General features: G+C 44.1%; 4 protein-coding genes across 7 annotated transcripts in view; 2 read left to right on the forward strand and 2 right to left on the reverse strand.

Moving 5' to 3' along the window:
- The window catches only part of FCER1G (Fc epsilon receptor Ig), a 15272-nt gene extending 12222 nt beyond the window's left edge, over positions 1 to 3050 (reverse strand). Inside the window, exon 1 of the mRNA XM_081841494.1 lies at positions 2807 to 3050. Within this exon, the coding sequence (XP_081697620.1) occupies positions 2807 to 2861 (55 nt within the window). The 5' untranslated portion in view covers positions 2862 to 3050. The remainder of the gene's footprint in view (positions 1 to 2806) is intronic.
- A 10644-nt stretch (positions 3051 to 13694) lies between these two features.
- Positions 13695 to 32474, reverse strand: NDUFS2 (NADH:ubiquinone oxidoreductase core subunit S2). The gene is made up of 14 exons (XM_081841120.1): positions 32300 to 32474; positions 29327 to 29430; positions 28208 to 28398; positions 27415 to 27535; positions 25883 to 25995; positions 24390 to 24464; positions 24092 to 24169; positions 22439 to 22524; positions 22176 to 22295; positions 20649 to 20778; positions 20112 to 20207; positions 18845 to 18928; positions 15193 to 15250; positions 13695 to 13930 (listed from the first exon to the last, which is right to left on the reverse strand). The coding sequence occupies exons 1-14, from the start codon at positions 32383 to 32385 to the stop codon at positions 13893 to 13895; spliced, it is 1380 nt and encodes a 459-aa protein (XP_081697246.1). The 5' UTR covers positions 32386 to 32474; the 3' UTR covers positions 13695 to 13892.
- Positions 32475 to 32660: 186 nt separating this feature from the next.
- UQCRQ (ubiquinol-cytochrome c reductase complex III subunit VII) lies at positions 32661 to 38055 on the forward strand. 2 transcript variants are annotated; one of them, XM_081841510.1, is made up of 3 exons: positions 32661 to 32811; positions 33835 to 34002; positions 37845 to 38055. In XM_081841510.1, the coding sequence occupies exons 2-3, from the start codon at positions 33849 to 33851 to the stop codon at positions 37937 to 37939; spliced, it is 249 nt and encodes an 82-aa protein (XP_081697636.1). In that variant the 5' UTR covers positions 32661 to 32811; positions 33835 to 33848; the 3' UTR covers positions 37940 to 38055. The 2 variants fall into 2 exon arrangements, with proteins under 2 accessions (XP_081697636.1, XP_081697637.1); XM_081841511.1 differs by having other exon boundaries at positions 32663 to 32811; positions 33840 to 34002.
- A 3212-nt stretch (positions 38056 to 41267) lies between these two features.
- PACS1 (phosphofurin acidic cluster sorting protein 1) lies at positions 41268 to 121563 on the forward strand. Of its 3 annotated transcripts, none has more exons than XM_081840901.1 (24): positions 41268 to 41867; positions 75334 to 75421; positions 76268 to 76357; positions 78655 to 78780; positions 79612 to 79756; positions 83915 to 84006; positions 85323 to 85403; positions 86473 to 86529; positions 87330 to 87490; positions 90502 to 90595; positions 91499 to 91579; positions 91691 to 91806; positions 94701 to 94839; positions 96142 to 96249; positions 97547 to 97653; positions 101291 to 101445; positions 102340 to 102450; positions 103133 to 103235; positions 104211 to 104253; positions 114150 to 114192; positions 115035 to 115170; positions 115649 to 115875; positions 116092 to 116211; positions 116625 to 121563. In XM_081840901.1, exons 1-24 carry the CDS (start codon positions 41485 to 41487, stop codon positions 116735 to 116737), a joined length of 2919 nt encoding a protein of 972 aa, XP_081697027.1. In that variant the 5' UTR covers positions 41268 to 41484; the 3' UTR covers positions 116738 to 121563. The 3 variants fall into 3 exon arrangements, with proteins under 3 accessions (XP_081697027.1, XP_081697025.1, XP_081697026.1); XM_081840899.1 differs by having other exon boundaries at positions 41269 to 41867; positions 86470 to 86529; XM_081840900.1 differs by having other exon boundaries at positions 41269 to 41867; positions 86470 to 86529; positions 96145 to 96249.
- The last annotated feature ends 333 nt before the right edge of the window (positions 121564 to 121896 follow it).

A 121896-nucleotide genomic window follows, 5' to 3' on the forward strand; every position in this document is an offset into this window, starting at 1 on the left:
TGGAGACCGGATGCGGCCTAGTCGCCGTCTCAATCTGGCCCGCAACTGGCCTCTAATACAAGAAAGTTTACCATACTGTGAAACTTAGCCTTTCAGAGGCACCCCTCCCCAAATAAACCTCCCTCTTTTTGTGGATGGCAGAAACAGATCCTTTATCTTAGCACAACAATGTAATCTAGCAATTGACTAGATATACAGTGGTACCTTGGGTTAAGTACTTAATTCATTCCGGAGGTCTGTACTTAACCTGAAACTGTTCTTAACCTGAAGCACCACTTTAGCTAATGGGGCCTCCTGCTGCCGCTGTGCTGCCAGAGCACAATTTCTGTTCTTATCCTGAAACAAAGTTCTTAACCTGAAGCACTATTTCTGGGTTAGCGGAGTGTGTAACCTGAAGCGTATGTAACCTGAGGTACCACTGTACCTCAAAAGGATTAAACTGGTTGGCACAACATTAGTTTTCATTAAACAGGGCCAAACTTGTAGTGTTAGTGGTGAACATGTGCCGTCATCTCTGCAATCCTATACATGGGGTTCTGGCCAATGCTAGCTACTCAGAGTAGACCCATGGAGATTAATTGACATGGCTAACTTAGGTTCATTAATTTCTGAGGAGATTTCACCCCTCCCATACCCAAGAATCTCCTGAGAATCTCCTGAGGTCTCTGCTGACTCTACAGAGAGGAGGAGCAATGTACTGCTCTCTACTTAATTAGTCAAGTGAGTGAGTCAGTCTCTGTGTGTGTGTGAGAGAGAGAGTCAGTCAGTGTGTCGGAGAGAGAGTGCAAGAGATTGTGTTTATAGATAAGATTGCTGCTAAGAGCAGCTGCAGGCACTCAGAGTATAGCATTGATTTATGCTCAGAATATTTAGCTCTGTATATAGTTTTGTATTATAGCTGTAGTTATAGAATAAAAGGAAGATATTCTACAGAGCTGCTCTCAGAGTGGTTTATACTCTGCAAGACTCTGCAAAACGCTGCTGCGCAACGACTGTATTATTGAGACAGTGAATCCGGTGCTCTCAGCTCCAAGCTGTGAGTCCACAGCACTGTGACCTGTTCCTGTGGGAAAGGAGGTCTCTGGCAGTGCTACCCAGCTCGCCTAGCCCAGTCGGGGCTGTAGTGCATGAGTCCAGTTGGTACACTGGCTCAAGGGCGATGCTGACAATTTCCATATGCCCACCCTGAGAAGAAATGAGTTGGGTGTATCTAATTTTACTCAGAAGTGTGTGCCACTGAGTTCAGTCACGATTACCATGCCCTCTGACATTTATCCGATGAAAACAGGGATGTCCCATTCCATAATGATAATTTTACTATTTATGCTCCCTGCATCTTATTGGGTTGCCCCAGCCACTCTGTGCAGCTTCCAACATATATAAAAAACTTAATAAGGCATTAAACATTTAAAAAAATTCCCTATGCAGGATTGCCTTCAGACGGCTTGGGGGTCAGATAACTCCATACCCTCCAACATTTCTTCAGTAAAAATAGAGACATCCTAAGGAAAAGTGGGACATTCTGGGATCAAATCAGAAACCGGGACAACTTCTCCAAATCAGGGACGTCCCTGGAAAATACAGACACTTGGAAGGTCTGGTTTACACTCATGTAAATGGATATGCAGGATTGCAGCCTCATAGATTAAAGATTTCTTAAGTGGATCAGTATCCCCTTTTTTAATTGGTCAAAATATAAACAGTTGCATGTTACTAAAAATTCAATACAAATGCCTTTTCACATACCATTTAAGGTACAAATTTAGCACTTCCACTTAGAAAGGCCATATTTAAGGGATTTCTGCCCCCCCATTCCCTGAACCAGGATTTGGGGGGGGGGTGAGGGGTAACAACCACCAAGCGTGGTCTTACAGTCCCACCACATGAAAATGACCTTATTGCATGATCAAATGAAACTTTGATTAATCTACCAAGTTGATTAATCTACCAAGTTGATTAATCTACCAAGTCAAGCTTGCAACACAGCTGTAAAGCAGAATCAGCATTTTTGGCGGGGGGTTATAGTGGTTATAGTGGTGGCCTAGCTGTTTGGGGGGGGGAGATATTCAAACATCCTACCCCACCCCACCCCACCCCCATCAACCACTTTCTCTCTCAGCCTAAACTACCTCACTGGGTTGTTGTGAAAATAGAACAGAGGAGGGACATTTTTTCTGCCACCCTGAACATCTGAGGTGGAGAATTTAATCAAGTACAAGTTGTTGTAAACACACAGTGGGTTTAAAGTGAGGCAAACTTAGTGGCTGCTATTGTTGTTGCAATTTACTACCACTACAACTACTACTACTATTATTATATTTCAAATTAATGTACTTATATCCCTCCTTTCTCCTAGAGAAACGTATAAACATTTAAAAACGTATACGCAGAATACAAAGCAATAAAAACAAGCGAGTTAAAAGCAATGATTAAAATACATCAGAACACAATTGTGATGTATTTTAGAGGTCTGGCAATTAAAGTCCAGTTTGCCCTGACAAAGAGACCCAGCGATCAGCACTCTCTGCCCCGTCATTTTCAAAAACAGGGCGCTCTGAACATGCTGGCAGATGGATAACAAGGAGGGATCCGGTCTGACCTCTCTTGGGAGGGAATTCCGCAATATGGGAGCAGCCACAGAAAAGGCTCTCCCTCCTGCCACCGTCTCCCAGGCCTCTGGTGTCGATAGGACTGAGGGAAGGCGCTGATTTCTCAAACCTACACTCTCCGTTCACTTCTCTTTTTGTGCATACGTGCGGAAAGGCAGATGAGCGAAAGGCCATTTCTCCCAGCCCATCCGCTTTACCTGTTTCCTCCGCTGCCAGGAGAACCAGGAGGGCTGTCCAAATATACACCTTCATCCTGGAGAGGGGAGAGGGACCAGGTCCAGTCGAGTGGCAGAGCTTCCCTCCCCAACGGGCAAGGTCAAGGGAGACGCAAGGCGAGAGGGACTGGCTAAATCCGGCTTGCCTACGCCTTCCTCCCAAGACAGGAGTGTCCAGCGTCTGAGCTGAGCTTCTGCTCTGCAATGCTCAAGTCTTCAGCAGGACTGCCCACCAACCACAGAACACATGCTTTCCTGCTTTTGAGGCCGTAAACTTCTCACTTCATGATAGCCGATCATCGGGCTCAGCCTGAAGTTCCCCTTTTTCCAGTTCAGGAACTGAGAAGCATGCAGTCCAGGGAGGAGGAGGAGAAGGGATTATTATTATTATTATTATTATTATTACACTGCCCATCATCTGTAGATCTCAGGACGGTTCACAACATAATTGCCACTCTCCAAGTATCTAAGGAAAATCGGCTAAGCCCGAATGCACCCATATTGAGATCGGAATTGCAAGTGGTCAACCATCCCATTTTAAGCAGGACATCCCAGAATTACAGAAACCATTCCTGCTTCTGATTGGATCCCGGAATGTCCCATTTTTTGGCCTGTCACTCTGGTGCAAGTCTGGTGCAAGATCCTATTTAATAATACAGTGGTACCTCAGGTTACAGACGCTTCAGGTTACAGACTCCGCTAACCCAGAAATAGTACCTCGGTTTAAGAACTTTGCTTCAGTATGAGAAAAGAAATCACGTGCCAGTGGCAGCAGGAGGCCCCATTAGCTAAAGTGGTATCTCAGGTTAAGAACAGTTTCAGGTTAAGAACAGACCTCCAGAACGAATTAAGTTCTTAACCCGAGGTACCATTGTATACGCTGTCCCTTTGACTGGGTTGCCCCAGCCACTCTGGGCTGCTTCCAACCTATATAAAAACATCTTTTAAAAAAAGGTAAAGGACCCCTGACAGTTAAGTCCGGTCACGAATGACTCTGGGGTTGCGGCGCTCATCTCACTTTACTGGCCAAGGGAGCCGACGTTTGTCTACAGTTTTTCTGGTCATGTAGCCAGCATGACTAAGCCGCTTCTGGCGAAACCAGAGCAGCGCACTGAAATGCTGTTTACCTTCCCGCCGGAGCGGTACCTATTTATTTACTTGCATTTTGATGTGCTTTCGAACTGCTAGGTTGGCAGGATTCAAACCACCGACCTTCCAATCGGCAAGCCCAAGGCTCAGTGGTTTACACCACAGCGCCACCTGCATCCCATATAAAAACATAATAAAGCATTAAACATCAAATAACTTCCCTATACAAGGCTGCTGTCAGAGTCACCCGTGGTCCCAGCTCACTAGAGACCAAAGTCCACTCCAGCTTATGTACAAAAGCTTTTATTGAAGAACATTATTAGCTTTACATCCGAGCTCCGTGACTCTACGTCTGTTACGCTTAGACCGCTGAAGTCCCCTCTGAGTCGGTCCCCCCTCTACACCAGTTTAAGAGGCTTGTACTGGTCCACCTCTTTCTCTCTTTCCTTTTCCGCAGGGTCTTTCTGCCCCCCTGTGTTCTCTCCCTTCGGGACTCTCCAGAGGCTGAATCCTCTGCCGCCTCCTCCCCCCTCCTTCGGGCTTTGGGACCAGGCTCCTCCCCAGGACTCTCTTCATTTCCGCGCGCCTCCCATTTTGAACTTGGCGCGCGTACGTTGCTCCTGACCTTCCCTTCGACAGTTACACTGCCCTCGATAATACTTTCCTCCCCTTCCGGCAGGACGTTTTGCCCTGATCTCCTTCCCCTCTCTGCTTCCTGTTCTGCTCCTTCTGACACACTGGTCACTCCTCCCCCCTCACTCCGTTCCAGCGGAGCAGCCGGTCTCGCTCTCCAACTCCCACTGGGGGTTCCCCCTTCGTTTCCCTGCTCCTGACTGCTTCCCCCTCTAGCTTCCCTTGGCTTGACCAGAGGGGCTCCCTTTTGGGAGTCCTCCGATTCACTGGACGGACTCATGGACAATCTTGGGTCATTGTCATCCTCTTCCTCGTCACTCTGGAATCCTTCCCCCTCACTCTCTGTCTCCTCCCTCATCTGCGCCTCTCTCCCTGAACCCCTGACATCCATCCCCCCCTCGAAGCCCCCCCTTCCCCCCTCCCGGCCCTCGGAGGCAGGTCGTGGGAGCCGCAGCTCCTCGGAGGTAGATGCAGGATACAGTTCGTTTGCTTCAATGTCCTCTGCTAGCAGCTCGGTGTATGTGTGTTCGAATGCGGGTTCTTCACCCAAGGTGTTCTCGGCTCCCTCTTCCATTGCTACTTCGTCTGGTGCTGCCTGCCAAGGCCCCGTCAGCCATTTCTTGCGCCAGTCGTCCTCTGGTTGCTCGTCCCACCAGTAAGAGGGTTCTGTGTCTACCCCCGAACACGATCCCCTGGGCGGGCTTGAGTCTGGCGTTCTCTCCTCGGCGGAAGAAAAGCCCCTGAAAGTACTGTCTGAAAGTGTGGGCGTAAAGAGCCAGTCATCAAAATACTCGGCTGGCATGGGTCTATGCGGGAAAAGTGCATGGAACTCGTCTTTCAGAAGAGGTTCGTCTAAAGCGTAGTCCGGCACTCAAATATTGGCACTGGCCGGGGTACCCTCTCTGGCTAGAAGGTATTCTACTCCCTCTACCCCCCATCTCGAGTCCAGGATCTCAGTGACCTCGTTGAGCGGTTCGGCCCTGGGCGCCCCCTCCCTCTCGGGTGACTGAGTGCATGCGTGCGGTACTGTTTCAGACTCCTGAAACCTGTGCGGGGTCTTGTAGGGAGTGAGCACCGACCTATGAAAGACCGGGTGCACTCTGGAACCTTCGGGGAGGGCCAGTCGAAAAGCTACAGGGTTGATCCGAGCCTCCACCTGGTATGGCCCTAGCTGCCTGTGTCCCAGCTTCTTCTTAGCCAACGACCTGGCTGGCATTGCTTGGGCCGCTAACCATACCCAGTCCCCCACCTGGATGTCCTCTCCCACTCTCCTGTTTTTGTCTGCCTGCACCTTATATGCTTGTTTGGCTAGCTCCAAATGTCTCTGCAGCTCCTCGTGCACCTCTTGCAGTTCTGCTGCGAACTGGTCGGCTTCTTGCGTCGCCCCCTCTCCCGGTGTTACGAACCCCGGGAAGGTTCTGGGATGACGACCATTGTTCGCGAAGAACGGCGTCACCCCCGTCGACGCGTGCTTCGTGTTGTTGTAGGCAAACTCCGCCATCGGCAGGTAGTCCACCCACGCCACCGGGCGCTGATTGGCGTAACATCTCAGGTACTGCTGCATGATCGCGTTGACTCTCTCTGCTTGGCCGTTGGTCTGCGGATGCCTTGCCGACGTTAGGTTGATCTTGACATGCAGGATACCTAGAAGCTTCCGCCAAAAAGTAGAAACAAATTGGCGCCCCCTGTCGGACAGGATGGATTGTGGCAGCCCATGCACCTTGAACACGTGATCGATGAAGAGTTTGGCGGTCTGTTCCGCCGTCGCCACCTTCGCGCAAGGAATGAAGTGCGCCATCTTGGTGAACAGGTCCACCACCACCAGCACCGCCGTCTTGCCTCTGGAGCTGGGCAGGTCAGTGACGAAGTCCAGCGCCACCCTCTCCCACGGTTGCTGTGGCGTCTCCAGCGGTTCCAGTAATCCCGCTGGCTTCTGGTGCACTGGCTTGGACCTCTGACAAGTGTCACACCTGGCGACGTAATCCGCTATCTCTCCCCGCATCTGGGGCCACCAAAAGTCCCTGGCCACCAGTTCTATTGTCTTCTCCTTGCTGAAGTGGCCCGCACTGGGGGCGTCGTGCAACTGCTGCAGAACCCTCGCGCGGAGCTCTTCGCCCGGTACGTAGAGGGCACCTTTGTGAGTCAACAGCCCGTCGCGCAATTGGAACTCATCGTCTCTCTGCGAACCCCTGCGCAGCGCCTCCATCTTGGATTGTGCAAATCGATCTACTTGCAACGCACGTCGCACCGCGTCCAGGTCGACTGCGATGGTAGCGCACGTCCACGCCTGCGGTGCGAAAATGTGCTTGGCTGCCACTGGCGCTGCTTCCTCGAGATATTGCGGTTTCCTGGAGAGCGCGTCGGCTATAACGTTGGAATCTCCCGGGATGTATTCTATCCTGAAGTCGAAATCCGCGAAGAATTCAGCCCAGCGCATGTGTCTTTGGCTCTGGAGCTTCGCCGTGCGCCAATACTCTAAGTTCTTGTGATCTGTGCGGACCTGCACTGTGTGCTTGGCACCTATGAGGAAGTGTCGCCATGCTTTGAAGGCAGCGTGGATGGCCAACAGCTCCCTGTCCCATATGGTGTAGTTTTGCTCCGCTTTGCTGAGCTTTCGGGAGTAAAAGGCACAGGGTCTCCAATTTCCTTGGGAATCTTCTTGCAGGAGTACGGCTCCCACCGCTCTGTCTGAGGCGTCGGTCTCTACTCGCATGGGTCTGCCCGGATTCACGTGCATCAGCTGCTCCTCGGAAGCGAAGAGGCTTTTAAGCTTCCTAAAAGAGCGCTCCGCCTGTTCCGTCCAAGCGAACTTCTTCTTCTTGGAACTGAGGGTGTCCGTGATTGCTGCCGTCTCCTTTGCAAAACCCCTGATGAATTTGCGGTAGAAATTGGCGAACCCGACAAATCTCTGGACCTCCTTCCGATTGCGTGGGCTCTTCCAGTCTAACACAGCGCGGACCTTGACGCTGTCCATGGCCAGCCCCTTGTCAGACAGCTTGTAGCCGAGGAAATCCACCTCCGTCACATCAAACTGGCATTTCTCCAACTTGGCGTAGAGCCTGTGTTCTCGCAGTCTCTGCAGGACCTCCTTCACGTCCCTTTCATGAGCCTCCTGCGATTCCGAAAAGATCAGGATGTCGTCGAGGAAACACACACACTTCTTGTAGAGGAGCCCCGCCAGCACGTGATGCATAAAGGCTTGGAAGACGTGAGATCCATTTTGGAGACCAAACGGCATAACTCTGTATTCATACGTGCCCAGAGGCGTGAACATGGCCGTCTTCCACTCATCGCCCTCCCGGATACGGATGAGGTTATACGCTCCACGCAGATCCAACTTGGTGAAGATCTTCCCCTTCCGCACGGTCGCTAGGAGGTCATCAATCTTGGGCATGGGGAAGGCCTTGGGCTTGGTCATGGAATTTACGGCCCTGTAATCCACAATGAGTCTTTTCTGGGGCGTGTCCTTCTTCTTTACAAAAAACACAGGACTGCCCCCCACTGCTTTGGACTCCCGGATGAATCCACGCTTCAAAGTATGCTCTATGAACTCCCTGAGTTCTTGCATCTCGTCCTCCGACATGGAATACAGCTTCGCAGTCGGCAGCTGCGCCCCCGGCAACAGGTCGATCGCGCAATCGTAAGGTCTGTGGGGCGGCAGCTGGTCAGCTTCCTTCTCGCAGAAAACCTCCAGGAAACTCTCGTACTTGCGAGGAACTGCCTGCGCCATGCCAAGTTGCAGCTGCTGTTCCGCCCCCTCCTCCTGGCTGGACTGGATACAATGTTGAGCACAGTACGATGAGCAAAAGGTGATCTGCCGTTGGTACCACGCTATCGCAGGACTGTGTCTCTCCAGCCAACTCATGCCTAGTACTATAGGCGTGTCCGACAGGCGGGTGACATTGAAGCTGATGACTTCTCTATGATGTCCAATTCGCATCTCCATGGGAGGCATCTGTTGCACAACTTGTCCTCCCAGCAATTTCCTGCCATCAACCGTGACTACGTTTAGAGGCGTTGTCGCGGGCAGAAGCGCTATGCGATGCTGCTTGACGAAATGCACCCCCACAAAGTCCGCGTTGCTCCCAGAATCGATCGTGATGGGGACTTCCAGGGTGGTTCCGTTCGGCAACTGGAGTGTTGCAGTGAGCTGCACCGTTGGCTTGGGTGGTAAAGGGTCTGTACGTTGCAAAGGCACTGGGGACTGCTCTACAGATTCGCCTGGCTGAGCCCCAGCAGCTCTGCTTCCAGCCAGGCACTGTCGTTTCCCTGAGGCTGCTCCTCTTGCATCACTTCTGCTGCCACTGTTGCTAAGGCTGCAGTGTGCTTCTGGGGCCTCTGGGGGCACTCTTTCGCCATGTGTTGTGCACTGTCACAGATGTAACATTTCCTGTTCCCTCTAGGAGGCTTCGCCTTTACTGCCCCGGATGCTGGGACTCTGGCTGTTGCTTGAGCCTTAGCACCACCAATTTCCATCGGTTCCTCCCTCTGCCGCGCCAGAGGCGAGGGATGTGCCTGGCTGAAGTCTCTGGGGAGAAAAGGAGGTGTCCTTGCCGGTGCACGCGCCTGGCGTCCCTCCTCATTGTGCCAAGGACGTTCTTCGTGCCGTACCCCTATTGCAAGAGCCCTCTGCACGACGTCCTCCAGGGTCTGAGGTCTGTCTCCCCTGGCAAGTTCATCTTTTATGGGGCCGCTGAGACCCTCCCAGAACAAATCCCTCACTGGTTTGCAGTCCTTCTCCCAGCCTAAGACAGTCAGTAAGGCGAAAAATCGCGAATGATACTGACGCACAGTGGCTCTGCCTTGCCGCAACCCGTGCATTTCCCTGCGTGCAAGATCAAGATCCACGGTTGACTGGAAACAAGCGTCCATCGCTTTAATAAATTCATCAGAATCGCGGCGGGCAGGGCCGTCTTCGCGCCACAAATTGCGCAACCAAGCTCTTGCCTCCCCATGCAAATGAGACACAATAAACCCCACTTTCTCCTCTTCATCTTTAAAGTCATTACGAAGCAAATGCAGTGCATACAAGACGTCTGCTCTGAAACTTGGGTAGTGCTTTAGGTTCCCATTGAAGTGGGTGACTAGACTGCCCCCCCGCCTTCCAAGTCCAATTCCCTCTGATCTGGACCCTGGGAACCCTTCCTTGCTTGCACGCTCCCACCTTATTTGCAGGTCCTGGCAGCGCTTCTCCGCTTCATCACTCTTCTTCTGAGATGCAATGACTGCAGCGGTGAGTTCTGTAACTGCGTTGCGCAGCGTTGCTAGTTGCTCCTCCGCACTCATGGCCGCTACCGTTCGTGAGCTTTGCAAAAAAAAAATTTGCGTTCTGTGGGAGGGGACTTACTGTCAGAGTCACCCGTGGTCCCAGCTCACTAGAGACCAAAGTCCACTCCAGCTTATGTACAAAAGCTTTTATTGAAGAACATTATTAGCTTTACATCCGAGCTCCGTGACTCTACGTCTGTTACGCTTAGACCGCTGAAGTCCCCTCTGAGTCGGTCCCCCCTCTACACCAGTTTAAGAGGCTTGTACTGGTCCACCTCTTTCTCTCTTTCCTTTTCCGCAGGGTCTTTCTGCCCCCCTGTGTTCTCTCCCTTCGGGACTCTCCAGAGGCTGAATCCTCTGCCGCCTCCTCCCCCCTCCTTCGGGCTTTGGGACCAGGCTCCTCCCCAGGACTCTCTTCATTTCCGCGCGCCTCCCATTTTGAACTTGGCGCGCGTACGTTGCTCCTGACCTTCCCTTCGACAGTTACACTGCCCTCGATACTACTTTCCTCCCCTTCCGGCAGGACGTTTTGCCCTGATCTCCTTCCCCTCTCTGCTTCCTGTTCTGCTCCTTCTGACACACTGGTCACTCCTCCCCCCTCACTCCGTTCCAGCGGAGCAGCCGGTCTCGCTCTCCAACTCCCACTGGGGGTTCCCCCTTCGTTTCCCTGCTCCTGACTGCTTCCCCCTCTAGCTTCCCTTGGCTTGACCAGAGGGGCTCCCTTTTGGGAGTCCTCCGATTCACTGGACGGACTCATGGACAATCTTGGGTCATTGTCATCCTCTTCCTCGTCACTCTGGAATCCTTCCCCCTCACTCTCTGTCTCCTCCCTCATCTGCGCCTCTCTCCCTGAACCCCTGACAGCTGCTTTCAAATGTCTTCTAAAGGTTGTATAGTTACTTATCCCCTTGGCTTGGAGGTTGCATAACTCCAACCCTGCAACATTTATCTGGTGAAAATAGGGATGTCCTAACTAGAAGTGGGACATTCTGGGATCAAATCAGAAACTGGGGTGGCTTCTGTAAATCCCTGGAAAATAGGAACACTTGCAGGGTCTGCATTTAAAACACTATAACACCACTTTAAACAGTAGTGGGTCTCCCACAAAGAATCATGGGAGCTGACATTTGTAAATGTGCTGAAAGTTGCTACGGGAACCTCTATTTCTCTCACAGAGCTAATTCCCCAGTGTTTCATGGGGAAAGGGATTGAATGTTAAGCCAATCTGTGAATTCTACAGACCCAGCGTTTTCTGGCCTACTTCTGAGTAAGCCGTCCCTGACACTCTTTCAGTGTCCATATAAGGCTTCGCCTCTTGAGCTTTCCCATTGCTGAAAATACAGGTCTTGGTGCTTTAGCTTGGTTTGTTGAGACTACACTGCACCTTGAACTCTGATTTCGGGAAAGTGTTTCAGTAAAAGACTTTACTCTCCTTGAACTGAGGCCTTTGCACCTGAGAGCATTCCCCTCCACCAGGGTATGTGACCATATATTGAGTACCATACTGTACCAAAACATTTCATAGACAGTTAACTGCATTTTTGTAGGCTCCTCAGGGCAGAGATCCTTTACTCTGAAGGCTCTATACCAGCTTCTCCCGAACCTGGTGCCCTCAAGATGTTTTGAACTACAGCTCCCATGAGGCTCCAGCAGCACTGCTGGCTGTAGTCCAACATATCTGGAGGGTATAAAACAAATAAATTATACTCTTGAGGACAGGCTCCGTTGTGTCTATTCACTGTCTTCGTTTCCATAAAAAAAAATTAATAGCTTTAATGCATTTTCCAGGCTGTTCAAAGAAGATGGCAACAGCTCACATCTCAACGGAGCAATTCATTTACTTGAGAGTTCCCTACATTTTTAAAAAAGGATAACAGGCGGCGCCAGTAAATGGATGCTTTAAACCCAGAAAGATACAGAGTGAAAAAAGCAGTTGCAAAAGTGCTTCTCTCTTGCTTGCTGGTCTTTCCCTTCCCCTAGAAAAACAGCCTCAATGTGGGGGGCGGGGGTGGGGGGAGTGAAATCAGATATTGGTATCTTGATTTATCACATTCAGCATCTGGAAATTTTTTAATCGCCTATTCTTGAGAGTTTCTATCCAAGGCAGGCAGCAGAGGAGCTCGGTCTCCCCCAGAGAGAAAAAAAACAATTTATTCTTGCTTTCCTTTGGACGCTTGCCTGCCTGCCTGCCTTCAAATTAGGCCACAGTGTGAACGCTCAGACTCATTGCACGGTACCCACAGAAGCCACAAATCCTCCAATATAGGCACACGCTTCAGCTGGCTTCAGCCGACCAAAGCAAAACACTTTTGTTCTTCTTTTTGGAAGATGTGCCGCAGACTAAGGGTGGCAAACCTCTCTTGATGCCTAGTGCTAATCCTGTAAGGTAAAGGTAAAGGGACCCCTGACCATTAGGTCCAGTCGTGACCGACTCTGGGGTTGCGGCGCTCATCTTGCTTTACTGGCCGAGGGAGCCAGTGTACAGCTTCCGGGTCATGTGGCCAGCATGTGGCAAACCAGAGCAGCGCACGGAAACGCCGTTTACCTTTCCGCCGGAGTGGTACCTATTTATCTCCTTGCACTTTGATGTGCTTTTGAACTGCTAGGTTGGCAGGAGCAGGGACCAAACAACGGGCGCTCACCCCGTCGCGGGGATTCAAACCGCCGACCTTCTGATCGGCAAGTCCTAGGTTCTGTGGTTTAACTCACAGCGCCACCCGTGTCCCATGAGTGCTGATCCTGTACCAGGTGCCAAATAATGCTCCTTTCACACTTCTTTTAAAAAACACCACAGTAACCTTTTAGTGTGGCTCTGGCTATACTTTGGAACTCCCTGCCTCTTGATGTTAGGCAGGGGCCTCTGTTGTACTCTTTCCGGTACCTGCTTAAAACACCATTGTTTGGGCAAGACTATCCCAAGCAGACTATCCCAAGCAGACTATGTTAGACTGCTGCCATGTGTTTTGTTCTCTTTTATCTTACTGCTGATTTGAATTGTATTTTCAGCGTTCTTAAGTACTTGCTTTTAACTGTCTTTTATTGACATTATTTTTGTTTATTTCTGGAGGTTTCATTGCAATCAAGCATTATGTAAGTTTTGCTACAGAAATGAAATTCGGAACTTGGCAAAAACTGGGCAGTGGGGTGGGGCAGAGAGTAAAGCCTGTAGAATGAACATAAGCACTCTTTTTACGTTTTGCATTCAGACATAATTATGGTCATAGGATTATGCCTGAATCTATGCTATCTTTGGCAGGGGGATGATTTCTGAGAGGCTGTGAAACAAGGCTCTCCCACCTGAGTTGCAAACCACAAGTCCATTACTGCTTCATGCGTCAGGATTGTACCTTATACAGTGGTACCTCAGGTTACATACGCTTCAGGTTACAGACTCCGCTAACCCAGAAATAGTGCTTCAGGTTAAGAACTTTGCTTCAGGATGAGAACAGGTTAAGAACAGACCTCCAGAATGAATTAAGTATGTAACCAGAGGTACCACTGTATATGAATTTTTCAGACAGTAAGTGGCATAGAAATGGAAATAATGAAGAAATAAAGATGGCCAATTGAGGACTCATGCTGGGCCAAATTAGGCCCAGCTGCTGCAGGCTGGCTCCCAACCACTGTTTGTTCTCTCTGGAGCTGCTGGGGGTTGAATGCAGCCTGTTCTGTCTGCAAAGCAAAATGATGTCTGTGTGTATGCATTTGCTTTGTTTTTGTTTGTTTTTTTAAAAAAGGCCCAGCACTGACAGAGAGAGAGAATGGGAAAAAGAGAACTCAGATCTTCAACCTTCAGCAAAGGAAGAGGAAGCAGAAGGAGGCGGAGGTGAGGCCCCGCTGGCAGATTCCTCATCACAAACACACAGAGACACACCCTGAGTTTGCTGAGAGCATTTTGTTTAATTATAGCTAAGCCCTGCCTGCAGTGCAAGGAGGACCACACAAGACTGTACACAGAGAGACACCGAAAAAAGAGAGGAAGGACGGTGCATCAACGGTCCTTGCTGGGAGGTGCCAGTTCAGGAGGGAATGCCCCTCTATGAGGTGATGCTGTGGTTCGCCCCAGGCGGCTCAATGCTTATCTATCCACTTCGCCAAAGACGATGTCCTGGGTGCCTGAGGAAGAGGAGGAGGAGGAGAGGTGTGAAAGCTGCCAGGGATGGTGCCTACAGCCTTCATGTTAGACATTTGGCAGCGGAGGGCATTGAAGGGTTGCAGTCCTAGCCACACTTCACAATGTGGTGGGACTTGCCCCTGGACGAAGCATGCCTAGGAAGCAGGCCGCTCTGCTGCAACCCAGTGCTTCACTTTTTAGGAAAACAGGATGCCCATCATCAAATATTAGGAGACAACTTGGCCCACCCCACAAACTCCATTATGGAAACTCTCCCAAGTGTGGGCTCTCCAGATGTTCCTGAATGACAGCTCCCATCATCCCTGGCCATTGGCAACATCTGGAGGTCCAGAGGTTCCCCACACCTGCTCTGACACTTGGTACGAGTCAACTCCCTTTGCTTGCTCCACGATGAGAGAAACACTTTCTGAATGTGCTCGGGGGAAACATTGTCTTGTCCATGGGTAGGCAAACTAAGGCCCGGGGGCTGGATCTGGCCCAAATGCCTTCTAATCTGGCCTGCGGATGGTCCGGGAATCAGCGTGTTTTTACATGAGTAGAATGTCTTTTTATTTAAAATGCATCTCTGGGTTATTTGTGGGGCATAGGAATTCATTCATTATTTTTTAAAAAAATATAGTCCAGCCCCCCCACAAGGTATGAGGGACAGTGGATCTGACAATCAGATCCTCCATGGAGGAGGTAGACCCAGACCTGATGGCTCAACCGTGGCTTAAATTAGCCCTGGAGAGGAGGCCTGCAAGGATGGGGAAAGCTATGTCCCTTCAGTTGTTATTGGACTCCAGTTCCCAGCAACCCCAGCCAGCGCAGCCGATGGTCAGGGATAATGGGAGCTGAGTTTGGAGAGTGCTGCAGGTTTCCTAACCCTCGTACAGCAGCTGAGAGACTGAGGCTGTAGTCCTAACCTCACTTCCTTGAAAGTATGTCCCATTGAATTTAATGGGACTTGCTTCTGAGTGGCCACAGTGAGCACTGCAGACCGAGTCCCTGGGAATTCCGCCACCGGGATCCTCCATCTTGCTACTGGCAAGCTGCTATCTCTTCTGCCAAAGGGGCATCATTCTGCCTGCATGGATTATAAGCACCCGCTTGGCATGCAGACGGTCCCAGGTTCAGTCCCGGAAATCTCCAGGCAGGTGCACCTCACAGAGCTACAGCTACCTGCTTCCCACCTGCCTGCCCGCCACCTCCCCTCCCCCTCCGCCAGCCCAAGTCCAACGAGAAGAATGGAAGTCAGACCTACCAATGATGGCCACCACGTCCGCAAGCATGTGACCCTGCGACATCTTATCCAGCCCAGCCTGCAGAAATGGGTAGGGGAGGCAAACATTTAAGAATGTCTATGGATTTGGTGTTTGTTTGCTTGTTTTCAATAGAATTAAATGTTAGATGGATGGGGCTAGGAGAGAAAAAGAGCAGGAGAAGGAAAGAGCTGGTCAGACCATCCTCCCTGCAGTACAGGGGAGGGGTGAGGAATCTCAGGGCCAGTGGTCAAATGCGGCCCCCAGGACTCACTGCACCCCCAGCCCACCAAGGGCCCTGCTTTGTACTTTCCTTCAGTGTTTTTGCCTAAACTCTGATCATTCCTTTTCCTGGCCTGGATGGAGAGGGGTGTGTGCATGGAGGATCATGCATTCCCCATCCCTAATTTAAGGTTTAGAAATGTCAGGAAGTGGAATGATCTCAAGCGCTTTGCTGCCATCAAGCCAGGACTATAAAAACAGCACACAGGTGGCTTACACCAGATGTGGGGAACCGCTGCCCCTCCAGATGTTGCTGAATGACCATTCCCACCAGCCCCAGCAAGCACGGCCAATAGTCGGGGATGATGGGGGTTGTAGTCCAGCAACATCTGGGGGAGCCAAAGGTTCACCACACCTGGCTCAACATGTTCTCCTAAGCAGCCTCCCACCACAAATGTGACAGGAGGGAAAAAGCAGAACTAGAAACCAAATTTAACTTGCTGAGGAATCTCAGCCATCAGTATGCTGATGACACCCAACTCTATCTGTTGATGGATGGCCACCCTGACTCGGCCCCAGACACACTGATCAGATGCTTGGAAGCTGTGGCTGGATGGTTACGTGGGAGCCGGTTGAAGTTAAATCCTTCGAAGACAGAGGTCCTCTGGCTGGGACGGGACGACATGGGACTGAGGGGGCAACTCCCATCTCTTGCGGGGGTGCAATTAGTGCCAGCACCATCCGTTAAGAGTTTGGGTGTAATCTTTGATACCTCCCTCTCCATGGAGGCGCAGATTGCAGCTATAACAAAGGCGGCATTTTTCATCTCCGCCAAGCTAAGCAGTTGGCTCCTTACCTCTCTCGCCCTGACCTAGCCACTGTGATCCACGCGACGGTCACCTCCAGACTGGATTATTGTAACTCGCTCTACGTGGGGCTGCCCTTGAGACTGACCCAGAAACTCCAGCGGGTGCAGAATGCCGCAGCGAGACTCCTTACGGGGTCTTCGCTTAGAGATCACATTCATCCAGTGCTAGCTATACCAGCTGCCCTGGCTCCCGGTAGAGTACAGGATCAGGTTTAAGGTGCTGGTTTTAACCTTCAAAGCCCTATACGGCCTAGGGCCCTCGTACCTACGGGACCGCCTCTCCTGGTATGCCCCACAGAGGAACTTACGGTCTTCAAATAAAAACACCTTGAAGGTCCCAGGCCTCTGAGAGGTTAGGCTGGCCTCAACCAGAGCCAGGGCCTTTTCAGTACTGGCCCCGACTTGGTGGAACGCTCTGTCACAAGAGACAAGGGCCCTGCAGGACTTGACATCTTTCCGCAGGGCCTGCAAGACAGAGCTGTTCCACCTGGCCTTTGGTCAGGGCGCAGCCTGACTCCCTCCTTTGGCAATCTTTACAAAACTTTAGTTTATGGTTGCCATCAATTTTGATTTTAATTAATTTTTATAACGTTTTTAATGTTGTACTGTTTTAGTGTTGTTAGCCGCCCTGAGCCCGGCTTCGGCTGGGGAGGGCGGGATATAAATAAAATTTATTATTATTATTGATTTTAAAAAGCATTTCACAAGGTCTAGAAACTCAAGGGTTTTTTTTAAAAAAAACAACCCAAATGCACCAAGCAAACAATTCCTGCTGAAGTCATATGAAGCCAGCCTGGATAGCTCAGTTTGTTAGAGCATGGTGCTGAAATGCCAAGGTTGCAGGTTTGATTCCCATATGGGACAGCTGCATATTCCTGCACTGTAGGGGGTTAGACTAGATGATGCTCAGGGTCCCTTCCAACTCTTTGATTCTATTAATCCAGGATCGTTCTAAGACTCCAAACTTGCACCTACTTTTCAGGGCTTAGCCCTGCTGAACTCAGCAGGACCAACTTCTGAAGAAACATGTAACATGTAAGTTTGTGCTGTGAATTAGGTTTTCCGTGGTTGAGAGGCCCAGTGATCTGGAGAGATCAATTTGCCTCTCTTGCAAGTTCAACTGAAACAGAATCATGTAAAAAGAAACACGGGAATTTGCTTAAGTCGGAGACAAGATTCAGAGGGGTCAGCATTTTTCTGGAAACATGACAAGTTTTGAATGAGTTTTTTTGTACCATGCAGAACTCACACCACCCTCCCTGCATGTGCACCCGAAACCACAACCGAAACACAGAGTTTTCCCAACTCTAGGTGACGAGAAGAGGAACGCAATAGAGGAAGGAACATCCCCTACACACACACACACACATACACACACACAAACAAACACATGCCAGTCAAACAAATGAGCAGAAGCATAGAGTTCCTCTTTTTGCAATGCTGAACTCTCCTAGCCTGTAAGGAAGAATGACTACCAGAAATAGTTCAAGGAAGAGCCGGGAAATTCCTCCTGCCAGCCCCCCGAGTAAATATTTCCAGTGCCGTTCTATTAAAACATGCAGCAAGAATACCTAACCAAATCTGAGGGTCATGACGTATTGCCATCTGCTTTTCCCAAGGCAAAGAAGGAGGGAAAGGGCTTGCCATGACCCTCCGCATCCTAGCTTACTGATATCAAGAAGCTTATATAATAATAATATTATAATAATTTATTATTTATACCCCACCCATCTGGCTGGGTTTCCCCAGCCACTCTGGGTGGCTTCCAACAGAACACTAAAATACAATAACCTATTAAACATTAAAAGTTTCCCTAAACAGGGCTGCCTTCAGATGTCTTCTAAAAGTCTGGTAGTTGTTTTTCTCTTTGACATCTGGTGGGAGGGCGTTCCACAGGGTGGGTGCCACTACTGAGAAGGCCCTCTGCCTGGTTCCCTGTAACTTGGCTTCTCACAGTGAGGGAACTGCCAGAAGGCCCTCGGCACTGGACCTCGGTGTCCGGGCAGAACGATGGGGGTGGAGACGCTCCTTCAGGTATACAGGACTGAGGCCATTTAGGGCTTTAAGGTCAGCACCAATACTTTGAATTGTACTCGGAAACGTACTGGGAGCCAGTGTAGGTCTTTCAAGACTGGTGTTATATGGTCTCAGCGGCCGCTCCCAGTCACCAGTCTAGCTGCCGCATTCTGGATTGGTTGTAGTTTCCAGGTCACCTTCAAAGGTAGCCCCACATAAAGCGCATTGCAGCTTCCTTTGTTGGGTTTCCTACAGGTGCCTCATTTGGAACAGACAAAGGGTGCACTGCCCCAGCCTCACTCAACCCTCAGCCAGCCCCCCCCCAGCCCCTCTGCCTGCCTTCTTTCTTACGTCCAGCCCAGAGGGTGACCCTGCCTATCAGCTTCCTCCTCCTTCTCAATCTCAGTGTTCCCCTTGTAGAACATAGGGCTAGTTGGGTCTGCCCTTGGTTGGCTCTGGCACCACCTACTGCTGGGCTGCCTGCCTCTCACCCCGCCAGTCCCAGTGGGCACCGGCCATTTCCCCCTTTCCTCCCTTGTCCCTCTTACCAGGTGGGCGAATCCTGGAGCCTTTATCTTGCAGCGGTAGGGCCGGCTGCTGCCATCAGAGACTAGGTACACACCAAACTCCCCCTGCAGGATGAGAATGCAGAGGAGCAGAGGGGAGGAGAATTAGATGACCCAAATTGAGAAGCCAGGTTACCATGGTACGTGGGGTGTGAGAGGGCGGGGAGAGAGCTTAAAGCAGAGCATGGCTTTAAAACTTCCTCAGTGAGAGTTGCAAAGGATTCTGGGACTCCAATGAGAAGAGGCAGGCAACATAAAAAAGGACATGTCCACACTATGCATTTAAAGCTGTATCGTACTGCTTTAAAGAGTCATCGTTTCCTCGCAAAGAATCCTGGGGACTACAGTTTGTTGAGGCTGCTGAGGGTTGTTAGGTAAAGGTAAAGGGACCCCTGACCATTAGGTCCAGTTGTGGCCGACTCTGGGGTTGCGGCACTCATCTCGCTTTATTGGCCGAGGGAGCCGGCGTACAGCTTCCAGGTCATGTGGCCAGCAGGACTAAGCCGCTTCTGGCGAACCAGAGCAGCACACGGAAACACCGTTTACCTTCTCGCCGGAGTGTTACCTATTTATCTACTTGCACTTTTGAGGTGCTTTCGAACTGCTAGGTTGGCAGGAGCAGGGACCGAGCAACGGGAGCTCACCCCATCGCAGGGATTCGAACCGCCGACCTTCTGATTGTCAAGTCCTAGGCTCTGTGGTTTAACCCACAGCGGACACCCCTAAAAGAGCTACAATTATCAGAGTAGTTTAACAGTCATTCTCTCTTCCCAGGGAACCCTGGGAACTGAGTCCAGGCTGAGAATTAAGCTCCACAGATGCTCTCATGGTAAGAAGGAGGTATACAAAGGGCAAGATTTGGCTGGCGACCCTGCTGACAGCAAACTCAGGTGCTGACCAGACTGAAGTGAAAATGGGGCCTACAATGAAGAAAGAGGAATCAGCATACCTGCAAGCATCCTGGGGCTTCCAGAAGTAAGGGGACAAATCTTTTTTGGGTGGTGGTGGGGGGAATGTTTTAAAAATGCACCAAGAAAACCCAACCACAGCCCAGCCTGGACTGAGCATGCTCAGTAGCTACAGAATGCTGAATATTGGTTTGGCGCAGGAAGAAGCAATGGGAAAGAGTGAGATCAGAGTGGCGAAATATCCAGGGAAAGGGCATGTCTGGCTGGAGCCCAGAATGGGAGCACTCCATTTTGTTGCCGGTCCGCTGTTCCCTCCAACTGCTCAGAGCACAGGACGGTACCTTGGGTGCCTCTATAGCTGTGTATGTAGCTCCAGGGGGCACTTGGTAGCCCTCTGTGTACAGCTTGAAGTGGTGGATCAGGGCCTCCATGGAAGTCTGGCGAGGGGGAATAAAAGATACATGCGCACTGTAAAACCCAATAAAAAAATTCCTTCCAGTAGCACCTTAGAGAGCAACTAAGTTTGTTATTGGTATGAGCTTTCGTGTGCATGCACACTTCTTCAGATACAGTGGTACCTCGGGTTAAGTACTTAATTCATTCCGGAGGCCTGTTCTTAACCTGAAACTGTTCTTAACCTGAAGCACCACTTTAGCTAATGGGGCCTCCTGCTGCCGCTGCACCGCCGGAGCACGATTTCTGTTCTCATCCTGAAGCAAAGCTTTTAACCCGAGGTATTATTTCTGGGTTACCGGAGTCTGTAACCTGAAGCGTATGTAACCCGAGGTACCACTGTACTGTAAAACCCAGACAAAGGAGAGAGCTTCCCCGTTTCACCACCAGGAGGTGCCACCTCAGCTCAGGGGTGGTTTTGTTACCTTCATCTCTGCCCGCTTTGGAGGGGAGATTTTGGCATCGTCCACTTTGATCTCCCCCTCGGGCATCTTGTTGAGGGCCTGCAAGATGATACGGAGGGATTGGCGCATCTCCTCCACTCGGCACAGGTACCTGTGAGGGAGTGTGGGGTAATGGTTAAAGGTGACAATTCAAATCCCTAACTCAGTCATGAAGCTTGCTGGGGGGGGGGGGCAGTGGCCTTGGTCTCTCAGCCCATCCTACCTCACAGGATTGTTGTGAAGATGAAACAGAATTGGAGGAGACGGGCAAAAAATACCACATTCAGTTCCTTGGCAGCAAGGTGGGATCCAAATGCAATAAATAAAACGTTGGGCGTTCTAGTAAAAAAACACAATGGTGTTGACCCAACTAGTCTTGAGCAACTAGTGTGGCATAGTGGTTAGAGTGTTGGACTAGCAGCTGGGAGACCAGGGTTCAAATCCCCACCTGGCCATCAAATTCACCAGGCCAGTGCCTGTCTCTCAGTCTAAGGCTACCTCGCAGGACTGTTTTGTGAGAATAAAGTGGGGGGCTGGGGAAAAACCTTGAAATGGAAAAGGGGAGAACCACACATGCCACTTTGAGCTCCTTGAAGGAAAGATGGGATATAAATTTATCGGTTTGTACCCAATGTTAGTCCTACTTAGAACAGACCTGTTTAAATAAATCAACATGAATAACTTAGGGCTAATCGGTTTTGGCCAACTAAATTCTACTCAGAGCAGACCCACGGGGTCTAAGTTATACATGCTGTTTAATTTCAATGGGTCCATTTTGACTAGACTAACATTGGATATAATCAAATACTATACAGAACTTGGCTGGGTACCACCCAATGCTAATATTAAAATTAACAACAAGCCAGGGAGCTAGATAGTGAAGAACCAGACAGAGAAAAACCCCAGGAAGGTCCCATTAACAGTGCACACCAGGAAGGGAGCTAAGGAACAGACTGCCCAGCTTCAGGCCAGAGGGTGGGCCCTTTAAGAATCTAGAGCTCATCACAAAGAGGTTGAGCCTGAGAGCAGGAGCTTAAAAAGGCTCATTCTTCTCCCAACCTTCCAAGGAGCCAAGTTGCTCATTTGGAGTTCTCCATGGTCTTGAAATGTTTGACCGACAGGGCCTCCTTCTCCTAGGGATCCTGCATCAAACCAAGCCAACACAAGCTTGGCTCTTTTCAATCCAAGCTCTCTGCAATTGCCACAAGAATTGGGGGAAGGAGGGGTCGACAGTGACAGCTCATAATGGACTTGGCTAGAAAGTCAAGTCAAAATCTGTAGGCAGGTGCGATAATATTTCACCTGCCTACAGAGGCTTTGGAAGGAATCCACGACCCATCGCAGCAGAGGAAGACATTGGATGAACCATTTTGACTGCTCTTATGATGAGAAAGACATTGTGCTTTTTGAGGCATTGCATACTATTACTGAGAAGTTGCTGGACAAGCTCTTGGGGGCGTGCAGACCACTAAGTGCAGGTAAACCCCCCTCCAGAAAGTGGAACCACACCTGTCGTAGCAGTCGCCTCGTGACCCAATCGGGACATCAAACTCCACCTGGTCGTAGACATCGTACGGCTGGGTTTTGCGAAGGTCCCACTGGATCCCTGAGCCACGAAGCATCACTCCGCTGATGGGGAAAGAGGAAGAGGAGAGATGCAGGAGGGAAAACGCAGCTTTTGTGCCCAAGGTTAAAGTGAGCACCCACACAATGCAGGACACCCTAATCCTGGTGGACACCAGCTTCACCACGTGATTTCACTGCTCCGTTACCTAAAACCATAATTGAGAGCTTCCTCCGACGTCACCACTCCAATATCAACTGTCCGGTTTTTCCAGATTCGGTTGTTTGTCAGCATCTGGAGGGATGGAGGGAAAGAAAAGATACAACTAACTGAGCCGTAGAATCTATATTGGAGGAGTGGGGAACCCCAAATAGCGCTTCCCCCTTCAGATCACTGATTTCCAACTAGGCAGTTGTGCTCATGGCACAATTATCAGGTTCTGTTTTATATTTCTCTTAGGATAGGGTTGGTGCTATTGAACTATACCTCCCATCATCCCCAACCATTGGGCTATCCTGATTACAGGCAGCTGGACCCCAACAAGATCTAGAGGATCACAGGCCCCCCAACCTTGTTTTAAAAGGAAGAAACCATGGAGAAGAACAGAGAGTGTGGATGTCACAACAAACCATAGTTTAAGCATGATAAACCATAGCTTAAACGCAATAAACTATGGTTTACTGTGACCAGCACAAGCCTAGGACTCTTCTTCCCCTGCTCCTTCTTTAGCACGGTTGCTAGGGTCAGAAACTGTGGTTAATTTTAACTCTGGTTTGCATATGTATTTATTTTATTTCAAGCAGTTAAAGCCACTTCTTTAAAAAGGAAACCTCTAGGTGGTGTACAACATAAAAACAGCACTGTTGAAACAAAAATACAACATTAATGCCCTTGAAACAAAAGCAGGAATTCATACAGATGAAAACAGGGTCTGATCTTTTGGCTCAGGGAGAATCTGAGTGAAAAGATACATCTTTTACAAGTACAGTGGTACCTCACAAGACGAATGCCTCGTAAGACGAAAAACTCGCAAGACGAAAGAGTTTTTCGTTTTTTGAGTTGCTTCGCAAGACAAATTTCCCTATGGGCTTGCTTCGCAAGACGAAAACATCTTGCGAGTTTGTTTCCTTTTTCTTAAAACCGTTAATACCCAGGGAACCCGTGCTTCGCAAGACGAAAAAACTCGCAGAACGAATTAATTTCTTGTGAGGTAAAAAGGTAAAGGTAAAGGTACCCCTGCCCGTACGGGCCAGTCTTGACAGACTCTGGGGTTGTGCGCCCATCTCACTTAAGAGGCCAGGGGCCAGCGCTGTCCGGAGACACTTCCGGGTCACGTGGCCAGCGTGACATCGCTGCTCTGGCGAGCCAGCACAGCACTCGGAAACGCCGTTTACCTTCCCGCCAGTAAGCGGTCCCTATTTATCTACTTGCACCCGGGGGTGCTTTCGAACTGCTAGGTTGGCAGGCGCTGGGACCGAGCAACGGGAGCGCACCCCGCCGCGGGGATTTGAACCGCCGACCTTTCGATCGGCAAGCCCTAGGCGCTGAGGCTTTTACCCACAGCGCCACCCGCGTCCCGCAAAAAGATCTTTGGGGGAAAAACAAACAATCTCAAGGAGTGCCCCCCCAACTCCCATGAAAACTGAATGTGCTCAGTAGGCATGAAATACTGCCTGCCTGTTGGAGGGGAAACTAGGGGAGGAGCATAGGATGGCTGAAAGAAAGCACATTTGTTTGACTGGCACCCTCAAGAGGGGTTTTAAAAAACCCAAACAGCAGGAGCCTGCCACAGTAGCTTGGGTGGTCACAGAGAAACCTCATGGTAAGGGCTGGCACCCCTTGTTTGTCAACAACGCCTCACCTCTTCCACCTCGTCTATCCGGATGGAGAAATTCTTCACAAACTCATAGATGTCATCCATCAGCCCGAGAGGCATGTCCTGAGTGACAGGGATGGAGAAGAAGAGAGGAGCAGATGCTGAAAAGACATTTTGGGATTGTGTTCAACTAAGACTAGAACCGACAGTGGATATCACCCATGGAGAGAGAGAGGTGTCCTGGAGAACTCGTGGTCTTCCCATCTCTGTGAAAAACAAGTCTTCAGACCTGCCCAATCCAACCTGGCTGTCCACCTGTCTGGTCACAAAGCAGCCTTCTCACCTGGTGGACCCCTCCTGGTCGGACATAAGCAGCGTGCATCCGGGCTCCAGACACCCGCTCGTAGAATTCAAACATCTGGAAGGCAGACAAAGAGGGAGAGAAGGGGGACATTTTACAGGTGCAATCCTGTGGACAGCTCCCAACTGGCCTCTCCCATTCTGCCATGGGCCAGTGGCTTCTCCACCTGATGCCTTCTTTTGGGCTAAGGCTGGCTGGGGCTGACGAGAGCAGGGTTGGACTAGATGACCCTTGGCGTGCCTTCCAAGGACTCTACAATTCTATGATGTTATGCAAGGCTCAGTGTTTTTGACTAGGCCTGGCTGGGGCTGATAGGAGGTGCAGTCCCAAATACCTAGAAGGCACCAGACTGTCAAAGGCTGTAGGTTTCTTGGTTTCATCCCCAACATCTCAAGTTCGCACAGCTACAAACTTCGTGCTTGAGGTGTCAGGATGTTGCCGCACATCACGGCAGGCAGCACTGGGATAAGAGAGAATAACATTCCTACACCACTGAGCAAGAGCCCTGTGGATGGCTCAGTAAGTAGAGCAGGAGACTCTTAACCTCAAGGTTGTGGGTTTGAGCCCCAGGTTGGGCGAAAGATTCTTGCATTGCAGGGGGTTGGACTAGGTGACCCTCATGGTCCCTTCCAACTCTACAATTGTAGGATTCTAACTCTCTGTGTACGCTGTGCCAGAGGGACCAGAAAGAGTTGTGGGTTTTATGCAATCTGCCCAGGCTTGCTTCTTTTGCATCATTTAGAAACTAGCAGGAGATGCAAGGTGCAGTAGGGCATTTATGCCTCGTCCCACCACCCCAAGAACTCTTTTTGCGTTCTGACTTTGTGCACAGAGTTCTAAGGCAGGCTTCCACAATCATCAGGACTAGAAACCTTGTCAATTACTTTTTAAAAACAAAGGTTAATATGCTCAGGACAATGAACCTGGAACCGTTTTTGGGGGATGTGTGTGGAATCAGAGAATACCTTGAGCAGAGTCAGGCAGTCCCCTCTTATATGTCACCCTAACAACCATCTAGGGAGGTATGCCAGTACAGTGGTACCTCGGGTTACATACGCTTCAGGTTACAGACTCCGCTAACCCAGAAATAGTACCTCGGGTTAAGAACCCTGCTTCAGGATGAGAACAGAAATCGTGTTCTGGCAGCGCGGCGGCAGCAAGAGACTCCATTAGCTAAAGTGGTACCTCAGGTTAAGAACAGTTTCAGGTTAAGAACGGACCTCCGGAACGAATTAAGTTCTTAACCTGAGGTACCACTGTAGTCTTATCCCTCTACTGGAGATGACAGGATTGGAGGGCTTGCCTAATGATCACCTAGGCAGTTTTGATACATGAGGATTTAAAAGTTCAAAACTAGAACTCTGAAACTTGTCTGGGAACAAATGGGCATCCAGTGATGAAGCTGGCAGATGGCACTCCATGCCACCAAGGCCACTCGCGTCTCCGATGACAGCGCTGGATCCAAGAGTACTTGCCTTTTCCCTCTCTTCAAACATCCAGAAGAAAGGAGTCATGGCTCCAATGTCCAGGGCGTGGGTTGTGATGGCCATGATGTGGTTCAGGAGACGTGTGATTTCGCCGAAGAGAACTGGAAAGGAGGCAGAGACTCAGGTTAGCTACTGTGAACGCAGAACCAGGGGCATGTAAAGAAATGGATGGGGAGGGGGGATAGGGCACTTATTAAATGCTACGATCCTAAGCATGTTTACTCAGCCACCTGGAACTCAAAGGGGTTCACTCCTTAGTGAGTGTCTTTAGGACTGAGGCCTAGGACACAGCGCAGGGGTGAGGTTGTTGGGATATTGCCAGGGAGATGGATGCATCAGGCAGGCCCCCAGTTGTCTCCGGACAATCATCGTGGGGAGAATCTCCCGTGGAACAGCATCAGTCAATTAGCGACACGAGCCTCAGAGACGTTCCAAGACCCGTGCACACCCTTTCAGCAGAGTGTGTAAGTCTCCACAACGAAAGATGCAGACAGAGAGAGAGCATATTTACAGCTTCATTCAACGTAGTTCAGAACAAAGGAAAAACATGACTGCTTGCCTCCGTGTCCAGGAAAACAGCAGCAATACAAAAGCTATATACAAACGGAAGTTCCCAGCGAGAGCTGGAAGTAAACAGGCATGTGATACACCAGTCATGCCTGCTCTTTTTAAGGTGGAATGGAACTATATCCTAACAGAGGTACCCGTGACCCACTTGCATCCTCCCCAATGTGATGGGCTGGCTGGATGCAGAGGAGTGGTGGGCAGCACTAGCTGGGGAACCCCCCCAAAGGGAAGAAGACCCAGAGCCAGGAGACTGGTGGTGGGATGATGATATGTGATCAGAGGGAGAAGAAGGGAGGACTGGGAGCAGGAGGTGTTGGAAGCTGAAGAGGTGACAGGGCTTAGGGAGCAGGACGAGTCTATGTCAGAGAGCAGTCCAGAATCAAAGGCAGAAGTGGAGGCTGGAGAGGAGGGGGAGCCAAGAGGCAGAGATCAGACAGGCTGCTGAAGAAGCCAGGGCAAAGGGCAGCTCCCCACCTCCCACCCTGATCTCCCAGAACTTTGCCGAGGCACGAAGAGGGTGGAGGAAAGAGAGACAAGATGAAGGAGCCTCAGATTGCAAGGGAAAGAACGGGGGGGGGGGGAGGACTTAAGGAGTGGTAGGAAGGTGGGGAGCATCAGCCCTTGCAACTGCCTCATAGGGACTACTTATGCTGGGAAGAGTTGTTGGGCTCACTGGCCTGAGCTATGTTTGTTTCTTTGAATAAAGAGTTAACTTCACTGACACATGAGTTATTGCTGACCTGACCCCAACACCCAGCTAACACAACCAACGGGCAGGGATGATGGGAGCCGGAGTCCAACAACATCTGGAGGGACACAGGTTCCCCTTCCCTGATGTTGGCTTGTTTAAAGGTACACAAACCAAGAAGGAAACATGGGCTGCAGTTCAGTGGCATTGCTTCATCTGCTAGCTGCGACCACACCCTCGTAAGCTGCCTGCTTTGCTTACCCACCTCGGATCCACTGAGCCCTCAAGGGCGGACGGATGTTGAGCAGCTTCTCCACCGCCAAGGAGTAGGCTTGCTCGTTGCACATCATAGAGACGTAGTCAAGCCGGTCAAAGTAGGGCAGAGCCTGGGCCAGAAAAGGATAGTTTGAAAGCAGCTAGAGACTTGCTCAAGGATGTTCAGAACATATTAATGATAATAATAATAATAAATTTTATTTATATCCCGCCCTCCCCAGCCGAAGCCAGGCTCAGGGCGGCTAACAACAATAAAATAGTACAACATTCTAAAAACATTTCATTATAAAAATTAATTAAAATAAAAATAATGGCAACCATTGAGCTAAAGTTCTGTGAAGATTGCCAAAGGAGGGAGTCAGGCTGTGCCCTGGCCAAAGGACTGGTGGAACAGCTCTGTCTTGCAGGCCCTGCGGAAAGATGTCAAGTCCCGCAGGGCCCTAGTCTCTTGTGACAGAGCATTCCACCAGATTGAAGTCACAGCTGACAAAGCCCTGGCTCTGGTTGAGGCCAGCCTAACCTCTCTGTGGCCTGGGACCTTCAGGATGTTTTTATTTGAAGACCATAAGTTCCTCTGTGGGACATACCAGGAGAGGCGGTCCCGTAGGTACGAGGGGACCTATTAAGTAAAACTCCCATTAACTCCTATTAAGAGTTTGACTGGATCAGGCCAGTGGTCCCTCTTGTCCAATGTCCTGTTCTCACAGTGGCCAACTGGAGGCCCGTGATGGGAAGCCCGCAAGCGGGACCAGAGTGCAAGAGCAGCTCCTGCCAATCATTACCTGGAGATAGGTCTTGTATTCTATCAGCTTCTCGGTGCCCCGGTGAAGCAAGCCGATGTGGGGGTCACATTTCTTCACGGACTCCCCGCTCAGCTCCATGACCAAACGCAAGACCCCGTGAGCCGCAGGGTGCTGAGGCCCAAAGTTGACGGTCAGATTGGAGACATTTTTCTCAAAGGGCGGGTCCTTGTCTGTTTGGGTCAGAAGAGCACATGTGAGACATCTTGCTGGTAAGGCAGGAGAAGGGAGACCTTCCTCAAGCTAACGGCTGCACTTACTCGTAGGCCAGCAACTGGGGAAACACATCTGTGGGTGGGGCAAGAAGCAAAAGTGGGAGGAGCAAAGGATATTACTTTTACCCAGGGATGGGGAAACTCAGGCTTGAGGGCCTCGGGGCTCTCTGCAGGCCACACACCCTCCCAAGCCACACTGCTTACCAGCCCTGCTGTGTCTCTTTTGCAAGCGTTTTTTTCTGGCTAGAATGTGTCATTGAACTGTGATGATGCCCCTTGCTGACCAGGAGACAGAGAAGGGTGGGTGGGTGTAGAAACCTTGGGGTTTTGTGTGGCTGAAGGTAGCCTACTGTACAAAGGTAAGGGCAAAGAAGGGGGAACCTTCCAGGCGCCACCTAATAATAATAATAATAATAATAATAATAATAATAATAATAATAATATGCTACCCATCTTATTGGGTTGCCCAGTAGTGAGCAAGGCCAGAGGCAAAAGTGGGCATAGCAACAAATGAGGATTTTACCTTTCTAAAGCTAGTTTCTTCACACACTGTGTTTGTTTTTTAATGAGACTGTTTTATTTTGATTATGTGTGGATGTTCTGTAATTGATCCAGCATGGAAGCCAACCTACTCAAAAGCAGACCCCATGAAATTAATTGACTTAAGCTAGTTTTTGGACTACAACTCCCTTCATCCCTAACAAGCAGAACCAGTGGTCAGAGATTATGGGAGCTGTAGTCCAAAAACAGCTGGGGACTCAAGTATGAGAAACACTGCTACATCAATAGCAGAACAGATATTACAGCAGAACAATATTATATTTCATCCCACTGAGAAACTCCACATGAGATGGAGACTCCCTTCAGTTTTATGGAGGAAACTCACCGTTCCAGGGAGGAGGGACCCATTTTTCCATCTCTTTCGTGGGATACATGACGGCGCCTCCATACTGCTGGACATACTCCACATCAGGCTGCCACTGCTTTCCTCTAAGGAAGGGAAGAAGAAATGTTAAGATCTGCTCAGGCAGCAACACTCAGTATGAACCTGAAAATAGGATGCTGACTAGCTTGTGTTGTAGGGCAAGCCTTGGCGCTAGGATAGATGCTGACCTTGGGAGACATCCACCAGATCTGGCTCCAGATTTGTTTTCCTGGCTTTGAGTCAGTTGTCCGTAAGACCAGCCCAACACTGTACAGTGGTACCTCAGGTTAAGAACTTAATTCGTTCTGGAGGTCCGTTCTTAACCTAAAACTGTTCTTAACCTGAGATACCACTTTAGCTAAATGGGGTCTCCAGTGGCTGCCATGCTGCAGGAGCACAGTTTCTGTTCTCATTCTGTTCTCAACCTGAGGTACTATTTCTGGGTTAGCGGAGTCTGTAACCTGAAGCGTCTGTAACCCGAGGTACCACTGTATTTTTATTTATTTATTTTACTGGCAGCTCAATACAAGTTTATTTTTGTATTTAAGGAATTTATACCACATCTCAAAGCAGCTTACAGGGGCGAAAATGAAAGCGCACTATACACAAAATTGAAAACATTCCAACCTCTCACACTGCCAACAAAGACAAACAAATAACGAACCTACCCACAAGGCACACATACACTATGCCAGGCTTCCTCAACCTTAGCCTTCCAGATGTTTTTGGCCTACAACTCCCATGATCCCTAGCTAGCAGGACCAGTGGTCGGGGATGATGGGAATTGTAGTCTCAAAACATCTGAAGGGCCAAGGCTGAGGAAGCCTGCACTATGCAAAAGAATGAAAAACCATCACTTCTGGGTTCCCGCAACATGGCGGATGGACGGCGGATCTGACAGCTCTGTCAGATTTGGCCTCACGGAGCCTCTGGGGAAGAGCAAAAGGGCGATGCGCTTCCCCCAAAAAACCCAAGAGGAGCATTGGGGTGTCTCGGGGTCCTGCTGTTCACAGACGGCGCCTCGGCATTGCAGGTCTCTGTTCTCCATCCCGAGAGGTGCAGAGAATGGGGTGAAGCCGAGTGAAAGCGCTGGTGAACTAGGAACCATTGCAGCTCCGTGAAGCAAAGCCTCTGTTCCAGCCACAAGCGGTTACCATTCCACTATATTGAAGCTGATTGCAAAGGTGAGGACTGTTTAATTTGATTGATTCGGCAGGGTGGAGGGAGAGCAGGAGTATTAAAAGGAAGTCTGCTTCCGTTCCTGGTGCCATGAGCACGAAATACATACAAGTGAAGTGTTGATGAAGTTTACCTTGGGAGATAAGTTAACTAATGAACAATAAGGATTAAAAGATTATACATAGCTTTCGTTTATACTAATCTCAAGATTTTTTAAAACATAGAACTTGACTTGAACTCAATTTGAACTTGAATCTCTCCTATGCTGTGATTGAACTTGACTTAAAATGGAGGGCAAAGCAGAGAAGGATTGCAATGTTATTTAATGGAAGAATACTACAAATTTCCTCTCTGGAAGAAAGATTGGACTGACTGAATCTACGCTACTTTTGGGAAAGAAATTTTTGATCTTTCAGAGTGTTGAAGACATCTAACCTAATGGAATTATAATTGTGGACTTATTTTATTAAAAGGTATTAGCTTGTTAAAAATCAAGATAAAAAAGAGAACTATAATATTCATTCTTAATATTGGACTAAATCAGACTTTAAAATAACATTAATATTGTAGTTTTACTTATATTGGTAATCAAAAATCATTTTGATGTGAATGGATGTAAAGATGGGAATATATAACTGTTAAAACCTGCTTTTGTGAGTAAAGTGGAAGGGGGGGAGGGAAGAGGCTGGAAGTACTGGTTTTCTTTACTGAGCATAGAGAATTGGCCTTGACAAAGTACTGATACAGCCAAAATATTACCTTCCTTTGGTGGGAAAGGACTTTTTGTTTTGGAATTTAATCTTAGAGAGGAAGCTGGGAAATGGGGAGAGAATTGGCCCCCCTTTATCCCTGCAAGGAGCTGAGCGGGTGGGTGGGTAGAAGTGGAAAGGTAAATGGTGTTGGGTACCATCGTGGCAGGAAGGTAAACAGCGTTTCCGTGCGCTCTGGTTTCCATCACAGTGTTCCATTGCGCCAGAAGTGGTTTAGTCAGGCTGGCCACAAACACCAGAAGTGGTTTAGTCAGGGTGGCACAAACATTGACTCCCTCGGCCTGAAAGCGAGATGAGCGCCGCAACCCCATAGTCACCTTTGGCTAGACTTAATCATCCAGGGGTTCTTTACCTTTATACATTTACCTTACCATGCAAGAGCATATAGAAAGTGAATCCAGGCCTGGGGACTGATGCTGCTGGACTCCAACTCTCATCAGCCTCGGTCAGGATGGCATAGCTGTCAACTTTTCCCTTTTCTTGCGAGGAATCCTATTCAAAATAAGGGAGTTTCCCTTTAAAAAAGGGAAACGTTGACAGCTATGCAAGACGGGTGTGTGTGTGTTTATGTTAAGAACTATGGTCCAACATATGATTCCCCACTCCCACCCCCAGCGACAAAAGGGGTTGCCCTACATGCAACGCAGAACATCATTTGAATTGAGGTTCATCTCTTCTCTCCCCTAAACCTGTTTCACTCTTTGGCCTCTGAACAGAAACGCACGGTGCCACGTACAGAGACGCTGCCTCTGGGCATATGCAGAGGGCGCCTTTCCTCACAAGCGTCCTCCTGCACAGGCGATTGGAGGGCAGAGGTCTCCCGTCGCAGCACGGCTTCCATGAGGTCTGGGACCTTGACATTTCTCTAGAAATTCACCGGGGTGGGAAGGGAGCCGCGTAGCCGTAACGGTAGACCCTCAGCCATTAAAACAAAAAGAGGGGAAAGCTATTTCCAGGGTGGTGTGAAAAGAATGGGGGGTATTACCTGCTGGGCGCCGCCCCCAGCGCAATCCCCTGTCTCCATGACCCTGAAGGTGCCCGCAATCTCCATAAAGCCCTGAGCGCCGCCATCTTCCTTGCGGGGCTGCGGCAACCCACAGACGTCAAACCCGCGCATGCTCCCTTTAGTGCAGAGCTTCGGAGCCGCCATTGTAGGTACGGGCAAAGGGGGAAAATCCGTCCCCTCGCCTCCCAAGGAGAGAGAAGGGCAGCCGACTTCACAGTGGCCGCGGAGCGAGCTGCGCGTGCGTAGTAAGAGCACTAGGAGGCTCCCGTGAACCGACGTTCTGCGCGTCCGCCATGAAAGGGCAGGGCGTCGACTTCAGCGGTTGCCAGTGAGCATGCTCAGCAGTGCGTCGCGGGCAGGCGGGCCTGATAGCGATTCTATAGAGTCGTTTAAACCGGAAGTGACCTTTCTGGGACCGGAAAAGGGAAAGGAGGACCTGTTTCTGATGCTGGAGTGAGGAGCGGTGACCTTTCCTGCAAGGAGCTGAGCGGGTGCGTAGAAGCGGGAATGTGGTTGGAAAGGGTTCTATCACGCCGGCCTTTATACTCTCAGGATTCAGGAGTCCCCTGTTAAGGGTCCTCGGTCTCTCTTTACTCCGGTGTAAACAGCACCCACTAGAACAGACATAGGCAAACTCCAGCCCTCCAGATATTTGGGACTACAATTCCCATCATCCCTGACCACTTGTACTGTCAGCTAGGGGTGATGGGAATTGTAGTCCCAAACATTTGGAGGGCCGGATGCCTGCACTAGAAGCTTCCTGGAACCATGAGTCCATCTAGCTCAGTCTTGTTTCCCCAACCTTACCCAATTTTTGGTCCCCACACGTTGTTGGACTACAGTTCCCATCATCCCTGACCGTTGGAGCTACTGGGAGTTGTAGTCCAACATCACCTTGGGGACCAAGTTTGGGAAAGGCTGTTCCACACAGATGTTACTGGACTACAAGCAGGGCAGCTTCCCCCACCAAGGTGCATCCTGGGCCTTCATTATATAGCTGGTGAATGCTGGAAAAAATGCACCTCTTTACCCTGGCTTTTGACACCTGATGTATATATATTTAAAATATATTTCTGGAATTTTAAAGTTGTTTTTAATGTTATGTAATGTTGTGTTTTTAATGTTACAAGTGGTGTTTTAAGAGTTGTAACCTGCCCTGGGACCTTAGGGTGAAGAATAGGTAATAAATTGCAGGAATAATAAAAACTGAAACTCCCATTGTCCTTGACCCTTAGCCTTGCTGGGTGGCACTGGTGGGAGTTGTAGCACAACCACATTTGGAGGGCAAGAGATTCCCCATTCCTGGTCCATGTGGTTCTGAGATGCTAACCACTTTTTGTCATGCAGATGTAGTCAAAGGTTGATACTTGGTCTTGCTTCACCCTGTATTGTGTCACTGGAAAACTCCCTTAAACAATCCCCTATGCAAAGTTAAAATGTTGGGAGAATGCACTCCACTTCAGCAGTGTTTTGCTAATCCTATACTTTTCTGTCATTCCTGTTTCCTTTTGCAGAACAGCCTGCCAAGATGGGTATTCACTTTGGAAACTTGGAGAGAGTAAGGCATGTGATCACCTACAGCTTGTCTCCATTTGAACAAAGAGCTTTCCCACACTTCTTCTCCAAAGGAATTCTTAATGTCTGGAGGCGGTTCAGTACACAGGTCTTCCGGGTGGTGCCTCGTAAGTTAAAAATTATTTAGGCTGCTCCTTCTGCTTCTTGATTGTGTGCTCTGTGTTACCCTTGAGGGCTGGTTCTTTCTCCAGGATTAGTGCATTGATGTTCAAAGTGAAGATCAAAGAAAGTACTCAGGATGTTGGTTTCAGAAGAAGGCAATCTCTGGAGCAACATATGGCATGGGGGGGGGAGCAGTTTCTTCATTGCCATCATATTACAAAGAGGGCATGGAGCAGATTAGATGAACTTCATTATTGTTATTATTTATTTCATTTATGAATAGCTTCCTATGAATTAACTTGAAGTTACTTTGGAAACTTAAGTTGTTCCAGAATGCAGCAGCCAGATTATCAGATGAAGTACTGTTTAGATCTCACATAGCCCTGTTTTAAAACGGTGGTATTTTCTTCTGCCCAGCCTCCCGCCATGAGAGTTCTTCCCTTCCCTGCCTCCCAAACAGGGTTTTTCATCCACTGTCCATCATGAAAAGTGATGGATCTGCATGCTAACCCCTTCTTAACCCTGAGTAGAGGGCCACAAAAGAACAGAGCAAAGCAGAAACAAAAAGAAAGTAGAAAAGAAAAAGAAAGGATAACAAAGGGATAAGAATATTAAAGGAATAATACTGTATACTAATAAGGGAAGTAAAGAAATAGGTTAAAAGGACTTCCAACTATCCATCTGTCGGTTATATATATTAGAGTTCTTCAAAATAGTCAAGTGTTCAATCCAGGATAGTATCCAGCTGGATTATAAATTGTTTTAATTGTTGTAACACATCCTGGGATCTTGGGTTGAAGAGCAGGTAATTAATAAAATTAAAAACCCAGAATTTAAAGAACCCAGAATTTCAGATCCAATGCAGATAGCAACTGGGGTAAAAAATTCCCCTTATAAGGCTTCTTGAAGTTTTCAGCAGGCACTGAAAAAACAAGAGAGATGATGCTTGTCTTACATGTAGGTGGGGGGAGTTCCCAGTTCTGGCATTGTGCAGGCAGACCTGCTGATGAGATGGTTATCTTCAGAAGGCCCTCTGCTGTAGAACACAGTGACTGGCTGGGTATATAGGGGATAAACCACTCTTTTACGTATCCTGGTTCTGAGCCATACAGGGTTTTGTGCCAACACCTTGAACTTAGCCTGGTGGCTACTGGGCAGCCTGTGCCAATTTATAAAAGACAGTTCTCTTTGCTCTACATTGGAAGCACTAGATGGAGCAAGAGAGCAGAGCAAGATGACAATCTCCTTTAGTCAGTACACAGTGGCAATAACAGTCTACTCTCCCACGTGTTCCAGAATTATAATCTCCTTAGTGTAATTACAAAATCTCGTTAGCAATTAGTCATCTTTAGCCTCAGTGACAATGATAGTTAGCATTTAAGTAGTGCATTTCAATAGTTCAACGAATTCATATGCTGTTGCATATGTTGACAGCAGTTTATGAAGTCCTGAGGTCTTCGGGTTTTATATTAGTGCTATCAGCCTCTTGCATAATGTTACCTTCTCCCGCTGTACTCTCTTCAATCCTGAGATGACCTGTTCAGACTCTGAGGTGGGTCCCTGTAAGGGCCAGCTTCCAAGCCCCTGCTCCATCTGTGTATCTTTTAAATTGTCTAGTGGCTTGGACTGTCATCGCAGCATGATGACCAACCACTAAAAACACTACAGAAAGAAAAACTCACTCTCTCTCTCTCTATATATATATTCACAAAGTGGAATGCAACAGCAGAGATAACCAGTCTGAATACCATTTAAAATAATTAAATATGATATAACCACACTTCACTATATTTTTAAAACACTGGGTTGCATCCAACTAACACATACTTGGAGTAGTAGACCCATGGAAATCAATGAACTTGGCTGCTATAAGTGAGCTGGATAAAATCACATTTTGTGGTGATCTTAAAGAATCAGCACCAAAAAAATTGAACTAGTACGGCACAAGCTCAGCATTCTGTCGGCAGCTTAGAACATCATCACTGCAGCCCAATTTAAACAAGCCACTGAAAGCTACAAAGAAAAAATAATAAAGTCTTCAACATTACCCTAAAAATATTGATACCAAAATGTCACTCCTCAGCAGCTAATTTTATGGGAAGGCCAGTTTGACAGGGACCAATGGAAGGAGGCGATAATGGTGGACTTAATTAAAAGTACAGTATTTTGGATTACAGGTTATAGCAAACAATTCAGTGGAAAGATGGATCCAGCCTTGGTAGTTTATGCAGGGGTGGGAAAGCTTGGAGCTGAGAGGCAAATGAAGACTTTCAAGCACTCTCTGGCCTTTGGGACTCTCCAGACCGCTCTCCTCCTGGCTCTGCTTTGCACCCTCCTTGACTGGTTCTCCCTGGCTTGGATTATATCCTTGAATTCTGACAACACTTCTTGCATGTCAGGATGGAGGACAGAGAGGGTGTGCGTGCACACATTTAGAAACTAATGTAGTATACAGAGGCAAACGTTTACATTCATTGCTCCACCCACTTTTGCCTCTGATTCCACCCACCACTGGTGTGTGGCCCCCAGAAGGGAATTCAGCTGAAAAAGATTCCACACCCCTGTGTTTATGTATTAGCCTGGTAGCCATTGGCAACAAGTAATTCTGTGCAGGCGAGTGAGTGGGCTTGTAGAGTGGGGACAGATTCTATTCCTTCTCTGTGCCCAGAATTGAAACCAGGTGGGCTGCCGTAAAAGAGAAACCTCCTCTTCGCAGCATAAAAAATTACTAGGCTCCTCCAACTTGTTGTTATTGTTATTCTTTATTCTTTTCTACTTTTTTGTATCTAACTCATTTGTAACTGAAAATCAATAAAACACTTTTTAAAAAGAAATGTACCATGCTCTTGCAAGAGTGGAAAAACTCTCTGCCAACCCCTAGCACACATGTGTACACACACACACACACACACATATATATATATATATATATATATATACACACACACACACACACACTTTTTAGGGTTTAGTGGTAAGGGATGAAGAGCTATAATCCAGCTACATTTGGAGGGCACCGCATTGGCTACTCATGTGTTAATACATAACTTTATTTGCTTCCACCGCAATACTTTTCTTGAAAAACTCATCAATGCAGAAGAAAATGGCAACAAACAAACTGGCATCTTAAAAAACAACACTATTGTTTCTTTTAAAAAATTGATTGGAAATGGCTTTCTCTTTAGTCAAAGAGGGGGATAGAAATAAAAAGACAGATGGGGCTAGGCCACACAAATATATATAGAGAGCTAACAGTGCATCTTTAAGGAAATGAGGAATGTCAGAGCACTTGCCATATCCTGGGCTGTCATGATTATAAAACTCCTACTTGTACATGTTATTAAGCAGGAGTGGGGGAGCCTCTTGGACTCCAGATCTTGCTGGACTACAATTCCCATAATTCCTGACCACTGGCCATGCTGTCCAAGGTGTATGGGAGTTGTGTCCAACATCTGGAGAGCCAGATCTTTTATAAAAGATGGTGCTGCATTCCCAACTATTTGCTGGAATGGTACTTCATAGCAGAAGAATATGTTGTTATTTTAGTAACATGTATTTAGCCTTTGTTACAGTAGACTATGGGAACTTAAGGGCTGTGCCAACAGGGTGATAAATAAGTGGTTTTGATAAAGGGTTATGAAGGATGTAAGAGAGAAAGATATCACTCAGGTGATTTGGGATGCAATTCCAGGTATAAGGGACAGCAAGGGAGACAGGGCAGAGTCATGCGCAAGGGAGCAAGAAGACCTTTGGGACCACTGAGAACGGTGGAACTGGAAGAACAGAAGTCTTGGTTGCTTTTATTGTAGTTGTAAAGCTAACTGTGTTTCTTTTTTAACCTCCTAAGCCTTTGTCGCGGCCTATGTCATCTATTCCTGGGGAACCGAAGAATTTGAACGTCTTAAAAGGAAGAACCCAGCTGACTATGAGAATGACGAATAATCTGACAGATAACAAAGAAAACAGTTGCCAGCATTTATTCTTGGCCTCAGCTTGTTGACATGAATACGCAAATATTTAAAATAACACTGGTTCAATAAACCTCTCTTCCTGTTCTACTTGTGAGTGTGATTCTTCGAGCTTTGCCAAAAGCTGAATATGCAGGCATGGAGCTGTTTTTGCTGCTGTCTAGCATTCAGCTGTTCCAGGGATAGGGGACCTGTGGGGCCTTCCAGATGTTGCATTCTACCTCCCATCAGCCCCAGCCAGCATGGCCAGTGGTCAGGGCTGATAGAAATTGCAGTACTGCAACATCTAGAGGGCTACAGCAGGGATGAGGAACCTCAGCCCTGGAGGCCGAATGTGGCCCTCCAGGCAACTCTAGCTAGTCCTTGGGACTCTCCCCAGGCCACACCCACTTCCCAGGTCCTGTAACTCACTAAGCACCCGCCTTGGGTATTTTTACCTTGCTGGAATGCATGCCTGGATGGAGTATAGTGTATAAATGTGTGTAGAATCTAACCTAATGTGCCAAGGTAAGATTCACATTTGAAGCTTTGAGCTTTGTTGTTGGAAAAGCGGAATAGAAATATATCAAATCAAATCTGTTGCTCCACCCCCATTTTTATGTCTGGTCCCTCCTGCCACTGGTATCTGACTTCCATAAGGGAATACGTGGGCTGAAAAAGGCTCCTTGCCCCTGGGCTATGGGTTCCTCATCTCTCTTCTGCTTTTTGGTAAATGAAATCTAAAAAGGGCAATTTTTATTACTTTATTCATGGGTGCATATTTATCTCCCTCCTTTGTGTCCTGAACAAAACTTAATAACAAACTGAAAAGGTATCAAAGCTGGAATGTTCTGCACTGAATGCTGAAGAACTGAATGCTGATGAATGGGTCTCTCCAAGTAAGGAGGCCAAAAAACGCTTGTGTTCCAAATAACCACACTTCTTTTAGCTGTGAGGTTTATGTTGGTGGCCTAATTGGGTAGGCAAGATCATGTGGTTCTTTACAGATCTTGGCTGCAAACCATATATAGGACTTCAAAGGTAAATCACTGGTGCTTTGAATTGAGACTGATTTCCTGAGCCTTCCAGGACTGCGTAGGTTAAAACCAACACTTTGAATTGGGTTTGGGAATGTAAAGGCAGGCACCGCAGCTGTGCCAGAACTAGCATTATATGCTCAATACTGCCTCATTTTTGTCAGCAATCTTGCTGCTGCATTCTTCACCAAAGGCAGCCCTATGTATAATGCATCTCAGTAATCTAATTGGGAGGTTACTAGAGCACAGATTACTGTCCCGATAGAGGAGCAATTGGGCCACCAGTTGAACCTGGTAGGGCTGTACACCACTCATCCGACCAGAGGAACCACCTATTAACAGCATCTTGTTTGGATTGAGCCTCAGTTGACTGGTCCTCATTTAGTCCATCATTGTGACTAGGCACATGTTCAGTGAATACATCTATCACCTCACCCACAGGGGAGGAAATTGAAAAATACTGTTATGTGTATCAGTGGTAGACTGATGACAATACACTACAAAACTCCTTATGACTATACCTGGCAGCATGTAGATAACTAGTTTGGGGTGAGGTGACACCTGACAGCTACATTGGTGCCAGCTGTGCTATACATGGCTATACATCATGCATATATAGTTCTACCACGCAAGAGGGATCCTGGGCCAATCAGGATCCACTCCTTGGTGGACAGGCTCTTGACACATATGGACGTTTTGAGGACAATATGCCAGGGGCGGGTTGGGCCAAGCGGCAAAAGTAGATGCAGCAGCGTGTGACTTTTGCCCTTTTTACAGTAGGGTACATTCCCAGACACACAAAAAACAAAAATTTCTACACCTGCCACACATATTTATCTCTCCCCCTGCCCCCCGTGAAGCAAATGCCTGTAGAGCAGGGCTGTGGCAGGGTTACCTTGGGAGAGTATTGAGGGCCAAGCAGAGCTCAGAGGGCCACATTTGGCACTGAGGTCCGCCACCCCTGGCTTATACCATAAAAAATCTGTGAGGCTTTAAGATGCTGGAAACCTCCTTGGTCTTATAGGCACTGCATAATAGCAATGTGTGTTTATGTTTTTAACTGTTTCCTGCTCTTGAAGACAGGTACAGTACTAACTGGACTGAGGGGGGAAAATCACCATTAGTAGTGTATTGCTCCCCCTTCCAGTGTCAAATATATGCTGTGTTTATGTCTAATTATGCATTTACATTTAAGTTGCCCCTTTTCCTTTCACTTGAGTGGTACCATAGGAGAGGAGAGAGGGCAAGCAGTCTTCCAAACTAGGAAGTGGTGGGCTTAAGTACTGTACTGTGGTGCTCCTACCTCAACAGAGACTGTTATTTTTCTCTCAGAGATCTTAACACGTGGGACACAACTTGTCAACTTGTCCATCTAGAGATATACTTGGCTCTTCTGTGTCCCCCCATTTTTTTCTTGTGCCACCACAGTCTATGTACTTTATAAATGTCATAATTGGCTTTGAAGGCTTTTGCAGAAAGTGGGAAATATACAGTATGCCATTCCCCACTATTTTTTTGTTGGGAGCCCCCCAGAGTGGCTGGAGCAACCCAGTCAGATGGGCAGCATATAAATACATAAATAATAATAATAATTCCCTCTCTGCCATGGGTGAAGCAGCAATGATCAAGTTGCTTCAGATATATTGTGAAGACTTCTCTCTCTGCCCGGCTTTCCCTGACCTGCAAGGCTGGACCCTGTATTACCTCCCTGAATCTTCCGAATTTGTTTTATTATTTTGTTATTGTATTTTACTGGTTTTTGGCTGTGTTTTGGTTCAGTGTTGTTGTTATACTGTATACTGCTTTAAGATTTTTTTTGTAATGCTAAGCAGTATATAAATGCCTTTTAAATAAATACATTTTTAAAAACAATACAGTACAGTATATACCCTATCCCCCTTCACAATACGGATTCCCTCCACCCCCACCCGTTTCTAATTTAATACGGGGACGTGTGTCGTGAGCTTTCCCCCTAAGCCAGGAGGGCGCCGAGTTCGCCCTGTTAAGAGGGAAGGGAAGGAAGTGAGGGTCGATTGGAGGAGAAAAGAATTTGAGAGAGAGAGAGAGAGAAGAGGGCGGGGAAAAGGCGTGCGCGAGAGAGAAATACACACCGTAAAAGCGCGAGCGGTAGGTCGCTCCACCCAATCAGCGCGCGCAGAGCCGTCAAGGCGCCCAATCGCCGTCCTCCCGCGCGCGCGAGCGCCCCCTTTAATTTGGGTTTGAGCCCCGCAACTGCCACTGGCGCCGCCGCCGCCCTCCCCCCAAATCTCCCCGCCCTTTTCCCAAGCAACCGTTCCTCAAACTCGCTGCCTCTCGCGCACGCGCTCCTCCTCCTCCGCCAGCGGCCTCGCGCTCGCTCGCTCCTCCTATTCGGGAGCGCGCCTGCAGGGGCAACAGGAGTCAAAGCCAGCCGCGCGGCTGAAGGGGAAAGAAGGCGGCGGCTGAGGCGGCGCTAGCGGGGATTGAGGGAGACTCGTCGTCGTCGTCGTCCTCCTCCTCAGCCATGGCGGAGAGAGGGGCGCTCGGCGGCCAGCGGGGCTCGCTCACGCCTTCGCTGCACCAGCCGGCATCCAGCGCCTCAGCCTCTTCGGCGTCCCCGGCTGCACAGAGCCTTTCAGGGCAGCCTCCGCCGCCGACGGCGGTGCTACAGCAGCAGCAGCTGGCGCCTCCTCCTGCTCCTCCGGCGGCGGCGGCGGCGGCGCCTTCGTTGTCTCAGCCGGCCGCTCTCGGCCCCGGAGGAGGCTCTCTGGCCCCAGGGGGAGGCGGCTCGGGGGCTCCCGGGTCAGGCGCAGCGGCGGCGGCGGCGACGGCAGGGGGGCGCCCGGTCCAGATGAACCTTTACGCCACCTGGGAGGTGGACCGGAGCTCGCCCAGCTGCGTGCCCAGGTGAGGAAGTGGGGGTGCGGGGGGGGCAGAGAGAGAGAGACTCTTTCCTTCTTTTTACATTCTTTGGCACCGCCACCGTACAGATTTTAAGAATTCAGTGGCATAGAAATGTGCATTTAATCAACCGATTCCCTGAGGGGTAAGTAGTAGCCGTGTCGCAGCAGCAGCAACACACCAGAGGAGGAAGAGGAGTCGTCTTTGTGGGCAGGCTGGAGGCTTAGCCCGTTTATCTGCTTTGGTTGGGCTGCAAGGTTTCTTTCCCTCCAACCTCATATCTTCTTCTCCACGCCCCCCCCCCCGCGTCTCACCCCGTTATCTCCCTCCGTTTACCTTCGCAGGTGTGGAAGTCAAGCCCGACCCCACCCACTCCCTAAGACCTACTTGCTCTATCGCCTGCCAAAAAGGGAAAAGAAGGGGAAAAAAACACACACACAGAGAGAGAAAAGGCGCCCTATTTTAAGTATTTACGTCCCTCCTCCTTGGGGAATAAAGGATGAAACCTAACCCTTAGACGTCATTTATCTGTTCCCCATATTTACATTCCCCTTGGAGGGGAATGATAGCAAATTGTTTCTTTTAATCACACACACACGAATGTTAAAGAGTGCTTTGCCTTTATGTGGGGCTGTGGGTTGATGTTTAAGCAGGAGTGGGAAATCGAGGGAGGCTGTACATAGTGAGAGGTCGCTTGTTCCTCTCAATGGGGGCAGTTGCACCTAACAGTTTTCTTACATGAGTATATGTTAGGGTCCTTGACCTTTGCGGAGAACTAATACCCCCTTCCATCTATGCCTGCATGCCTTCAAAGAGAATGAGTTACAGTACTATATTTTAGCTAGCATCTTCCTCCTTGTGCATAAAGGGGGTGTCATCCTGTGTGTGGGTGTAGATATTACTTTTAACATTTGTATCCTGCTTTGAGTGCATATTTTGGAAGGAAAGCTGAAAAAGGATAAAACAGAATAAATTAACCCCATGTGTACACGTAAAACAGAACCAGCCCCTTCATCTTGAAACACCTACTTCTGTCCCCACCCATGTAAAGGTGAATGAGGTTCTGTTAACCAGTACCCTCCCCCAGCAAATGTAAAGGACGTGGGATGTTCTCCTCCTTTATAAGTCAGTAGCTTATGTGGGAGGGGCTTACCCCTCTGTGTGCTGGGGATGTAGGGTTTTTCAAAGTGGAGCGGTTATTTAAATGATATTTAAGAGAAATATATAAGAGTGAGGGTGGGTGTTGGAATTTCAAAGTTGAGGAGTTGTTTCTCCTTCAACAGTCATCCATACACATAAGAAGCAGCTCATTTTATAACATATGTGTCCCTGACCACATATAATAGAGGACAAGTCAACCTTCCTCACATAATGGAGAACTTGCCTTTTACCCTTCAAGGTTTAGCTTTTCCCCCATCAAAAGGAGAATTATCTGTGTGTGTGTGTCTTTATAAAATGTAAAAACCCAATAAAAATTTTATAAAAAAACAAACAAAAGGAGAATTATCACCCCACCCCTCTTTGTTAGGAAAGAAGTGGATCCCTCCCTTTTCCAGAATATAATTTGACTAAGTAGGAAGATGTTCTGCCTAATAAAAGGAAATTATCCACAGCCCACTTACTTGGTAAAGTTGACATGATTTCCCCAGTGAGAGTAGATTCACTCACGTAGATACTATATTCTGATTTGCATATGCACAACCTGCTTCAAGGCATGAGCAAAATCATTTCCTTATTATGAAAGCAAGCTGCACCACCCCATCTTTGCCTTCATTTATTCCAAATAAGTGACCTTGGCCTTTTGAAGTGAAACAGAGCTCTGTTCTTCCTGTGGGGGTTTTCCATTAGGTGTTAGTAAGAATGCTTACCACTTAAACTTTCCCTTAGGGGAGATTGGGACTTCTGCCCTTTCCTTGTGATGATTCTTTCAGAAACCCTCAGATGAAATCTGCCAAATCTTATAAACGCATCTACTTTCCAGTGAGGTTCCTAAAAGAACCACTGATAAAGATGCTTTATTGATACAATGGTAACTCTCCATATACTCTTCTTTGCTCGATAAATGCTTCTCAGGTGAATATGAAAAGAACCACCTGATACATTAAAACAAACTTTTATGGCTCCATTGAGCTTCTCTTAGCTGAAATATATGCAACAGTAGCTCCTCTAGAAACCATTCTGCATGCCACTTTACTGCCTCATTGACAGGGGGATTATTAAAAGTGGCTTTCCTGGATCTTTCCATCTATGGAGTGTAGAAGAGGTGAAATGACCCAATGCTGTCTTAGTTTTAAGACCTTTCAGTCCCCCTCGCCAAGGCAGTCTTGTGCAGTCTTGTATTTTCATCCAGAAATCAAACCACTTTCAAAAGCCAAAAATGTCACTGTCCTACAACAGAACTTTTACTGTGCAACAAGGTAAGAGCTTACCGTATGTGGAGTTGTCTTATAATTATTTTATAATGTTCTATAAGGGAACCTTAAGAATTTCACTGTCCAACAGAGCTGTCATTATGGTCATTCCCTTATTCTAGTCATTTGTATCTAACAACCCTTTTACACATGACTTGGTTGGTTATGGAGCAATCGTCTTGCTATTCCAATCGCCTGTGAGAGTGAGTTTGCTGTCTGCAGGTTAAAGGCTCAACATAACCCCAAATGGAACATTTTGAATGAGTATGGCTGCTTTTTATTACAGCATTTGTAGCTTGATTTTCTTCATCTGGATATACTGTGGGTAGTGTGCAGAACTTAAAACCTGATGGACTAAAAAACAATGAAATGCCTTCTGCAGTTACTGAAAGTCTCCCTCACCTGTGTTGCTGAGCACTTGTTCCACTAAATGAGTTTCTTCTATCCTAAATGACCTGTATAGTTTAATGTCCTTGTAATGACTTTGTCTGTATATCCCCTTTTAGTTGCATGAAGTGAAACCGGCTAAGCTATAAGATCAACTTTCCTCCTTTTCCTCCTTGTGCTTAAAGCAAAGACATACTCCTCTCCTGTCTCTCTTCGTTAAATGATATTTATTATTTGTGTTGAACTGCTGCTGTTCTGAGGACAGCCAAGATAGACAGGCTGGCCACTCTGTTCTCTTTGGGTGGCAAAAAATTGGCCAAAAAAGTAGGAAACAGCAGTTTTTGTCTACTGGGAGATGAGCCGCTATCTCAAACTGATTGATTACTGTTTATTTTTAGTCTGCCTATACCTGTTTGATCTTGAAGAACCCAAGTGGCTGATTATTCTTCTCTCAAACAGACACCATGCTTGTTACAGGAATTATTATGCTAATCCCTTGTTCAGAACCTACATGAGACTTGGCCAATATTTTTTTCTGCTAACAAGCATAATATCAGCATGTTTCTAACATCTATGATGCTGTGTTGTGGCATTTTGTGACAGCTGAGACTTGTCTCAAGGGCAGTATTTTTCCTGCCCACCTCTTAAACAAGAATCAAACAATAATGGGTCTATTGCTAATCTTTAGACAAAGCTTAATTGAAGGATTTGTCTCAATAGCTGACTAATTTGCTTCATAAGCTGAATGTTAATTTGTTGTAGTTTTGTTTTTGTTTTTGTTTTTGTTTTTTACATCCCCTTGGTTTGAATTCATGGTTTTGTTTCTCTGCTCAGTCACCATTTGGGGGAGGACCTTTTAAATACAGTACATAGTTTGAATAGCTTTTTGAAAGCTGTAGGGAATAATCCTAGCCAGATTTGAACTGAAATACAGCAAAGAGCAAACCCCTTTCATCCAGCATGCAAAAACAAAAGGTCCAATATTTTAACAATTATTTCTCACCATATTAAAACAAACATACCAGTTGTAGTCATATAACTGAATCATTTGTTTTGCTGAAATTTGGGTTATTTTAAAACTTCCAGTATCCTGATTTTTAATGTTGTATTCAAAATGATTGATTAGTGTCCAGAGTACTGAATGTACCCCAGATGGGCTTTGCGATCCATGTCTATTGTCTGTTTATAATGAAGGGGTGGACTAACTAATGATTTGAGCTTATTTTGCAGATGCAGCTTAGTTCCCTCACCCTGTTTCTGAGATAGCTGTGTTTGTTATGACTCAAGAATCTGCCTGTGATTACAGTAATCAAAAGTACACTTACTGTAAGATGGTATTCTTGTAAAAAAAAAGGCTTCTGCTCTAAATAAGAAATTGGTTTAAGGCCACAAGGGGTCATTACAGTCATTCCAGTGCAATATATTGACATGTTTACTTTTTGAATAAAACACAATTCTCAGTCTGAAAGCCATAGCTTTGAGACTGAGGGTTACTGGAGAGGTGTGAGCTATTTTCTTTTTCTTGGGTGATCACTGTCCATGTCTTGGTTGTACTAGCAATTGGTCCTTATGTTCTGTATTGCTTCTGGTTGATGTATCTATGAGACAGCCAAAAGTAGTTGATAAGCTCCTCCTATTTCACATGGCTCTTGAGCTCTATTACATGACACCGGAAAGCATGTTGCATGCTTTACTAATACAGGAATTTAGTTCCTGCCACAGAGGAAGTTACTGTTTTTCCCATTCCAGAGGTGTCAGTAGTGATTGACTCTTACACTTTGCCATTTTTATAGGGATATTTTAACATCATGTTAAAAGAATTTGGACATGCAGTATCTGACACAGTTGAGATGGCCTGAAATAAATCATTTGCCTAGGGCAAATACATATATTGTGTTGTTATTAATCCAGCCACTTGTCTGACACCTCATGTCATTATTATACTGTATGCTCACCTGAGAGTAAGTGTTACTGAGCATAATAGGCCTAGTAAAATCTTGTGCATGCCTACTCAAAAATAACTCTCATTGAGTTACATCAGATGTACACCCAGGTAAGGGTAGATAATTGTAGTCTACGTCATTTGGAACATGAGCTCAATATAGCAACCCCCTCTTTGTGTAGTTCCAGGATAATAGAATTTGACAACACTTCCTTTTTTGTTTTTGTTTCTTCTCCCTATTGCACTTTTTGGTATAAAATATGTATTTGCTGTGCTCATCCTTTCCTCCCAGCTGAAGGGCTCCGCTGATTTCCTTAGTGCAAAAGTAACTGTAGCAGGTGGAAAGGCAAGTTCTGCCAATGCTACATTTTTCCCTTTCAGTAAAAAGTAACTTCTTAATGTTTCCATTGAGTTTATTGACTTGTAAATAGAACTTCAACATGTTTTTATAGTAGATAATACAACTCAGAGTCTGAACAGCTTAATTTATCCAAGTTACATGTTTTTGTGACTCTTCTTTTACATGTGAGAGCATTAGAGTAATATTAGAAACTTTTTGTGGAGATAACATTTCTTCAGAGTGTGCATGCATTTGAATCACACTATTATCTAAATCTCCTTTTAAAATTTAAAACCTTCTATGATTCTTGAAAGGTTTCACTGTCTAGTATTAGTATAGTCTACATTATTATGAAGTCTTTGACAAACAAGATACTAGCAATTCCCCACTACTCCAGAAAGTTGTAGCAAAGTGCTTGATGGTTTCTAAAGCAGGGAATATAGATTTGATCAGGCCCTTTTAATATAGATACTTAGCTTAGTTGCTTTAACCAAACATCGCTGCAGTCTTTAGTTATGTTTATGCTTGATACTGATTTAACATCAGGCCATTTCAGGTTGCGATTTGGTTTTTCTCCCTGGAAAACATGCCTGGTTTGTTGCATATAATATGGGGAGCTTCTCCCCTTCTTGACATGTTGCAATTATGGTAGCAAAATGTGGCAGACTACCATTCTGTGGGGATCACTCTTTTCTCATTGTACTAATTAAATGTTGTCTAGAACCGGTGTCAGATATGATGTGCAATTTTGATGGTTAATTGCTCCCTTATGTATGTGGCTGGGTGGCTTCCCTCAGTGATCATGATTTGTAACTTACTTACCAACTTTACTATTGGGGTGGAATGTGGGGCATGACTTGGGACCACCTGGAATTTAATTATTTTTCTTCAAGACCTTTTGGCATATACAGGGCACATTTTGTGTGCTTTGTGGAACAAATAGCATTTAATACTGATACTAAATGTTGCTTTTACTTCCACCAGAGTGAGTTTTTCCTAACACCCCAAAGGTATTGCTATAATACTTTACTTCCATAACAATTTTTCTTGTTAAGGAGGTGACACAGTTTGTTGGTTTGATTTTGTCACACTGAATGAAGAAAACTCTTAGTAAGGCCAGTGCACTTCACAGCATGTTAAGCATTACATGTATTTGCCATATAACATATGGCCATCTACCCCAGGATGGGGAACCTATGGCCCTCCAGATGTTGTTGGACTCCAATTCTCAGCATTCCTGACCATTGGCCATGCCGGATGGAGCTGATGGGAGCTGGAGTCCAATAACACCTGGAGGAGCATATGTTAGCTGTCTATGATCTAACCAATCACCTATAAAAACAGTTGTAAGTTATCAGTGGGTTGGATAAGAAATATGGGCAGGTCAGATCTTTTGCCAGGTACTATTTCAGTTGCTGATTTTGTGAATATTAGAAAGCTTTTATAGTAAGATGGGTGCCTAGTTAATTTTTAGTTGATTAATCACCTACATTTTAACCAATTTTAAATATGTGTAATAAGAAAAACTTTACTTTTTTTCTTTGATAGTGAAGTACAGTACATGAGAATTTAGTAAATGGAAGCTACTCCGTTGAATATTTTGATTCTCCCAACAAAAGCACACAAGGCTTAAAATAGCTTCAAAAAAATAAACAAACTTGCCCTTATATTTTGGTTTCATCAATTGTTTTTATTAATCCAATTAAATTGTTCTTTTTCTGATTAAAATTAACCCTGTTAAAGTATCAGATTTGCTGATTTTTAAAGCTTGCAGTCCTATTCCATAAATGTTTTCTGGCAGGAGTTGTGAAAGTTCGAAGTTGCATTAAGAAATAAGCAAATTGGCTTAGAAGTTTGGTTCCATTAGTTTAATTTTCTCACATGTTCAGTTCCTAACAGTAACTCTTTTCTACAGTGTGTTTCAATATTATTGTAGTAACTTATTGCTCTCCTGAATGACCTTTTCTGTTGTTAGCTTAGTGATAGGAACTTTATTGTTGAGCCAATTAATCTGTTCTGGAAGTGTTTTGAATCAAGGAAAAACAAGGCCTATTCTTGGCACCTCAATCCTGCACATGTTTACTCAGATTAAGGCCTATTTCCACCAAATAAATATAGGAAACGAATAAAAAGAGAACCCACACAAGTGATCCTGACACAAAACCCCACACATACACTCAGTAAAAGAATAGAAGCACTGCCACCCACCCCACCCTATGCACCATCCCCACCCTTCTCCTCTTTGCCCCCCTTCCCAACCTTATACTGCATGAACACTAATAGGGTTAAAACAAAATAAAAAAATTCCTTCCAGTAGCACCTTAAAGACCAACTAAGTTAGTTCTTGGTATGAGCTTTCGTGTGCATGCACACTTCTTCAGATACACTGAAACAGAAGTCACCAGACCCTTCTATATAGTGTGAAGGTGGGGAGGGGTATTACTCAGAAGGGTGGTGGGATTGGGTGATTGGCAGATAGCTGTGATGAGCCTGTTGACGACTCTTAACGACTGCAATAGGTCTTACAGGAAAAAGCAAGGGGTGAGAAGGTGCTACTGGAAGGAATTTTTTTATTTTGTTTTGACTATGGCATACCAACACGGCTACCTATCTGTAACTAATAGGGTTGCCATATTTCAAACAGGAAATTTCAAACACCAAAATTGTTGTGCTTTTTTTGGGAAACCTCCACTTAAAACTTAAAATAGTAATTTTCAGCTTTTGGAGATTTTTCTGCTGCTGTTTCTATCGCGTTGGCATGCATCCAGGTCCCCCGTCCCCCCCCCATGCTATTTTTTTATACCCCAAAGCCAGGACATGTCAGGAATTTTCCTGATGTATGGCAAGCCTAAACACTAATGTCTCCCCAAAAATGAAACAGATCTGTAGAAAAAAACAAGTTGAAAAAAGAGACAATGCACATATTTTTGTAAGTTCAGAAGTCTTTAATAAAAATTATTTTAAAAATAAGGTCTATTGGGTTCAGTTAATCTTATTCTGAAACAGGTTTCAGGTTATGTAGGCCTTCAGGCTTAAGGTAAAGATAAAGGGACCCCTGACCATTAGGTCCAGTTGTGACCGACTCTGGGGTTGCAGCGCTCATCTCGCTTTATCAGCCGAGGGAGCCGGCGTAGAGCTTCCGGGTCATGTGGCCAGCATAACTAAGCCGCTTCTGGCGAACCAGAACAGTGCACGGAAACGCCGTTTACCTTCCCGCTGGAGCGGTAGCTATTTATTACTTTGATGTGCTTTCGGACTACTAGGTTGGCAGGAGCAGGGACCGAGCAACGGGAGCTCACCCCGTCGCATGGATTCGAACTGCCGACCTTCTGATCGGCAAGTCTTGGGCTCTGTGGTTTAACCCACAGGGCCACCCACATCCCTTTCAGGCTTAGGGTAATGACCGGCAATTTACATTGGTGTGGTCCCTCTGAGGTAAATGGAAATATATGAATGTTAAGTGTTTTGAGTTGGGCCCTTCAGAATTCACATGATTTGTGAATTAAGATCTTACTCTAGTGGTAACTAAAAGTGGGTTTAATGCAGGTTAGCCACCCCTGATCCAGCAATACATATACCATAAAATATATACACAACTGTTGTCAAAATTCTGTGTTTATGTGACTTTATAAGTTTTTGTTACTATTTTTTTTATATATCCCTTGAATCCTGTTTTCATCCTATCATTTTGTGTCTCATTTGCCTTGGATCTCTTCTGAATTCTTTGCTGTGGATAGACTTTCTGGATAACAATTAATTCAACTGAGGCCAGTGGCTTTTCTGATATTGTATCTAATCTTCAAAATGAACAATTAATCCTCAACAATGCTTTCTGGTGACTCAGTTTTTATTTGACCTCTGTTCAGGGAACATTAGTGTTTGAAGTTAAACATAGGCATGGATAGGCCTGACATTGTAAATGGGATCTATTAATTGTTTTCATTTTAGATGAAAAGAAAAGAGCTCTTGTGCCACTCTCAAACTTTGAGCAGTTTTTAGCCTACGCGTAATTAACCTAACTACAGACATCTTGGGAAAGCAATGGCTTTTTGCTGGAAAATTCATTAATGGATGCTCTCTCCACCAACTAATAGTAGGCTATGTTTACAGGAACGTTTGCACTGCAGTAGCAAAACAAAGCAAAACCTTCATGTTAAATATCAAAATGCTCTAGAACAGGCACGTCCAACTCCCAAGAGGTAGCGATCTACTCACAGTATATAAAAAAGGCAGTGATCTACCTATTGTCATTGGAGGATGGACCAGAGTTGTTGCTGAGCTTTTTTTAGGAAGTCAGAGCTGTTGAGCTTTTTTTGGGGTGAATAATATCACTAAGGGCCCAAAGATCGACCAGGAGCACCCCACGATCAACCTGTTGGACATGCCTGCTTAGGCCCAGAAGTGTTTCTTGCCGTGCATGTTTTAATCCCACATGGGAGATCAAGTTCTGAGGTGGAGCCATCTAGCAGTAAGAATTGCTTAGTTACGTGGATATAACAGGCAGTGGCGGCGCATGTCCTGGGGCACCATCTGCGGGGGCTGGGCTCCCAGCACAGGCGGGGGGGGGGGGGAGAGCCGCGATGGCAGCCTGCCAGGATCGCACTGCCAAGGGCAGTGCACTCCCCCCACACTCCTCTTCCTCCACCAGTGATAACAGGGTTTCTCAGAAGTTCTACCCCCCCACCACTGAAATGGTGGAACAGAGGCAGAACCACTCACAAAATGGTAGCACAGGGCAGCAGTCATATCACAGAACTATAAAGCAAAATACAACGACACTATTAACAGAGGCGGACCTTGAGGTCTCAAATTTCAGCAGTGCCCTGTGTGACACCAGAATTCAGCACCCTTGCCTCTCACCTTCCATTTTTTATCATAGTTTTGGCAATCCCTGTGCTGTCCCTGAGGCACATGCACTGTGTGGCTGAACCAGTCACACTACCCTAAATCCGCCTCTGCTGTTATGATGCAGCATTGTGGGATGTAAAATGGCATCCCATGTCACCACTTCTGCTTCTTTTAGCCCTGCAGGTTTGGTGACCTTGGGTCAGTGGTTGTGAGGATAAAATAGACCTCCCCAAAAACTTTACCTCCCTTGAGGTAAATGACACCCCATCTCTATTTCATGCCCATTGTCCGTCCCTACAAAAACTGAAGAAACAAGTACTTTACTGATCTTTCTCTTTCTCTTACAACTTTCGGAAAACTTTGTTATAATTTAGTACCATTGCCAATAAAAAATTGTCTTTGGGAGAATTACCACTAGACAGTTATTCATCTCCATTCTAAATTGTGGAAGGCAAAATTAATGCACAGGTAATAAGAGCCATTGTGCATCCTTTTTTCTGATATGTTGGAAAGACTTCTAGAGAGGTTTCTTCACTTTGTAGCTTCACATTCATAACTGTAGTATTGAATGCAAATATAATACATGAACTGAAATAGTCTCCTGTTTTATCCCAAAAAAGTAATTATGTGATCTGTGTTAGGCAAAACAAATATTTGGGCAAGGAAGGGTATAATTATTTTTCAGCAGGTTAAGTATTTGTTATAAAAGAATTTGGATATTGATAAAGATACCTTGTCTGTCAAACACGGATAGACATTGTGAGTTAAAATTTCTAAACCTTGAGATTTAAATTTCTGGGGAGGAATCAAGCAGGACTTCATATTCCCCTTGCAAGCCCTACAAATTGGCTCCAGTGCATTCATCAACCCCCTGGAGCATTTTTTTGAGGGCACATGGAGAACCTGAAGGGAGGAGAGGAAGGTGAACTTCTGTTTCATGGGTGGAAATTTGTTCCTCTCACACATGGACTAGCATTGCATGCTACCACTGAAATAATCAATGCCTTCTATATTAACAGGTCTTATTTTGGGGTTTGCTAAATTATAAATTTCTCAAAGCAAGTTGAACTTACAGTTTAGCCTAGGTATTTAAAAATGCTATGCAGGATGAATGCAAATATGAAGAGGAGCTGGTAATGAATTTGAATAGATTTGATCCAGTTTAATTTGAAAAGCTATTTAAACTAGAACTATAGCCTAAACATTTTTTTAAAAGGCTGCTCTTTCTGAATCTAAGGTCATTTATCAGTGAAGATTAAGGTGCACAGTCTTAAATGTCATGTTATAATTTATTTTTAAAGCATGCTTAGATTACAATACAAAAATGGTTTGTGTATTTAAAAACATAATGGAAGTTTTTCAGAGCTAGAAAAATAGTTCACATTATGGTTCACTCAAGTGCTTCTTGTTGTTTCCCTGAAAGCCTATATTAGGAAGAAGCAACGTAGGAATAAAGTAAAGATGGCTCAAGGTCAAAGAATGCTTATTTTCACCCAGAAGTTAAAAACAAATATTAATATTCCACAATTAGATAAGATAAAAAGCTCAAGTAACTTTAGTGGTGTTTAAGGCTCTTCAGAAATGTGAAAGGAAAGAATTTAAAGATATTGGATAATAAGGCAGCATGAGTTCACCGGACCCGTCATGTCTGAATACTCAGTATATTAAGATAAGTCATCTTCTTTCTGGGCATCACCAGTTTAGACTTTTTGACATGGTCAGCTATACTTCAATTACCATGTGTAGTTTCTGGAATATTAGCAAATGTTGTGATTAGGATCACATTGTGCTTATTCTGACATTTTCTGTTAATGTGAACAAAAGAAGACTCAAATAACATCATGTTGACATAGCACCGATAGGGCCAAAAATGACAGGGATTTGTTTTGGCTGGCAAAATACTCCCAAATGACTTTAAGCTGCTCTGGCAGAAATACCTGGTCGGAACTACTTAGCCCAGTGACACCACAAAAACATAATAATGAAATGGATGTTGTGGAAGGAAAATGATAATTAACAGCAGTTGATTTGAAGGTTTGCATTTCCAAAATTCCTCTTTGTTTGTGATGTAGAGTGAAAATAGATTGCTGTAATAGGGTTATTTAAATTGTAACCCTAGCTTGCCAGACTTCCCCCATTCCATTTTTGAAGAGGCAGATACTGAAAATGAAACTGTTCTGCTTTATGTTGATTGCTGCTCTTGCATATATTTGAGATTCTTTGGGAGTACACCCACTATGCGCATTTCTAGGGAAAATTGTTGCTCGATTTCAGCTGATTCTATTCATTACCATAGCACGAAGAGCTTTACAGCTATTTTATTATTTGTATTTATAGTCCACCCTTCATCAAATGGTTCCAATTCCAAGACATTACAAAAAACCTAATTAAAATAAGTACAATGTTTAGTTAATATATTGAGAGTAGCAGATATTGCTGTGCATTGCCATGCACTACTGTTCTGTGTTGCTGTTTTGTTGTTCTGATGTTGGTGGCTTAGTTGATTGTGTTTTATAATTATATCTCTGAATCTGGACTTTTTGCCTTCATACAAAGCAAGAGTTCACTGTTAATCCTTCCTGTGGGTAGTTTCAACATGAAGGCTATGACAGTGCTGCAACTTAGTTTGCCTCTGGTGTGGTATTGGCTTTCATCATTGAAAGTGCATTTGTATCCACTTGTTGCATCCCAAAACAAACATACCCCATTGGAGTTAATATGAGTAAGTGGGATCCACTTGATTTTGGCCATTTTTAGCTATGTTTTAATCATATATGGCAGGGTTTACTACCCCTTTTGGTCCATGGGCACATTTACAAGCTGGAGAAACTTTGATGTACATCACACATGTACAGTGGTACCTCGGGTTAAGAACTTAATTCGTTCTGGGGGTCTGTTCTTAACCTGAAACCATTCTTAACCTGAGGTACCACTTTAGCTAATGGGGCCTCCCGCTGCCACCATGCTGCCAGAGCACGATTTCTGTTCTCATCCTGAAGGAAAGTTCTTAACCCAAGGTACTATTTCTGGGTTAGCAGAGTCTGTAACCTGAAGCATCTGTAACCCGAGGTACCATTGTAATGTAGCCAAGCTCCCATCGCAATCTATTGTGTTGGGTTCAACAGAATGCTGCTTTCAATGTACTAATTTCAGTGGGAGGAAGGGCAGAAGAGGTAATCCTGTGGGTACTATTGAAGACCTCTGTAAGCACAAATGCACCTTCAGGTGCTATGTTGCTGACCCCTGATGCAGAGACAAGAAGTGTGCAGTTGTTCAAAGTGCAATGGAGATGGTAATTTCCTACCCTTTTGATTAAACTTGCCTTTCAAACCAGGAGGACTGAATTGTAGATTTTTTTGTAAAGCATTCCAGTGGAGTTTGGGATTTTGCTCTTAGTTAACCAGTGTTACAGAACTAGATTGTATCATGACATCAAGCACAATTTACCGTATTTTTCCCTCTATAACACGCAGATTTTTTCTCCTAAAAAGGAAGGGGAAATGTCTGTGCGTGTTATAGAGTGAATGTGTGGTCCCTGGAGCCGAAAAATCAGGCAAAAATCAACTCGCAGCACTGCACGCTGCACGGAGAAGCGAAACCTGAGAAGAGGAAGTGGCTGCTTTCCTGCATTCTGCCTCAGGGTCTTACTGCCCACCCTTCTCTGTTTCGTTGCTGTGTTTGCTCAAACGGAACAAAGAGCAGGGAAAGCCCCTCCCCTCCAGGCAAGCAGAGGGGAATTCCTCTCTGTGCTGCTGGGGGAGAGGGAGAGAGAGGGGGGAAGGGAGAGAGAGAGGGGGAGGGAGAGAGAAAGAGAGAGAGAGAGAGAGAGAGAGAGAGAGAGAGAGAGATGGCTGGCTTGGGTGGGGGGAAACTTTTGCCTTTCTTTCCTCCCTCCCGTTAAATCCCTCTCCTGCATTCTTAGCCAGCTGCTTCTCTGCACACCCCTCTCATTTCCCTTCTTTGTTTTTCCTTCGCTCCCCACTTAAAATGTGGTTACAAAGCATAGATCCACATGGATCCTCAGGATCTTTGCATTGGGTCACCCCAAATTCACCATCAGATCACATAGCATGTCCATGGCTACAGCCTGCACCAAAAAAATCACGCACCCACTGTTGCCTGGGGCTGCAATGGTGCAAAAACGTGGTTACAAAGCATGGATCCACAGGGATTCTCAGGATCTTTGCATTGGGTCACCCCAAATTCACCATCAGATCACATAGCATGTCCATGGCTACAGCCTGCACCAAAAAAATCACGCACCCACTGTTGCCTGGGGCTGCAATGGTGCAAAAACGTGGTTACAAAGCATGGATCCACAGGGATTCTCAGGATCTTTGCATTGGGTCACCCCAAATTCACCATCAGATCACATAGCATGTCCATGGCTACAGCCTGCACCAAAAAAATCACGCACCCACTGTTGCCTGGGGCTGCAATGGTGCAAAAACGTGGTTACAAAGCATGGATCCACAGGAATTCTCAGGATTTTTGCATTGGGTCACCCCAAATTCACCATCAGATCACATGTCTGTGGCCACAGCATGAAGCCCAAAAATGATACATCCACTGTTTCATTCAGAATGTTTTTTCCCTTGTTTTCCTCCTCTAAAAACGATGTGTGTGTTATGGTCAGATGCGTGTTATAGAGCGAAAAATACGGTAATCTGTTACAGCGTTCTCATATTGCTTGAAGAGACACTAAAGCAGAAGTGACTTTGCTATAATTTTAAAACACTGTACCTTTTTCCTTACTGGGGAAGCCCAGAATTCCTGCAGGGCTTTGCGTATATAATTTTGCATGGAGAGTCCTTTCCCTATTTTTAAAAATAAGAAAGCTGCTTGAAACATACATTTCTGCCATGAGACCAGTATAAAACTGGAAAATACCACACTTAAATATAGCTATGCAGTTATTAAAATCAAAAATGAGGGTGCTGGTAGACAAACAACCTCTGCTCAAGTACATGTATGATAATTTAGACATTGCGTTGCATTGTCTATTGGATTTTTTGCAACATTTGCTGCTGTTTAGTTACAAGCTGGTATAGCGACTCTGCTGCATCTGCAGTCCACTGTGCTTGTTATAACAGCTTATTTTCATCCACTAGAACCCTTTGGGTTGGGAGGGATCATCTGTGACTCATCTAGCTTGTGCATTGGGGCAGAATTGATTTAATTATGCTTGAATATCACTGATAGATGGGTGTCGAGAGAGAGCGCTCTGCTTTGGATCTCTGCAGAGCTGTTATCTGGAAGTGCCCTTGGCAATTTGTCCCACTGCCTGGCATCAAATATTTTTGTCACGTTCGAGATGTTGTTATTATTGTGGTATTTCAGATGAAGGACTCCAGTCATGCAAGCTTGTTTATAACCTATCAGATAATGTCCTTTATTTGATTTAGGGCAGTGGATCACAGGCTTCTTCCAAATTGCAGAGCCCAACTGACTTCATTTGGATCTAGTCCATGTATAGGTGTCTACAGGATAAGTTTTTAATGAAGTACAATAAAAATTAGTAATTCAGAAACCTGATTTCCTGTACTAAACTGGCTAAATTAGATGAGTTCTCTTTAAAAGTACATGTGAAAAGGATCTAGGAGTATACAAAGGGGTTGTAGGGCCATGCCTTTTGCCCTGACTCCATTTTAACATGCAGCTTCTTCTGACTTCCCAGGGCAAGTATATGTAGTGGGAAGTCAGCTGTACTTGTGTACAGCTCCTCACATTGTTTGGAACCTTTATCATGCGGAGCTTGAAGCAGGCTTCCCACTTCAGATATTTGACCTAAACACACTAGAAACCAAAAGAGCAATGTAGCAATAATGGTGAGGCTAGAAGTGTGGTGAGAAACAACCAAATTAGAACAAGGAACAGTTTCCAACTTGCTATCCTGGCAGGCATGAAAACAGTATTGAGCTCATCCACTTCTTGGCCAAGCAGAACCTCCTGAGTGCTGTTCTACCTAACATTTCCTGTTACAATTTCTTGGCTGTCATATTTCATGATTCCACCTTGCAAATTTTCTTGTTTGTATAATGGTGAGGCCATGCACTATTGAAGAACTATCTGGCAATGAATAAATGATGCAGCAGCTCTCCAGCCAACCTTAATGTACTACTTATGAAACTGCAATTACTAAAACGTTTTATGAAGTTTATTACTAGATGGGAAGAATGACTCTGCAGAAATGGGCTCCTGAGATTTTAGGCATGTGGAAAAACCCTAGCTTTCAAAATTGCTTTATTTTGTCTTTTAAAAAATGATCTGTGGTTTGGTGAGCACTGCTCTAAATTAATTTTTTCCTAGTGGTTATTTTTTATCCTTGCTGTTTGCCAATGATCCTAAAAACATGCCTCAACTCACCCTGGATGATGAAATGGTAAGGAACCATTAGCTATTTTTGAGGTAGTCTACTTTACAAGAAACAGCATGAACAATACTACCTGAGTTTACTTACAGAGCTTTGCTGTCTTTCTGTGCATCATAAGCTGAGTCAACACAACATATGTTGTGTTGATTCTGTAAATCCACAAACACAATAGGCTGATGGGTGAAATGGTATGGTGTGATGGATCGTTTACGGTACTGCTTAAGCTGCACGTATATGGTCAAAGAAGTTTCTCCAACAATGCAATGATTACTACTTTGTGTGTGTGTTTCCCCAGTAGGGTCATGAGATAAGAATTTCAAAAAGTGATCATGCAGCATCTGTTCTTGGGAGTGCTGTGAAACCTGGCCTCAAAGCTGTGAGGGTATTGAAATAAAGCATATATTTTACTTTCTGTGAGAATGTGGTAGGTTTGTAAAAAAAAATCCTTAGTCCCCCAATGACAAGTAGGAATCTTCTGCAGTTAACCATGCAAGCAAACATTTTTCAAAGGTTAGCTCTTTCATTTACGCCTTAAAAAGCATAAGCATGTGTGGGCAAGTATTTTTTGTTATACAGTAATGGTATGATTGAAGATCCTGCCTAGAGTAGGAGATCCCCTAGGCAAGGGATGGTGGCATGGAGTAGAGCAAGGATTGAAATGCATTGGTTTCCTTCAGATTAAAATACTAAACTGGTCTGGGAAATCATAGGGACCAGTGGAGATTGTTAGGCTAAACCTAGGCAGTAATGTGTTGGTTCAGGATTCAGTGGTGAAGCATTGACTGTGCTCAAGAGATTCCTTAAGATATGTTGTGTAACTGAAAGTAGCTGCTTGACTACAGGAAACAAAATCAGTACAAAAATTATTATGCATAAACTTTCTCTGCTGCATTAAGTCTTACCTGGAAGTAGACCCCAAACTATCGCTAACATGAGATTAATTCTCACTGTGGTGACTACAGTATAAAGATTTGACACAGGTGACATGTATTAGATAGCTCATTTTTCCTGAAGTGGAAGGATTTGCTTATTAAATATCCCTCTGGGCCTTCCCAGTGAACATAGTACAGATCTTTAAGTGCAGAGTGTTTCACTGTTCTTGGTTAGCTTATATATTTTGTGCAGCTACAGTGAAGGAGTGAACTCTTGAGGTTGCTGAAGTCATAGGCCATTCAGTTGCTTCCTGGTAGTCAGCATATGAGGTGTGTAGTAATCATGCAGAAACTGCTAATGCTTAATCATGCATTTTATCATTGGCCTTTTGCTATTGGTGTGTGAAGTGGTGTACAAAAGAGTCAAAGCAGCATTTTCCTCAAGAGCTTCACAAGAGGATGGTTGATCGGCAGGTCTGAAACTTAATCAAGCAAATGGGGATCTTGGGAATACGGCTTGAACAGCTGAAAATGGGAGCTTCCATGTCCCAGATGAAGTACCTGCATTTCTACAATGGGTAAACTCTCTCTGTGTGGTTTGGACTTGGTTGAATGTCACTTTCTAAACCTCTAGTAAGAGATGAAGAGAGGCTTTTGTTCTGGTGTGTCCATGCCTCTCCCTGGGTAAAAAGTAATTTTTATAGAGCAATCTACAGAAATAGATAACGGGATAGAAAGGAGCATGAATTTCTACCTGGAATGGAGGTGAGAACAGGGCAGGTGTGCATATGAAGTGTATTGTTCTTTATACTGGGTACAAAAAGGACTGACCAGGCTCTGTGCCTTTTAGGTGTAAAAGCTGGTGGGGTATACATGCCAAACTACAAAATCACTGTCATTCAAGCTGCTATAACATGGTTGTTTTAACTTCTGTATGCAGCTGCTGAGACCAAGACTCTTGAATTTCCTTCTAAAATGATTCAGTTCTCTTCCCACCTTTGATACATACCCACACTTAATATTTCTTCAAATAAGAACTAGTATGAAAAGGGTTCTGTGTTCATTGTTAAGACATTGGTTTCAATTGTCATAATTTTTGTGCTGATGTGTATTTGATTCTGGCTTTCTTCCATTTACCCTCAACACTTAAAAATAGCTACTGTTGGCTGAGTGAAATGTGATTTGTTTTCTAAAATGGCCACATGCTATTTCGATGCTAATGGAATGCTGCTGACTTGTATCAGTTCTAATTATTAAGAGCAGGTTACTTGACTGTACAGATCCTGTGCAGAGGGAGAATAATGAAGAGTTTATGTAAACAAGAAACAGGTGGTAGCTTAAATTCAGTTGCTTAAACTCCCCTGCATCGATGTAATGCCACATCTGAGAGACTGCCTTGGCTCCAGTTGTGTGTATATTTTTGTGATGATCCTATTTTATCTTTGCAGGTCAGGCTGTGTGTGTGTGTGTGTGTGTGTGTGTGACTGGGCCAAGGTCACCCTGTGAGCTTAGTAGTGGTTGAGCACAAATTTGAACCCAGTTTCTAGTGCACTGACCACTATGCATGCTGTTAGGAGAGCCAAAGCAGGACTTGTTCAAGCAGCATATACGTATTTTTCCGTGTATAAGACACTCCCTATTTTGGGGGACTAAATTTAAAGAAAATGAGGGGAGATGCCCCAAAGTTGTTGAGCTTTTTTAGGCGGAATTGCATTCATGCCATCACCCCAGCAGGGCTGTTGCTGGGGGTTGGCAAGGTGGGCAGCCGCTCCCCACCCAGCCACTGCAGGCACCAGCTGGCTGGCTGCGTGCAACTTCCACTCCACACCGCTGCGGGATACGCTCCCTAGAGCACATGCCTCCTGCAGCGACATGGGGGAGAGTTGTGCGCCCGCCAACCAGCTGGCTGGCGGGTGCACAGCTTCCCTCCCACATCACTGTGGGAAACGCTCTCCTGCAGCGGCATGGGGGGAGTTGCATGCCTGCCAACCAGCTGGCTGCCAACCAGCTCCCCCCTCCCCTCACGCCACTATCAGTGTATTGGATGACCCCAGTTTTTTGACATGATTTTTGAGTCAAAAAACCTTGTCTAATACATGGAAAAATACGGTAGCTCTGCAAACTGGGCTCTCATCTACAGAGCCACAGTCTGTATGTGCCTTCCCCTACAGCATGTGATGAAGAAACCAGCTGCCCATCTAGTATAATTCTTGAGGTTTAGAGACATATCTGGGACTCCTGTGGTCTCTCCTTTTGGTACATTGCAGTTTAGATAGTAAGAGTTCGTTCTTGGGAGCAGAGTGGCTAATGTGTGGTTTTGAAAGTTCCCCACTTTGGGGCAAAGGTGAGCTAGGTCTTGAGGACTGTTATAGATATTTCATGTGGATCTGGAAAATATTTTATTAAGAGACAGGTTGATGGCAACTTAAGTCTAACAGCGTGTGACTTAAGCCAGTACACAACGTTAAAATTGTTTTTGGGATACATAAGGGGGAAGGCCTGTGAGGCACTGAGATAGTTTACAATTCTCATATTTAAATTAACTTAAATAATAGTTACTATTAACCTTTAATTTGTGGCAGGTTAACTCCTGTTGGTGTTTTCTACAACCACATTAATAGATCTAAGACTCAATGGAGATGACTTCAGGATCTTTCATATGTGTAGTAAGAGTGAGAGTCTCTTTAAAAGCTGTACTTCTTTGCCGCCTTATATACAGCATGACTTTTGAAAACATTAAGCTTGTTAGGTTAGGTTATCAAACCAGTCACCACTACTGACTATTTGTATATGGGGTGGTGGTAGGAAATCTGCACTTTCAGAAAAGCAGAGTATTCTGAACTTCTCCTCTGCCTGCTCTATTTTCCATGGTTGTCAGCAGTCAAAAGATATTGAGACACAGGGTTTTCTTCTGATGCAGAAACATGCAAGTCTGAACAGACCTTCTGTTCAGTATCCTGATTTGTGAATTGCCCTGTTGCCGACTCAGGACATGTTTTGGCTTGGCTTAGTGTGGCTAATTGGCTTTGTCATAGCTTGGAATGCAAGGGAAGAGAAGTCCTTGAAATGACCTTGTTGGCAGCTGTTTAATGTGGAAATTGTGTTTGACTTCAGAAATGTTGGTTTAGAACATGAGAAAGTAAGTTGTCTGTTGCCTCATTGTGAACTGGGAATTAAAATGTCATGCCTAGTGTGACAGAGTAGTACTAATGGAGTGGGGAGGAACCAGGAGGAGAAAACAGAGCAACATAACTTAATTTTGTATGATAGTTGAATATTTAAAATACCAAAGTAACTCTTTTTGAAGGAGGTAGCAAAAATCACATAGAATATACCATACATAAATTTCCCAGTTTTTGATCTCCTGATTAATATTGGAGCAGAGGGGAGCCGGGAGAGAAGTTGAATGCATCATGGTGAATGCACTGTATAGGTCAGGAGTAGGCAACCTAAGACCCGGGGGCCGGATGCAGCCCAATCACCCTCTCAATCTGGCCCTTGGACGGTCCAGGAATCAGCGTGTTTTTACATAAGTAGAATGTGTCCTTTTATTTAAAATGCATCTCTGGGCTATTTGTGGGGGCATAGGAATTCATCCCCCCCCCAATATAGTCCGGTCCCCCACAAGGTCTGAGGGACGGTGGACCGGCCCACGGCTAAAAAAGGTTGCTGGCCCCTGGTATAACCATACAAAGCAAAGCTTTTGAAGAAAGGCTGTTCAGTGGCCTCTGACTTGTTTCTTTAAGCCTGCTGTGTTAGGCATCACCTTCTTGTAAGAATTATATCCAACTATTTCAAAGGACAAATGAATGCCCAGTTGTGTGTTACAACTCTTCATGTTGTTAGGGACATTTCAGAGTTTGTTTTGTGATGGTGGTTTGTGTTATCCCTGAGCACAGATGAAAAGTGGAACTTGTGTTTGATGCTTAGTATCTCATTGCTTTCCAGTATTGTGTCCTAATTTACTGATGCTTTTGTTCTGCTCTATAGAGTAATCCTAGGTCAGGGTGAGCAATATTTGGAACACCTAGTGGAAAGATGGTGCAAAATTTTTGCTAAAGGATAGGAATCAAAAATTAAGTAAAGATCCTGAATTTAATATTGCACTGCTTGATGTACGTTCTGCAAACAAACTTCTTTGAAATTGAGGATAAAATTCTCAAGAGCTTCATTATAGAAGAGATCTTGAGTACACTGCTACTCAAAAGTGGCAAGATGTTTTTTTGCCCCATATGATTTAAAGTAAAATTTAAAGTACAATACTTTAAGGGAGATGGAATTTAGTTTGCTCTCCTTATGGTTTGAGAAAGAGAAATGTAGTTAACTGGGATGAATATTCATAGCACAAGATGGTGTGTTGATGATGTGTCTTTTGTCTACATTTATGGGCAACAGGGCATGACTTGAATAATTTAATATTATTTAACATAAAATCTGTCACTTTTATCCCTCAAGCCATGTCCTGTTGCACTTCCTCTCAAGTACTGGTAATATTCAAGGAAGAACCCTCCCCATTGAACTTGATACTGTACTTGTTTTTATGAAGTTTTATGAAGAATGTGATTTTGTTGCATTCTTTCAGCACTGGCATTGCTAATGGCACTCAGGATATTTCTCTGTATGGGAATGCAAATTATGGAATTGATTTTAATAGTGGAGTTATGCACATGCACAACACTCTCTGCTTTTGATTTACATAAAAATGACATTGGAAGGGCTTCAATTTAGCTACACAGGCCTATTGCAGGCATCATGTTCACAATCTAGGAGTTTGCAACCTTTTTTTCTTTCCCCTTCTTTATAATTAATGTAAATTGTAAACTCCTTGGGATGGGGAATTGTATTTTGCTTATATTTTCTTAAAGAGCTTTTTACAGTGTTGGCACTAGATAAATTTATAATTTTGTACTATTAGAAAAAAATCTCAACACAGCATTAGATTGTTGACAGCCTTGTGTATGTTTTAGCTTTGTTTGAAATGCTCTGTGAAAGATAGGAGTATTCTGGTTATCATAAAGTGGCTTAGAAACATAGCTGCAAGCAAGATGTCTGGAGGAAGTGGTTACAATTATTGCATAATTGGTTGCATTACTCTACAAATATTAGTTGTAGAAATCAATAATGCTTAGATGTGTAAATAGCATGTATAGCTAGATGACAAACTTGAGTATAATGACTTTTAAATGCTTGTAATGTGTGTATTTTTAAAATTCCCCCCAAAATACCCTATGGTTTTAAATTATGGGAGAGACCTTTCGTGTTTGAAAGCTCAGAAGAAGTAATATGGCCCAAACACATGCAAATGGACATACTCTTGACCTAGATTTTGCCATGGAACAGGCTGGTGTGAATCCATTGATGGATTGGGGGAGGGGGGCTTCTAGTAAGCCAATTGTCATGGATGGATCATTCTCTGATAAGACTTAGGCTGACAGTGGCACACTGTAACAGCTGGGGGACCCATTGACTTGGTCTGCCTAGACTTAATGGAATACAAAGGCTTTCTGAATGCTCTGGGAGATTTTCCAGTTGACATGACTGACACTTGGTTGAGGTTCTGGTTTCTCTTTAGAATGGTGACAAGAGAAAAGTAAAATACACAAACAGGAAGGTGGACAACTGGAGTACAAGTGGCATAAATCATGATGTGAATCTGCCTGGACACAGATGACAGCACATTATTGGTGGCAGTGGCACCAATATAATTTTCTGTTACCATTACAACTTCTAGTATCTGTTCAACAGTGTCTTTTTGAGTGATCAGTGGGTTTATAACATCTGGATAGAAAAAAGCAATGATGTGGCAACCATTGGAGCCTACTGTGACATATTTGCAAGATGCTAGAAGCATACAATTGCTCAGATTCACATGGCATTGGATATCACAGAGTGAGTCCTGAGGAAATGTCCAGAGCTTCTAGTCAGGTACTTTTGGATCAGTTCTATCTATTGATGAGCATGTGGACAAGCTACTTGAAGGATTTTGGACAACAACATGCCCTTCAACCTCCTCCCTTGCTTATCATAACTAATAAAAACTAGCTGAAGGAATGTGACTAGGCAAGTCCTGGGAGCGGTGAATGCCTTGCTATGGGTAGTGGGAGGTATCATTGGCCTTTAAGGAAACAGTGGTGCATTCCCTTCTCAAGAGGATCTTCCTGGACTCACAGGTGATCGCCTAATATCCAGTATCCCCCTTTTTTGCAAGGTGTTCAAGAGGATAGTGATGGTTCAACAGCAGACATGTTTGGAGGAAGCTGATTTTCCGGACTCAATCTTGCTTTAGGCCTCGATAGGGCACCAAAATTGCCTTGGTTGTCCTGATTCATTATGTTTGTCAGGAGAGGGATGGGGAAGTGCAACCTTGTTTGTTTTGCTTGATCCCTCAGGGACTTTTGATACCATTGACCATGATACCCTCCTCTAGAGGCTTTGAAGATTGGGAGTTAGGGACACTGTGTTTCAGAGATTTCATTCCTACCTCTAAGGCCTATTTCAAAGAGTAACAGTGGAAGACTCTTGCTTAGTTCCTTGAGTTCCCATGTCAGTCTTGTCCCTCTTTCTCTAACATCTATTTGAAGCCATTGGGATATATCGTCAAGGGCTTTGGAGTGAGGTGCCATCAGTATGCCAATGACATCTAGCTCTAGCTTTCTATTCCACCTGAATCAGGAGGGGCAGTTCAGATGCTGGACATTATGTACAGGCAGTAATGGGCTGTATGTGGACCAGGAAATTGAAACAAACCAGGTAACATGGAGGTACTGTGTGTTGCAGATTATTGAATCTGGGAAGAAGGGAGATGTGTAGTTCTGGATGGGATTGCATTGCCGTAGAAGAAACAGGCTCACATTTGACCCATCTATGTCATTTGAGGCCCAGGAAGCCTTGGCGGCTAGGAGTGCCTTTTCTAGCTGATTCACCAGCTATAGCTGTTCCCGCACAAGAATAGCCTGGCTACTGTGATCCATGCTCTTGTAACTTCCAGACTGTACTGTTGCTATGCATTCCATGTGGAACTGCCATTGAAGACTATTCAGAAGCAGCAACTAGTGCAGAATGTAACACCTAGTGGGTATCTATGGCTGCAGACATTATGCCAGTCTGAAAAATTATGCACTGGTTTCCAGTCCATTAACAAGATGAATTTAAGGTGTTAATACTGACACAGACCCTAAATGATTTGGAGCCCAACCATTTGAAGAGGTGCCTCCTCCCACATAGAGATGCCTGGGTGTTAAGATAAGTAGGTGAGGCCCTCATAGCAGCACTACCACCTTTTGTATTTTAGGGGCGAGTGAGAGGGCTACCTTGCACCATCATTGTATGGCTCTTTGATGATTGGTCAAAGTGCACCAAGGCCTTCAGCTGAGTGGATGTTTCTGTGTTACTGGTCTGTGTGGGTGTTTACTTTATTTTGTCTTTGGTTACTTTTTGTAGTTTTTACTGATTACTTTAATGTAAACGCAGTTTTAATTGGGATATTTTTGTAGCCCATCCTGGGAAGCACTAAATAAATAAATAAATAAATAAATAAATTGATTGATTGATTGCAAGAGAAATTATGCTTTTATACCTCCTTCCCCCCAGCTCTAAAGTTTATGCAGCTATTAAAATAGCTTCCATTTCAGGAACCCATTTCTGCTGCTACACTCAAATGAAAAGCATTTTGAAGTTTACAGGATAATTAGACTCTAAGTGTCTGAAAAAATTGTAGGCATTCCAATCAACAGTTTTCCCAATTGTTGTGCTCTCCTTATAATCTAATGCATGCTTAGCACAAGACAAAAACTCTGCATGTCTATCACAGCTGGAATGTTGCAAAGGAGGGAAGGTATTTATTTTCTTCAGTCTATTTTGGTTTTATTTTAAAAAATTCCTCCTCCTTTACTTTTAAATGGCACTTTTCCATTCTCCTTGAATTTTCTTTGACCCTGGAAGGATACACAGCTACCTTCCTATTACACCGCATACCCCTTCTTCTGCTTTCACGGCTTTCATTATTTTTGGGAGGAACTAGTAAATTTGACTTGCCTAAGCTTAATGCTAGCTTCTAAACTGATTTTATGAGCTCTGATTCTAGATCACATCTCACACTAATGGAATCTACAATGTGGGTAGAACCAGCTTCTAAAAGCTAGTTGTGCAAAAATGGAACAGTTGTTGATGTGTGGTAAATGGCAGGACCATGTATAGGCAGAATTAAGTTGATGTATTTGGAAAAATCTGGTTGTGCTTCCTCAAGGTAGTAGAATTACTGTTTTTATTTTTCCTGTTATTCCTGATAAGTATTCAGATATATACATTGTTTATTTTTTTAGCGTGTTACTCAAAAAATGTATGATCTCAAAGTGGGGTGGGGAACTGGATCTGGCCAGTGGTGGGTCAAATCCTTATTTCCTTCACTCTACCCCCAGCAACAGGCGAACTTTGACAAGTGGGAAAGTTTTCCTTTCCTGCATAGTTTGAAATAAAAACTGATGTGGATAAAAGCACATGGTGTTAGTTGCAGGTGGTAGTGATCAGCTGATTGTCAGCCCTTGGAAAACCCTATGCCATGATAGTCAGCAGTTGCAAAGTGCTGTGCTTCCCCAGTTGCATTAGGGAGTTTTCCTTTGGGGCTTGTTAGCACTGTCTGAAAGTACCACTTGCAGATCAACACTTGGGCACTCAGTTTACGAACCCAGTTGCTCAAGCCATGTCTTTACCTGCCCTGCCCCTGACATCACATATGAGTGTGTTTTGGGGGAAATGGTGCCATGAGCCCAGCGGGGCACATCCTGACCTAATTAAACCTGCCGGCAAGCTGTTCCCAATCCATGGGCTAGATGGTTTCATGTTCTGATTGTACAATGCAGCTTCATGTTTCTATGCAAAATGTGGAGTAGGGTGGTAAAAAAAATGGCAACAAATGCATTGTTGTCACATCTTATTGACAAAACTACTGATTTTTGAGCGGAGTAAAAGATGCACTTGTACATTTAAATGAGGGTTCTCAGCTGGGGGACATTGTTATGCTATTACTATTCTGGAGCCAGAGCAGAAGATATATAGTTAGGGTTGCCATACATTCGGAATTTCCCGGACATATTCAGAATACTGCAGCTGTAAGTATACAAAACTGAAAAAGGCTCAACAACTTTTTGAAATATGGCAACCCTAATATAGTGTACTATAAGCAATGCCAAGTCTGTCCACTTTTGATCTGAAGTAGATGACCAACGGATATACCAACATATAAACACAAATTGCTACATTTGGGAGTCGTAACATGCAACTTGGACAATGACAAATTTACTTAAACATTTGCTGGCAAATAGAAGACAAGCACTTGACTTTAATCTTTCTCTGCTGCTTAAGCCACTACATGTGAAGTATGTATACAGATAATGAATTTTCTCCACCTACTACAAGAGATATGTGTTACCATCTGTGGCTACAGTTGTCAGATTGAAGTGAATAATGAATCTGGTTGGGAGTAAGATGAAGTAAATGGATAAACAAGAATAATCCATAACAGGCAACCATATAACATTGTTTAAAGAGGCTCAGTGAAGACCACCCAGGAGAGGCATCAGTTTGCGCATAGTTTGTCTTCTCTGATTTTTTTAAAAAGCAGGTCACAAGACAGAATGTTCTAGAGAGCTCTGGTTAGGCTGAGGAGGGTCCTCCCTTTAGGTTATAATATAATGTTAACTACCTGCCTCTGTAAATGTTTGTGCACCTTTGAACAAATTCGTTGCAGTTCAAATTCATTGCCAGCATATGGGTGTTGCAGTGGACGTCTTTTTAAAAAAGTGTACTAGCCTACCTGCCTGCACATGTGCTAGCCAGTTTGTGGCCTAAAACATCCTAAGTCACTTTAAAGATTCTCTGCCTGAATGTGTGAAGGCAGTTCTTACTTACCACAGGGAACCAGGTGAACAACATTTGCAAGCCTGTACTATGATTTAACAACTTTAGCTACCGGTATATTTTCCTAAGGCTATGTGGCCTATGCAGGGAAAACACAAGAGACAAAACATGAGGTTTGAGCTGGAAGTGGGGGAGCCATCATAAGTGATTAATTTTGAACTGACTGGGAGGGGGAAAGCGTTTTTAAATCTCCCCAAAGCCTTTATGTATACAAGATAGTAGTCTTGGGCAGTCAGCCACCACTTCACACATAGCCTGCTAGTACAAAGTCCCTCTCAGCCAGTGCTTAATGCAAATTTGCCTGTGTGCTGCATGTGATGAGGATGTACTTTGTCGGGATATTTGCCCTATGAAATCTTTGTCCCAGACACTGCCCGTGGGTTATTCTTTTTAGCATTTAGCATGGTGTTGTTTTTAAGTGCTGCTGTTTCCCAAGTCCTTCTTTCTTTTATATTTAACTTTCACTTGCCCTTAAACATAGGTGGCTGAATGCCATCTCTTCAAAATCCACTTAGCCAGTTTCTCCTTTTAAAATGAAAAATTGCCAGAATGGCTATTCTCTCAAGCCTGAGGTTTAATGAAGTGTGAAGAGAGCATTGGTTAATTCCTCCCCCCCCCCCCGAAAGCTCTACGTTCCATTTTTAATGGAAGAAAGGATAAACGTAGCCTTGTGAGCAAAGAGTTTGATAAGGTCTGGATTTTGCTGTTTTTGATCAACCAGCAACTGGCACAGACAATGTCCTCTTGAGATAGGCAGATATATTGGCCTACTAGATTTCGATATGAATGAATCCTGGGTCCAATGCTCAGCTTGCTCTAGAACAGGGGTTCTAAGGTTTTGCAGAAAACCCCTCTTTCAACCCAATAAAAAGAAATATAGTAACTGCAGTAAGAACAAGGTTTTGTGGGGTTTTTTGGCTGATGAGACTCATGCTGGCTCAATTTTGGATACCACAACAAACCATGGTTAAGGAGGGTTACGTATGGTTTGGCATGATGTTTGAATGGAGAAGCTATAGTTAGTATCTTTTTGCTCTTCCCATGGATGCAATTTCACCACAGAATCAGGAGAGCAGACCTAGTAAAAAATGAAAGCAGATAAGCATCTCTTAACTATGGCTTTATGTTTATGTTTGGAAGGTTGTCATGGTTTGGTGTGTTGTGTTGTCCTAGACCCAGGACCTGAGAAAACATGATTTTGGGAATCTGTAGCATGTACTAAGTCAATTAGGGCACCACCTGCAATGTTTTTCAATCTTGGGTCCCCAGATGTGGTTAGACTACAACTCCTATCATCCATGATGATTGGCTAAACTGCATGGGGCTCAGGGGAGTTGCAGTCCAACAATATCTGAAGCCCCAAGTTTGAGGAACACCGGAGGAAGCTGTGCTCCAAGTAGAGAGGCATTCACTTTCTATATTAAATCAAGTTATATTTAAGATTAGCCCTTAGGGAATTATGACTGCTGGGACAGCTGTAAGCCCAATGTCTCAGAATGGTCCTGTTTCCCATCTGTTAAGTAAGTCTGTGGTGTTCTCTTATTGAAAATGCCCTCAAAGTGATAGAAAAGCATTGTTCCAATATTATTAGATTGGATAACAAAGGTGGATGTTAAGAAATCTTTCCCTTAAGCAATTCAATCAGATCAGGTGTTTCTAGTGCTCTTTTCTTGATTATGAATAACTGTGGGTTGTATTCCCCAACCTTCCAATATTAGGTTTCTTACCCTGTTTTTTAATTTAATAAACATTATACCGCTCTTCAACAAAAACAATCAGGGTGGGTTACAATAAAAGATTCATATACAGAGTTGCTTCAAGATGTCAGGTTGAGTATTTTTGTGAACTACAGGCTGAGTATTTCTGTGATTCTGAATAAAAGCCTTTAACTTTCACAGAACTACCTTGCGGTTTCTTTGAGTGATTTGGCAAGGATCCAAAAAGCTGCTTGGGACACGCCCAGTCCAATTGTCACAGATTAAAGCTCTCTCTATGTGTGTGTGTGTGTGTGTGTGTGTGCGCGCGCGCGCACACACACACACACACACACACACACACACACCTCCAGCTCAAGGGCCATTTGGCAAACTATTTTGAAATGCCTTTCAGTTTCTAAAGTGCTGGGCAGGGTGCGGTGGGTGGATCCCAATCTTTGTCTATTATATCAACCTGTAGTGGTGTTAGTACTTTCACTTATATGACATTTCATGAGCTCCTTTTGTGTCAAACATAACAACTTTGAAAATAAAACCCAGATATCATAGTTAAAACAGCAACCAACATTTTTAAAATACAAACAATAGCATTCCAAATAACAGTAAAAACAAGAAAATGGCATTAACTTTGTTGTCTGAGTAGAAAACAAATTAAACAAACATTTCTGACAGCAAAATATAACCCAGGAAATAGCTTGGTGGCTCTTACTCTACAAAGGACAGATAATTCTGGAGGGTATAGGCCACTCCAGAGAAGGCCTGCTTCCAAAAATTTATACACCTCTTGATTGTGAGAAAACCTCTAAGTGGTTTTCAAAAAAGATAAAACAATAGAATTAGAAATAAAACAATAATCATACATGAGGCACAAATACCTTAGAAAATGTATATGTAGGAAATGCATATGTAGATAATTGTGGTTGATCTGAAAACATAATCCTGAATCTTGTGGTACACAATCCACAGCTTGACAGGCTACAGTGGGCAGTGAAGGCAGTGTTCTGCTCCTGCAGTCAGCTTCTGACTTAGGTTTGATGTAGGTTAGCAGAGCATCTGTTCTGCAGTTCAATCTCCCTATGCAGCTCCACGCCTCCCTGCTTCTTGGTGTTCATCAGTCTCTTTCCCTGTCTGCCCTTTAGAATTTGCTGCTGTTATAGGTTCATCAGTTTGAGCAGATGAGAGATGGGCCATGGAACACTTAGGTATGATTTTGGTACATAAATGGTGCAGTCAGGAAACTTTTCCTTTTCATCCTACCCACCCCTTTTGCTCTTTACTGACAAAGATGGATGACAGAACCCTTAACAACAACAAAAAATTCCCTTCCTCCTCAAGGCCTTCCTGTGGTCCACACATTAGACTTAGGCTTAAGCTAGCTATTGTCAACTTGCCATCTATCCCAAAACCTCTTTCCTAAAGGAAGCGTGTGTTGGTCAGTGTATAAAGTCTTAAGCTTTCCAAGTCCATCAAAAGTCACCTCCATCCATATGAATCTACCTAACCCTTGAGATCTAGTGAGATTTTGCTATGCGTTCTCCCTGTCAGTGGAAGAACGGTGGGTAAATATGAGAGAATGGCCTATTCTTTGGTGGCACAGAGACAGTGGAATGTCCTGTCTGGCCTCATTGCCTCTAACCTTTAAAAAATGATTAATATGTTTTCTGGCAGGCATTATCTGCTATAGTGTTTTAATGTAGAGGTTTTACTGCTACTGTCTGTTGCAGACTGATTTGTTTTCTGTTATGGTTTTAAAATTGATTTTTGATACATTGTGTTATTCTTATACAGTGGTACCTTGATTCTTGAATGTAATCCGTTCCGGAAGTCCATTCGACTTCTGAAATGTTCGGAAACCAAGGTGCAATTGGTGCAGGCGTCCTGGAAACAATAGCCGACAGTCGCATTGGATGTTCGGCTTCCGAAAAGTGTTTGAAAACTGGAACACTTACTTCTGGGTTTTCGGTGTTCGGGAGCCGAAATGTTTGAGTACCAAGGCATTCAAGAACCAAGGTTCCATTGTATACTACTTTGAATATATTGTTTATAAAATGGTGGAATTAAAAATGCTAAAAGTAAAACAGGATAGTTTGAAACTCAGTCACTTGCAGCACTTCCCACTCAGTTCTGTTTTTGTTAGCTTTTGCTGTTCAGTAATACACACTATTCTGTAGCCCTTTGGCTTTTAAACTAAATTTATTAATTTTAAATGCATCAAAAAACCTTAATGAAAAATACCTGTTGGGGATTCTGAAAGAAACTGTGTTTCCTCTTTAAGTGTGAGAACTTATTTATAGATTAACAACAGAATATATTGCATGTCCTGCTAAAAGAAAATAACACTGTTAATATTGATTCAACAAATAAGCAAATTAAAGGCCCTTCAATGTGATGGGAGACTTGAGGTTTTAAGATGAATATGGATTTTAGCTATCTGGTCTTATTTTTAGAAGAGAAGCCATAGAAAAATCACTTGAAAGTTGAATTCACTTTGGATACAGACTGGAAAGAAGTCATACTTTAGTTCCCTTTTGCATAAAATTGGGTGTAGGGAGGAGAAAAACGGCATATCTGTGTGGCCTGCATGAATCTTGTAGCCTTGAATTTCTGCTTTGCTCTCATTACCACTGATAAATGGTGGATTTTTTAATTGGATATCAATGCTTCAGTTGATTAATCAGTAGATTAAAGTGTACATTCCTAAAAGATGCCTTACAGTAATTAACAGCATCTTCTCAAGGGAAAGGCTAGTTGTCGGCTAACCTACACTTGACCTTGCTCTTAATTTAGATGAAAGCTTTGGGGACCAAAGTACAGTAGTGATTTCTGGGTGGAGTTGGAGCCACCCTGTACTGAGTTTCCACCCTGTGTTCAAATCCTGCTCGCACTTGTCTGGATCTTACCAATTTGAGCTAGACATATTTGAATTTTCTGTCATAGCTGCATTCTTTCTTTGCACTTCCTGCAAAAATGTCTGGACTTTTATGTTGGACTATAAGTTTTTAACCTTGGTCACAATGAGCCCACCCCAGAGGTGTGGAAGAATTGACTTGAGCTATGTAACATTGAAGGAAGACCATTCAATACCAGTGGGAACTGTGAACTTTGTCTCAGGCAGTGAATGGGCAGAGTAATAGAAAGGGCTGCAAAAACCTGTTCTGTGGTGTTGAGGTTCCAAAGGGTAGTTTTGCAAAGGTGAAGGTGTTGATCTGTTGGCTCCAGTGGTGGTCCATCGATGAGGAAAATATGCTTCCACTCAGACTATATTTCAAGGATCCAGGTTTTTCAAAGCCAGGATTTGTCAAGACAATTCAGTCCCAAGACAGTATCAAGAGTTCAGGACCCAGGAAGAATTAGGTTGGCAGCTGGAGGAATTAAGACCTATTTCCAACCAAAATTTGTACAGCTATTCCTGATAATAGCATCTTTTCCACAGACTTGTTTTTATGTTCTGAAAACTCTCCTGCACCATTGTCAGTACTGTTGACAAGGACTGCTTGTTGACAAGGAAGAATGGGGCAAATTCAAAACACCAGGAGAGAGAGTATATAACTTTAGCATCCAGACATGGGAAATTTCCCCTCTAGTCTTGAGGTCAGAGATTCTGGGTTCCCTTAGGAGGAAGGGCAGAATAGAAATTGAATAAATAATGTTCCTTTGCACAATATCCAAATGACTTAAACATGAATTTGTCCAGGAAATAAACCTGTGAAAACAAGCTTCCTGCTGGTGAGCAATTAAATCTCATGAAGTTTTGAAATGTTGTGATGACATTTGTGTTCAAGTTCAGAACCCAGTTTCCTTCCTGTTCACGTGAGTTCTCTCCTTCTGTGTTGTGTGAGGTTGCATTTTAGACTCTCAAATTTGACCTCCACTTTCCCTGTAGTCATCTGGGTCCTGAAGTAGCCACACACAAATAACTTGATTAATTATCAGTACTTTATGCACAATACATCTAAACGAAATGTTGTATGATATTTTAAACCTAGTATTACCATTTCAGAACCTCTAGGGTTAAGAAAGCGAGAAAGTTCTAAACAGATAAAAGGCTTATTATTGTAGAAATGTCAATAGTGCAACAAGAGCTTATCCTTTATATAACATTTCCAGCATGATTTCTTAGCTTCTGCTTACATTATTATATTAGCTTTATAATCTTGACAAAATGGAAAGCTTTCTAGTACACATAGAAAGAGATGTGCATGTATGTGTTGAAAAAATGAAATGAAAAGGACTCATCCTCCTGGCAAGTGCCACTTGGAAATCTGTTTTCTGTGCCTCTTGGCATACTTGAAGCTAACAGTCTGTCTCACTCAAGTTTCAGTCTGAGCCAAATGGATTCAGATTGCCTACATATGGAGAATTCATGGTAGGTAAAGGACAAAGTTGTTAGCATTGCCCTGTCTCCTAAGCTGCCTTGTGTTCTGGAAGGCTGGAAGAGTGTGCTGTTCTTGATCATTTTCTTCGTAGAAATATACAGTAAAATACTGATTTCAATAGCCTTGTTTGGGGAGCTGGAAGTGGAGAGGAGAGACTGTTCCAGCTGCTTTATAGTTCAAGAAAGGGTAAACCTTGTGTCCTTTCACAATGGGCAAGTGTATGTATGTAAAAGTTTTTGTTTCAGGAGTTCCTGACCTATAATCTATGTTTTTTATTTCATTTTACTTGACAGATTGTTCAGCTTAACCTTGAAAAAGCTAATCATGCTGAAAGAGATGGACAAAGATCTAAATTCTGTGGTGATTGCAGTGAAACTGCAGGTATGTGTAATAAGGGAGCAAGGAATTTTTCGAGCTGTATATTGGCCATAGCAATTGCAAGGCTTGCCAACTGTGTATAGCTCTGGAGAGACCCAGTTCCCTTTCTCCTGCTCTTGGAATTTCCATTTTCCTGTGGAATGGGCAAAATGTCTGGCTTGGAGCATTGGACTCTCTAATTCATTATGTGGAACTTCATGTTCAAATTTAACCTACTGTTCCTAGCCTAGCATCCTAGCCCTGTATACCTAAAAGAGCATCTCCACCCCCATTATTCAGCTCTGACACTGAGATCTAGCTCTGAGGGCCTTCTGGCAGGCCTCTCACTGCAAGAAGTGGAGTCACAGGGAACCAAGCAGAGGGCCTCTTTCATATTAGCACCCACCCTGAGGAATGCCTGAAAATGGCGCTGAAAATGGACCAATTCCCTGGATTGATTAAAAATTAGTACATACAGTGGTGCCTCGCAAGATGAAAAGAATCCGTTCCGCCAGTCTCTTCGTCTTGCGGTTTTTCGTCTTGCAAAGCAAGCCCATTAGCGGATTAGCGCTATTAGCGGCTTAGCGGATCAGCTGATAAGCGGCTTAGCGACTTAGAAAAAGGGGGGGAAAGGGGAAAAAACCCGCAAGACATTTTCGTCTTGCGAAGCAAGCCCATAGGAAATTCGTTTTGTGAAGCAAACCCCTTTCGTCTAGCGGGTTTTCCGTCTTGTGAGGCATTCGTCTTGCGGGGCACCACTGTATTAGTGTTCTTTTACCGGTTTCTTCAATATGTTGTTTGGGGCTCAAGTACCCCCATGTTGAAAACTAAAAACAATGATGCATGCCTCTTGTTCTGTGCGAGTTGCAGGGTTCAAAGAGGATTCTGAGGTCCAATGAGATTGTCTTACCTGTCAGTGGACTTGTGGAAACGGAACTTCAGTTGACTTTCTCCTTGCAGGTAAATACAGTTTAACTAAATTAATGGGGGTGCATAGAGGGGAGGAATTGCTGGGGGAAGGAAGGGATAGAAGACCCTTTCTCCATAAACTTCATCAACATACCTTAGGAACTTTCTCTAAAACAAACTAAAGAAAATCCCCACTGATGAGGTCAACACAGGGAAAAGTAGGCAAACTATCCCCATCCCCGCTAGGGGACACCCAAATACCTTGGCTAACACACCATCAACTACATGCTACCTTAAACAATCCAGCAGTAAAATCAGCAGCCACTAGGCCCTTGACCACCTTCAAAAACCTTCTCCTGACAGCAGAGGGACATGACAAAGGGATGGAATCCACAATATACAAAATACTGCTCCAAAATCCCACAACCCCCCTTGACACAATCAAACAACAATGGGAGCATGACATAGGCTATGAAATCAACCCCACCCAAAGGACTAGAATGTGGTCTAAACCTCCATTTAAATCCATCTCAGCCAGAAGAAGGGAACTCATTCTGAAACTCATCTACAGGTGGTACTTAACACCACAGAAACTGGCGCTGATATGCCCAGGAACCTCACCCAAGCATACAAACCCATTTGCAGCCAACCACAGCCAACCAACCACACCCTGCCCCCCCATACCTCTCACTACCAAGGAAATGTAATAAATGAATAGAAAGAGAACCTACCCAGTTGATGCCAACACAAAACGCCACATGTATACTATATTAAAGAATATAAGCCTCACCACCCCACCCCACCCCACCCCTCCTCTCCTCACTCTTCTTCCCCAACCTTAGAGTGTACTCAACACTAATGTCTCACAACAAATGTAACTGATTTGTTAGAAAGACTGTACAACCTGAAAAAAGCGAGAAGGCATGTACGTTTGTGAACCAAGAAAATCTTTATTAAAAAAAACCTTTTTAAAACATACCTTAGCATCTAATCCTTAGTCTTTAAGGTGCCACAAAAATTCTGTTGTTTTTAATGTATTAGGTTTAACATGGCTACTCCTTTGGAAATAGCATAGTGTTAGTGTGCTTCAGATTTTCTAAATGAGAAGCTTAATAACAGTACAGTGGTTTGGGGATATTTGAAGAGAGATTGCTGTGAAATTTCAAATCTCGTTACACCCACACTTTCATATTCCTAGGAAGCAATGCCACACTCTTCCTGCTGTGTGCCTAGCATGATAGCTTTTCAGATTGAGAATGTGAGGCTTATGCAATGTGTCAAAGATAGCTTTCCAGTGGATTTCTCTTCTGTGCTCCTTTTCTTCAGGGAAAATGCTCAACTTCTTTTTCTCCCTTTCATGCTACATAAATAGCCATTTCTCAGCACGTGGTGTTAAAAAGCATTGGACCTGTAGAGAACTGTAAAATGTATGCAATCTGTATTAAACTGTTCAGCTTCACTGCTGTTTACGGGGTGAATTACATTCTTAAAGCATCTGAAGTGTTTATCTAAGATGGGACAGAGAGGATTTATATGTTATCCTCTTCTCCTTGCTAGTAAAATCCAGTGCAATCACAAAGCCAGGAGGTGATGAATCTGGGTGTTTGGGGGATGGTGATGTGCAATTTGTTTTAACGAGTTTTCTTCCAGAATAGTTCAGACATTACCTCTTCCTGAACCAGCTGTCTTGCATGGGGAACTAAGCTTTTGAGTTGCACAGTTGTTGGATCCATTTTTAGACCATGTCCTTTATACTGAAGTGGCAACCATTTTTGGAACGTCATTCCTGACTCAAGAAATGGCAAGCAACTATACAATGGGACATTTCCTCACACTTTAAAATCCTTTTGAAGGCATGCATTGAATGGAATATATTGATTGGGCCATTTGAAACGGTTTCCTAATCATCTGGAGAGTATTTTAGCTAATAAAGATTATGAGTTTGGGGAAAGATACGTGGGGCCAGCTGGCTGATAGTACTGCTTTGAAGCTTACTGTGTTGACCATCTTGATATGCTGTCAATATAATAGCATTTATAGAGAAACCAGAGATTGGAACTGAGGGAAGTCGGGGTTTGTTTTATGGGAGGGGGGGGAATTAAGGCTGATATGATTTAAGATAATATGTTTTGTTTAAATTCCTAATATATTTTTTATTTAAATATATGCTGTTAATAGCTACAGATTAGTATTGAGCGATCTATAACCTGAAGACTTGTAATTCTTGTACTAAAGTTGGTTCAAGAAAACATTACACTCAGCCTGATCTCCTTCTATCGGGACTTACTGCTGTACAAGTTTGGTCTGCAACTTATTTACATGCCATTTCCTTTGGGTTCCTCTTGCAGTATCCCCACTTCCTGAAGCGAGATGCCAACAAGCTGCAGATCATGTTGCAGCGAAGGAAACGATACAAAAACAGGACCATTTTGGGCTACAAAACTCTAGCTGTTGGCCTTATTAACATGGCTGAGGTAAGGGAAGTTGGGAGAACTGGTTTTCTTGAGAAAAATAATAGATGTTGATTATACCTCCTAGTTGGATAATGTTTCTAGGGAAAGCACACTACATTGTGAAGTGTTACATTTTTTGAAGGGGACTTAAAAAGTGAGCACCCCACCACCACCACCACCGTGTGAGAATTGATTTGGGGAAGTGCAAGCTTGGACAGTGAGGTTTTGCATGCAGGAAGGTCCCAGGTTCAATCCTCAGCATCTCTGGGTAGAGCTGGGAGGGACTTCTGTCTGAAATCACTATTAATTAGTGTAGACAGTACTGAGCTAAACTGACCAAGTACCCTGACTTGGTGTAAGGCAGCTTCCTACATTCTTATATATTTCCCTCCACAAAAGTTGTGGCACTATAAACAGATAATTTGGAGAAGCAAAGAGAGGTAAATTTGTTTCATGGTGTTTGGGTAGGAATGCAAAAGGTTTCAGCAAATTAAGTTCAGTCGCTAGCAATGCTGTGCCAAATGTACGTTGGAGATATTTGCATCCATAGCACTGCCTATCTTCTCCCTTCCATTGTCACTATTTTGTATGTTTAGCCCCCTTTACAAGAATGAGCTTTCCCAGTTGGTTGAGCTTTTTGTCTTAGCTCATATTGGTGTGTGCTTCATGTTCCTTGCTGTAACATTCCCTTTTCTTTAGTAGATTGACTTACATAATTGCCTGCTGTGCGTTTTAGTTTTGCAATTTTCAGGAAACGTAATCAGATCATCTAGCCACTTTGCTACTGTTGTTTTCTCTGCTATTTAAGCTTTCTGGCTGCATTCCTGAAATTGTACTGTTTTTCTTCTCCAGGTTATGCAGCATCCAAGTGAAGGAGCCCTGGTGCTGGGACTCCACAGTAACGTGAAAGATGTTTCTGTCCCTGTTGCTGAAATTAAAATCTATTCCCTGTCCAGTCAACCAATAGATCATGAAGGACTAAAATCAAAATTATCTGGTAAGAATGTTTGCAAGACTTGACTTTCTGGATTTTGAGCAGTCCCAGTAGTTGACATGTACTAATGCAGGACACAGTCCTCAAACAGTTGTCAACATTTCATTTCATTTCTTTCACTTTTAATTTGTATACTACCATTCTATATAATTTAATTTCTATTCCACCCTTCATCTGAGGATCATGGAGCAGTTTACAATATAAAAACACCATGGGAAACTCCAGGTCTTAGATACAGGAAGGTTCTCTGTCCAGACTTCTACCCCTGTATCTTGCTTTCTGCTTCTGATTTCCTGGTGCAGTTGCTCTGCTTCCCTTGGATATTTGTATTGAACCAAGAGTGAGCAACCATTTTTACATGGCCATCTTAACAACCTTTTCTCAACAGAAGCAAACCCAAACATATCTGCAGTATTTGGACTGAAATATGATTCATCATTTTTTCACAAGAAATTTGTTGTATGCTGCATCTGAGTATGCACCTTTGGTTTCTACAGCACCCAAATGTTTAGGGTGTCCTTTATGGTGGAGCAGGAGAAGGGGATGGGACACATAAAGTTATTACAGAGAGGACTCACAATATTCTCTTAACAGCTACAATTCCCACAGTTCCTTGTGGCGGGGAGGGAGACCATGCCTATTAAACTACTTTAGGTTGGGAGTGATAAATGTGGCCCAAATGAAATTATAAATCTGTGTCTTTCCAAAATACAGTTGGCTTATTCTGCCCATGTGCAGGGTTATATAGCTGCTATGCCAGCAAAGCTGCATTCTGCTCTGTTGGTTTTCCCCTCTTGTCTTGTGCTGATTGGCTAAGCCATAGCTCAGTGGCTAAGGGCTGCCTTTGCATGCAGAAAATCTTAGATAGAATCTGTGGCATCGCCAGTTGAAAAGACATCTGTTAGCAGGACTAGGGAAAGCCTGTAGCTGAGATCTTAGTGATTTGCTGCCAGTCAGTGGGCTGCCAATCAGAGTGAGCAGCACTGGGCTGACTTGGTTATAAGTCAACTTCGTATGTTCTCCAGTGCATACATGTATCCATACAAAGCAGAGGAGATCTTGTGTTGGATTCCCTGCTGTGGTTGAAATTGTCCTAGTGCCAATAATATTGGATGCTTGAGGCACAGTGAAAGCAAAGGAGTGCTTATAGCAGCAGGCTTACAGCTGCTGCTTGGCAGCCTGTGTTGTGCTCAGTTGTTAGTCTTAAAGTGTGCAATTTTTCAGGAGAGCAATCCCAATGCTTTTTGGATCTAGTACAGTAATGTCCACTCTTGCTGTGTCTTGTTTTGACAATACAACCTAATTCCTTCAAACACTGCTATATTTAGCCTTCTGTCTTGGATTTTTCTGCTTTATGCTACTCCCTCCTGGATGGCTGCCTAGGCAATAAATCTGGTTGCTAAGGAAACTGATGGAGATGTAGACTCTGTGCTGGATTTATTCTGATATTTGGGTTTATTACCAGCAATGTTGTGAGTGACCGGATGCGAGGGAAAGCTGGGAAGTGAGATGAAGTCATTACACTAGGCTCCTGCCTTTATCTGAGAATAATGGAAATGGGTTCACTTAGTTGCATAGTGTCAGAGTTTTAATCTAAAAATGATCTTATACTCTTTATAGTGGAGAAAGACGCAAGATACAGTAAACTAATATCCACTGTTAAATGGATATAATAAATGGGGACAGCTTTTTAAAAATTACATTTGTGTATTGTTCTTGAGGGTGCCATGCCTGTGTATCTTTGGTGGTGGTGAGGTACCAGATTGGCCTGAATATAAGCCACACTTTTCCCCAAAATTCTGGACATGAAAAGTTAAAGTGCGGCTTTTATTTGCGACCGTACGGTATGCAGCCAGGAGCACAGGGCAAACAGTGGCAGGAGCATGGTGAAGTGGTTCCTGCCCTGCGCGTAGTCCCCCATCCTCTCCCCCAAGGCTGGGAAGGGAGACAGCGAGGAAGGGGAAAGGCTGTCAGCAATGCTGTGCACCCCCCCCCCCAGCATGCAGCCAGGAGCAGCAAGAAATGGAGCGGCTTATATTCGGGTATTTTTAGGTTTTTTTTTCTTTCCCCCCTCCCTCCAATTTTAAAGCTGCGGCTTATATTCGGGTGCGGCTTATATTCGGGCCAATACGGTATTATGATATTTACCCTTGCAACCAATTTGTGAGTTAGGCTAATTAGAGAATGAGTGAGTGATCAGCTACTTGGCTGAGAAAGGATTTGAACCCAGATCTCTGCAAACCCAGCCCAGTATTCTTTCTAAACCATGTAGGCCATCTTCAGGGAGAAGGATGCTGATGGGGTTGGATTTGGGCATAATTGTCCTTTTAGTCTGCATTTGTGAGACTTAAAGCCTGTCATTCAAATACTGTTCACTAATAAGGATTCAAGCTTGGTTAAAAGCAACACCTACTGCCAGACTTGGGGATAGACTTTGGTGACTTAGGTCTGAGTTGAAGGGGCAGCAGTCAAGCAGATTCAAAGTCTGCTTTAAGCCCGTGTGTTAGATGGTATCCCACTAAGGCCAGCATAATATACTTCCATTTCCTAATCCCTACTGAATGTAGCAGACAAGCAACTTCAAATTGTAAAGCTCATTCATATAGCTGAAGTCACTTGAATGGCACATGGACACATTGAAAAGAGAGGGGGATCTGCTTTTGTCAGGCTTACCATAAAAGCAGATTTCATTTGTGAAATGTCTGCCTAAATAATAACTCTAGCCTACGTTTATAGTCTCTTTAATTACTTCCCCTAAATATCTGGGAAATGTTTGCTGTTGGTGACTATGTATTAGGCTTGATGGAGCATTTGGCTGATTGGAGAGGGCAGTTGTGAATCTTGAATTGTGCTGTTTTGCTGGTAAGCCCCATCCTCAAGAATGAATGAGGTGTCAGTGTGAATGAGAAATATCAAGTTTGAGGTCACCCATGGGGGCTATGCAGATGCAATGATTTTCATAGCTACTTATGCTGTCTGGTCTGACTTGAATTGACCCTTTGGATGAATATTTAAATGCAGATCCCTCCGGTTGCTTTATTTCCCTGATACGGTAAAGAAATATCATGTTCTTCAGTTATGATTCAAAAGGCTCATATTGGCTTGATTTGAAGGACACAGTAAGCCATAGTAAGAAACAAGCTAAGGCTTCCTGCCAGCAAGCAGCATGCTAGTGCAAACTCCTCAGTTATCCCCATTTTGCTTTGCCCTGCCTGGAGCTGAAAAACAAATGATAGAGCAACTGGCTTAGTGTTATATGTGGCCCAGTCCTCATCATTCATATTTTCTCTAAACAAACCATGAGTTGAAGCTGCTTCTTTGTGGTGTTCCTAACTATGGCTTACTGTCAAGTACTAATGGAGCGATTCTATTTATTACTGGCTCACCTAATGTGTTTGTTGTATTTCTGGGACTCTGTGAATGTTAAAATTGTTGGCATTCCTGCCAGTTCAAAAATTAAGATCTAATCTAGTCTGCACAAGCAGTCAAGTGAAGTGATAGGATCGTGAAGTAACAAGGGTAGATTGTTTGCTTAATTTGGAGAGCATAAAGGGGGAGTTCTCTCACCTGCTGTCTGAGTTGATAACAGTGCCCTCCTCCCTGCAAGTGGAAAAACAAAACTAGTATCAGAGAGAGATGCATCCAGCTCACTCCCTGTTTAGTTAGTTTTCTATTTGTTTTATGCTTTCTGCCTTGGGAGGACTTTGCACAGAAAGGCAGCATGCACATATTGAAATAAACTTTTTAAGTACTTGGATTTTTTTTTATATAAGAGAAGAATTTTTAAAAAGGGATATATCTCACCTGCACCCTGAAGTGGTACACCTCGGGACTCTACCACTTTATTGTGCCATATGCAGGAAACACTTTACTAATCCACCATGAAACCACCTAGAACTGATTTTCATGACATGTATAATTAGTAAGACAAGACGACCAACGAAAAGTGGGGGGAAGTTACATATTCTGATGGCGCACAACATGCTGGCCACTCAACAACCAGCTGCCTTCTTGCTTTACATTCTGCTGAATTTGCATGACCTTTGTCCCTTGAACCTTCACACTGGGGCAGCTTTGACTCCAGTTTGCGTGTGAAAATATATTCAGTTTATTTGCAAGTTTGGCAAGTTGGCATTTCTTAACTCTCAAACTATCCTCCAGATCGCTCTCCTGACATTGACAACTATTCAGAGGAGGAAGAGGAGAGCTTCTCTTCTGAACAGGAGGGGAGTGATGACCCCCTACATGGACAGGTAAGCTTCTCTTTTCACCTAGTCAGTCCCTTCTGTGAGGGCATGTTGAGTATGGATTGCTCAGCAGACTCCTAAAGGAACTTGGGAACTCTGACACCTGTTCACAGATGATTACATCACAGTTCCTGTGTACTACTTCCCTCTCCAATATCCCTTATTGCATTAGATTCATTTTAACCTTTTCTAGCTGTTTGTTAAAGCTGAGTTGGAAACCCGAGGAGGAGCCAGGTGAGCCCTCTGAAAATAGTTGCTCACCAAATCCTGATGTAAGCTGATTAGAAAGAACAAAGTGTAGCAGAAAAGAGTTCATGGGAGTTGGCTGTATGGCACTTAAAAAGGAAAGTGAGTCTTCCAACCAAAATTATACAAATACCATATGAACACAAAAACCAGATTATCATAATAACACAAATAATTAAAACAGCAACAACAAACAGTGGTTAACTGTATCATGCACTACAAATCTCTAACAAAGTAGTTTCACTTATGCAGTATACAAAGAATACAAAACTATATGTTATTTTTATTCCTTTGGCTTTGTTTGCAATATAAAATAATTCAATGTGGCTTTAATGCACTCCCAACAAAGAGTATCACATTATATATTCCTGAACCTTATTCACTTAATAGATAACAAAAGTGATTAATTTTTCAGCCAATTTATCATAATGCTGTCTGCCTTCTCTCTTGATGGTTTGGTTGACCATAAAACTATACCCCATGCTTTATTCAACCAACCAACCAACCAATATTGGAGGCCAGGAATTCTTCAAATTATAAGCAAATGTTATATGAGCAGCATTCAGGAAAAGAAGAACCAACTCTTGTTGTTTGTTAAAGTTGAATCTTTAACATAACCCAGCAGGAGGGACTAATGGATCCACTGATAAAGAACAGCTTGTTACAGTTTCTTTTTCTGTTACTACATCAACCCAAAAGTGGGACAAGACCATGGCATTTCTAATACTGAAGGCTGACTCAAAAGTGTCATAGATCTGAGGAGGTTAACTAAAAGACAAAAGAAGCAAACCTGTTACCAGTTAATATCCAGAATAGGAATGGCTGAGAATAAAATACGTAGGCTTCCTAAGTAGCTTTGGCCAGTGTTGGCCATCTTGGAATTTTCATGTCTGGCTGTGTTCATGAGGTAGAACTACACAGGTCATTCGAAGCCAGATCAAAATGCCAAGCCTGGTATCCCTAACATTTCATGGGCAAAGAATGAGATTTTTGTCCTGCTTTGGATGACCTTATTAATAACTATGTGGCTGGGTGTTCTTTGTGTTCTGAAGTGGTTTCTCCCCTGCACCCCCTAGGATTTGTTTTATGAAGAGGAGGACCTTAGGAAGGTGAAAAAGACTAGGAGGAAACTGACCTCAGCTTCTGCAATTACTCGGGTGAGTAGCACTGCAAGCGGACTTGTCAGGTGAGGAGTTTGGGGCCTGCCTCTTCTCCCCCCCCCATCTTCCAATCCATCCTGCATCTGTCTGCTTGGTAATCCCAAGAGACCAGGCATAGGTGAGACCCACTATGTGGCTGTAACACACTGAGGTGAAGATGCTTCATAGCCTCAAGAAGAGCAAATGTTTACCTCCTGTATTGTGTGGCCACAATGTGCCAAATATCAAACTTCTGTTGGTTTGTGTGTGATTAGAAGCTGTATTAAAAAGGAGTCTCCCATGCCTGGTATTCAGCCATACCTGCCTAATTGACTGTTACCAGATTTGTTTTAGTACCAAGTTACAGAATGAGTAGCTGACCTTGGATGTTGAGTTTCGATACTCTACCAAAAAGAATCTGTGAGCTTTTTTCAAGCAGAGCTTAATGAGAACAACCATTAGTTGACCACCACATTGCCACACCTCAGGGGGTAGCAGCAGAGTTTCCAGGCAGTCTTGACCTGCTTTTTAATAAATTAAGCACTTATAAGATCTTCCCTCCCCCCCCTTTGTATGCATTGCTCCTTAATGCTTAGCTTTGAAGATGAGTCTTTGAGAACTAACTTTCTGAGCTACCTTCATGAAATATGTACGCTTTAAAGCTGAACTGTTGAGAGCTGCATTCTTATCAGGTTTGCAAGCTAAGCAGTGTTGCTCTGGACCAGTTACTGGAAGAAGAGTTTGAGTAATGCAGAGGTTCTGCAGAGGTGTTTTTTTCTGGCATTTTTCTGCAGAGCTACTATTTCCCCCTCCCATTTGGTGTAGGTTTATGGACTTGTTGAACACACTGTGGTACTTGGTTTCAGCTATATATGGTGTGGTGTTCTGACAAATCTGCTACCATCATGTTCTGTGGTTGGGATGCTAAATTGTGGGGAGAATTGCCTTAGGATTTTCAGTGTGTGTTTCACTCTCCCAGCCTCAGTACTCATCATGCACTGTGTCTCAAGAACTCTGCTTGTCCCTGTCCTAGTCAATTGATAGGTGGCCTTTCTAATAAGTAAATGGTACCTCTTTTTCACAGCAGCCAAATATTAAGCAGAAGTTTGTGGCTTTACTGAAGCGGTTCAAGGTATCAGATGAGGTAGGTATGACAACATTTATGGTCTAGATTCCTGTAAGTGTGGTTCCTGGTTATTTTACAGAAAAACTGTGGTAATAAGTGTGTATTCCATGATGACAATTTCCACATGAAATGTAGCTGGCAATGTTTGGTCTAAAGAGAAGGGCTGAAGTTCAACGGTAGAGCACATGCTTTGCATGGAAATGATCCCAGTTTCAATCCTTGGCATCTGGTAGGGCTGAGAAAAGACCCCTGAAGCCAGTCAGTGTAGACAATACTGGCTAGATGGATTACTTTGGAAGTATAAGGCAGCTTCCAAAGTTCCTAAGCAGTTTTATGAGGGTAGATTTGGGATTATTGGTATGGCCTGGAGAAAACAGGAGGAACCCTGCTTACATCATAGTAGCAGGAGCTCCTTTTACCTCTGGAAAGTATGGTTCAGGTGTCTGCATGCGTGGGTACAATCAGAAGATGATTTGCCTTGCTGTTTTTGTCTTGTATTTTCATTATAAGATGTGTCTGTTGCTTATCTATTTAAGAATACAAAGCAATATAGTTTTGTGTGATCTGAAGGAAGACACAAGATTTGCTAATAGTTTTCAGGTGAAACTGTTTGGCTGACTGATGCTTGCTTGGCAATGCCCCAGTTTCAGATACCACACATTTGCATCACTATGCAGAAAGAAGATACAGCATGGAACTTAACAGAAAGTTGCCCCTCTGAGAAGCAAATAATTCTGGGCCTGTCTTAAAGAATAGGAAGCAGTGTATTTGGAACATAGGAGCTTTGAGCACCCTGGTAACACTGTCTTTTTTAACAGGTCGGCTTTGGACTGGAACATGTCTCCAGGGAGCAGATTCGGGAGGTAGAAGAGGATCTGGATGAGCTCTATGATAGCTTGGAGATGTACAACCCAAGTGACAGTGGCCCTGAGATGGAAGATACAGAGAGCATCCTCAGCACACCAAAGCCAAAACTCAAGTAAGTGTGACTGGATAAGTTGGACACACGTGTGTGTGTGTGTGTGTGTGTGTGTGTGTCAGAGTTGGGAACCAAGATTCCTGTGCGAGATATAAAATTGCTGATATGTTGTTCTTCCACAAAACTCTGAAGCCCGAGTGACTATGCTTAAGTTTTGTTTTCTTTCAACATCAAAAAGATTTCTATTTTTGACTGAATGAGGCGACAGAATGCATCACTATGCATAAAGATGATACAGGGTTGCTGTCAGCTGTTAAAATTTTAGGGCTCTTTAACCAGATATCAGCCCTTGGGATATCAGCCCTTGTTAAATGGATATAATAAATGGGGACATCTTTTTAAAAATTACATTTGTGTATTGTTCTTGAGGGTGGCATGCCTGTGTATCTTTGGTGGTGGTGAGGTACCAGATTGGCTTGAATATAAGCCGCACTTTCCCCAAAAATTTAACCAGATATCAGCCCTTGGGAAAGTGTTGTCTGACTTCTATGGTTTGATTCTGGAACCTTTTGTCAATAATGCCCACTGTTGTTAAAGCTTTCCTCTGCCACCTTGAGACCCAGCAACTATAAAATACAAAGCCCCAAGATTTTCATAAAGCTGAATTATGTGGAAAATAATATGTGCATGTTGTGTGATATGCTTGTTGACATGCATGACATATATTCAGATTTGTCCACTTTTAGGGGTGGATTATTTTCAAGCACTCTGAGTCTTTTTAAAATTCCATTCCCTGTCGTATTTGGATGGCTGCATGAAGTGTGCAGAACCTTGTTCTGTAGTTCTAAGCATGCAATAGGAAAAAGAAAAGTGAAGTTTGTGCATAATTGAGGCAGCGAGGGGGAGAGTTCTTCCTCTGGCCTCCATTCTAAGGAAACACATTCTCTTCCAACAGGATTCTTCCACTGTAGCTGCCAACCCACTCAGCTCCCTGTGCAGTCATTCTGTTCCATAACACACACACACACACACACACACACACACACACTCTCTCTCTCTCTCTCTCTCTCTCTCTCTCTCTCTCTCTATGTGTGTGTATGTGTCTGTGTGTGTGTGTTGAAGGGTGGATCTTGCACCCCTCCCTGATTTTGGGATTTGCATTTCTACCGTTTCCTTTCCTTTTACAGAATCATATTAGTGATTATCTTTTAAATTGAAGCTTAATCTTTGTGGTTGGATTATGTTACAGTTCTGTCAAAAAACAATTGATCCCAACTTCAGCATGTGTGGCTTGCCTGTGAGCCATTCTGATTTCCTGTTTTTCCTACCCAGATAATTGAAGCCAGTCTCCCTATGTCTCTACCCCCTATCCAGTTGAACTGAATGCTTAAGAAGTCAGCTAAATAAAATAAAAAAAGCTGATTTTTAAAAATATATTTAATTTCCTTTTGTTATTATACACACGTACACGTGTGTGTATAATAAAGTCAGCTAAATGTTAGTCAGGCTTACAGAACATTTTTCTTTGGGATGTGGATGATGAAAGAGAAGGAACAGCTGCTTTTTGCTAGGTTGGGAAGGCATGCCATTTGGGTCTAGAGGCCACATTACCACTGTTTAATTGTAGCTAGTGGACCAGGCAGAAAACAAAAAGTGAAAAGAAACACAACCATATCTACTGCACACTTGTATTAGCTATTTGTATCTTGCCCCTTTTCAACCAAGGATGGTTTGTTACGTTAGAAAGCAGTTTTTATTTACTAGGCAGCAAGCGCAATAAAAGCAAAATACATAATGATGTGACACAAATGTAATACAGATAAGTTGATTGTTATTATTTAATTAAACATCAGTAAACTAAAAACAAACAAACAAACACCTAGCAGAAAGATAAAACTTGATCAGGAAAGTTGATTCCTACAAACTAATAAAGTCCCAAATGTCTTGTGGAATAGGATAGCGAAAAATGAATCTGAAAGGGAGTGGCATTTCTAAACTACCCATGCCACTCTTTAGAAGGTCCTTGGTAGCCCCTACCATGAACACCCCACCAAATTTCAATATAGCAGAACAGGAGCTCCCAATAGAGAGTAAAATGCATGCAAGTTACTATGAAGGAAGTCTGCACCAGCACCAGCAGAAGCAACTTTCTCATGGGTTGTCTGGTGAAAATGATCTCACAGCTGAAAAGGATCCAGTTTCTCCCTAGTAACAAGACAGCTTCTGTCCTTTTCCTGAAGCCAGGTTTCTTCCTTAGGAAACCCCCTCCTGTTCTTTAGAAATCTTAGTTCCTGATAGATGAGTCTTCCTGGGTTAGATTATAACAAGCAAACAACCCAACAGGGAAGGATCAAGGTGAAAGTTGTCATGCACAATGTGGACCTGATTTATCAAAAGGTTCCAATGCCTGTATTAAGGTATCAGAGCTGTAGTTTGTCCCAAATAGCTTATTTTCTCTGCCTCGGCTCCCCATTTTATGTTTATCAGAATCAGAACTCTGAACCAAGAGTTTGGAGTTGTCATCAGCTATAAAGAAATGAAACAATGGGGTGATGAGTTAAAATTTGGCAGAGGCTTCCTGCAGTAGTATTTTCCCCACTGTACTACTTGAGAAGTCAAGTTTCAGCCCTTCGGATGGAGTAAACAACATTGTAGAACAGGAGTGAGGAACCTCAAGCCCAAGGGTTGAATGCAACCCTCCAGGCCTCTCTGTCACTTGGGGCTCTGTCTGTGCCACATCTCTTACTGTCCCTGCTCCACAGCCTCTTCAAACATGTTTGCCTGGCTGGAATTTGCTCTTGAACTGTGATAATGCTTCTTCCTTTCATGAATGGAGACCAGAGAGAGGTGTGTATAAAAAGAGTTTCCCATCCCTGTTGTAGATCATCTATAAAAGAAAGTCATGGTTTGTTCCGCCATTAATGCAGGTGGAAGTTCTAAACGGAGACGAATAGCTGCTGTGATCTAACTACATTGTTTTTTAAGAATGTCAGTCAGCCTTTTTACCCTGACCCCTGTAATAATGTCTCTCCCTACTCCCCTCTTGATTTCTCTGCTTTGTTCTATACTAGGCCTTTCTTTGAGGGAATGTCACAGTCAAGCTCCCAGACTGAAATTGGAAGCCTTAACAGCAAAGGGAGCCTCGGCAAGGATGCCACCAGCCCAGTAAGTCACAAGGATGGGGGAGCCATAGATAGTTCTTGTTCACTCTACCAACCTTATGATTATGGTGAATTGTAATTAATTTAGAAGGAAACTAATCTCAGCCTTTTACAAGAAGTATTACCATATTCTACTGGTTGTGTCCATGTGGAAACAATGTTTTTCAGAACCACTGTTGTGAACTGATTGCTGTGTCCTGTCTCAAATGAACGATATTGGTCTGTCTTCTGTCTACATGCTGCTTGCAAAGTTAAGATGAACCCCAATCTGCCTCTAGCTGTGCATGCACACCTGTATTCCAATGAAGGGTGGAGTGTGTAGAAGGGATCAAATTGGCCAGGTGTAACAGTTCCTGTGATTTATATTCATATTTATTATTTTTAATATTTAAAAGGGGATGGGACAGCAGGGCAATTTGGAAGCAGTTCTTTGAAACTCTTCTCCCCTTCCTTTAGGTGCTGTTAATCCTGCAATTAAAGCTTAGTAATAAAGAAAATGGGAAAACTTGCCCCAGCACTGAAGGCTCTTCTCATAGAAAACTCCCCTCTAGAGCATGGCTTGTGATCAGTGGTGATGGATGTTGTAGTTCAACAACTACTGCAGGGCCACATGACATCTCAAAACTCTTTGCCTTTCCTCTCCTTCTGACTCCAACACAAGTTCCCTTCCTGAAGAACTAGAAACTTGTGTTTGGAAACTGGGTTTCTCAGGGATTTGAAGGGTGATTTACCTTTGATGCTAAGGATCAATTGTTGTCATTTCCAATGCTAGGAAGTAAAAAGGTCCTAGTTTTATAATCTGCACAAACAACAAATCACCTAGTGATTGTAAACATGATCCTTCTGAATCACAGCTTGCTTTTTTTCATTTTCCCCCTATTTCTCTCCAATACTGTTCTTTATCCAGATGGAAGCATCCATGGGGGACAAACTGAAACCTACCCGGAATAAAAACGCAGATGACAGTATCAACGAAGGAGACACACTGGTAGGTACATTTGTCCTTTATACTATTGGTGAGGACATTTGCTAACAGCAGTAACCACCTACTTTTATGACTAATATTTATTCTGAATGCTCTTCCTCTTCCCTTCTCTAGGAAGGAAACGGTCAGGATACATTTGGAGACTCAACCACCACCTTGGTCATCCCAGAAAAAGTCAAGACACCTATGAAGACCAGCAAGGGAGATCTTCAGAGCATGGCATCACCTAGGTAGTATGCATCAGGTTTTGCTTGCTTACATATTGCTATTCTGAAAATTGGTCAGAGCACTCTGTCAGCTACAGCAAGGTTGGGGAATTTGTGGCTCTGCAGAAGTTGCTGGACTCCCATAAACTCCAGTCAGCATGGCCTGTGGTCAGGGATGATGGGAGTTTGTAGTCCAACAACATCTGTAGGGCCACAGATCCCTTCCTTCCTTTAGCAACAGTATAGCTGAAATTCCTGTGGCAGGGAAGCTAGTAGCTTGTATTTTTGCCAAAGGGATAAAGATGAGGATAAAAAAGGCCATTTCCTCTTCCCTGCAATTGAAGAGCATCTGCCATCTTTTCTTGGGAGGTTAGCATCAAATTCTTTAGCTATCTTGAAAAGAGGAGATTTTACTAAATTGTTCCTGAGTAATTTACCTAGATTGCATACATACACTACCCCACATTGGTTTGAGAAACACAAAGGGGGGGGGGGTGTCCTTACCTCAATGAACTTTTAAGTCACAACAGCGAGGGACAATGGAAGATGCACTGAATAAAATATGAGCAAACTGCAGACACACATATTTAGGCTTCATTTCAATAGGAGCTGAGGACTTGGGGGTGGGGTGTAAACCAAAGGCTGTGCAGAAAAGGAGGGTTTTGAGGAGGGGTTGGAAAGTGGCATGGCTTACGTAGCCTTGTCAAGGCATAAATGGAAGAAAGGGGTGAGTTGTATAAATGAAGAGGAAACTCAGCCCAGGGCAGGTCACAGGTGAGGGGAGGTATAACAAGGCATAAGGGCAGAGTTTATTTTCAGAATGCTTTCCATCAGCACTGAGTAACCATACCTGCTTCTCCCAAGATTGATTCTTTTTTTTTTTTTAGGAAGCTATCATTTCATGTGTTAATGACTTTATTGCACATGTCCATAACATACATTTTTTTTAAAATAATATTTATTAGAAATTTCCAATTACAACAAAATAAAAAGAACAAAACATCCCAATTTAAAGTCTTATTTTCAATAACATCTTTCCAGGACTTCCCCTCCCCTCCCCCTCTTGTATTCCAATTCTTAGAAATAAATTCAGCAAGTTCTTATCCCAGATTTTGAACTTATTATCATTAGCCCAATTTTAAAAATATTTTCCCATCCCCTAAAATCGACCTGTTCCCTTCCGCGCGTTCCCTCCTTTAATATACAATACAGTTCCCAAGATTGATTCATTCTGTGTTCTCCAGTGAATGCTCGCTACCGAACAATGGTAGTGGGTGAGCATGGAAAGATTCACTGGACTGGTGGCTGCTCAATAACGTGCACCCTTTTGTGCATTCTGAATGTTCATGGAAATGTATATATTTTTGGGGTGGGGGTGAGGAGGGTGACTCTAGCTGCCCATATGTCATGCATGGAGAATCTTTTCCCTCTCCCAAGAGCTGTGTTCCCTTAGTGGGTAAGGCAAACCCATGCAGCTTTCCACACACTTAAACCCATCCCTCCATGCACCCCATTCATCAGCCTTCCATTCATTTCACACTGTCCCTTGCACACTGTCCCTATTCCATTCCTCTTCTCCCACCTCCTTCCTCCTTCCTCCCAGAATGGCAGTTATGCTTTAGAAGGAAGGCCTCACTTGTGCTAAGCCTAAATGTTGCACTGTGGGAGTGCGGCCAAGGAATGGAAACCATGGGCTAGATGCAATAGAACTGGGCCTTCACCACCCGTTGCTCCTCATGTCTTTCTCAGTTGAATTGTTCAGTTTTCTTGTGGCTAGTAGTGACTCTTCAATCACAAGAGTTCAGCACTCAGCTTCTGATAGCAAACGCTGCATCTTCAGCTAAATTCCTGCGACTCAGGCACCTGGGTAAGAATTTGACCCCAAAGTGCTCTGCTCTGTTAGAAGTCTTTGCTGTTTGGTTGTTACCTGAAATGTGCCACATTTGCCTTTGTCTGTGGTGCTTGGGGAGGCAGCAGATGACTACTGCTTAAATGCAAAAGTGATACATTCCCAGAGCCCCTCCTGTTTCTCCCTTTGCAAAGCAGATGCTTAGTAGCAGACATGCTTGGCAGCACTATATGTTTGTTTGCTCAGCTCCTCCTCTCTTTGTTTCCTTTTTTCCTTGTTCAGCGGTGGTGGCAGCTCTATGATCCACTTATTTCCAGAGGGCAGCAAATTCTCAGAATGAGGCACATGGTTTTGTCCTTCAGTTTGCACCTTTTGCTGAATGCCTCAGATGGCAGCAGAAGGTTGGATGTGCCTTCAGGCTCCCTCAGGCTCATTACTATTCTGGGAAATGTCACTGGATAGAGGGGGGTTTCCTTGTAGCATCCAATTCAAGACTGAATCTACAGCTGTTTTTCTACCTGCTTGCATTGTGATTCCTCTGAGAGTTGCTCTCTTTCTCCATATCATGAACTTGCAGTAATTGATACCCAAGGTTGTGTGCATTTTTCTTTCTCCCCCATTGCCACCAGGTTCCTTATGTTTCTTAACATTCACTTTATGTAGCTGATATAGCCTTAAGGGTGTTCCTTTTTCTCTGCAGTAATGAGGGCTAGAAACTTGGCAGTGTGTGTTACTTTTGGGGGTTGTAAGATGTTAGATATTAGGTGTCACACTATGGTAGTAAGCCTGCAGCCACAAACACAACCTTGCAAATAATTTATTGTCTCAACTTAGTGGAGCTAGAAAAAAAATCCAAGGCTCTGTTGGCTGACTGGCTTGCTTCCTTACAAGTATTAAATGTAAGATGGGATCAGTTAGTTCTGAGACTCTGCTAGTTTCTTTGCAATGACTTTGGATCAAAGTTTCTGTGTTCCCCTGCAGGTATAACATGGTTTGCATTCTTCTTTCCATGTTCAGCAAGTTTGGAGAAGATGAGGCATTAATATCATTGTTTCTCTACCGCTCACAGCAAAATGGACAGTGCTGCGCACACGCCCCGGCAGAAACGCAGCACCCCACTCAAAGAGCGTCAGCTGTCAAAACCCCTCAGTGAAAGAACCAACAGTTCGGACAGTGAAAGGTCACCAGATCTGGGTCATAGTACACAGGTAACCAGCATTCAGAGATTGCAGCTCTGGGGCTTAAACACTCTTTCCCCAATTTTGGAGGAGGAGTGGAGGTGGCGTTCCTTAAATACAGACTTGATAAAAGCCAACTGTTGTTGGGGTAGCTAGTTGCTGTAAGCTTATTTGAAGTACTGCAGTATCTTTCCAGTTGTATTCAGCTCTAAAGAGATCCTGAATCAAGTAGGCAAAGTTGTTTGTTTGTTGCATTTACATCCCATTTTTCCTCCAAGGAGCTCCAAGGTGGCATACATGGTTCTCAGCCATGTATGCGATCCTCACAAAAACCCTATGAGGTAGGTTAAGTTGAGAGACAGTGGCTAGTCCTAGGTCGTGTTAGGGTGCTTCATGACTGATTTACGATTTGAACCCTGGTCTCCTATCTCCTAGTCTAGCATTCTAATCACCGCACTGGAATTTTTGCTTCTAAACTTAAATCAAAGAAGAGAAGGAGATTGGAGCTATATGGTTAGTAAAGGGTTAGGAGCATTTGTTATGAGAGACACGAAACCTTTCCCCCCACTATCCCTCAGACTTGGAAGCTTGTCCAAAGAGCCAGTGTGGTGTAGTGGTTAAGAGCAGTAGTCTCGTAATCTGGGGAACTGGGTTCGCGTCTCCGCTCCTCCACAAGCAGCTGCTGGGTGACCTTGTGCCAGTCACACTTCTTTGAAGTCTCTCAGCCCCACTCACCTCACAGAGTGTTTGTTGTGGGGGAGGAAGGGAAAGGAGAATGTTAGCCGCTTTGAGACTCCTTAAAGGGAGTGAAAGGCGGGATATCAAATCCAAACTACTACTACTACTCCTCCTCCTCCTCCTCTTCTTCTTCTTCTTCTTCTTCTTCTTCTTCTTCTTCTTCTTCCTCTTCCTCTTCCTCTTCCTCTTCCTCCTCCTCCTCCTCCTCCTCTTTTTATTTTCTGAGTTTTCTCCAGATACCAACCACTTATGTTGAACTTTTTTTTTTTTTACAGCCACAAGGGCTACAAGTATTTTCCCCTTCACCTGCCCAATAAATATAGGCAAGAGGAATGTGCATTTCTCAAATTATAGTGACCTGCTGAGGAGTAAATAAGTTGTGGGGGAGAATGTAATATCCCATAGTATTAAAAGGTGATCTTAGAAGTATTGTCATACAGCAAGAATAAGAGGAATGCTTCTCTTTCTCTCCCCATTCCCTCTCATGACATATACCTTCCTGCTCCATGTTGGAGATAAGATTATTTTGCTTTATATTTGAGTTAGGAGTTATGTCAATGAACCATGCTTAAAAAACCATGCAACTTCCCCCAGCAGATTCCTCGCAAGATTGTTTATGATCAGCTGAATCAAATCTTAGTGTCAGACTCAGCCCTGCCAGAAAACATCATCCTAGTGAATACTATTGACTGGCAAGGACAGGTAAGGAGGTTGTTGCTGTCCGTGTGTCTGTCCTGTTCTTTGCACCATCCCAATCTCTGGTCAACAGAATTAAGTAAATTGGAAAAAAGAATGTGCGCTGTTGTCCCTAACTGTTCCATTTTCTGAGTGCAGAATGTAGCTTTGCCTGTAGAAACCTAGACTTGCTCCCCAAATATTAAGGAATGAAAAGTATTGTCATTATTATTATTTAATAATAATAAAACAATAGTAATACTCTTATGCACCATTGGTAAATGTAACAATTTACATAATAACATAAAAATAGGTAGGTCCCTACCCCATGAAGCTTCCAGTACAAATGTTTAACAGTACTTAGATAATGGGTGGAGATATCCTATTATTACTAGTTAATAAAGGTAATTTCCACAACCATCAGAACCAGATCCTGCAATTCAGTCCCAGCAGAATAAATTATTCACTTTAAGCACATTTTTTCATTGTTGTTTGATTTATTAGGTAAACTCGATTTAGCATTATTGGCAATCAGACGTGGTTGTGCTTAATCTGTGTCACTGAAGCGAAGCTACATGGAAAATTAAGCACCAAGGGGACTGTGCAATATTGGCAAGAGGATAAGCAGTAGGAATGAAGAGCCATGAAGAAATTTTGCCCCTTCAGCTGGCCATTAAAATTCATCCCAAGCCCTTCTCATGTCAATATGTAGAGAAAATCTATTTATCTTAACTATATCATTGAGGCCATTTGGTTAGAAGCCAAGTGTCTTATATAAAATGAAAGTTAGCATATTCAGAATTTGACAGCTAACCCAGATTCTTCACTGAATGCCATGCAGTAACTGAATGTTTCTGTCAATGGGAAAAGGGGAAGGGTACATTGGTGCTAGTGAGAGGCCATGTCTGGGTTGATTATCTTGGGATTCTGCTTTGTCCTGTTGAACCCTCCTTCGTATAAGCCAGGACCTTAAGTGACTGGAACAAGATCCTTGAAAAGGAGGGAATCATCTTAAAACAGATGGGTCTGTCACACAATATTTCATACCCATTGTTGTCCCATTGCACCTTGATTGCTTTCCCCATCTCTTACCTACTAGGGCAGCAATAAGATGGGTTTCAGATTTCCATCACCTGAGTCGTAACTGTGTCATGTTAAGCTTGTATCCAGGGTGCTGAATGGTGCTCTGTTACCAAACCTTTTGTCTGAGGTCATGTGGCCAGTGATTGCTAATCAGGGAAGAAGGGGTGTTGTGTGGCAGTTGTGTAAACAGAGCACCAAATCCCTCCACTGCTTGCTTGCTTACTACTTGTTTTACTTCCAGTATGTAGCTGATCTCCTTCAGGACCAGAAGAAGCCAGTTGTTTGCACATGCTCCACAATTGAAGTGCAAGCTGTCCTCTCTGCAATCCTCACGAGGATCCAGCGATAGTGAGTGCACAAAGCTATATCTGTGGTGTCCCCATTTTTATACTATGTAATTTGCCCTGAGAAAATGGGAAAGAAAACCAGATTCCAAATTGCTTGAAAAGGATTCCTCAATCCACTTTGATTAGGGCTGTCCATCCTTGTCTGCACTTGAATAACTGAAACATCACTTAATCCTTAGAACTAAAGACTCTTCTCTGGCAGGAAGGGTGGGGGAAGGATGGTGTTTATATCTGCAAGGTTTCAGTACTCAAATGTGTTTACAAAGGTGCCTGCTTCCTTCCTAAGGCAGGCACACAGAGAGAAGATAACGGTTGTGTACAAGGCATGCTTTGACTTCAGCCATAGGAAGGGAGCACAATCCTAGAGTGAAAGCTGCCTGTATGCAGAGTAAGAAAGGGGGAGGGAGGAAGAATTCAGTGTAAGCGCGCAAATCTCCCATCTGGGTGTGATGCCTTGTAGTCAGTAACCTATACATAGATGAGCTGCAGATGAGGAGCATCTGTGCCCCTTCTCCACACTTTAAAAGTCTCAAATTCTTCCCAGTGCCTCTTGCAGGACACTCAGTATTGGGAATATGTGTTCTGAAGTTATGGTTCTTATGACCACAACTCAAAGAGGACACATTGCAGGTCAATCAAAGAAGATACCTTGCCAAACAACAGTTCATTGATGACAACCCAGTTCCTACCATACAGGATTGGCATCGTCACAGATCTCTGGTGGCTCCACTGCACATTGCTCTAATATCATGAAAAGCAAAGCAGCTTGAGGGCATTGCTGCAGCTGGAGTAAACACATACATCGGCCTCCCCCTAGTGTTCTCCCTCATTCCTAAAAATATTTTATTTGTTTAATCATTAGTACTTGCACCTTCAGTAAAAGCAGCTTCCAGGACAGCCACTGTGGAACTTATTGGAAAATATATTAACAAAAAGCAACCATCTGTTAAAAACCACAGAAGCAAACACAGCATCATTGGTGGGGCTAACTAGAATAATTAAATTGCTTTTGAAAAAAATAATAATTGTCCAGTAGCACCTTAGAGACCAACTAAGTTTGTTCTGGGTATAAGCTTTTGTGTGCACACACACTTCTTCAGATACACAGTTGCTTTTGAAAGTTGCTTTTGAAAGGCTTGGGAAAACAAAAGGCTTTAACCCAGCATGACAGTGAGGATGAGAATCAGGTCAGCCTCCAGGGTGGGTTCTACATCCAAAAATACACCCTTCACAGCAGTGGCGGAGCTAGGGGCTTTGCCACCCGGAGCGGGGGGGTGGGGGTGGCATGCCACCCATGCACAAGTGTCCCAATTGGGGTGCCGCCCACGGTGATGTCACCCCCGTCAGGGATGGAACCTGGGCGGGCCACCCCCGCCCCCCTTCCTACACCACTGCTTCACAGTTACCATCTGCCTGACTTCAGAAAATGAGAGTGCTCAGGAAAGGGCCTTGGAGTTCTTAAGCTTAAATGCACATTCTATTGTTACATGGGCTTGAGTCACCAGAGGAACAGCAACTACGTTGTTTCAGTAACATAAGGACAAGCTCTCAATTTTTCTTTCCATCCAGCAACATAATCCAAGAAATAAGATTTAGTTGTGTGCTCCTGGCTCCCCTGGGCTTCTTTGCTATTTTCATGCCAGAGTCATCCTGGAAGCTGCTGAAATGCAGGTCTGCTTTACCAGCATGATTGGCTGCCTACAAAAGAGGCTCTGCACTCAAATTCCAGCATCTTCCTCTCTCACAGCCATGATGGGAAGTCAATGTCCATATAATTAGAAGGACCTTTCTTCACTGTATTCTTTGCCACTGCAATATGACAGTGGTTGGAGAGGGCAAAGTGCAAGTCTCGCAGGACATGATTCACACTATACTGTTTTGTCAGGTTAAGTGGAGTCATCGCTTAGCTCTGGAGGCTGTCTAATGCCAGGGCACAGCCTCAATACGTACCGAATAGTAATGAGTGCCTTCTGAGCATGTGCTTGAGTACCCACCGTCAGCCACCAAACATGAAACGGATCTTTAAAAGCAATTGCCATGCAGGATTGAGCCCAAGCACCTCTTAGAAATTAAGCTGTTGTTAATTTCAAATTCTGCATTATGAAGTAAAGATGCCTATGTATTTGTCCTCTGCTTGAGACTACACCTTATTGAAATTCAAGGTAGGAGAGATCTCTGTGCTTGTGGGATTGGAGGTCAAGGTTTAGGTTTGGCTCTTGCCTCATATCTCCCTGAAGTTCCTGCTCCTCATAGACTCCACACTGAGGGTAAAAGTCATGGGTAGGCAAACTAAGGCCCGGGAGCCGGAGCCGGCCCAATCGCCTTCTAAATCTGGCCCACGGACAAGTCCTGGAATCAGCGTGTTTTTACATGAGTAGATTGTGTCCTTTTATTTAAAATGCATCTCTGGGTTATTTGTGGGGCATAAGAATTCGTTCATTTTATTTATTTTTTCAAAATATAGTCCGGCCCCCCACAAGGTCTGAGGAACAGTGAACCGGCCCCCTGCTGAAAAGTTTGCTGACCCCTGGTAAAAGTAAATGTTCAGGTTCTTAAAGAGTTTGCAAGCTTTCCTGGTCCTGCTGAAAACAAAAATACTGTGTTACGTGTTCTCAGTGTTGTGTCTAGAAGCAGTAAAGCTGTAGGCATCATTGAGGGGTTTAAATGCATTTTTCTCCAGCTCTTCAGTGCCCTCTAGTGGCCTTTGGCCATGCTGCTGATTTACATGTTAAGACAGATGTTTGAAGCTTTGAAGAAGTGCTCACTTGTTCAGTGTGAAGGAGCTTAGAGTTCACAAAAAGTGAATCCATCCCACCCTCATAAAATACATTTAAATTGCTCCTTCAGCTGTATGGAGCATGCAAGGTTGCTAAGGGCTGGGATGTGGTCTGCAGAAGGTTGTCGGCACATTGTAAAAAAAATGGTGCAGCTTCCATTTCACCACTGTGTGGCTTGTAATGTGTGACAGGGAGATATTTATATCTCCTAACATGTGCTTGGGCAGTGCAGATCATAGCTTCTGAGTGCATGTTTACCATATGCGATATCACACATACCTGGCCTATGCACATCAGTGGACATCATGGGAGCCTGTGGTGGCTAAATGAGAGCTCTCATTTTCCCGTAAAGTATGAAGCAGCCTTCTAACTGAGTGTGAGTGTTGACAAGCTAGTAAATTACAGTGCATTTAAATTAAAGGCCTAGGAGCCATAGGATTGTTGGGAAGTAAGTGACTGTGGTCCTGATCAGTGCCTGAATGAGAGAACCTTGGAAGCCCTTTAGGGCTATCTACAAGGAAAAGTTGGAGATAAATGAAATAAAGGTCCCTTTGAGAGATCTGACTGTGCTTTCATCAAGCCTTGGTGTGTATTAAGGTCTGTGGTTATATAGTCCTTAGTCTGAAGAAGCCAGAGTTGTATTGCTGTGGCACCTCCTATTTTAAGGAAACAGTTCCTTGCAACTCCCTACTTGGGTGGGGTGTAGGGTAGATCATATGCATGGTTTTCTTTTCAACACTAGGATAGAATTCCCAGTTCACCATTTCTGTTTTTTTGCCTTCTACAAGTAGATACTACTATAAATGCAGAGGCTGACGTACAACTATCTTAACTGCCCTCTTCTTTCTTTCCACCCATCAGCTGCAACTGTAATTCCTCCATGCCACGTCCTGTGAAGGTGGTGTCTATTGGGGGGCAGAGTTATCTCAGCTCCATCTTGAGGTTTTTTGTGAAGCAATTGGCAAACAAGACATCAGACTGGCTGAGCTATATGAAGTTTCTCATCATCCCACTAGGTAATACCACCTGTGCCTGTGGCTCGCTCGCTTGGTAGGTGGCTATTGAGTTACACATCTGAAACCCAATAGTTCTACATTTCAATGACCCAGAAGCCACCAGGTGTAGTAGCTCTCTTCTTACAAACAGAATGAATGAGCTGAACTGACCTACCTTCCTCCACTCAGTCCAAGAACCGAAGCCACCAATACTTGCCAAAAGCTCACTCAACGCAACATTCTTTGTCTGGTTTTTTTTACAGCCCATGATACCCTTCCTCAGAACCAGTGGACTCAGTTTCAGTTTTTGAGGGCAAAATTTAATTGGTGGGTCTGAGCTTTTAAAAACATGCTTGCTCAGTTTTTGAGGCTGTGTTTTTATTATGATGTGGTACTGAAGTAGGGAATGAAAGGCAAAATGTTGAGGAGGATGTTTCCTTTTAAGAATGAGTGACATCTTTTGTTATCTCATACCTAAGCATTTTCTAAAGTCAGTTTTAAAGTCATTTTTTAAAGTCAGAGTTTCCCAATCATTGGGGGTAGTTTTCTTTCGCTAGAAAGAGAGAGATTACCCATTTTTGTCTCTGAATAATAAGAATCACTCTACAAAAGGAATGTTGTGGTAAAGACAGTTGCAGTTTCTATTTTTTGGAGAGTCAATGGCTTTCTGATGCCAAAGGGTCTGTTGCCTCAGCAGCCCATCTGTCGGTGCTAGATATGTGTAGCTTGCCAAGAAAAATCATAGCAACACAAAGGGAGAGGTGGGATTATTGTGTTGTTTTTGTTTTTATTAGGTATTTTGTGTTTTTATATTGTGATTTTATGTTATGAACTGCCCTAAGACCTCCGGGTGTAGGGCAGTATACAGATTTAAATAATAATAATAAATAGGCCTTCCTCTCATTTCTCCACCAGGTTCTCACCCGGTAGCCAAGTACATGGGCTCTGTGGATAGCAGATACAGTGGTATGTTTCTTGATGCCACCTGGCGAGAACTCTTCAGCAAATCTGAGCCACCTATGACAGGTAAGAGCAAGTTTTCAGTTCACAGTGAGTGATAAAAGTAACATCTTTCAGAAAGGTCTTTATTCTGTCTTGCCAGACTGAAGACTCTTCTGTATATATGCTGCTTTTATGTAAGTTAGAATCAAACTAAGGTGAGAAGCCAAAGAATTAGTATGGGCCTTTTGGTATTACACCAAACCAGTGCTTGGTAGATGTGAACCCCTCCCTATGTCCAGCTAATGTTTAATAAGACAATGTTGTCATTGGCAGTCACAGGTAGGCCATAATGTCATTTGATAGAACTAGCAATTCCAGCCAAGATGCAAAGTCACCTTTCCCAGGACCCTTGCAAGTTTGAGGACAACAGTGAACTACACATTGATCAGCAGGATTATGGACTAGGTGGCAAATTTGGGCAGCTAGGGTTGGGGTTTGGTGGGGCGAGATAATGGCATTTAGCACCGATGTTTACCACACCAGGATGGGGTCCATACTTAACGCTTGCATGTCTTTTTGTTAATCCAAGTTCTCCTGCCTGCCTCTCCCTATCAGCCACTTCTCTGGCTTGTCACTCTTTGTGCCTCAGTGCAGATACCAACTCATGTGTATTTTGAAGGTTCTCCCACTTGCTGGCTTGGGTATTGCTGAATACTCTGTGTGCCTTTCCTGCTTGACGCTCTCTTTGGGTTATCTTCTTTCTCAGAGCCTTTTGATGTGGTTGGCCGGATCATGCAGTATGTCAGTGGAGCAAACGTGACCCACCAGCTGCCTGTGGCCGAGGCCATGCTGACCTGCAAACACAAATTGTAAGTCCTTCCCCATCCACCCCTCTGCCATGGGCTTTGGATTTCAGCGTGGTGGGTGAGTGGGCTCAAATTGCCTCACCCACATAGCTAGAAGAAACCTAAATGTGAACTATAATGTTTGCTGTGTCTGTATTTATTGAAAGTTCGTTCAGAATCCCCTTTAGCATGCCCTTTCTCAGTCTTCATTTTGTTTGTATGTAAAGCAAGACTGAGACAAACCACAGTAAAAAAGTGGAAGGTGGCTTGCATGTGGTTCTCAAGGAAGGCTAGTCTCTGCATTGCGATGTACTGGTGAAAGTGTTGTGGGCACATTGCAATCACACACACACGTACTCACTTCCTCCCTGGCAGCAATTAGGTTTGAAAAAAGTGTGTTGGCTTTCTCTCCCCACCCCCAAGCCTAATGCAGCTAGAGATTATCTTCTTGGAGAGTATTGCTAGGGAGGCACAAGACACTCTTCCCTCCTCAGCTGCAGTTTCCAGGAAGGTCACTTCCTTACACACAGCAATTAAGCTTGAAAAAAGAACTTCTATTGGAGCCAGGAGGTTTCTTTCAAGCCTAATTGTATGTGGCTGAGGAGGGGGGTTAGCTAGGGAGAAAGTTAACTGTGTGCCCCTCCCCATGTGAAGCTGCTGTAAAACAATCAGAGCTATACATTCTTTTGGAATCTCTTACATATGGAATTATTGGACCCATGTCGTACCCTTTTTTCAAGAGTCCCAATGTGAAACCCGTTGCCAAATGGAAGCATCCTCCATACTGAGGCTGTAATATGATAGGACTGACCTTCCAGTTTTCATGTTCTTTTTTGTCTGGTCGTGTGCCTGCAGAATGCTGTGTCTTGAAGCCCTAAGTTTATGTTCGTTTCATTTGTAAAATAGAAAAGAACTTGGAGAAAGCCCTTGCCTTTCAGCATTGCTTGTTCTCTCTTTTCCTGTCATTTGGATTTTTAATGGCTGTTTCTTTACCCACAGCCAAGATGAAGATTCTTACCAGAAGTTCATCCCTTTCATTGGGGTAAGAGTTTTACATTTCTTGGATTTTTCATCTCTGAATATGCACTTATTTTATTCAGGGCCAGTTTACCTGAACTCTTTTATAGCTCTGGTTACTTAGATAAAGCCTACTTTTTGAAAACAAATGTGTGCGCATTTCTGTAGCTGTAGTTTAACTTTGGCAACCACCTCACTTGCAGAACTATCATTTTCACCTACTGTGTTCCTTACCCTGCTGATGCTGAACGGAAGTTGTGGTTAAAATTCAGATGTGGTGGTATTTAATCAAATGACATTGTGTAATTTAGCTTGGGCTAAATTTATCTTTCTGAGTTGAGGACTTGGCAGTAAGCCTGACTGGATCCCATCTGATGAGTGGTGAAGTCATAAACAAGTGAAAGCAGGCTTTCCATGTTGAAGATCTCATAAAATTAGACTTGTTTGTTTGGTTTTTAAATACCAGTTTCACTGTCCCTAAATTCAGGCAGCTAGCAGAATGTTGGGGGTGGTTGGCCAGTTTGTCACCTTGCAAATAGAGGCTGCATACCTGAAACATGGTTTCCTAATGCTTAACCATGGTTAATGAATGCCATAGTTAATTTGCATACATTCAGGCCATGGTTTCACCTCCTGGTTTGTGGGTAATCCTTATCCACAGCTATGTTTGCACCAGGGGGCAAAGCATTAAGTTTGCAGATCGCTGTAAAGTGAATGTAGCTTTTTTTTAAAAAAAACACCTGACTTCACTTCATCCCTGATGGTCAGAAGCAAAATAAGGAAATGATGACAGCAGCACTGTTGCAATCCACTTGCAATCTGCTAGATATTGGTTAACATCACCATCCCTTCAACACTTCACTGGTTACTGCTGCCAAGAAAATGCCAGAGGTCAAAAACTGTGCAGCTGCCTATGAGGAGATGCTCTAGCCCCAAGCAAGGATGAAATCATGTTGGGAAAAGATGGCTTTATTCCCTTGTGGCCACTGTGCAACCTTTGATGAGCAGTGCTTGTAGCATTTTTGTCACCACTGCCTTTTTTAAAAAGCTCTTAACATTTACTGTGTTTGCATTTCTGTTTTTATTATAAAGTGCCTGTTGTCAGTCAGAATGTAAACATTCCAAATAAAATAAATAAGCTTGCACATTTAAGATCAATGCCCCACCTTTTGTTTCCACAGGCCACTTCGTGCCCTTGCAATATACAATTGCAGTATACAAGGCAGCTCACTTTAAATTGAAATGTTACATGAAAATACATCCTGTACAATTAATGAAGCATAAAGTGGGGGCTTTTTGCAGCAACTGTCTGTCTGTGATTTTTGATAGTGACTGAGGAAGGCCAAGCGGGGTGTACTTGATTATATTTTAATGGTTAGAGGGGAAACTGATGCCTCACCTACATCACCACTGGTCTAGGATTATCTTGACTCTTTTATTACTCATGATTTTGGGGGGTAGATGGTCACAAATAATTATTTGGAAGAAACCATTTCTCTTGCCAAGGCACTCTATCTCAGCTTTTGCAATTGTGGTGCATCCTCAATAATTAAATCTGTTTCAAAGCACAGATCTCCCAAGGGAGGGCACCTGCAAAGCAAAAAATTATCTTTCCTCTCTTGTGCATAAGCTCCTGCCTGGCACTCAAAGTCTCTGCTAACAGACTTCCGGTCGGCGCCAGCGTTTGATGGCGGTCCTAGCCTCGAGCTCCGAGGCAGGACTGCTCCGTAAGTTCGGGTCTTACCCGCTACGGCAAGCGGGGGACCCCTAAAATCACAGGCGCTGAAGCCTGTGAGCAAGGAGATTCGGTGGGCACCTTTGCGCCCCCCCGGCATCGTGAAAGAGCCTTTTTAAAGGCTCCGGAGCGGCATCGGGGTGAGCGCGGTGCTGAGGATCGCTACCCAGCTTACGGAGTGAAGCCGCGTCGCCATTAACGGAGAGCGCCGATTCCTTTCTGAAACTAAAGATTGGCAACAACAATACCCGTGAGTAAGAACGCAAAATTAAAAACGGGACTTAAAAATCTAGAAGATTTGGCTGAAAACGGGAAGGCAAAAATTAAGGAAGTCAGCCTCCCGGATCTGCATGATTAACGGAGCAATGAAAGACTGAGCTGTGATTAAACGGACTTTCCTCTTAACTCTTATTAAACCAGACATCGAAAGGATCTCCCCCCTGTAGTGCAGGAGAAGGGGGGGAGGAAACAGAATTAATTTAACCTGCAAAAGAAAGGGATAAGGAATAAAAAACCTCTGCTGTTGACACTTCTGGTCAGGCTGCCGGAGCAGCGATCGCCTGAAAAAAGGAACTGTCAAGTGAGCTGTCAAAGGACAGCGGCTACAAAATAAGACTTATTTTGAAACATACTCGGGACTTTGGTGGATTACAATTTTAACAGTAAAGTGCTACAAACTAAAGACTTTTAATGGGACTTTTGCCTTTGGACTTTCTGTTTCTTTGTTCTGGGTGCCTTTGGATGGTTACAATTTCCTCCTCTAGAGGGCTTTAGTTACATTACGGAGTATCCAGTGGGATTTTCCACTTGCAACTTTCCTGTGTGAATGACCTTGAGTTATGAGCAACCCGCCAGAAGAGATTTCAACAAGAAGTAAAACAAAGCAGGCTCAAAAACAAGCTCAAAAAAGAGGCTCCTTATCAGGAGCAGCAGCTGCACAAGAAAAAATAACAGCAGCATCAATGGAGTCAATGACACAGGCCCTGCTTAAAATAAATCAGTCACTAGAAGTACTTACCAAGCAATCTGCAGAACTCACTAAACAGTCTACAGAGAACTCAAAGAAATTGACGGAGTTGACAACAAGACTAGACCTGAATACAACAACAATCTCATCTAATACAGATTCTATAAACCGATTGGTTCAAGAATCTACGGAAACAAGGAAAATAGCTGAGAGTGCTAGGTCCACTGCTGAAGAAACCAAAGGAAAGTTTGCGCCTATTGTAAAAAAAGTACATGAACATGATTCAGCATTAGCCCTACTAGAACTGGAAAGGAAAAGTAAGAATCTGAAATTAAGACTGGTTCCAGAAGAGGAAGAGGACAAGCTCGGGGAATTCCTTACAGACAAATTTCAAGACTTCTGGAATGATGAGCTAGATGGAGAGGAAGATGAATTTATGATAACCTCAGCCTTTCGGATTGGCAGGAAGCAAGGGAAGAAGCCAAGAGATTGTTTAATTACCTTAGGATCAAAGGAACAAAGAGACAAAATATTGAACCTACATTTCCAGAAGGCCTTGGTCATTAAAAATTCTCAGATTCAAATCTTCAAGGATATTCCTAAATACTTTTTGGAGGTTAGATCTCAATTTAAAGAACTAGTTGATCTACTTAAGAAGAACAACATCCCATTTAGGTGGGAATTTCCACAAGGGCTGTCCTTTAGCTACAAAGGGAAGAAAATTAAAATAAAAACAAACCAGGATAAAGAGATCTTTCTGGAAAGAAATCAAGAGGATCTTCAGAAAGGAACTGTCAGCGAGGAGGAAGTACCGGACATCTCAAATCTATCATTTGGACTGAACCGAGCACCGACTGAGGAGGAACAACAACTTGGTGCAGTCGGTGGAAGGTCTACCCAGTAACCAAAATGTCTCTGCAACTCTTCAGCTGGAACTGCAATGGTTTGAACCACCCTCGAAAAAGGGCTCAAGTATTTCATTTATTAAAGAAGGAACATCTAGACGTAATCTGTTTACAAGAAACTCACATTGCCAGGATACATAGAAAACTTTTAACAAACAAGAGATTAGGACAAGAATTTATATCATCAGATAGAGTCAAGAAAAGAGGAGTTGTGATTTATGTCAAGGAAAAATTTGAACCAAAATTGATCTTTAAGGATGACCAAGGAAGATACCTGGCAGTGGAAATCCAAATTTATGGAGAAAAAATATTGATTGTCGGAGTTTATGCACCAAATGAGGGGAAGGCTGAATTCTTTAAGAAGTTGCATGAGACTTTAATGGACTTTTTGGACTTTAAAATTATAATGATGGGTGACATGAATGGAGTCGTCTCTACAAACATGGATAAGGCCCAAAGACAAACAATATCTAATGACGGAAGACTACCAAAGACTTTTTTTGACCTGACTGACACTATGGATCTGATCGATATTTGGAGAACTAGGAACCCTCTGGAAAGGGAGGGGACTTTCTTCTCTGAAGCAAAAATGACATGGACTAGAATTGATCAAATATGGATTTCTAGTAATCTGGCATCAAAGGTTAAAAAAACAGAAATCTGCCCAAAGACCTGCTCTGACCATAATGCTGTCAAGATGGAAATGAAACTGACAACAGCTGGAACCTTTAGATGGAGAATGAATGACACTCTCTTTGGAGATGGGGAAATTTGCAAAAAGGCCCAAGAAACACTTAAAGACTACTTCGAGATCAATTTGAGATCAGACACAGAAAAAAGAATCATTTGGGACGCAAGTAAAGCCGTGATGCGTGGCTTCCTAATACAACAGAATTCAATAAAGAGGAAAAAGCAGAATGAGAAGAAAGAGAAAATTTGGAATCTAATAAAAGAAGGGGAGAAGAAATTGAGATCTAAGCCTAAATCCCAGGAGATATTAAGAGAAATAAAATTCTATCAGACACAATATATGGAATTGACGAACCAGGAAATAGAATGGAAAATTAAACAAATGAGACAAAAGACTTTTGAATCTGCAGATAAATGTGGGAAGCTACTGTCTTGGCAACTGAAAAAGAGACAAAAATTGAACACAGTGACATCACTCGAAGTAGATGGGAAGTCTATTAATAAACCAAATGAGATAAGTAATTGTTTTCAAAGTTTTTTTAAGAAATTATACAAACAAGGGCCAAAAAATGAACAGGAGATAGAAGAATTTATTGGAAAATACGGATTATCAAAAATCTCTGAAAACAACAGAAGGAGTTTAAACGAGAAAATTACAGACCAAGAAATAGAGAGTGCCATCCAGGATATGAAGCTGGGAAAATCACCAGGACCAGATGGATTAACTGCGAGATATTATAAAGTATTGAAGGATTGGTTAATACAACCATTGAAAGAAGTCTGCAACCAAATTTTGGAGGGGAAAAAGGCTCCCGAATCGTGGAAGGAAGCATTCATCTCACTTATACCAAAGACAGAAACTGAGAAACATCAAGTCAAGAATTACCGCCCTATATCACTTTTGAATGTGGATTATAAAATTTTTGCAGACATTCTAGCAAAAAGATTCAAAAAAGTGCTGTTAGAGGAGATTCACAGGGACCAAACAGGCTTTCTACCAGGCAGGCATTTGTCAGACAATGTGAGGAATATTATAGATATTCTAGAACTTTTGGAAACTGACATAAATAGAAAAGCTGTTTTGATTTTTGTGGATGCAGAGAAAGCCTTTGACAATATTTGTTGGAGTTTTATGAAGAGGAATCTCCAAGGAATGGGGGTAGGCAAGAACTTTGAAAATGGTATAAGTGCAATTTATTCTGAGCAAAAGGCCAAACTTATTGTAAATGGTATGGTTATGGATGAAATTCCAATAGAGAAAGGGACACGACAGGGATGTCCAATTTCCCCTCTATTGTTTATATCGGTACTGGAGGTTTTCCTTAACATGATTAGAAGAGACCAGCTGGTTAAAGGTATACAGGTCGGAACTAAACATTATAAGCTAAGAGCATTTGCAGATGACCTAGTTTTGACACTACAACAGCCAGAAACTAGCACAAAAAGAGTTTTGGAACTTATTGAAATATTTGGTCAGGTAGCAGGTTTTAAATTGAATAAACACAAGACAAAGGTGTTGGAAAAAAATCTCACGGTGGGGGAAAAAGATAGTTTTCAAAGAGAAACGGGTTTGGAAATTACTAAAAAGGTAAAATATCTGGGGGTGAACTTAACATCTAAGAATGTGAATCTATTTAAAGATAACTATGAGAAATGCTGGGCTGAAGTGAAGAAAGATTTCGATATATGGTCAAGATTGAGACTTTCCTTGTTAGGCCGAATTGCTGTAATTAAGATGAATGTATTGCCGAGATTGTTGTTTTTGTTCCAGACATTGCAAATTTTAGATAAGATGGACTGTTTCAAGAAGTGGCAGAAAGATATATCTAAATTTGTCTGGCAGGGCAAAAAACCCAGAATTAAATTCAAGATTTTGACTGATGCAAAGGATAGAGGGGGCTTTGCCCTGCCGGACTTAAAACTTTATTATGAAGCAGCAGCTTTTTGCTGGCTGAAACCATGGCTACTTCTTGAGAATACAGATATTCTGGACTTGGAAGGTTATGATAATAGTTTTGGTTGGCACGCATATTTATGGTATGACAAGGTAAAGGTACACAGAAATTTTAAAAATCATATTATTAGGAAAGCATTGTATAATGTATGGAATCGATATAAAGATTTGTTTGAAAGTAAAACCCCCAGGTGGCTGTCACCAATGGAAGCTAAGGCGGTAAAAAGATTGAACATGGATACAGACTGGCCAAAATATTGTGAAATTATAGAATATGATGGTGAAAAGTTGAAACTACAGAGTTTTGAGAAATTGAAACCTAAAGTCCGAGACTGGTTACATTATTACCAGATTAATGAAACTTTTAAGCAGGACAGAAAACTAGGATTTCAGAAGGAGAGATCAAAGTTAGAAACAGAATTGCTAGAACCCAATACTAAGAATTTGTCTAGAATGTATAATCTGCTGCTAAAATGGAACACACAAGATGAAACGGTTAAATCAGCCATGATTAAGTGGGCACAAGATATTGGTCATGATATTATGTTTGCTGACTGGGAGCAGTTATGGACCACAGGTATTAAATTTACGGCATGTAGTGCCCTGAAAGAGAACATAATGAAAATGATCTATAGGTGGTACATGACCCCAGTCAAGCTTGCAAAGATATATCATTTGCCCAATAACAACTGTTGGAAGTGTAATGAATGTGAAGGAACTTTTTATCACCTTTGGTGGACCTGCCCAAAGATTAAGGCCTACTGGGAAATGATCTATAATGAAATTAAGAAAATCCTTAAGTGGACATTTGTAAAGAAACCGGAGGCTTTTCTCTTGGGCATGGTCGGCCAATTGGTACCAAAGAGATAGGACCTTTTTTATGTACGCAACAACAGCAGCAAGAATCCTTTTGGCGAAGTATTGGAAGACTAAAGAATTACCTACTCTGGAAGAATGGCAGACCAAGGTGACTGAATTTATGGGACTGGCAGAGATGACCGGCAGAATCCGTGACCAGAAGAAAGAGACAGTGGAGGAGGACTGGAAAAAATTTAAAATCTATCTTAAAAATTGTTGTAAAATTTTGGAATGTTAAGATGTCAGGGGATTGGACACTAAGAATTACAGCTATAAATCGAAATTTATAAAGCAGAAACTCTTTTTAAAGAGAATTAAATATAAAAATGGGATGAAGAATTGCTAAAAATTTTGAAATTTGGATGCAGTGAAGGGGAGGTTTGGGGAAGTCGCATTATGTTTGTTTTGTTTTTTCTTTATGTTGTAAAATCAATAAAAATTATTATAAAAAAAAAAAAATCAAAGTCTCTGCTAACAAAATTGCTCTCCCTTTTCTCGTCCCACCCTCACTCGAACATATTGGGCTATGTTTGACAAACTAACCTCTGCTTTGACCACAGAGGAGCATCTTAAAGGTTAAAGAAAACTCATTGTGTTTGCTAGTGTGACCATTAGGTAGACATGAGGGATGCTGGCCACTGGGGACAACTCTTTCCCTGCAAAGGAACTGGTGTGCCTGGCAAGAAAGGCAATACCCCCCCCCAAAAAAAAACCCCTGCAAAAAGCTTATTTGCTCTCCTTTTTAAAGCACAGAGGAAATATGAGTCAATCTGAACCAGGCAGGGGTGGAGGGAGTGACTCAGCAGACTGTGACCCACAAGTGTGCATTGGAACTGCTGATGTGATGACAACCAATTAAGGCGAAAACCTCAGATGCATTAGTTTTTAGAATGCTCTCAAGCCCCTGTGCTATTTACAGAAGGAAAGTAAAAATGTGTGCATTATTTGATGAAACAGTGTGGGGAGCCTGAGAGTTTCACATTTCAGGCTGTTAGCTTTTTTAGAAATGTTGGCAAGTATATCAGGCAGACCTCCTGGTTGCGGGGCACATCTGAAACACAGATCACCTGGTGGCAAGCAAAATCCTTCTCCAGCCAAAGAGGATTCATGGCACAAAGCAGAAAGTGTGGCCTTGAATCAACACTGCCAGAACAACCAAACCTGAACTTTGTGAACACTTCTCTTATTCCATCAAACAAGCTCTAAGGAACTGCACCTGAGACATTGTCAAAACAAGGTGGAACCTACACCAAAGATGCAACCTACAACACAGCTATGATCTCTTTTGGCAAAGGAGAGCAGCAGATCTCCAACTGGTTTGAGGCCGCCATTAAGGACATGGAGCCTGTTATTGCTGCAGAGAGCGAGGCTCTTGTGAACTGCAAGTGTGCAGCCTGTGACAAGGCACTTGCTGCACTGAGAAAGACAAGGAGTGGTGCCAAGCAGATTGCCAGATGATGTGCCAATGACCACTGGCTAAAAGCTGTGTCAGAGCTGACACTGTCACTGCTGACAGTGGCAACACTTAAAAAATGCACAAATGCATGAAGACAGCCTTTGGAGTTAGGAGCAACAATCAGGAAGACTTCACCACTGAATACCTTGTCTTTAGAGATCATCACAAACCGCAGCAAGCAGATGAAGCAATGAGCAGAGCACAATCAAGAACTGTCCTCATGGGAAAACATGGTCTCCAACATAGCAATTGACAGCATCCAGACTCTTCCTGTCTTGGAAGCGCTAGGTGTCTCCCTTGACAAGCTGAAGGATGCCATCAACTCTCAGGCATGTAGTAAAGCCCCAGGACAGGGCAGAATCCCAACATTAGTGCTGAAAGCAGGTCTCAATTCCTCCCTCATTATGCACCTCCATGGTCTTCTCTTGCAGTGTTGGGGGAAAGGATCTGTGCCACAAGAGATGTGTGACCCCAGATTGTGACCCTCTATAAGAGCAAAAGTGGCCACCATGATTGTAACAACTACCATGGAATCTTCCTGTTGAGTACCGTGTTACTCACTGACAGGGTCTATCCTGAGTCACAATGCTTCAGAGCTCATGTTGAACAATCAACATGATTTTCTCACTGCGCCAGCTGCAGGAGAAATGCTGAGAGCAGAAACATGACATGAAGGCTGGCAACATTAACCCTTCCACTGTAGACAATTGCAGTATCTGGAGACAATCTGATTTTGTATCCACAACAGTGACCAGAGGAGGAAAGACCACTAGGAGGAGCACAGAGAGAAGATACGCCATAGAGCACCTGTAGCAGCAAAACTGGACATCTTCATCTGCCCCACCATTGATAAAACATGTCTCTCCCGTATCAGTCTCTACAGCCCACAGTAGGCACTGTAACTCTCCAATGCTTTGACTTTATCTCTGAAGGCGCACTCTTCCATTTGTCTCCTAAGACAGATGGTTCCCAGCAACAACAGATCAGGCCAAGAGCAGAGGGCCACACTTCTACTATTTAGAATAAGAAAGAGGGGGAGAGAGATTTTCATGCTTAGTCTCCAGCAGCTTCCTGAACTAGGTCCCAGTTTCAGGCCTCAAACAGCTGATAGTAAATACTGAGCTGGTGGGAAGAAAAACCCTGGGCGTATACTATGAATGCCATGTTTCCATTATAGTTCTGGAAGGGTTAACTGTCTTGTGCTTCTCTTCTATAACTTTGAGATAAAATGACTTTCCTTAGGAAGGTCAAATGTGTTTCTTTTCCACCTGTAGCTAAATTATTTGTCAGGCTTTGTTTTTGAAGTGATTTGCCTTCATTGTTTGCTCTCTCCTTCTCACTCCCTGCCCCCTGCAGGTGGTTAAAGTGGGCCTCATTGAAGACTCGCCTGCAGCTACAGGTATGACACACCCCCTAAGATCCCTGTGCTGCTTAGAGCAAAGACTGGTTATCCTAGTTACTCCACTTCCTCCGTTAAGTGAATACAAGCATGAAATTGTGCGATCTGCTTCAGTAATATTGACTAGGAAATAGCTGACAGAGCTTGACAAAGCATGAAAAACCTATGCTTTTTATAGTATGTTATAGCTGTACAGTATCTGCCAGCAGTGATTTCACCAGCTGGAGTGCTAGGAATGTACCTGTAAAAACTTAAGCTATCAGGATGGATCCATCCAATACTCTATGCCTAGAGTGGGGAGGTCCTCATGCAGCATTGATCCCACCTCTCTCTCTGCCAGCCACCGAGCAAGGGTATCTTAAGAGGCGGGTGGGGATAAAGATGTCCTGGGATGCAGCCTGCTATTCAGCTGACAAGTGTGGAATAAATCCCACGTGCATCTCTATTGCTCAGAAACCCCCAATCCCATTCCTGAGACCTGAATTGACTGAGTAAATAAGAGAGTTTAGGAAACTAAATTGAAGAGATTTATCCCATAGTTCTAAGGAGGATGCCTACCCATTGTTCCAGAAGCTGATTAGAAGACTGCATATATTTGTAAAAGCAAAAGTGTAGTGTGTTTCTAGTCTAAGAAAAGTAAATGCCATGCCCCAACTATCAGACGTTTGGGAAATGCTGGGATAAGTATTAGTGCCAGAGAAACTTTCTTTAACTTATGATAAATGCCTTGTAACTAAAACTGAAAGGCTCAGCAAGAGAATCTGAGAATTAACTTTGCTTCTATTTAGCAGGTAAGCAAGATGTGTTCTCTTTCGCCATCTCATGATTTCCTTCCTTTGCAGGAGAGGGAGATGATTCTCCCATCATCAGCCTCACAGTTCCCTCCACTTCTCCCCCTTCTTCCTCTGGGCTTTCCAGAGACGTCACTGCCACCCCTCCATCATCTCCCTCTATGACTAGTGGACTGGCTGTCATGGGGTAAGTCTCTGGGTATGAAGACACTTTGTGTGGATGGTGGTTGTGCTATTTCTCCTTATCATGTTGGGAACCCTGGACACATTTGCTGGGAAAATAAATTATGAAAGATCCTAAGAGCAAAGTAAATGCCACAGACGGTATACACACCACTGTCTCTTTACTGTGATCATATATTAAAATACTATTCTAGTCAGTCTCCTGAAGTATCAGGGCATCAGAGCTTAATCCCCTGTTCACTCTTATCTCCAGAGTGAATTCAATAGCCAAGATTTATGCTTGGCTATTATCAGTCACCACATAATTATCTCCATTGGCAGCCTGCCAACAAAAGACATTCAGTCCGCCATGTTCTTCCCCCAAAAGTCCCTTTTTCAAATATCTGTGTTGTCAATGCAAATATGTCAGTTAGCAATAGCTTTTTCAACAATCCAAAACTTGCTCATCTTTCTTTCCACTTTTTCCTGTTGCTTGATCACAGGTCCCCCAATAGCCCTTATGGCGATGTCATTGGGCTGCAGGTGGATTATTGGCTAGTTCAGGCCACGGAAAAAAAGAAGGAAGGGGAGAAAAAAGACGCCAGCTCCAAAAATACACTCAAGAGTGTCTTCCGCTCAGTGCAGGTGTCACGGCTTCCAAACAGTGGGGAAACCCAGTTGTCTGGGACCATGGCCATGACTGTTGTCACCAAAGAGAAGAATAAGAAAGGTGAGTTATGGAGAGTGGCACTTCCTCTTTACTGGGGGTGCTCCTTCCTGGAGGGCAAATTGCCAGCAGGCCTTTGCATGACAGCCTGCCCCTTGAACCATTTAGCACTGCTGAAGACTTACCCTGCAAGTCTTGCCATAAGCGTGCCAACTTTTCTACTTTGTGTTTTAAGAGAGAGACTCATTTTCACTAATTGGGGGTCCTTGTGCTTTCTAGTTCCCACAATTTTTCTGAGCAAGAAACCCAAAGAGAGAGAAGTAGATTCCAAGAGCCAAATGATTGATGGAATCAGCCGGCTGATCTGCTCTGCAAAACAGCAGCAAACTATGCTGAAAGGTAATGCTTGCCCCTGGGATCAGGGATGCCTGATGGTATTAAAGGTGACTGGGAAGGATTTCAAAATGGTGAGGGACCTTATAAACTAGAAGGGATTTCATTATATTATTTATTTATAATAACTTATAGTGGGGTAGGGAATTGGATCCAGCCAGAGAGCCAGATCCAGAAGTGACCAACTCTTCATTTCTCAGCACAGTTGTTCTGTTGGGGAACAGAACAGAGTTCAGTGGATTTAAGAGGTCCCAGATTCAATAACTGGAACCAAGCAGTAGGGGATGGGAAAGGTCCCTGCCCCTAACATCCTGGAAAGCCACTGCTAGACAGTTTATCCTGAGTTCAATGTACCAATGAAGAATACTTGGTATAAGACAGCTTCCTATGTTCATAGGAATTGTCTCTCTTCTCTCTAGTTTCCATTGATGGTGTGGAGTGGAGTGACATCAAGTTTTTCCAGCTAGCTGCCCAGTGGCCAACCCATGTGAAACACTTCCCTGTCGGACTCTTTGGCTCGAAACCAGCCTGATGATGACAACACGGTGGTCCCTCCTGTGTCCTCATCACTCTGCTGCAATGCGGCATCACCTCTGTCCAAACCATCAGCCAAATCAGAGCTGTCGTGTGGTAACTTCACCCATGTTGCATTACTGTGTGTTGATCTGGTCTCGCCAGGGAGGGACCAGCCTCTGGTGCCAAGAGAGATGCTACATTTTTGTCTCCAGCCAAGGAGCCGCCCGCCAATTGCTTTCTCATATTTTTCTGCCACATCGTGTCGTGGGTGTCCAGCCTCCATCTGTGCTGAGTGCATTGCATTTTGGGAACGAATCCCAAAATATTGGATTCTACTGGTTTCCCATCACTCCTGGCGCACACTCCTCCTCTGAGCTGGCATGCCTGTGTCTTCCTGAAGAATGTGTTTGAGAACTTGTGGTCCACAAAACTTTGCCTTTAACAATATTGTTCTTTTTTACATTTTAGCTTTTGCTGAGCCAACCGAGAGCTTTACTGAGCACCCACTCTCAAAGTTCTCCTTTTCAACCTCAGCCTTTCCAAAAGCACAAAGCTTGCAAAGCCCACATTGGCTGTTGTGTTAGCAACCAAACTCAACCCCATCTGGTTCTTGCCATTAGTAGGCAAGGCCCTTTCTCCTGCCGCCAACCCATCCTGTGTCACGTTGCTAGGTCAAACATGCCAGGTTGGTGGAAGGAGCCTCAGCAATCTTGCGCAGTTGCCGCTCCTTGCAAAGATGAGGAGCAGAAAAGTCAGTTGTAGGGAGCTAGAAGCAGACACTTTCCTTGAACAGGCACACCCACTGCTCTCCCATGGCTGTGTCCCTTCACTCTTTCATGTTTGTACTGCTCTTTTCTTACACTTCCCCTCATCTCACCTTCAAAGTGTTTTTTAAAAGAACTTAGGTCACCTAAGATACATTTCCATTTCTTTGTAAGACTCCACTTGCTAGAGTGGCATCACGGTGCAGTGAGGGGTGGTGAAGGTTGTCCACCATACTGAAGAGTTGGATAACTTCATTAGACAGCCTGTCCTGAAACTCACCCTGTTCATCTGTGTTTGGCAACAGTTCTGAGAGGTGTGTACTCCCAGCCACATGCCACAGTCAAGAGGAGAGGCTACACCTTGTTCCTCTGCCCTCTTTCTTGCTCCTGAGCCTGCCTTGTGGTGTGATGCATCTCAGCACAAGGAGATACTTTGGGGTGACCTGCTCAGCCATCTGTGCAGTCTACTTGTCACAGCCATTTATAAGGCATGGTTGGGATCCCAGCAGCATTCCTTCCCTTTTGGCATTTCAGTTTTGGGGTTTTTATTTGAAGTAGCCCCATGTTGCAGAGCCTCTGGGAACTCTATGTGCCATACCAGAAGTAGCAGACTTTGCCAATCATTCTTCTTCTGAGCGCTCGCCTTGGCAGGCAAGAGATCAGCCTTTGCCCTGAGACTTGAAGGGAGCAATTTGAATAGCTGCAGGGGTTGGATGCATGGCTGAGACCAGAGGTTCCTTGACAGTGATGCAAAATAGCTTTACCAGCTGCAACATAGTGATGCTTAAGGAAGACTGGAGAAAAGGCTACTTTTGTGTAGCAAGCCTGCACTTCAGAGGGCAGTTTTTGTGTGCTTGATATGCACTTCTGTCCCTCAAAGACCTTCCCTCCTTTCTTCTCCAAGCATTGGCACTCCTGTTTTGTTTTCTGCTTTTTTGCTAAGGTAGTAAAACATGAAAACAAACAGGGGCCCTTGAAGCTGGTATTGCAGGGGACAAATGGGAGCCACCTTGCCTCCTCTCCTAGAGCACTTTGTCAGCAGCTCTGAGATGCTTCCAGGGAGCTGTGCTGCTTTTTATCTGTTCCTGACCAGCAATAAATCAAACCACCCCTACTGTGGGGTTTGGCAGCACATCATCAGCCCACTTTATTGGCTGTTCGAAACGGCTTTGGGGCCATCATAATGCTTAAGCACTTAACTGCTCGTAGCATACAGTGTGGCTCTGTCAAACAGTGGAGCATACAGTCCACATTCGGTCTTTTAGATGGTTTTTAGATTTTTGAATCCACATATATTTTCAGAGGCCCCAAAATTCAGCTTAAAGTAACTGTGGTGTCAGCAGAGTGAAATTTTGTCTAGCTGGAAGTGGTGATTCTGGTTTCTAGGCTATTACAGTGGAAGGGGAAATGTGGAGGTGGCAGGGAGAGAGCTGGCTTTATAAATAACTCTTGAGCAATCTGCTCTGCTTCCCAGATTGAAAGAGGAGGACCAAGGCAAGCTCTTTGCCTTCAGGAAGTTTCTCCCCAAGGCCAGTTCTTTTAGGCTTGTCCTTGAGCCACTGCAGCTGTTTCTTGAGAGAGAGATCCCAAGAAGAATGACGATAAGTACCAGCAGCTTCATTCACCTCATGCCCCTGGGTGGGGTGTCCCCTCCGAGGCTTAACTGGCAGTGGGCCCCTGGATTGGATTGCATCCCCCTCGTTGTGGAGTCTTGGTGGCAGATAAAAAAACCTGTACACTTTTTTCCATTTCCTTCTCTTGGCTCCTGCTGCTGTGGCTATGTTACAAATGTGGCTTTTGTACTACTCTGTCTCAAGCAATGCTCTCAGAGCCACAAAGTGAACTTGATCTTGTGCGTCTGTCCTAAACACCGCAGCCCCCTGCCTCAAGGAGGAGATGTCACAGATATCTTGGCATGCTGCATATTTTGTTTTGAGTTAGATCTCTCTTTGTGTCCTCCCCACTTATTGAATACTGAATAAACTCCTTGGCTCAAATGTGGGAAAGGAGGTTCATACCAATATGTCACTTACCCCATGGGCTTTGGGGGCAAGTACTGCTTCCTCTGCATGAAAGGGAGCGGGGTGCCACCCAGAACACGGGGTATTTAAATAAGCACAACTCTGAACATTTTCTTCCTACTTGCTCTGTAGAAATGTTTCCTGTCTCATTTTCATATTCATTTGCCTTCCTCCATAAGCAAATGTCTGAGAGAGCCTGCAAAAGGCAACCCATTTCCAAGTTGGGAGAAGCAAAGGAGCAGTTTGGCTCCAAGTAGCCAATGTCCAGGATTCTTTGACACTTTGCCATGGAAATATCCACCCTAATGGGCTTCCATTTTAAGATCATTTTTTTTAGGTTCGGCCTGTGAAACTTACGACCTTCCCTAAACTGAGTGGGGTCCACCAGCAGCACATGGTAGCACACCAGGAGCTCAGTAAGCTTGCTATAGTTGTTCAAAACTTTAAAAATGGAGAGATTGTTGAGCACCTGGCAGGCTAGTCAGTGGTGGTGGTGGGCAGGTAACAAGCTGTGCATGTCAAGAACAGGGTGGAACTTACAAGTGGATGGGATTCATTCAGCAGCCAATCAACTCTGCCTTCACCATGGTTTAATTTTCATGACCTCCTCTTGGTTGCCTTTGGCCAATCGGAAATGGATGTGGGAGAAGGGCAAGTAGTGACAGAAGTCTGTGTCTGTAGCTGCATCCTGGGCTTCTGTAGAAGTGCACACTAGTGCCCCCGCCCACTCCACAAGTCAGATTGGTGCAGTGTTGACACCATATGTGCCCATCTGTCAGTCAAACCAGCGCAGGACCGCCTCACACGTGTTGCATTTTTCTTTGTGGCCTGGCTGTTCAGATTCATGCTTTGCAAAGGCGCACACACACACTCTTGCTCTCACAGCTGTGGTCTGGGACAGAGAGGGCTTGTTAAGCTTGGGCTTGTTAGAATTTGTGAAACCACTTGCAGGACTAGGGGCAGACAGCTGGCTTGGTTCCCCCCCTCCTTTTTCCCTTTAGGGTCTCCAGTGTTTAACCTTCCTGCACCCATAATGCACAAGGGAGTGGAAGGGAAGTTCATTCCAAGAAGCAGCTGTCCAGATAGCTCTGGAAACCAAGTCCTGCAGCTGCTTGCTTTGGAATGGGTGTGCATGCAGCATCCTCCCAGTGCAAACTGTTGGCACTGTAGGAAGGATCCTGACACTCTATCCAGTCCCTTGGCTTACCATCTCCCCTTCTTAAGTGGGTGGCCCTTTCTCTTCCCTGAGGAATGCAGGTTCAGGAGGCTAAGCTGAATGGATGTGCCTCCGAGCATGGATGAGCAGGAGTCGCTCCCACATTAAGCACTTTGTCCTTCGTGCCTAGCGAAAGGTGAAAGTCACAGACTCCTAACATGGAAGGAAAATCACCCTGCCTCAGGGACCTGCAGATGGGCTAGCAACTCCAAGAACCATACACATCATATTCATTCCCTGAGCATCATTTCACTTGGTTCCTCCTTACCCCAGTACCCACCTACCACTCCTGAGCCAGCCCCACGAAAGAGCCTACCAAAGAGTACACTCTTCCCCAGGGAATGACACTCCCAGGAAAGAGCCACGGTGGGGAGGCACTCTGCTCCAGGGAGCTCTCCAAGGTCTCTGTTCATTGCTTCCGTACAGCCTTGCCTCGGGCCTAATTTCTCATGTCTCGACTGTTACAGTAAGTGTGTCCATCTGAGGACCATTGTGTTTCCTGTTTTTGCTCTGTGGATTTTGCACATTCTGGAACTTTTGTCTATAAATTCAGATTATCTGGATTTTTGTGTCTGTTATGTATCCCAGCCACTGTACATAAATATGAGTTTTGTATATAATCTCATTTTATTCTCCTTTCTTTTTGTAAGTGTGTTGATTCTCTTGGTTTGTACTGCAGGCTCCAAACGATCCACATTAAGAATCTCTGCTTGTTTAAATTTTGGAGCCTTGTTGGTATTTGATGCATTCTATCCTTGGCGGGTGGGGTCTGTTGTCTCCCCACTCCCACTCACTATTTTTGGAGTTTTTCATTAAATAAATTGTGTTTTTTAAAATAATACTTTAAAATCTCAAGCTTGATCACTTTATGCTTTAGTTCCTCCTTAAAGCACCTTGGATATGGTCCACATGAGAAGAGCAAAGGGGAAATACAAGAGAACCAGCCACTAAGACTTCACTTTTCCAAAATCTAAAAGCGGAGAACTGGGGCGGGAGGCCTTATAGTTGGAATGGAGAAACTGCATTTCAGCTTGCTATGTTTTGCTTTTCTTTGCATTAAGGAAATGCACAAAGAATGTGAATACTTTGCAACTGGCACAACGGTCCTCTGGGGGAAAACAAAAGCTTATAAATCACAGAAGCAAAAATATTCCAACACTTTGGCCATGGGTAA

Source organism: Podarcis erhardii (genome assembly GCF_964252035.2).
Source record: "Podarcis erhardii genome assembly, chromosome: 15".
Taxonomy (NCBI): Eukaryota; Metazoa; Chordata; class Lepidosauria; order Squamata; family Lacertidae; genus Podarcis; species Podarcis erhardii.

Coding starts and splice junctions, on each gene's coding strand:
- PACS1 (XM_081840899.1), top strand. CDS start 41,485: ATGGCGGAGAGAGGGGCGCTCGGCGGCCAGCGGGGCTCGCTCACGCCT. Junction 85,404..86,469: donor CAGCTTCTGCAATTACTCGG/GTGAGTAGCACT, acceptor TCTTTTTCACAG/CAGCCAAATATTAAGCAGAA. Junction 101,446..102,339: donor GTTTCTCATCATCCCACTAG/GTAATACCACCT, acceptor TTTCTCCACCAG/GTTCTCACCCGGTAGCCAAG.
- NDUFS2 (XM_081841120.1), bottom strand. CDS start 32,385: ATGGCGGCGCTCAGGGCTTTATGGAGATTGCGGGCACCTTCAGGGTCA. Junction 27,536..28,207: donor AATACAAGACCTATCTCCAG/GTAATGATTGGC, acceptor TTTCTGGCCCAG/GCTCTGCCCTACTTTGACCG. Junction 18,929..20,111: donor CAGCTATAGAGGCACCCAAG/GTACCGTCCTGT, acceptor CTCATCCTGCAG/GGGGAGTTTGGTGTGTACCT.
- UQCRQ (XM_081841510.1), top strand. CDS start 33,849: ATGGGTATTCACTTTGGAAACTTGGAGAGAGTAAGGCATGTGATCACC. Junction 34,003..37,844: donor GGTCTTCCGGGTGGTGCCTC/GTAAGTTAAAAA, acceptor TAACCTCCTAAG/CCTTTGTCGCGGCCTATGTC.